General features: G+C 40.2%; 1 protein-coding gene across 4 annotated transcripts; it reads left to right on the top strand.

Annotated features, from left to right (window-relative positions):
- Window positions 1–58,313: 58,313 nt before the first annotated feature.
- VWC2 (von Willebrand factor C domain containing 2) lies at window positions 58,314–140,310 on the top strand. Of its 4 annotated transcripts, none has more exons than XM_056332993.1 (4): window positions 58,314–58,514; window positions 82,555–83,336; window positions 90,159–90,288; window positions 139,820–140,310. In XM_056332993.1, the coding sequence occupies exons 2-4, from the start codon at window positions 82,623–82,625 to the stop codon at window positions 139,969–139,971; spliced, it is 996 nt and encodes a 331-aa protein (XP_056188968.1). In that variant the 5' UTR covers window positions 58,314–58,514; window positions 82,555–82,622; the 3' UTR covers window positions 139,972–140,310. The 4 variants fall into 4 exon arrangements, with proteins under 4 accessions (XP_056188968.1, XP_056188966.1, XP_056188969.1 ...); XM_056332991.1 differs by lacking the exon at window positions 58,314–58,514 and adding an exon at window positions 81,130–81,483; XM_056332994.1 differs by lacking the exon at window positions 58,314–58,514 and adding an exon at window positions 81,772–81,791.
- Window positions 140,311–144,179: the final 3,869 nt, after the last annotated feature.

The following is a 144,179-nucleotide window of genomic DNA, read 5'->3' as shown; positions in this document are numbered from 1 at the left end:
CCTCTATGTATTCAGTAATAACAGAAAACTGAATTTCCTATAGGTCAGTCAAAAATACTGGCCACCAGTACACCAAAGCTCTGCCAACTCCTTTGAGTAATTTTCATTGGGGATTTCCTATGCATATGTTGTCAGTTTTATTGTGAGCCTTACAAATGTTGGTCCTTTTAGCCCCCCATAATCAGAATAAAATAAATTAGATATATTCAAAATAGAAAAGATAAAGAAATATCTAGCATTCACTGATTTTTTCAAAAATCATATAACTTTTATTCCGGTTGTGACTTTACCAGGATAAACTCTAAAAAAATAAATATCAACCACATTGGATTGACAACAAACTATTCTTTTGGACCCAACACACATATCCCTTGTATCAAAGGGACTCTCTGACTTCTGTGGTGTTTGGTTTAGACTCAGGAAGCCGTGTATACGATCATAATGGGAATGGGAGGCAGCAGTTTCATATCGTTCCTGCTTTGAGGCTCTGTCAGGTATAGCCTAGGTTTAACATACCATTTCCTACGTACCACCTCTCCAGTGCCACCACTACTGCAAAATCTAACAGTAAGATTCACACAGGAGGGGCTTCTCAAAATATGTCTCTGAGATTATGCCTTTTCTGCCAAGTTAGCTTATGTTAAGGTAACCTAGTCTGAATGGCTGCACCACAGTGAAATAATACTTGATCTACAATGTTCAAAGTAGTGTCGCTAGTTCTTTTACAGCTCTAAGACCTTTTACTGACATATCTCATCATTTTTATTGCTGCAATAATATGATCTACATTAGAAATTCCTTTCTGGAAAATATAGCAAAGAAAATTTTCTGTCCTGTTACATGTGCGTGGGATTTGTGAGAAGTCTAGAGGTCTAATAGAATTTGATAACTTCCATCTGCATTGACACAGTCTTGTGGTCTTTTTAAACTATGATGAGATCAAAATTCAGATTGTACCCCTGGACAGGCCAGCAGATAAGGGTAAACAGCCACAATATGCTCACATTTCCAGTGGTGCATGGAGTCCACTTAGGACCAACCCCCAGCCTGTAACTTGAGTCACCTTTAAAGCAGACAAGACTTGGAACTGGTCCTCAGGTTGGGTAGATGGATCAAGATATTTATATTGTTAGAGTTCCAAAGTCTGCAAGTCATTTCTGGTATGCTATGTTATGCAATGTTGCCATCAAATATATTACATTGACAAGGAAGAAAAAAATTAGTTTGGGAAACAAGCACGAGCATTTGGCTGATTCCAGGAAATCCCCAGCTCTTTAGTTCACACAGTGGGCTTTTTCTCAGTGAGTTATTTTCTTGATTGCAAATTGAAGTTGCGAGGGACAGCCTCCAGTGAAATCACTGTCTCGGAGCTGGCTGTGAGATAACCAGAAACCCATCAGCCAGGGAAAAGAATTCCCTTTCTCCAGTAAAAAAGTCCATAGTTTGCTAAAAAAATTATAAGCTACATTGGCCCAGAGTTTCCAGACTCTTGTGCAGCTATGTCTGATACCAGGAAATTTGTTAATAATTAGGAACTAGTGTTCCTCCTATTGCATGTTGGTGCCAAAATTCCGATTTATTTTACTGGGAACAGGATAAGGTCTTTTTTACTCAACCTTACTTGCTAGTAAGGAAAATCAAATTTCTGCTAAGGACAACATGACGCTAACTCCATATATTTATGGTAACAACAGTAAATAAAATTAATGTTGCAGTTCTTCAGTTTCGCCAAATTGTCGTCTAAAGCAACAACAAGAATATCAGCAGTTTGTTCTGCCAATTTCTGAAGGTATCATAGAGGTTAAATAACAAATACCTAATGTTTCTGCTTTGGATGGTGTTATAAAGGAAATTGGATAAACACAGGAATATAAATCAAGAAAAGGTGCTAGAAAATTATGCCATCAGTTAGAAAAATGTGCCATACTAATACCTGACCTGTCCTCTTACTTGCTGAAAGCAGAAAAGAGAAAAGCATTTAGTATCTTGAGTAGTCCAGGCACTGATTCATTCATCCCATAATGCTTTCTAATGTATCTTGTAGAATACCTTATAAATCATATGCAGCCTTTTTCTCTTTAAATGCTACTTTTTCAATTCTTGATTGCTCCACTTTCAAAACAAAGAAAGAAAATTGGGGTCTAAGCAGTTTGGGTTTCTCTTCCCACTGATGGCCTTGATTCAGTTCAGTATTTAGGCGAGTGTATGGCTTGAAGCTGGTGCACAGTCCCGTTAAAAATGTGTGCTTTGTGAATGAACACCATTTTCAGTCTTTCAAAACACAGTGACATTTATTGCATGTTACAAGACCATCCTACAGGAAAAAGGTCATCACACAAAGAAACAAGGGAAGCAGTTCTTTTCATGAATATAATTATGAGCTTGAGTTTCAAATCTGCAATACAGTGAGTTTTACATGGCTTCACATTTCACTGTTATTGTGTGTGTGTGTCTTTTACACTTGTTTCTGTATGCAAGTGGACTAGAAAGTTGTAACAACCATAATGAGCTCTTGAGAAAGCTGTGAAATTTGCAAACTGGAGAAGGCAGTTGTGCTCATTCCACCCTGCTCTTTCCTAACTTTTGCTTGGCAAAAACCTCTTGAGAGGTTTGGAATATAGATGAGGAGCACCTGGATCTCATGACAACCAGTGTCTGAACAAAATCTTTAATCTCTCTGACCTGTGTAATCCTGCTGAAAATTCTTTGTCCTAGCAAATAAGTCAAGGAGTAGCCCCGTGCAAATCAGCTTTTCCCATCAAGGAAAAAAATAAAAAAATTGCAAGAGAAGATGGAAAAATGTAGGTCACAGGGATAGAAAAAGGGAGCACATTTACAAAGAGAGGAAAAGAAGCGAACAGGGCCTAGACACTCAAGCATTGTCTACACTTCTGTGATTTCATTTTGATTTATTTGGGGCACCCGGAGACTGCTTTTGCCTCCTCCCAAGTTGCAGCTGATTTCAGCCCTATATTTTAAACCTGCAAAACAGTTCAAGCTTGGGTCTATTTGTAACCTCTTGTGGGGAATATATTGCAAAGCCTTCCCTAGACAAGAGCTACACCTTGCATTTCTTTAAGCATAGATGCACACAGGGTTTTGAAACAGATTTGGAAATATATAGTGATGGCTGAGAATGTTGTGACTGGTAGAAACCATGGTTTAGCAAAATATTGATAATTATGGAGTTTTACAGAAGCTGACAATCTCATTGAATAGAGATGAATTCACTGTTTTTATTACACAGTCCTTTAGTTCGCCTTTTGAAAGGATGTAGGAAACGAGGCTAATAGGTTATGAAAAAAAGCAATAGAGGAAATCTCTATCTGAGTCAGGAAATGATGTTCAGGGCACCTTCCACCATTACCTCCCCTCACATCGGCTGATGAAAGAAAGCAGAGCACTGCATGTCAGTTAGTATTTGGATCTGTTTTAAATTGTAACAAACTGATAAACTGCCCTGAAATACACTAGTAGAAATTTCTTCTGAAAATATTTTAATGTTACATTTGGAATATGGTTATTATAATATAATATATAGTCTGATATAATATATGTTCTGATTTTCTATATAGGCATCTTGTGATGTTCTCCTTATTTTTTCATCCAAAAAATTGTTATTCATGGAATCAGAAGTCATAAACAGAAATCAGCTTATTAGTTCACCCAGCCCATCTCCCGTCAAGGGGAAAGGCTAATAAACATCAGTAAACTTTTTTATAAATAGTCAGCAAGAATGATGCAGAAACCTGTAACCAAAGCAAGCTCATGTGTAGCATATACTGGTCACTTTTTCCTAACTATAATGAGAGGGTATTTCACAGGTTTGTAGGATCCCTGTCTTAAAACTCTGCCCTCATTATCTAGTTAATATGTGCATGATTTTCCAGTTTCTGATAGAAATCATCTCTCCTTCAGATATGATATATTTTTCCTACCAAATTTATTTTGGGGGCTTTGAAGACCAACATGAAATGTATTTAAGAGTATTTCCCAAGTCTGACTTCAGATTGAATGACCAGGGTGGCAGAGTTACAGAGCAGAACTACGATGGATGCGTTCCTCACGGGTGCTGTGCATGTCAGAGAAGCCCATTACACCACTGTTGGCAGACTTACTGGTACCTGCACTAGTGTCACGCGATCCACATATTTTCCCAAATGTATCAGTTGCCTCTCCTGATGTAAAACCTTGGCAGTCTGGACAGTTTTTGTCTCCCCAGTGCAAAACCAGGATAATACTACTGGTTTCCTTAGAGTAAGCAAGGTGCTTATAGGGGGTAGGAGGGGAGAAAAGAAGGAAATGGGATTGTTCAGCATAGTTCAAGAATAAAGTGTAACTTTATAAAGCACATCTGTCCAAAGTAAACTTCCCTGTGAAGTAACACTGCTTTCCTGCTAAGTTATTGTCAAAAGGATTTACATTTAATGGAAACAATTAATAATCCTCCTCGTTCTTCACTCATCCTGTCAATGAGCTCATGTACTATGCAGGACTTAAGGCTTATCACAAAATGCTACAGGATCAGGGGACTGCAGGGATAAAGTGACTGTCAAGCTTTTCTGAAATTAGAAAACACAGAGCTGTGTTGAGTTTCCAGACCTGCTCAGATTGTCAAGGCTGAAGGCTGGTACTGCAGAGTGTGGTGTCCACCTCAGTTAGTATGCTATGTTCAGGAGCGAGATCAAAGTCTGAAAGAGGTTGGAGAGCAAGGGACAAACTCCTTTCCATATTGAACTGGCATAGATCAAGATTAGTGCTTCTAAATCACTGGATGAACAACAACATAAAACAGATGACACAAAAAAAAGGCACTTGCTTATTTTCTGTTATGTCACTTTTCTCCACTATCTTTCTACCTCTGAAATATCTACATACTTGAGAAGGTGAGGATTATTGGAAACATGTGGTGACTGTTTTCTCCAAGGTCAGAGGTGATACCAGATACATTCTGTGAACATGAGCAAGGTTTTATCTTTTAAAAACTGTCAGATTAGCACCATATGCCAGTAAGAATTACACATAAAAATGTTAAGTAACAAAGAAATCAGCCTTCTTAGATGTTTTATGATACAAATTAGCATATTGTTTTTGTCAGGTACAGAAAAAGTAAAGTGTTGGTATCTTGCTTTTTTCTCCAATATATTGTTCCACCTGCGATAATGGTGAAAAGGACAGATTTCTTGATTTTGCTAAACATTAGTTCAATGACCATGCACTAGACCACAAGAAGTGCACTGTTCTCCTGACTGTGTGGAATAGGATTTTTGCTATATTTTCAAAGCTGCTTTTTTTTCTTTTTTTTCCTCCTCAGGGACATTATGGTCAATTGTTTTTGCTATCCACATCTGGCCACAGTGATACTAACCTGTGACATTATCCAAAGACAACTGGATGCACAGAGCTCTGTTGGTATACTGGTAGAGAACCTGCCTTCCTTAAGGTCTTTAAGGTCTGCTCAAATCTCCCTAGCTGGGTAAAATCTGACGTATCTTTGATGCTCTTAATCAGGGGTCCTCAAAACTTTTTAAACAGGGGGCTGGCACGCGGATGAAGTGGCAGGTAGCCATCTGCGGCTGCTTGGTTTCCCCCCCCAACCCCCAGCGGGGGGGTTCTGTAAATACCGGGGGCCGGATTGAGGACCCTGGGGGGCCGTATCCAGCCCGCGGGCCGTAGTTTGAGGACCCCTGATCTTAATGGTCTCCAGGCAGTTCATTGCAGACAGATATCCTTGTCATAACTGACATGCTGTCCAGCATGTTTAATAGAGACAAAGGATTACAACAGCAGCACAGAGGCTGAACTTCAGCCCCTTTCTCTTCTATCTGTTTGACATATTTTGCAAACACTAAACTTCACGTAAAAATCAAAATAAAATTAAATAGTCTTTCCATGCAAATTATCCCATTGTGGAGAGGGACCTATTGATCAGAGCAGTAGAGAGCCCTGTGACAGCAGTAGCCTGGTGGTTACACCAGGCTTCCTGGTGGTTACAGCATCAGCACTCCACTGTCCCACATTGCAAAGTCAGCCTCTCTCCTGCAGAGCATCAATACTGTGAGTGATTCATTGAACACAGCAGAAATAAAAGAAGTCAGGGAAACTAAAAATGAGGAGGGAACACAAAAGAAATGTCAGTATTCTCAGCACCATTCCCTAACAAAAGACCAAGAAGAATAACAATTAGCTATAAAAGTTAAGCCACTCTGGAAGAAAAATAAAGATATGAACTACTGTGCCAAACTATCAGGTCTTTGATATAAAAATGATAAGTCTTATGAAGAAAAGTGCTTTTTAAAAAGATGTTTAGGTTTCTGTAAACAGAAAGGACTGAAAATCCCCCTCAGGGCAAATGAAAATTATATAGTGATACTTGCTCTTACTTGCTAACTTCCTTCATTAATTTAATCCTCTTTGTGCATATTTTCTGTACAGATTTTTCTCTAAATTATAAATGCATTCATTTATAATATTGTAAGCACTGAAAAATATTTTATATGTTTCACCTAAAGTACTCACAATATGCTTCTTTTAAAAAATTTGGTTTCCTGTGCTCATATGTTCAATCACAAGATCCACATTTAAAAATGTCCTCCAGGATATGGAAAGTGTTGCCAGGTTGAAAGAAATATTCTTCACAGAGGGTACAGAATTTGTTCAAACAACCATCTGACAGAAAGCAAGACTACAACTCAAGAGTACAGAGATTTAGAAAATCGATAGGAAAAAAAAACAGGCAAAAGACACAAAATTACAAAGTGATAAACAGCAGATTGAAAATCTGGGTGAGATCCCAGGAAAAAAAACACAAAACAAACCTTAAGCAATCTGAGCAAGAACACAACTGCAGATGATACAGAAATCTTAGCCACAGTTAATATTTGGTTTAATATTTTTTAAGAAATGTGTATTATTAGAAAATTGAACCATCTCAAGAAGGAAACATGTTAAGAGTATTAGGAAGAAATAGTCTGAGAGAGAATGTAAGTGCTGAGAAGTTGTAGTGCTGGGACAGAGGACTTACAAACAACTTTGGAGAAGGCAACTGCCACAGCCTCTGCAGTCATTGCAGGCAGTGCTCACTGTCAGCGCCCAAAGGCTGGATGCAGGAGGCTAATTACTGAAGCCATCAAGACTATGTGGGAGATGCAGAAGTCACAAAAGCTGACCTGGAGAAGATCCTGAGGGTTCAGTAGAACATACAAACATCTGTCACCCAAACACCTCCAGGGAAAGAGTCACATCCAGAGTCTGCCAATCTCAATTGATGAATGACGAGCAAGATTAGATTACTGAACACCAAGCAAAAAAATCTTTTATTTGAAAGTCTCCATCAGCTGGTGTTCCAGTCTAAGAAAACTTTTGAAAGTCATCTCTCAGCTGTAGTGTCAAATACCTCCCAATATGTTAATGGCCTTTTCATAAAACAACTTTTCCACGGTTCTGCATGCTGTAAACTTTTTTAAATTGTCACAATCCCCTATCAGTATCATGACACAGAAGTAAATTTTACTTTCTTGGTGTGCAGATGTGTATGCATGACAGCTAGATCAAAACTGTGAAGAGCATGTCGTTAACTCCATTCAAGGAATGGGTTGCACTATCTTACGTTGTCTCAGAAACTTTCCTACAATCATATTGGTTATAGACAACATTTTAAATTATACCTGGCCATAGGTTTTGGGCCAACCACCTTTCCAGTAGTCCATTATATATGAATAATATTGTCATTTTTAACATTTGATTAGTCATTAAAACAAGGAGAAAATGCATTGATTTCTCTTACTGCAATTGTTACACATTTCATGCATAGTGAGATCCTCTAAATCTGATAGTTTATTTCTGCTCCTGTTAGGGAGACTGAACGGCCTTAAACAGGAGCACAACAAATACTGAATGACAAATATCAGACAATGAAATACCCTTCCTCAACAACAACTTTAATACATGAACAATTATTTATTCCATTATTCTTGAAACATGCTGGATTCAGCAAGGCAAGTTCACTGCCTGTTTGTAACGTCTTTTGGAAGATTTTTTTACAAACATTCAAAAGCTCTAATTTCAAATAGTCTTCTGTTGTACAGCTCATATAAATGAATGGTGCTGACTGAGGGCATCTAAATAAGTGGAAGCACTTACATGACTATACAGATCTGGTAAAATCAAGTTTCATTTCATTTTAATCATATTTCATTCCCTAAAACTACTCCATTTTTCCACATCAAAGGATAAGATGAATGAACTGCTTGACATGTCTATCTTTGTTCTTTAGTATAAGCATTGTAATTGCTTGGTCTCTATCTGTAATTATATCATTCAATTGATGTTATAAAAAGGGGCAGTTTGGGTCTGTGTGCTGTCCCATTTGACTCTGTTTACCCCAAAGAGGAGAGAAGTGACAGAGATGAGACATGGATTTCAGCTATTGCATGTGCACAGGGCAGATCCTCAAATAGGAAAGCTCAGAAAGATCCGGTGGCAGGAAGCATCAGGAGATGCACATGGGTGGAGTATACTCCTAGTGACATGTACTCCTAGAAGGACCAGTTCTCCCAAATTCAGAGAATCAAAGATGAGGGAATGTATTTTCTTTGCACGTCACAGGTGCCAAAGAGTATGGCATTGGAGGGAATGTGTTTTGGTAGAGAAACATCTCTCTAAGACTCCCGTTTGCCACTAGGTCACAACATAGTTTGGCAAATTCACTTGTTTGGAAGGAGATTCTGTTCATCATTTTATCTGCTATAGACAAATAACAGATTATATGATATAATCTCATGATATAAGGAAAGAAGAGGAGAGTCATGGAGTCAAGATACTGAAGAAACAATATTCTCAGCAGATCAAAATGACATGACATTTGCTCTCATGAGGGAATTTGCCTCAACAGTCTCAGCCAATATGTTAGTTTGTCCCTGTGATACCTGAAGGTGTTGGTTTTACAGTTTAACCTCTCAGAGATGGCTGAATTTCAAGAATGATGGAAGTGAATCCAGTTTGTAAAATGCTATGAGATCATTTGAGTTAAAGGATGATATTAAAATACGATTTTTTAAAAATAAATGTACTGTAAATTATGGAACAGCTTTGATTTACAACTGCTTAAGGGGTTTTAAATTTTACATTTCATACAGTCAGTTTGGCAGTTTGGATGCTGCAAGACTTAGTAGTCCCAGAGCAATGCAAAGCCAGAGGGAGAGAAAATTAAGGGCTTATGACTTTTCTTTTGTTCTGTTTGAGGATATGGTTCACCAAAATCCACATTTAAAACAAAATGGCTTTTTCATTGGTCAATCATTTGAGGAAATAAAAGCAATTAAATGGCACATTGATTTTAAATTTCATTCTTCTACACTTCAAGTGTATTTTCTCCAGGAACTAACAATGAAATACTGTTATTTTACATCCACTTCTAGCTATGGCACAGTACTTCACAAATCATGCTTGCACAGCATTATGCAAGGTGGAGCCAGCAAATTAAGCTGACCTCATACTCCCCTTAAAATAATGACGGGTGAGATGCCATTTTAAGAATAATTGTGTTTGGGTTAAGCTAGGGACAGGCAGTTCAGGTTGAAAGATAAGTTAGAACAGATCTTCTAAATAATGCTGAGGACCAGACTTCAGCAGGTTAAGTATATGTATGGACCCTGCCTTGATTATCCATAAGGCCAGAAGAACAATTATATTCAGAGCAGCAGAAGATCCCTGTTGCCCAGAAGCCTGTCTTTGACAGCACCCAAGATCAGACACTTAGATTAGATAAATTACATGGTGATATTCTCCCAGTCTCCAAGAATGTTCAGCTCATATTTGGCTCATAAAGGAGCCAGAAGTGGTATCCTTTTATCTGATAGTCCTTCGTGGATTTTTTCATGAATTTGACCATTCAGTTCAAAACCATATAAATATTACCATCTATAGCATCCTGCAATAAGCAGATTAGATAGCTAGGTCATGCACTAAAACTTTGGGAAAAAATGGTCTTTTAATGTGAATTTTTACTTCATAAAATCAAACATTTTATAAAAGAAGGTTAAGGTTCATTTATAGGTAGAAAAGGTACTTTAAAATATGGTCCCTCTTATTAAGTTTTTTCAAATCAGTTTGGACCATAGGAGAAAGATAGTAAACTGTGTATGTGTCACAAAACAGCAATGTAATACATTGTTCAGCACAAACTAACAGAATACTTGCTTTCAAGTAAGGAATCCATTTACTGTGAATCAATGAAACGATTCTTTTTTTCTCTTTTACTGGGGGGATTGGCTTACAGTCAAGGAATACAATGGTGAATTTTAGATGGACAATAACTATTAAACAGTTATAAGATTCATTTTAATTAAGTTGATGGTTTTAACTCTGAAACTTCTTTTCCTTTAAAGTGGTGTTTGGGGTGGTTTTTTAAACAAATTATCTAAAAATGTTCCACGTCTTTTTTCTTTTTGTGATTGTATTGGGTTCCTATGGCAATGTTTTGGTACCAGAGGTGGTTTCATTGAGAATCCTCTAGAAGCTTCTCCCATGTCCAAGAGAGCCAGTGCCAGCTGGCTCCAAGATGGACCCACCAAAGGCCAAGGCTGAGCACATCAGTGATGTTGGTAGCACCTCTGGGATAATGTATTTAAGAATGGGGTGAAAAACACACAACCCTGTGCAACTGCAGTCAGAGAGAGAAGTGAGACTGTGTGAAAGCAACAACTCCACAGACACCAAGGTTAGTGCAGAAGGAGGAGGAGGTGCTCCAAGCACTGTAGCAGAGGTTCCCCTGCAGCCTGTGGTGAAGCCCATGGTGAGGCAGACTGTCCCCCTGCAGCCCATGGAGGTCCATGGTGGAGCAGATATCCACCTGCAGCCCATGGACGGCCCCACGCTGGAGCAGGTGGGTGCCCGAAGAAGGCTGCGACCCCATGGGAAGCCCATGCTAGAGCAGGCTCCTGGCAGGACCTATAGACCCGTGGAAAGAGTAGCCCATGCTGGAGCAGGTTTTCTGGCAGGGTTTGTGACCCCGTGGGGGACCCACGCTAGAGCAGGCTGTTCCTGAAGGACGGCACCCCATGGGAGGGATCCATGCTGGAGCAGTGTGTGAAGAACTGCAGCCCATGGGAAGGACTCATGCTGGAGAAGTTTCTTGGGGACTGTCTCCTGTGGGAGTGACACCACGCTGGAGCAGGGGAAGAGTGTGAGGAGGAAGGAGCAGCAGAGACAACGTGTGGTGGACTGACCACAACCTGCATTCCCGGTCCCCCTGTGTTGCTCAGGGGGAGGAGGCAGAGAAATCAGGAGTGAAGTTGAGCCCAGGAAGAAGGGACAGGTGGGAGAAAAGTGTTTTAAGATTTGGTTTTATTTCTCATTGCCCTACTATGATTTTAATTGGTAGTGAATTTAATTTCCCCCAGTTCAGTCTGTTTTGCCTGTGATGGTAACTGGTGAGTGATCTCTCCCTGTTCTTATCTTGACCCAGGAGCTTTTCCTTATATTCTCTCTCCCCTGCCCAGCTGAGGAGGGGAGTGATAGAGTTGCTTTGGTGTGCACCCAGCATCCAGCCAGGGTAAACCCACCACAGTGATGAACAAAATGTAACTTTTCTTAGATATAAGTTAATTATGATCTCCAGGTTATAAAAAGCAGCTTCCAAATCCTTCGCTTCTTATGTGGATGCACCCCTGAACTCAGTTGAGTTGAGATGCTGGAGTGCATTCATGATCTACAGACTTGTGATAGAGACATGTCTTTTCATTTTCAACCATAAAAGTTGCTCTGTTATCAGTTATGATACCAGCTGCACTCTTGACAGCCTACTTTGGGGTATTCACTTCTGCTGTAGGTAGACAGCTCAGATGATTAAATAAAAGCTACTATGGGTGAGCTATCAGTAATCAAATCCTTCATATGCCCTTACTGAAGAAAAATAGATTTTAAAATTCAAAATTAGATAGGAGGAAATGAAAAAGGAGCAAAGAAATCTCCGATCTTCATAGTCAGAAATTCAAGTCTGGAATCATTATTTTCTATTTCCTTTCTCATAAGAGAGAGGGAAAACATAGTTATCATCAATAAACACAGTGGTAAATCCAAGCAGTTATACAGTATTCTTAATCTCAAGACCCTGCACAGTTTATAATCACTAATTAATTAAGCCTTGCAGCATTTCTGGAAGGGACGTGCAACTTGAATAATGCATTTCTCGGGGGACCAAATTGTAGGCCTTTTGTGTGGCTCAGACTTTAACTGGAAAATTCTGGATCCGGTGTGCCTCAAGACCTAAGATATTAATGTATTTTTAAACTCAGCTCCAGTGAAATAGTCCCACTGTGATGCCTGCCCCACAAAGGTGGAGGAAACAGAACACAAGTTCTATGGTTATAGCAGCTGCAGAATAATGGAGAAGTGATGGGAATGTGGAACTGATTGCACTTCACATGCTTCAGAATTTCATTTAAGGTTTTGTTTCAAGGTGTGTTTTTCCAGAGAATGTGAAGCCATCAACTTCAGAGAAAGCTTGGAGAAAGCAAAGCAGGTTTGTAAATAATTGTACAATGATTATATGTGTTCCACCTTCATTAACGCTTTCCATAGATATAAGGCATAACGCAGCTACTTTATAACTAAGGGCCACAAGTACTTTTACAGATAGCATGTTTGCTGTATCAAAAACCCAGTCTGGTGTAGAGTCTGCTGTCACTTATACAATCTAATCTAGAACAACTTTGGTAAAGTTGTTAAGTGGTTCATATCCGCACATATGACGTCTAGTCCAAATGTAAACTGACAATATGAAATAATAATGGTCTCTGAGAGAGAGAAAGGCAGGAGAAATATGAATATCTGTGGGCTAAGTACCAATGAAGGCTTTCAGCAAATAATTTTCTGATGCCTGCTCAATAACTGGATTTTCTCCTTTCACATGTATCAAAAGTACAACATGTCTCTAATGTTCCTCCAATTTTTCAATAAACCTAAATTCTGCCGCTGATTTCTAAAATACCTTCTTATAATTTAGAATACTTAAAGAGCTATAGATGCAAAAGTGTACAGAGAGATTCTCTGAGATGCTGTCATAGTAAATAACATCATTTACTATGTAATTATGTATAGTAAAAGAGCATCTGTTTTACTTAAAATATTATCTGATCTGTCATTCAAATCTGTCAGGATTTCAATTAGAGTGTTAAATGATACACTGATGATCAGTGTGTAGTATTGATTTACAAAAACTTGAACTACCCTCTCAGATGTTGACAGAAAGGAATATTTATGATAAAGTATTGCTGTTCCAGTGTGATGTGTGCTAACCAGGAATCTGACAATACACATTATAAACAGTGCAGAAAACAAAAGCAAAAATAAAGCAAACTGAGAAACTAAAGGAGTGATCTGGATTATTCTCATCTTAGAAACATGACACTTGAATGGAATTTTCCTCAGGTTAGGAGAAAGAAATGATTATTCTCTGTTTTGGTATCTGATGCTCAACAAAACTGATTAATGTAAGGAAAAGTTTTATATTCCGAATAAGTGGTCGATAGTTCTGAGGAAATTAAAAGTGAAAATCAACAACAAAAGCCCCAAACAAACAAGGATATTGACTTTTTATTAGTTTATTATTTAACAGTCCACCAGTACATAAGTAGGTGAGAGAGATAATCAATTGTCTTTGTTCTGTTCAATATGCCTCCATTTTGCATGAATCCAACTATGATCTGTAGATCTCTTGGATTAATCCTGTGATGAACCTAAGATTTGACTTTTTTCTTTAATGCACATGCTAGCTACATGCATGGCTATGTGACTATGCTTCGTAGAAACATTTGCTTGAAACTGCTTTAACGCTAGTGTACCTTCATATTAAGTCATTGGCACAGAATTACTGCATGCAGTCTAGACAATCTATTTCCTAATCCAAATGTCATCCTAATTTTATTATTCTCAAATCTGGATACCTTCTCTGCATATCCAAAATTATACCTGCCTCCTGGCAAGTGTTCAGTACACCCCTGTCCCCCTCCCTCAGTTTTAAACTAAGATCAGAAAAAGAAAACCACACACATATGTATTGAAAAGGTCAGGCACTGCTCTCAGCAACAGCAGCATACCTGAATATAGATCTGGGCCCTAATGGCTGCTGTCTGTCAGACTATCTGATGAATAAAAATCGTAATAATTTTGTCCTTTTTGTAGTTACTGAGTTATAAAAATAACATTGGAACAAGAAAAGTGCTGCTGAGTGAAGTTTTGATTATAAGGACATAAATATGTTCTCACTGATCTAAATACAATAATAGAAAAACAGTCATAGTGAGTATATCAACACAGATAATGGCTTGTGGCTTGCATGGCATATCTTCTGCATCTATATCCTATAGAAATTTTGCATAAATAAAAACAAACACATGTCACTGTAGCTCCAATTTAGTCCGAAGTAGACCACTTAAAGACCACCACATCATCACAAACCTGTGTAGAAGACATTTAATCACTTGCTTTATGAAAATCTGTTAATTGACTTGGTTGCATAAATGTCTTTGTTCTTGTTATTGTTGGTAGTTTGCAAATTTGAATATGATTTATTTATTTACCTTTCCTGAGGTGGTTGTCATCTTGCAATACTGAGACAGATTTAGGTTTTCTTTATGTCTGTGTTCTGTAGAAGTTTTTGTTCTAAACCAGTACATTTCCATAGGCCTCACAGTACTACCAGACAAGAGACAGCCACGCCCTCTGCACAAACTAAATCATACAATTTGTCAGGGCTTTTTCAATTAAAGTCAAAATAAGAAAAACCCAAAACTTTGTGAATCTTTTTTTTTTTATTTTCACTGGGCCTGTCATTTATGCATACAAACCTTACAGAGTGTCAGCTAGGGAAAAAGTGTTGTGAATACCCAAACAAACTAATGTCTATTTTCTTTTAATGTCAGCTGAAACAGTGTGTGAAATGCATCTTCTGGAAGTGATTTACAACACTCGAAAAAAGAACTTTAAATTCAGTGAAAGAATAGGCATGTAATCCAAAACTTGGGGCTGTGAGTTGAAAGCAACTCAAAAGAAGGGATGCACAGGTCTGATTCTTGATGGGAGTAAATTAATGAAGCTCCTTTGCAGTAGATCTATACCAAAGGGGAGCAGTGAGGAATGTAATAACATGCTAACATAAGAGATTTGCTATACAAATTATTTCTATACAAGATTATTCTGTGGAATTTCTCTATCACATTGTATTCTCTGTATTCTTCAAAAGACATATTTTAAAATATGGTTATGTTACTACTTTATTATTGTTATTTATGTCATTATTTGTGTTATGCACTACCATCAAACTCCAGTTGGGATGGGACACCACTGGTTTCAGGCACTTTGGGTCTCATAAACCTGAATTTACTGTTTACACTCATAAGAGTTGATCAAACAAGAACTGTATTGGGTTCTGGGAAAGGTATTTAAGACATGAACAGAGTGAAGAATATGGTGTTCTGCAAGCCTAACTTAAATGTAATTATACTTGATAATTTGGGGGTTTTTACTTTCAGCTGAGACCAGAGGAAAAAGGTCAATAAATGGTAAGTGGCTTCAGCTGAGGACAAGAGACCTTAAAGGAGAGAATTAGAATGAGATTGCTAACAGAACAAAGAATATCCAGAGTAAAAACTGTGTCATGCTAATAGAAAATAGATGCTTCTCTGCTAATCCAGTCCTTTCTATTGCCATGCTGTCTCTACTCACTTGTCTTTAATATTCTGACTGGCAGTCTCTAGAATTTTTTTACTGTGCATGCAATCACACTATTTTTGAGGTAGCCTGTCTGGAAAAGCAGACTGCAAAGTTTGAAAGGGATTCCTTGGATTTTATTTCTCATTCACAGAGAACAGTACCACTGGTAATATCAGAGCTGTGAATCTATGTTCCTGATGACTATTTGCTTATGATTAATATTTTCTATTTACCTCCTACGATGCATCTACAGGTTTCAAAGCGCATTGCAGCCAGGATGCAGGACTAGCTCAGTTCTCAGGTAGAGGAGTAAGCAGATCCTGTACAGCTGCCTGGGTGCTCCTGTGCCACTGTGCATCTCCCCATAACACACATGCAGGAGTGCATGATATTTGCCTGTGTACTGTGGCAAGATCCCAAGGCTTTGCTCAGTAATGGGGGTCATACTAAAAAGACTTTCTGCACGCCTTCAACAAATAAAAAAGGTAAAGTGTCCCACTCATGATGTCTTTGTTTCCCAGTCTCAATGGGATGTTGGTTTAGAAAACTTGGAGAAAAAGGACAAGTTGTTTGAAGTTGTGTATGATTTGGGTATTACATAGTCAAGGAACAGAAGTAGTTGCAGCCTTTAGAGCTTCTGTGTGGATCCTGGCATGATTTTAGGTATTTCCATTAAATCCACAGTGCTGTTCAGATTCTTCTGTGTATTCACCAACAGTAGTATTCTTTTGTTTCTGTTTTCATCAAACCTAGGTAGGCTTCTGAAGGGTTGTCCACAGAACCTGACTGACTGCAGGATTTCCTGTATTTCAGACTTTGAACTTTCTACCTGATGACTCCACTATATATTAGTGCTGGAAAATTAAGATGAATGTAGCCCCAGTATTTAAATGTCTTGGTGTTTTGCACACTCTCTGCAAGTCAGGGAGGAACTGAAGCACACTCAATATCACTAATATCGTAAAATTGAGTATTTATTCAGAAAAGAAGACTGATATTCCTGAAATCACTAGAATACAGCCCTAAGTAACTTAGCTCAGGAAAAACAGAAGAATTTTTGATCAAACTTTGCTGGGGCTGAGAACAACAGATAAAAAACAAATTTGAAAAATTAAAATTAAGCAGGTATGCTGTGATAAAGTTACAAGCAACTGAAAGAAGAGAAATAATGGAAAGTGTTGGCCTCTTAATGTATATGTTGCTACCAGCTTCAGCCATACACTTGAAAAAAACCCAGATAAACAGATAAAGCCACTCAAGACAGCTTTGGTCTCCAGTTGAGCTTCCTCCAAGTTCTCTGAGCTCTAATTGAGACGACAAAGAATTGTGTTAGTTTCCAATGTGTCACCTATGTGAAGTCGCATAAACATCATTTTTACTCAGCAAAATGTATTTTGCTTTTGAAAATCAGTTCATTGAACCAGATGACCTGCCGCTGGCAAGACTAGATGGAAAAGGGTTTGATGTACATAGTATCTAGTTCTTAAAAAACCCCAACATATAAGCTCACTTATTTCTATTGCTTAAAAAGAACAAATATTTCCCATTTGCAATAACATTTGAAATGTGGAACAGAAAGCATAAAGCTTCAGCTTTTGTCAGTTTTCATAATTTGTTGTAACCCCCTGTATTGCTTTCTTTCCTAAAGAGAGAAAATACTGAAATTATGTGCGTTACAGCATCATGGATTTGTCAACAAGCCATGAAATGTTTCATTGACTGAAACAAAGGCAGATTATTTGGTATGGGTATTCTTTAGGCACTCTACTATTTGCCTAAAATTGCATAAAGCCCAAAAAGCAATTCCATAGAAACATAAAGAAGGAAAGAATTTATAATCATAATTATGAAGCCATGCCTCAAGAAGATGATCAGTCCTCAAAGTGAGTTGCAAATTGGAAAAAAGAAATATACAAAAGGTATATTTGTTGATTATTTATTTATTTATAAATTGTGTATTAAGTCTTACACAGAATTGTTCTTTAACATGTATCTGACAGTAAGAGGTCAAAGAATTTGTAGTTTCTTTTATAAACTGTATTTGTGATAAAGGCTTGTCACAGCTGATAAGGAGGAACACTGATCGAACCCCAGTACCTAGAAATAAATTCAGCCCTGTTGTACGGAGTAGCATATTTCATGTAGGAGAAATAGTAATCTATTTTTAGTTCAGCTGTACTCCTAAGAAATGCACCTTTCCTCCCATGGCAAGAACTTATTGTGCTTTCATACCTCAGTGGACTCTTAGTAAAACATTTCAAGCACAAAATCCAGTAAGATTCAGTCAAGTGTATTACAGACTTGAAAGTCACTCAATGAAAATTGCAAATGCTCTATGTGAGTTAGTTAAGTCTAATGCCTTTCTGATTAGTACAAATACTTCAGCTCTTGCTTCTCATTCTTTGGTCAAATCCCTCATGTGTAGTATAAATCCCTTTTCAGTTTGTTTGTTCATTTGTGTTTTGTCTTATGATGTTTAAAAAATCATTCATTCGAGTTCTGCTTATTTAGCAAGTTAAGTTTCCAACAGTATTCTGTAGATAATATGCAGCTCAAGCTAAGCTTTCAAAAATGATGTTATATCTGATTAGTTTTATACACTAAAACAGAAGTTTTTCCACTTTTAGGAATAATATTCTGGCCACAGAATAAATCGGGCAGCTGGTCTTACAACTGAAGAAAACCCAGTAACTTGAAACACTTTTCATCCTATGACTTTTTTTTAATTGCTTCTAATATGCATAGTAACTATTTGAAATGAAAACTTGTCATGATTGCATTAAGTTGGTTTGTTGGGTTTTTTTTAAAATTATTTTATTGAAAGTAGTTTGTCCATTGTGAAGCATACAAGAGTACAGCTCTGTCAAAATTTAAGATTTCCTTAGCTGTTTCTTTGAAGAAGAGAAGCGACCCCATGCTTTGGAAGATGGGCTTTTGAAGCTGTTGCAAGCATAATCCTAGATAGAGTGGTAAGATAATCAAACATTTGGCCAGGCTGCACTTCTAGGATAAACATCTATTTGCACAAGTTCAGTACTTGGCAGCATGTCCTTGCTAACGTTTCTTCAGGTTTACCCAAAGTCAGACAATCTGAATGATCTCACCTATACTAAAAAAAACAGTACCAGAGTACATCTGAACACCAGCATGCAACCACCTGTGTCCTCTGATAACTCACACTCTTCCAAGTAACTCCTAGGAATGGGTCAGCATTTACCACACATCAGATATATAGAAAATTTTGTGCTACTCTGGCATGCTTTTCTGGCCTGATCCCCCAGCCATATCTTAGCAGGTCTTGCCTGTTGACATGTACACACAAACCCAACCCACCTGTGGGAGCGGTGGAGATGCCCTCATTATTTTCCACAGCCAAGCAGACAGGGAGGAGGTATGATCAAAGGAGAACCTCTCCTCACCCTGGGGGCCCTCCACTGGGCTTGCTCCAGGAAGTCACTGGAGCATGCGCTGTCTGGGGAACCCAAACTGAACACAGTCCCCCCAGCAAGGTCTCACATGGGCCAAAGAGGGGGAAGGAATCAGCTCCCTTGAGTTGCTGGCTACACTCTGAAACCACCCACTGTGTGAGTATCCTCCATTGTCACAGAGGTGCACTGTTAACTTGTGGTCAGCTGCTTCTCCACCAGGACCCAAAGGTGCTTTTCTGCTAGGCTGATCCCCACCCCATCTGCCTCCAACCCACACTGCTGCATGGGGTTGATCCATCCCAGGTGGAGTACCCTGCTCTTGCCTTTGTTAAATGAGATTTGTTAGCCCAGTTCTCCAGTTTGTGGCAGTTCTTTTGCATGGCAGCCCTGCTCTCCAGAGTATTCACCTATGCTCAGTTTGGCATCACCCACAAATCTGCTAAGGGTTGTTAGTGATGACATTACCCAGTATTGGTTATAGTGTTGTCCCATGATGGCACAATTGGTAGCCACCTGTCAGTTTTGTACTGCTAATCACAGTCCTTGATGCCTCGTGATCCAGCCAGCAATCGAGCTGCTTGCATTCTATTGCTCAAGTCCATGCCTCACCCATTTCTCTTGCTAAATTCAAAGTAAACAACATTGTTTACCTTGGTTACCTTAGCTTTTCTCTTGCCTACCAAGCCAGTCTCATAAGTGCCAAGGAGAGGGGGAAGGATCTCATTCCGCAACCTGCTGGCTGTCCTCTTCCATGCGAAGGAGCACTGCTGACTCCTGCCCAGCTTGCTGTCCACCAGGACCACCAGGGTTTATTCTGTAAAATTGCTTTCTAGGCAACCAGCTTCCAGTTCGTATTTTGCTGCTTGGATCCATATTGGGAATCATTACTCCTGTACAGGTTGGTATAGATACCCTTTTGAGGTACTTAACTCTACTGGATGTCTGGCCAAAGGGATATTGTCTGGTGATCCATGCCCTGGGGTTTCAATTTAGTGGGTCTGCTAACCCACACCAGAGCTGGGCCTCATTTGGCCTATGACCATTAGAGGAAGTGAGGATGCCCAGGAAGACAATACTTTTGGCCACCTTTGTTTGTTACCATCACTTGATCACCTATCCCCATGGCAAAAGCCAGGCAATACTCTGGTGAGTGTCCATTTACCAGAAATGTCAGAGTCAGAGTTGGCCACTGGGTAACAGTGGGCAGAACATCCAGTGGGACTGGGTTTGGGAGGACAGTGAATGAACCTGACCTCACCTTAAGCAACAGCATCCAATTGACCATATCTCAAACCTAGTCACAGAAGTGTACCTCTGCACAGAAACTGTCTATGTCACATCTCAAGGTACCCACCTAGGAGCATCTATGCCACAATTGAGGTAAACACAGTCAGATAGATACACAAGCCCACCAAACATGAACAATCCTTGCAGACACCTAACAATGGCTACGCCTGAAAATCTCCACTGCTCTGTCCATCCCCAGTAAAGCTGCTGCTTTCAGCATGGTCCCAAAGCCACTCATAAAATTGATAACTGAACAAAAATTAATAGAAAAGACAATCAGTAGTTTATGCAAAATTATTCTTTCCAGTGTGTAAAATCTAAGCTTAAACAGCCTCAGTGCCTTTTGGGATGAATGGGGCACGGTTTGGAACTTGACTGTCTTCTCTGGAGAAACCTAGTTCACTCCTTCCACAAAGGAAATATACTCACTTTCCAGTATTCCTCTGCTTTTTAGTCAGTAGTTTGTCCACTATTAGGAAAGTGGGGCATGTCCCCCTCAACTGATTAGTAGTGGGTAAAGGTAATACTACACCTGCTATGTTTGATCTGTGCTGTAAGTATTAGAGGCTTGTACTCCAGCCTGTTGATAAGAATAAGTTTGGAAAATAAGGCAAAAGAGACTTCCAAATTCAATGAACCAAGTATCCTGCTATTTCTGGCAACCATGGTGATAATTTGCCTAATTTGTTGTTGATAACCACTAGATGAGTTGATTTTTTTTATTTAATTCTTGCTGTATTTTTAGTTTTGGTAATTTCCTTTGGCAATAAGTTCCACAGTTTACAGTTAATGAATGGAAATCTCCTTGAATCAGTTTTTAATTGACAGCTTTTTAATGTCATTTCATGTTTCTTTGCATTTGCATTATGAGACAAAGGAACAGAATTTTCTAATTTCTAATACTTTTCTTACATAATGGCTTTTTGTCATGCCTCTTTCTTCTTTATGTTCAATGATCAGTCCTAATTGCTCAGTTTCTTTTCATATGCAAGTACTTCCAGTCCACTGGTAATACTTTTCAATATCCTAAGAACTAAACTAAGTTCTGCAATGTCCCTTTTGGGATAGGTGATCAGCACTGCACACTCCAAATGAGGTCATATCATTAATTATAAAAAGTCATTATATGCCAATGTTAATTACCCTATTAGTCTTCATGTAACCTAACTTCTTGTTAGACTCCCAGCTAGAGCTGCATATCAAGCAATCTACAGCAATTTCCAGGTCTGCTGTAGGAGTTGCTTCCATAAATTTAGACCCCTCTGAGATGTCGGAGAGGTGTGAACTTTTCTTTTCAGTGTGAAATGAAACATTTATTATGTTGATGAGTAAACTACTTGAATTAGGCCTCTCCAAAGTTTCTTTCAACCTGTGACCTTTCCTGCCTAATTGACTTAGTGATATCCGTAAACTTTAATATGTATCATCACTACTAGCCTACAATTCTTTTGAAACTATGGATAGACATTAAACAGTAAAAATCTGAGTCCAGTAAAATGCTTGCTGTGTTTAGTTTGTTGTTTTAGTTTGGTTTATTTTTTTAACTGTTCATTTAATTGTGCTCTTTGGCCTTTTCTTCATGAAAATGTTGCCATTCCTGTCAAGTTTATTTTGTTTCATAGAATCAATCATAGAACCATAGAATATCTCAAGTTGAAGGGGACCCATAAGGATCATCAAGTCCAACTCCCTGCTCTTTACAGGACTACCTAAAACTAAACCATATGGCTCAGGCATCATCCAGACACTTCTTGAACTGAAAAGCTTGGTGCTGTGACCACTTCCCTGGGGAGAATGTTCCCATGACCCATCACCCCCTTAGTGAAGAACTTTTTCTAAATGAATCTGAACTTCCCCTGATGCAGCTTCATTATTTCATTCCCTTGTGTCCTGTCACTGGTCACCAGAGAGAGGAGATCAGCATCTCCCCCTCCACTGCCCTTGAGGAAGCTGTAGACTGCAACCAGGTCACCATGCAACCTTCTCTTCTCCAAGCTGAACAAGCCAAGTGACTTCAACTTCTCCTTATAAGTCTTGCCCTCGAGGCCTTTCACCATCTTGGTTGCTCTCCCCTGGACACACTGTAATAGTCTGATGTCCTTCTTATGTAGAGGTACCCAAAACTGTGCACAGTACTCAAGGTGGGGCCACACCAGTGTAGTATAGAGTCAATCACCTCCCTCGACCAGCTAGCTATGCTGTACTTGATGCACCCCAGGACACGGTTGGCCCTTTTGACTAGTTTCTTCTATAGAAACTTACCCAGGACTGTGTCGAAGGTTTTTCAGTAGTTTTATTAAATTATGTGAACCAGTTTTCCTTCATCTATCCCTTTATAGATATGTTCAAAGAACAAAAAACCACCCAAAACCCTAAATATTTTCCTTTGCAGAAACCATGCTGGTTTTATCATGGTCCATGATATCCTTGACACTTTACTCCTCTCCCTTGGTAAACATAATTTCAACTATCTGCCAGGAACAGACTTAGGCATTCATTGTGTAATATTTTGAAGAGCTTTTTAAATAGTAAAATTCTTACTATGAACTGTGTCAGGTGGCTAATCTAAGAATTCTGCTGAAAATAGCTCTACCAATATTAAAAAAATTAGGTATTCTTGAAGAGTGGTATTGATGTTATGACTTTAATTCACAATAGAAGACCAATTAGCCTAGAGAGGGCACTGGGCTAGTAAGTTCACTAACTCAGGCCTCTGACATGGCTTGGAATAGTCATACCCTGAGATTTCCACTACTTAAGATGCTCTGATCTTTTTGTTTGAAGAAGAAAACAAGGACAAGCAAATAATTTTCTTGAAAAGTGTCAATACCTTTTCCTAATACAAGGCTTGATTACAACAAAGGTCTATTGAGCTGAACAGCTAAGACCATGGTCAACAGAAGTTATCTAAGATAAAGTACAAGAGCAGAACAAGTAAGCAGTGATATTTCTTGAAAACACACTGTAGCTCTAGGAAATTTCTACTTAGGGATTTCTTAAGCTAGATACCATAAATGTCAGTTTAATAACTCTCGATGGAATTTTCTGTGATGTTGTTCAATCACTCTAAACTTCTGTAAACTTTTAGCATCCATATCATCCTTAGTAGCTGGAGATTAGGTGCTGAGTAAGATGGTCAACTTTACTTTTTAGTTCAACCCTTCAGTGAATTTCCACAAAAGTAAATTGAATGTTATTGTTTTGTGGAAAGTGTTCAAACCACTTTACTGATGGTAGAAATGGTTTAGTAAAAGAAATACACCCTGTTTCTAGCACAGAAAAGACCTTAGGATTTACAGTGGAATTCTGTCTTGTAGGAGGGGTTGCTCCTACTGCTGTTAATGACTATTTTGCACTTGGCATCAGAGCATAATTAGGCCATTAGGCAACAAAGCTTCTGCAGAATAAATGATACTATAAGATTCCATGGTTTCACCATTAGAGCCAATGTATACACAGAGGTGCTTATACTCTTTTTAGCATCAACTTGCATATATTCCTTCTGCCTGGTATAGTTCCAGAGGTGATTAGTCTTCCCTTCAATACAGGCCTTGAGTAGTGATTTTAGCAAAGGCAGAGGCCCTCATCACATTCGCAAAGCAGATGTTGTACAAATGGAGAAAGAGTGGAAGAGCCCAAAGCTGAAAGTTATACTGTAATAGCATCCTGTATAATTTCACTGCAAAGAAATTTTCCAATTGTAGGGTCATGTTGCCCTCAATTAATATGTGAAACTTTTGTTGGCATTTTCAGTGGTGTCAAGTCACCTCTGAGGTACCAAGAAGCATTTTTCAGTTATGTAGTGACAGCTTTGCTTGGCATCACTTTTGTTAACCAGAATCTCTCCTGTCCTCTCCTCGTAAGTGGACAATCAAATGAAACAGTTCTAGAAGTTCTGAAACAAACTGAGATCCATGGATTTCTGCCTGTTTGGGGACAGGAACATCAGGATAAAGTATGATATAAAAGAAGTCATACTTTAGCTATGTGTTTCTAAGATTTGTCCCGATTTTTGATGGAGGCGGTTTCAATACCTGTTTTCTATTTAAACCTGACTGTGGAAAGTGATACTAATGAAAGAATTTGTATTGAAACAAATACAAACCTGGGGATGTTTGTTGGTAAAAACAACAAACATTTAGTTTAAAAGATCCTGACATGCTTTAGAGGTGTGCTACCAACATGATGGCAAATCATTTCATTTCTTTTCCCTCGTTTGAAACCTACAAATTGGCAAAGACACTGCTTAAGACATCTTTCCATGTAAATTGCTTTAAGGTAGCTACATATAAACGTTTGCAGAAAGAATAAATGGTAATTATCATTGCAGGTAGCTAAAGCTGAACAGAACTCTGCACTTCACAGTAGCAATTAAAGAAACCAAACTTGTTAAGATGGATAATGGACAGGATATAAAGCACACAAGTATCGCATTGGAAATCAATGGAACACTTCAGACTCAATCCTGAAAAGCCTGAAGAAATAGACAGTGTTCAGAAATGAACAATGAGAATTTTAAGGTGTATGGCATACAGAAAACTGTTTTATGAAAAGACATTATGAGATCAAGATTGAGTAATTTGGGAAGTGGATTCATACAAACTACCCATTTAATTATATATCCCAGAGAATCATAGAATAGTTTAGGCTGAACAGACCTTTGGAAATCATCAGCCAAGTCCCTTATTTGAGCAGGGTCATCTAGAGCAGGTTTCTCAGGACCATGTCTAGTCAAGTTTTAAATATCTCCACAGATGGAGACTCCACAACCTCTCCAGGTAACCTGTCCCAGTGTTTGACAACCCTCATTGCAGAAAAGACAGGTGGGAGGAAAGGTGTATATATAGAGAGGGAGATAGACATAGGTAGATAAATATAGATACAGCTATATAGATACATATGCATGTATCTACCCTCATCCTGCAATCCCATGTGAACAGAAGGGGAATGTGTGTGCAGGTAAGAGGAAAATAAATTTATGTAAAAATTCCTACTTACTGAATCCTGGTTTCTCCCTGCCATTTCATATGTGATATCAGGCAAAGAGGTTGTCAGAGGCTGTGGGTTTGCTATGCATTTTATTTTCAAGTTCCAGTACCTATAAAGAGACATGAATTGCCTGAGTTGTGTGTTAATTATATGAAAATATGATTGCTTGTTTAACTCATTCTCAAAAGACAATTGATGTCAAAAGCTTAGTAAGATACTAAGCAAAGTCATTGCTGATTTTATTTTAAATGGACATTTAAACTGATTAAAGGGTATGTCTTTCAGAATTAGATGTAGAATATTGTTCTTTCAAGTTTTGAAAATATTTTGGAGAAATACTTCCAAAGATGAAAATATTTTAACTGTAAAGCATATTTCTCTTTAACTGATTACTGAAGGATATCAAAACCTTACCCTAAAATATCAGCTAAACTTTAGTACGAGACTTGTCTCTGGACTGTGAAAATGCTGTCTCTGCTCTTTTGTAGTCATTCCTGGTTAAGCACAAACATCACTGGATATTTCCAGAAAAAAAATGTTTTGCAGTATTTTACCATTTCTCTTGACTTCTGTTTGTAAATAGTAATTTTAAAAATATAATTGTAAATTTTACATAATATGAGCTATATCCCACAGCCTCCTACCAGCACATTTTCTCAAGTAAATGACATAGAATGGTTTACCAAATAATAAAATGAAAGTTTGCACTTTCTTCAGAATATTCAAAAAGCAAATTTTACAAATACTTCTCTCTTTTTTTGTTTAGGTTTCTGTGCTGGTTTCAGCTGGGATAGAGTTAATTTTCTTCTTAGTAGCTGGTGCAGGGCTGTGTTTTGGATCTGGTGCAAGAGCAATACCAATAGCACACTGATGGTTTTGGTTGTCACTGGGTGATGTTTATACAAAGTCAAGGACTTTTCAGTTTCTGAGGCCCTGCCAGCGAGAGGGCTGGAGGGACACGGGAAATTGGGAGGGGACACAGCCAGGACAGGTGACCTGAACTGGCCAAAGGAATATTCCATGCCTTGGGACATCATGCTGGCTATATATAAGGGGAATAAGGAAGGGGGAGACTCTCAGCATTAGAGTGTTTCTCTTCCCAAGTAACTGTTGCGCGTGCTGGAGCCCTGCTGTCCTGAGGATGGCGGAACACATGCCTGCCCATGGGAAACAGTGAATGAATTCCTTGTTTTGCTTTGCTTGCATGCATCATGTTTGCTTTACCTCTTAAACTGTCTTTATCTCAACCCATGAGTTTTCTCACTCTCACTCTTCCGATCCTCTCCCCCATCCCACAGTGGGGGGGGGGAGGGAGTGGCTGTGTAGGGCTTGGTTGCTGGCCAGGGTTAAAACAAAACAGGTTTTTATGTATACAAATTTGTCTGGCCAACTTAATCTCTGCAGCCTCTCTTATTATTCTCACATTTTATTTTGATCCCAGATATGTGAATATTTCCCAAAACACAAATGCCTTTTTTGCAGTACAGAAAAATAAGAAAGTACCCTGGGGCATTTCTTGTATATTAATTATAGCTCTCGTTGGTTTCCAGGAACAACTGTTTTAAACCTGACTGTGGAAAGTGATACTAATGAAAGAATTTGTATTGAAAATACTGCTTTTAAAAAAATCAGATGGATTACTTTCGGACAGAAACTAGAATAGTGGACGCATGGATTTAGACATAATAGTCATGAATAAACAAGAAGGAAAGAAGCAAGCCAAACACTTGAGGCATCTTTAGTTACACAGCAGGAGATATATAGACATAAAACATGTATACACAGAGACACAGAAACACACACGCACACATATCCTTCCACTGATGTCATCCTCTGGGTATTGCTTATTATCTTGTCAAACATCATCTGCAAAGAAAATACAACATAATGTGCACTAACCTATCGTCTGGTCCAGGATTGTGCCATGTGGCTTGTTTAGATACTAAAATTTTTCCAGAGCAGCTTCCAATTTTTACATCTGTCTCAGATTTTCTGTGTGCTGTTTGAGTTTCATTTCAAAAAAAACTAAATATCCTTACCTGTACTTGGAGAAAACAAAAGCTACAAAACCCTAGAGATGGATGGGAAGTAGACTTTTATTGGGCATCAAACACAGGCTAATAAAAGAAGAGCTGCTTGCCCCAATATTTCATAATACTTATGGCAGTCATGCAAAACCAAGTTATCAGTTGGTACCTGGGAGTTCTGGATGATGTGACATAGCTAGACATGAGAAAGATTTAGCTCCACCACTCTCAGAAATTGCTAGTAAAACACTGAATCAGCTATTCTTCCTGAATGTAAACATCAGATTAATTAGGAAAGATTATCCCTTGAAAGTGTTGCCCATTGCAACCACTAATACATTCACCTTCTTTGCTACTTATATTGTTTATTAAGGCAGTGGTCCCCCTGCTTGCAAGGTGATGTGTACAGTTTGCAGTTTCCAGTATAAAGCTATCAGACCCGCCTAAACTGTCTTGACTACTGTGTGGCCTTGTGCTAAAGAAAATGGCATGATCTCACCATCTCAAGGTAGATATAAAAACACAGACTTGTCCAGAAACTGAAAAGTGCAATGCAAAAGGATTACTGGCAGTGTACCGTAGGCTCTTTCTGAAGATCTTGAGCATTTTATGCTTCACTCATGATTGTTCAGGACTTCTCTCTGGGGCTCAGAATAACCATTAGCCTTCAGTTTAGGAAAAACTCCAAGTCTTTCACAGCTCCTGGTGTCAGTGTTGTTGGATTAACACCATTGTTGTAAGAGCTTCATTGAGCAGCCCATGAAACCACTGGTGGCAGAAGGAGGATGATCACAAGGATGGTGGTTACCATACACAGTCGGCTCTGCTGAAGTAACATGACTGCATATTTCAGGTGAATGCACCAAACCTGTAGGTGCTTATTTTCTGTAACTCACACAGATTGCAATGGAAATACCAAGTTCCCAACAGTGTGCTTTGCTTTTTGTCTAAAAGAACAGCATAGTTTTAGCCACCTTACATATGTAAAAAGTTATGGCCCTTTTTTGCTCTGTTTTCACTTCCATCTTATGAAACAAAGAGTTCTTGTCTGCATCTTTGAGGGAAGATGAAAAGGCATTTTAGTAATTAGTGTTTGCAAAGTTCTAAGAAGTAGAAGTTCTAAATTTCAGTCACTGGAATCAAAATAATATGAAAAATTCTCTGTTCCAGAACTTCTGTAAATGTTCCCAAGTATACACAGCCTTTGATCAAATGATCAAGATGGTTCTGACACCTTTACTGATGAGAGTAGATTGCACAACATAAACTGTTCTATACAGATCCCAGTGAAAGTACTTGTGGTTTTCAGTAGTATTTGACGCAAACAAGAGTGTCTACTACCAACTGATAATGAGTAAAGAGGGCCTACTTCAATTTTAATTAAATCAATAGGAGTGTTTGCATTTGCTTCACTAGATAGGTGCTTTTCCTTTTTTACAAGCTTTCTAATAGTCCATTTTAAAACATGTGTCTGTCTAGTGAGATCAAAATGCATCCTGTACTGTGGTAACAGAGCACATTTTCACCACCATTTTTTGAATCAAAAAAGGTTTTCAATGTGGTTGCCATCAGTGTGCTATTTTAGAGTGTAGCATTTACGATTTCTGGCGCTTCTTTGGTCATTTGTGTGCCACTGAAATAATGAGACAGACACACAGTGTGACATGCAAATAGCAAAGAATGCTTTCCTAAGCTATGGAACAGATAATAATATGCTCAGCCCCTCTAAATATAAAGCATCGCTGCTTTTAACCACAAAAGAATAGGAAGAAAAAAAATAATTTTGCTCTATTGACTAAGTAACATAAACGATGCAGCACCTCCACTCCCTAGAGAGTTCTTAAAAACTGATAGGCCTTGTAGCTTGCCAAAGCTTCAAACTATTTCTGTACATGGTCATTTTTCTAACAACTTAAAAAAAACCCTTAGAACAGACTCATTAACGTGCATGCAAATATTCAAACAGAACCTTCACCTGGTCGAGCTTTCTCTTTAAAATCTAAATGGCTTTCTGCTTATGAGGTTAGGAAAAACAAAACCAAACCCTTGAACTTTTTTGATAAAGATCTACATTTTCTGAAAGTGATTGGGATGGATGGTGCTCAAAAGGAAAGAAATGGATGGCTTGTGTATATGTGAATACTCGTGCTGTTGTAGCTCATATCTCATGCTGCTGTAGCTCATATACATTCCTGCCAGCAACTGTTCACATTGTCTTTTCACATAATACTGAGAATCAGACCTGAAGAGGAACCTTTTGATTTTTAGGGTCATGTTGTGAGATAATGCCTTGACTCCTACTAGGCCACCCATGCAGCTTCTCACTACTAGACAGCCACCTGGCTACCATTTTTTAAAATAGCTATATTTTCACTGCCAACAGTTTTTCCATTTAAGGTTAATTATTATGACCCAGAATTTTAGCTTGCAATATATGAAATAAAAGGCTAATAGTAACCTACCGAGGTTTGCTCATTTCTAATTTAAATCATGGACAGATCTACTCTTCCACAATTGCTGGAGTGAGTCGGTCAGTGGCCCAGAGTCACTGAGGCTGTATGCATGTAAACGAGAAGACAGTTTGGCTTGCCATCTGGGTTTTGCAGCCTAGATCTATGTATTTTCCATGAATACAAACCAGTACTGCCTTCCTTTTGTACAGAAGGCAACATACTAGTTACTCACTTAACAGCCTCACACTATCATCTGTAGTAAGCAAGTAGTTCCCAGTGTCTTTAGAATAAATTCACACAACAGCCAGGCTGCAGTTCTTGAGCATAAAACTTGAGGAATGAACATGCACATGCTGAGTATATTTTGTGCATGATCTCTACGTGCAAACAAAAATGTTTGCAAGAAGGAAGACTAAAGTACCAGTTCCAAGTTCTAAACTTGTCTGTATTATTTTGGTAATCTAATTTAAGGGATTTTTTTATTATATAACACCATATTCTACAAAGAGACAACCTCTAAAAATGTAAATGCACTGATTGAGCTCAATTGAATGAGGTTACTGAGAATAGCAACTATAAATGACTGCAGGAGAAGATAAAAACCCAAAACATCTCCTTGACTTACTTTGTTACAAATATGTTGCATGCTTCCCTTGAGCATTCTAGTGAGCAACGCCAATATAGTTAACCCTTTAAAGCAGTGATTGATCACTTTTTCTCAAGACAGCGCAGCTGATGTCAGTAGTGCAGCGATAGTATTGTAGGACTTCACACCATCTATGCACCATTTGAAAAACCTGAGTAGACTCTCTGGTGAGAAATCCACACTCATCTCTGTTTTCTGCAAAAACACAGCTAGACAAATTTAAAGTTAGTGTAGATATATTTACATGACAGTATAGAAATCTGGATCCAAAATACGTATGTGTGCGACATTATTTTAAATTACATGAAGAAATTTGAAACAGATTTTTAAATCTGCTCTGATGAATTTGATGTAGCTCGACCTATGTCTCCTATGAGACAGCAAACAAGCACAGGTTTGATAGTTTTTTGCAGTTGTAGTATGCCAAACTCTCCCCACAACTGGGTATTAACAGGGCTTGTAAAAAAGAACTCTCTTTTGGCAGAGTACCACTGATTTTTTCCTTTCCACCTCTCCTTTTAATTACATTTGCTAGGTTTTTAAACCTGGAGAAGCCTACTAGTTGCAGCCCCCAGGGAACCATTATGTATTCTTTCAATTTAGTGGTGAAGCCTGTGATATCTTTTCTCTCTATCCACTAAATGTTTGGACCTTTGGTGGCAGTGGTGGTGATTTTTTTTTTCTTTGTTCTTGTCTGGTTACTGCTGGTAACTATTTGTGTCTTGATGTAGTTGCCTGGAGGCTTTGAAAAAGTATGAATTTTTCCTTGGGGTGGTTTGAGGGCTTTGGTACTCTGATGTTTTTGGGTGAGTTTGACAAGGAGCTTTTCCCCAAGTGTTTGCTTTGCACCTGCTACTCTGAAGCTGGTACTGCAGATAGCTGAAAATTTCCTGACCTGTATATGTATAATTGTTCTTCTTAGAGGGGCTGGATTTTTGCTTTTTATTTTATTATGTGTACAATTTAATTTGGATTAAAGTAAATTCCAGGTTAGCTCATGATCCTGCCTGTGGAGGGGGAAGTATTCCACTGCCTACAGGCCTCTGTGGGACTTCGTACAAATTCAAAATAAGGACATAAACTGTATCTGGTCTAAAGAAGTTGCTGCTTAGCAAACTCTGTAGAAGTGTTTATAGTCTGATGGCTGAATATTTGTGATTGAACTCTGTTGGTGTTGCACAAAATTGAGAGTAGCACTAAATGAGATGTGTTTGCTGTGATTCTTTCCTTCTATTGACAGCATCTCCTTTGCATTTTCTCTTTCAGTTTAGTATGGTTCACCAGCTTGGCTTGGATGTAATTGCTGAGTTTTGTCTTGACTTGGCAGGTTCTTATGTATTGTCCTAATATAATATTGATACTGTTTGGTTTTGTTACTTGACAAATACCCTGTAGTATATATAATATAAGCAGTCAGAATGATGTAGAAAAAGAAAGGCAGCAACATGGGCAGTAATAGGCTTATGCCCTGTGTTTTATCAGTGGTAAACACACAGAAAAAGGCTGCTTTGTAAATCCTCTGGTAGTAGACTCTATAAACAGGCGATGGTATTTTTCTGAAATTCAATGTAATTTTCTTTTTTAAATTAATAGGAATCTTGATTTTCAAAACATGTATAAACAGGAATTTTAGCTGCCAGACTTCTACTTACTACCCAATGACAGGCCCAGCTATAGTGTTTTTTCATTGAGGACTATGTATTTATTAAGCCATTACAAATAATTGGAAGATGTCTGAACAATTGACTCAAATTCCATAGTCAGTTTAATCTGGCATATGTTTGTGCTGCTGCTGAAAGGTCATTTCTACTCTTGTCTTTACTCTGGAGCTAATGTTCATGTGGCCCCAGCAGGAACCAACTAAAATGGTGTAAGGTGAAAACTAAGCAGAGGGGAAGGTGGGGGGAAGCTTGTTCGGGATGAGCAGTGCTTTCATGAAGAAGTTTGCTGTGTGGCTGTGTGAATGCCAGCCCTGGCATGTGGGAACACAAGAGAAGAAGCTGCAGGACAGGATGGCTGTGATTGCTTCTTTGGGCACTAGCCTCTGCTGGATTTAAACCTGAACTACTGAAAGACAGCATTTAACCCTCTGTTTCCATAGCCTGTGCTGTGGCACATGTCTATTCCTCTGCCTCAGAGATGTAACTAAGCTTCTTTGTACTGACCCACTTAAACATGAAAACAAACAGCACTCAGACAAGAAGCAATTTCTCTTGTGGAAAAATAAAATTGAAATCTTGATATACCACACTATATTCCCCAAACTCATAGGCTGGTTTTGCTTGTGACCTAGCAGACAGTGCTCTATGTAATTTTCATTAATTTAAGTTATTTCTGACCATGTCAGTTCTGTTATGGTAAACTAAGCATATACTTTAATGGTTCCCAGTAAAGGGAGGGTCTGCAGAATCACAGCTAACATTACTGTGATTCTTCATTAAACAGTAAAGACTGTGTGTCCTGTTTTGGAACTCTAGTTTGAGATAGCACTGTCTTTGCTCACTCTGTTTATTCTTCTCAAAATCAACATGTCTGAATTTTAGCTCTAAATCCTTTACAAATTGCAGGCATCTTCCTTTGACAAATATTTTGGGGTTTTGTTTGGTTGGGGTTTTTTACATTTAGACTAAATGAATGTGTGCTCATTTTCTAAATCGTAATCCCACTCCTCTCTCCAATTCTTGGGTTGTTTTGGTCCCTTGACTTTAGAAAAACATAATTTCAAACACCCTGCAGAAGCAGTATAAAAATGTAGTGTTTCATACTTAAAAATTACTCCCTTCATCTTCTACCTTGGTGATTTATAAGAACAAAAAACCCCATCTGTTTGCTACACATGAAAATCCCTGGTGAGTTATTTTTTTCCAGTTACAGTGCTGGTTTTGAGTGCTTTATGGTCTACAATGCATGGGTGGAAATACACAATTTAATAGGCTTGTTCCAAAACCTGAGAAACATAAAAAAAAGTCTCAATATGTATTGCACGTGCTATGTGTTGTGGTCAGTATTTAATCTTACGTGTAACAAGAGCCATTACCTTATGACAGTTACTGATGTCAGTACAAAATATTCTGATTCACAGAAGTAAATATGTGGGTTTCTGTGCCCAGTATTGCAACCAGAGGTTTCTGTTAAGTCTTGCAGGAAGAACATACTTCTGGTTGTGCTCACAGCGGAGGTGGTGTCAGTATGAACTTGTTTAAGCTAAATTTCATGTATGGTGAGGGGGGGTTTCAAAAGGTAGTATGCCATATCATCTCTATTGCCTTGCACGTTCTTTCTCCTTTTTAACATAGCCACCCTGAAAAGAAGGGCAGGTGGCACAGTAAATACATACAGAATCATTGATACTCAGAAGGTGTGAGGCTAGGTCAAAACAAACAAACAAATCATAATGTATCAATCAGTTTTAATCAGCATTTTTTCACATAAAAGCTTATATAGTAGCTTGAAAATAACAAATGCCACATGGCTGCTGGATATTAGCATGTTCTCCTAGATAACAGCAAAGAAAGGTATTTGGTGGTGCTGCTAGGCTAAATTCAGTGAGCACTGTTCAGTCCTCAGATAGGAGGTGCCATGCAAAAGCAGTTTGTGACCTTAGACACTATACCTTTGATGTACCTTTTGATGTTGATAATTTTGTGATCCTATCACTGGTGTAAGCAACCTCTGCTTACAGTTTGTTTCTATGTCTGCATGCAGACACCTTGGATCCAGTAGAATCGATCTGCTGAAACACAGTCCTAAGAAATGCCTTAGAGCATGAATGAAGCTGGAGACACAAAGACTTCTTATATTGACCATATGAACTGAACCCTTAGTGTAGCGATTACAAGATGGTAATTGGTATTTCATTGATGATGCTATTGAGACAAGAGCTCAGAATAGAATGCACTTCCACAAACACCCTTCATTAGAAACACTACTAATTGGGAAATAGATTGAAGTGCCTATAGCTGAACCTTGATTTGGTCCTATACTGATTAAATGTATCATTTGCTTTTGATTTTTGAATACAGTCATCAAATTGCTCTGTATAGATGGGAGTGGTACAAGCATAGGAAAGAATTATCCACTTAATTACAGCCTGTGAACATAATCTATGTTAATTTCATGGAAAACCATGCTCTCATGTAAATGTTCTCAGGGCTAAGGAATTTAATAGAACCTCTGTACAATCATCCAGCATTCTGAGCTGGGTCCCTTGCTTCAGGATTATAGCCAGAATATATGATTATAATTATTTCAACAATAAAAAAATTCCTTCCCCCTCAATATCCTTCTGAAAGATATTTCATTTTCAGAAAAACAAGGCTTTTTAAATGCCTCAATAGCAGATGTTGCTGTTAATGAAGTATCCCAAGGATACATGCATTATGAAACAATCACCTGGAAAGGATGTAAACTGAGCAAGGGAATTTCACTGCAGAGTAGTAAATATCTCATTCTGTATAGAGTAACTGCTTTGTTACTGCTCTCTATATAAAACTATGGCTGTAATGCAGAAAGAAAAACAAAAGTAAAACAACTTAGCCATAGACACCTGGTCAATAAGAAGAATCGTTGTCAGGGATAAAGCAAGTCAAACAAAGCTGCAGGCAGGTCAGGAAACCTTCTGATGTGGCAGACCTGACAAGCCTCAATCCTGAGGCCTTACAAACTCATTGCAAAGTATTGGCAATAATGTATTACAGGGCTAGCTGGTTACATATGTAAAGTAATCATATTAATGGGTGAAATTTAGCAGTGAGTCAGGAGAACATGTAAGGACCACTGGTTTCTTAATAAATGAAATGAATGGATGAATGTTTCGATATGTAATTTTACTTCTTGTTAATGGTAAATGTGAAGTCTTAAATTGATGCATGTAATTATGACCCTATAGTTATTATTCCAGTTGATTAACTCCTTACTGCAATTCATGATCTTTCTTAAGTCTCTCTGGACATGTTTGAATGATTTCGTGTTTAATATTAGTACTGCTAAAATGTTTGAGGTGAAACAGAGGTCAACCCCCTATGTATTTCAGGGAATAATGAAATAAATACATTGCACTTCTCTGCACTTGTCCTTGTTTATAGGTTTATATCCTGCAAAGAGAGATGGTCTTCCATGGCCTTTACAGAACCACAGAGCACTGGGAAAGCAATAAAGGGAACAGTCCTTGTTGAGCCAAAAGGGAATAAAAAGAGGATCTAAATGGGGACACAGATTTAATCTCATTAGCTTCTGTAAGCTCACAGGTCCTTCATGAACTGTGAGACTCAGTGACTCTGTCTTATTTTGTAAAAATGAGTAACATTTCTGTAAAGAAGCTTTACTTCTGTACAGTAGTCTGCTGGCAAAAGGCAGTAGGAGAACAGTTGGCATTCTTGTGATTCATCTTGACATGCAGTTGCAGGTTCATCCCCTTCATGGCTGTCGACAAGGAATGATACTACGTAAAAGCTCTATGTGAGTTGTTCTTTTCTACCTTTTATTTTGCCTTTCTTTCCTGTTTGCTCTTCTTGATTCAAGTTCATTAGCTTCTAATAGAAAACTCTCTTATAAGTTCTTTCAAAACTGCAATGCAGTCAAATAGATGCCAAATCTCCTCCTACATTTTAGGCACATCTTAAGCTGCCAACAAAGTGGGGTTTTTTGTTTTGGTGTTCTGTGGTCTGCTTAACTCTTCCACATGAATAATTCCAAATTTTACATGAATTTTCTATATAAACAACTAGGTCATGGCCTCAATCTCTCACAGTCCACTTTCAGGACTGTTTTTTCAAACCTTTCACCATCCCTTCCATTTGGGTATCAACTCTCTCCAAATACATTCAACTTACTGCTATAGCAGTGGCTCCAATTCTTGAGCATTCTTTTTGCTATAACTGTGTATGAGCTAAACGTCTCAGTTCAGTGTTACAGCAGTAGTCTTGAACTCCAGAGTGCAACACGTCATGTCTCATGTTTTAAGCAGGAGACTCACTCTTCCACTCCAGAGCACAACATGTGGTGTCTCAGATTTGAAGCAGGAGACTCACTCTTCCACCTGTTGCCTTGTGCTCCCACAGTGTGTGACTTCTGGTGCACTCTCCCTGCCCCTTCCTCCTCTGAGCCTCTGTAAGCTAGATGAAGGTCATTAGCAGGTCTGTCATGCACCATCCAAGTGAGGCTGGTTCAGGAAGCCTGAAACAAAACAGAGAAAGCTGAAAGAGTAGTTTTAAAGGAAGCCATGCCCCCTAAAAGTAGCTTAACACCATGAACCCAGGCCTAGGTATGATACATGAACTCATATGATACACAAAATCAGCGTAAGTTACATATGCAGTATATATTCCACAACAAGACACTCATGCCAAGAGTGGAAACTCAAGTCTCACAGACTACTTTCCCAGTAGTTCAAGAAGCATTTATTTCTCTTTAGTCCCAGAAATGGAACTGTAGTATCTTTAACTCCATGAGAAATGTATGAGTGCTTCTGTCATGCTTTATGAGTCTAATTTAATCTCTATTCTATACTCATCCTTTCTCCACAAGAAGCTATTGTGCTTGAAATAGAGAACTCCTTGCTGAGCTCATATAAAGAAAGGAAGGACACAGAAGATGGAAATAGAGGTAGACTGCTCAGGAGCAATACAGGAACATTGCCTGACCATGCAGGAGAGGTAACATGCACCTGTGGGAGGTGGTCAATGTCATCACAATGCTGCTGCCTGTCACCTTTCAGAAGTCATGGCAATTGGGGAAGTTCCCAATCACAGAAAGAAAACAACTGCTACGACCATCCCCAAGAAGAACAACAAAAAAAAGATCCAGGTCAGCATCACCTCAGTTCCTGGGAAGGCCATGGAACAAACTCAAAGTAATTCTTAGCCACATGAAGATTATTGTGAATGACTAGCATGGATTCAGTGAGGGCATATCATGCCTGGCTAACCTTATTGCCTTCTGCAATGAGATGAATGGCTCTATGAATAAAGGAAACAGTAGATATTGTATACCTTGACTTTAGCAAAGCTAGGGTCTTCCATAGTGTCCCTATAGTCAAAGGGATGAATGTTTGTCTGGATCAGTTGGCAATAAGGTGGATGGATAATTGGCTGAACCATCAGGCTCAAAGGGTGTTCAGCACTGCCACAAAATTCAACTGATGCCCTGTTTATGAGTTTATCCCTCTCAGGGGTAAATACTGAGGCCAACAATGTTTATGTTGTTATTAATCACCTGCATAATTTTGCAAGTCTGTAAATGACAGTAAAATGGGAGAAAGGAGGAGGAAGAGGAGGGGGTCCGATAGGCTGGGGGCAGGACTGCTATTTAAAGGGTCCTCCATAAGGACTCCATTTTGCTTAGGCAAAATACTCCAAGGTCCTTAGGTTTTTATTTTCTAAAGTATTTTGACTGAGTCATGATTTTGCAAAAGTAGCTTACCAAGGAACAGAAATGTGAGGATTTTATGGAGACCAGAAACATGGGAAAACAGCACAGTAGTTTGACAAAAGGTGACTCTAAGGTACCAGCAAGTACTGATTTGGCCCTAGGAACAAAGAAACTATCCCCTTCTCTTCTCTTCTCTTCTCTTCTCTTCTCTTCTCTTCTCTTCTCTTCTCTTCTCTTCTCTTCTCTTCTCTTCTCTTCTCTTCTCTTCTCTTCTCTTCTCTTCTTCTCTTGAAGAAGAAACTTTAAAAGACTTTTTCTTTAAAGTTGAAGCTTTAAACCAGAAGAAAACATAGGTGCTTTGATCTGGGGACTTTGTATCCATCACTGTGTTAGGAAAAGAATGCCTGATCCATTACAGGATGCTTATGCAGGTATGAAACAGTACCATCTGCAGCACAGTTTTATTACATGAATTATTTTGAGTCAATTACTGTTTACTCTTGGAATTTAATGCTCAGCTCAAGGCTCTGAAGGCAGCCTCTGGAGAACTGCTGCCTCTACTTGCTTGGTGGCTGCATTTGTTTAATATAATCAGCTTGTAGCATACACAGTGGCAAAAACAGCAGTAAAGGATTCATGACATGTAGTTGGGCAAAATTCCAGCCATGCTTAATGTCAGCAAAGTGATGTATTTGGGGATCAGAACAGTCCCTGGGTATAGACGAAAAAGTCAACAGGTGATTAGGAGGAGAAGTGTGCAAGGTCTGGGAGGAAAAGTTTCCAGATGAGAAAAGCATACATCTGCAGGGGAGAGGAAGTTACAGAGATTCTTCTCTGAACTGACAACAGACTTTGATTTAAAGATGGAGATTATAATAGAAGAAATATTAGCTAAAATGCAATTGCAAGCAAAATCCCAAGGGGCAGCATGGGGCAAGCGCATCTCCTAGGCAGCAGATGTAATTAGCAACATTCTGGCCAGAGCCTGCAGGTAGACACACACCTCTCAGAACTGTGTTGGCAGTGGGTGCAGCAGCACGATGCTCATAGCAGCTAGACATAATGCAATGAGCCTCTGGACCCACTTAAAAATCTGATTCTCATGAACCTGTACAAAATGGTATATAGTAAGAAATTATTGAATTCCTGGAGGTAGTAAATCCAAGGCTGTGCAGCTGCTTTAACAGTCTTCAGAGTTGTGACTATGTGTTACAATGCAGCCTTCAGTTCTGTATGTGTACATACTAGGAGAATGTTAAACACTTTACATTTGCAGCAGCGTTTGTCCTGTGTTGCGCTTTTTCATTTACATCAATTTTGCTGTCATGGCATGGTAGTGATTGAGCAACTCTAATCTCACAACCTAAACAGAAACTCAATTACCCTTGTAAGTCAGGTTCTGTATGGTGCGGGGCACTTAAAGCCCTCATTTAATTCACTAGGAAAAAACATATGATCATAATCTATCAGAATTTGGCCCTTTTTGATTTTCTAATATTTTTCTTACTGCATATTTGAACAATAAAGAATATTTTAATACCACCCTGAAACATAATTTGTGGAGTTTATGGAGACCCTGCTTCATTGCACAAACATATATGCAGTGGGTGAACCTGAAGTATTTTCTCTTTTAACAATTTCTTAGTCCAATCACTAGTCCAAATCACTAAATTCCTCCTCTTGGTTATTAGCAGCTTCAGTCCTCATAGTCCTCCAAAACTGATAGATTCTAGCAATATTCAACTGCATTCCACTGAATTCAGTGAGTGGAATATTTGTTTCCTTGTGCGAACACATTTTGTGGCAGAATATGCTCGTATTTCTGTAGTGGCGGAGTTTGATGATTCTTTCAGATCAGGTATTTCTGCACTTGTATCCTCTCTTCAGAGATATGTGTTTCGGGCACCTTGCTCCTTTTCTAATAACCACTGCTTACAGTGGCATGAAAAGTGGAGTCAACATTGGTGCCAAAGCTGCTGTGGCTTGGAAGCTTCCACATCCCACCTGTGCATGTGTTTGCATGATGCTGCTTCTGCCTGAAAAACCTCCCTGAGAGCCAGGAGCTGCTGCCACATTCCCAGCAGCACACAATTAACCTGTGCCCAGTTACTGCTGCAAGCTGCGATCCAGAGTGAGCATTTCCAGTCGAGCTGACTCGTTCTGAAGACGATGAGATAATTCGTCGTTTCCTAGGATGAGATTCCCTCTCCAGTGTTATCTTCAGTTTAAGAAGTAGGAAGCCAACTGTGATGCTATAAGTGCCAAGCTGCGGTTGGGAGCACTTGCTACATCTGTGTTCAAAAAGCAACTAGCTGTTATTTAGAGCACAGCACTGTTGTCCTGTGAAATAAACTGTGAGGAAGAGCAAAGAACCTGGGATGGACTCGATGAGAAGGAAGTCACAGTAGGCAGAGCACATCAAAGACAGGTGGAGCAGAATGGACAAAGGCAAGCCGGGAGTTAAATTAAAGAGGGCAGGGTGGAAGAAGAAGGGAAGGATGGCCAAAAGCTAGTTAGACAGATGGAGAGCGTAAGTCAGCTGGGAAACTTCTTGTGAGAAGCAAACACCCTTGCATAAGAAATAAGAGAGCAGAGATGACATGTAAAATATGTTACCGTCCCATTTCCACAGATCTCTATTATTCTGTTTTTTAAGGATTTGGCCAAACCTGCAATGACATTAAGCAAACCAAGAACAGTTCTTAGGATAAACATTGAGCTCAGAGATTAGAAAGATCAGTATTGACAGTAGCGGTGCTTCTGAAACTCCGGTATGCCCCATTACCTGTTCCCCCACCCCCAGGCTTTAAACCTGCTTCAACACTGTCATAATGGGCTGCATTGTATCAGAACAAGGAATACATGAAGATTGCAGGCTTTTGGCTTTGGCATGTTTTTTGTTATCTTTCTTTAATACGCCTCTCCTCGTTGCTTGAAAATGTCATTCTAGCCAAAGATCTTCTATAATTAAAGAGCAAAACTGTCCAACTAATTAGAAATTTTCTCTTGCCCTGAGCATAGCTCTGGGCAGAGAAATAGGGAGTTATAGGCAAACTGCACAGCAGTAGGAGTAATTGAATTATTTAAAATGAATGTCTACTTTCTAAACCATATTCAGTGGAAAAAAATAAACAGCAAGATCAGGAACAATGGGAAAACAATAGGGGATTTTCCTTAGGAAAGTAATCAAAGCAAAAGTTACAAAAATCCTCACTAAATTGCATTGAAACAGCGGGATTTTGTGAAAGCCACTGACTGTCAGGCCCCTAGGGCTTCTGGCCTTGCTGATGCAATTGCTGCACAGGCAGGACTGGCTGCCAGCAGTGGCTTTCATATGGATTTCCTGAAGAAAATGCTACAATAAAATACACATTTAGGTGCTTTTCATTCAGAAGATACTGCCTGTGGTAGAAATGCTTGGGTTTGTTCTCACTTTCTGATGATGGAGGGAGAGAAGAGACTTGTCTAATTAGGTACATCTCATCCAAGATTCCCTCTTGCAAATCTCCCATCTCTGATAATGAGGTGTTCCTGCTCCCTCTGCAGGGGCTAAGCAGGCTGCACTCATAAAACAGCCAGCTTTTGCATGCCTGAGAACCAGGTGAAGGCACAATCCCAACCATAACTGTCCTCTCACTAGTGCAGCACTGAAAAATTTGCCCAGGTGAATATCTGGGGCAAATATTGTCTGGAATCTTTTATAACTGCCTTTCTCACTTTTTTTTGCAGTGTGGTAATAGAAAAAACATTAAGTTAGTTTATTCTTTGCTGATTGCATTTTCTGTTTTGCTAGGTTGGTTTTCTGGGTATGGGATGGTATGCCACCCTTAGGGATGAGCAGCTTACCCTCTTTCACTGATAGGACATGAATGCTATCAATGCTGATTGGTAGAAAGAGTTAAATGTGACAGAACAAGAGAGAAGCAATATATAAACACGCCTGCTCTAGCTGCAGCAAAAGTTCCTTATTGCAAACTTTTTTTTTTTTTTTTTTCCGAAACTCTGCTTAATTTGTAGTCAAAGTCCTGGACTGCACTCATGCATTTCAATAGAGTTCCATTCCTTTAATGAAGCTGCACTTCACTTATTTACCTTATACTTATGTGGCTGTCACCCAAGTGTTTGAAATAGAGATAACAACTGCTCCCCTTTCTTCCTTGGAGACAGGAAAAATGGCTTGATTAATTTATTATAGGTTTTTGTTTGCTTTATGTTTGTATGGATGACTGGGCACAATGTGCTGGAGACTAGGTGGGAATAAATTATCAAAGGAGAGCTGTAGCAAAGCTGAAAAAAGCGAGATCTGTGAATGTTCATTTCACCTGAGGGTGCTTTCCATAACCTGAAGTCCTTCGCCTAGTGAGTTCTGTTGCTAATAGGATGAATTGCTAAATTTGCTAACAATTTTGAATTTTCAGGCTGCCTGACTTCATGTCTATATTCTGTTTGCTGCCATCAATTCTGGTACCCATCACACGTACTTTATTAGCTTATACTCTTCCTCATAGTGATTGTCACATTTTTTTGTCACTTGAATTCTTTGAGCAACCAAATATGTACTTACTCTTAGACTTTGCATGAAAAAAAGACTTACAATTAAATTCTTATTTTCTGTGATGTAAATATAGTATTTGTAGAATAGAGGATAACCAGGCATTCTTACTGTAATGCCTTAGCCGTGACAACTGGAAAAGGAAATTTATTTCTTACTCCCCTCAGTGAGAAAGGAAAAGGAGGCTTCCATTAGGGAATGAAAAGATACCCATCTCCTAAGGGAGCTTTTAGCTGGAAAAGGAAGATTTGAAACTGGTCTTTAAGTGATGCTACACAATTATCTGTGCTCAAAGTGGTGGAACTCTGTCAATAAAGTCAGTGAAAACTTCAGCCTTGGTTTTAAACAAAGCCTCTTCATCCAAAGCTAATAAATCCCTCTCCAGTGGTGAGGATGCTGGAAGGACGCCTCTAGGGTGAAAAGAACTGTGAACTGGCCAGGGAAGCCTTTCCTTACCACACTGGAATGCAGTGATGGGGAGGGGGGAAGGACCATGACAGACCACATCATTGCAAGGGGGCCTTAACTGCACACAGAATATGATGTGGACACTTATTCTGGGCATCTCCAATGCCTCTTTGGAGTGTTGCATGCACATGCTTTTATCGGCCAACTGCACCCAAGCGGCACGAGAGACAAAAAGCCTAAACTGGCACCACGTAGAGCCTGGAAGCAACTCTGCTAAAAACACTGTTGCAATTGAATGCCTTTTTCTCTTGGCTTTTTATAACACTTTAATGCCCCAAACTGCCTTCACCTAAATGCCTGCATGCACATTTCAATGGTGCAAGATTTTAATTGTTTCAATATTCTCCTAAAAGCTGAGGCAGAGAGAGGAACTGGTAAGTGCTCAGTGAACTCTCCTGCCTGCTTTCTAAGACAGAAAAGATGACTGATGAGTATGAAATGAATTTGTGCAACCATGTTAAAAACCTAGAGGTTTTGTAGACTGGCTTATCCTTGTATTACCCTTCAACTTAGCTTGTGATTTCCTTTTATTCTTTCCTGCAATAGGTTTGTGTTTGCCCTTTCTGATTATTTTTTCAACTGTTCTTGCCCCTGCTAGTACACCTAGTATAAACAAATATATACACATAGTATAAACAAACATATACACAATACAGGTATAAACAAACACTGTGAAATTTAGAAATTTACAAAACCGAGAAAACAGGCAACCAACAAGTTAATTTGGAAGGAGGCAGAAAACAGTATGAATTTAAAACAGGAAGGAAAGATAAATTAAAAACAGACTTTATTGCTAAATTTATATGAGTATATAAGAAAAGAATTTTTATTTTGAGACAAACCCTCAGACTATGTCGAAAATAATAAAAAAAAAAAGCTAGTAATTTTATATTAACAGCTGGAGATACTAGATAAGGACAGAAGTTTTCAGGGGCAAGTGTCTAGGACCTTCTGAAAAGTTAAAATTTGATCTCTAGATATTTAAACACTAAATAGTTCTGTAAATTTCAGGCCATATTTGTATAGTAGGGTATTATTATTTGTGTCTATGGTCTATAAGTGGATTGGGGAAAACTATTCTGGGACACGTAAGATTCTGTTTTCCACAGTCAGCCTTTCAGACCTCAGAGACATACCTCAAAATTCAGGATGTTCATTCAAACAGCCATGTAAATTTTCAGTTAATCAATCTCAAAGGACTGGAGATCTGCATTAACCATGCATTGAAGCCATTTGTGGAGAATCTACATACTTTACTTCTGATACATACCTTCTTCCCCTTGAGAGGTCAAAAGAGATCTGTAGATACTTGGGGAAATAGCTGGCTTTATAAATTATTGAGGCATAACTGCAATAATTAGCTGGGTTTTGTCAGCATCATACTCCATACATCACAGAGCTGCTAATCTCTTAGTGGTTTTCAGGGATTTTGTCTCCTTAGTAGATTATACCTGTATGGTTGGTTTTGATCACTTTGCAATGAATATTGCATCACAGAGCACTAAGCGTCAACATGTTACCAACTTTAGGATTAAAACATACGTGGGTAGTTTTAAAAGGTATTCACATTGACCAGAAAAATCCAGTGTTTTCCAAACAATTAGATTCTGCAGATTAGGACACTTCTGGATTGTACACAATATTACTCTGATGTTACTGGGCATAATAGGTCCATGTGAACCTGTTTCAGTTCTAAATTGGCTCACAAAGGCAATTCATCATTGTCTCCATCCTGAGGTATATACATCCATCATGTGCTTCAGGGGATGGTAGCAAGTATTTTAATCCTGCTTTACAGATAGAAAGCTCAGCACTGAGAGCTGAACAGGTTTATCAGATATCACAGCGCAGGCCAAGTAAAGCAAGAAATGTAGCTATAGGATACTCTGATGTCCTAACCATTAGAAGTATGTGGCCTTCCTAGAAAAGTTGGGTGAAGACGGATCTGCATTTTAGTTAATTATCCAGACTCAGCTTTCGAGAACTGATGGCTGAGAAATTAATCCAATTTATTTCAGAATGCTAATAGTTGGAAGCATCTTAGATGTAACTCACTACATCCACCCTCCCAGCTTTTCTCCATTGCGCTTTATGCTTATATAGTGTTAGTTTGGGTAGGCTTATAAAAACTCTTAGGGCATGTACAATTTCTCTTTTGTGGCAGATGGTGCTAGGCTCGCATGATGCAGGGCTGATGCTGCAAAGTGATGATCTTGCTGAGCATGGGCTCGTAACATTCCAACGGTTTGCTTCTCTGGTCACCATGCTTCAAAGGGCCATAGAAAATAGCTTTTGGCAACCTGTTGCCCAACTTGCACGCTTTGAAATATGGTAGAGGGTAGAGATTCGAATGTCAGCTATGATGCCTTGTAGTCCCCTGATGCATCTGACAAACAAACATGAGGCCCATGAAACATTGGTCAGTGTCTGCCAAACTGAGCCTAAGACTTCTGATCTAGTTTGGATGCTCTTCTAGAGCTGAGCAGACATCAAATTGCAAATGACAGAGCCTTTTGTCACCACCACCCGAACCATCCTTTCAATGCAGAAGGCCTGTGAAATGAATCAAAAAGCTGCACTCAAACTCTTGAAAGCATTTTGTGCACAGAGCATTGCTCTGCTTAACACATTTCAAACTACAGTAACTGCTAATAAGATAAAAAGCAGTGACAAATCAGTGAATATTGCCTCCAACAATCATGCATGACTTACCATGGCAAACACATCCTCGCTGAGTAAGGAGAGTGCTCAGCGTCTGTTTCAGGCCTCCTGCTGCAGCCTTTTATGCTTTTTATTTTTATCCCATTTGTCAAAATAGCAGCCCTTTATCAGTGCTGATTGCAGAGATTTTGACTCCTCGCCTGCTGGGTTCCCCCTCTGCTCCATAGGGGTTTCCTAATTGAATATTACCCCTATGAATAGAAAAGCTTTGAATAAGAACAAGAAAAAAATTATTAACAGTCTTGAAACCTCCCCTGAATCTTCCACCCAGACCTGCACACTAGCTCCTTTTCTCTCCCCAAAGTGCAGAATATTCTTTCAATGAGCAGCCTCAGCTCTTTTTCTGAAGCTAATCACATTTATTATATGCTGAACATTGTAAATGAACTGCAGTAAGAGCCTAACATGAGAAGGAGGGGAAAGAGAGAGAGAGAGATTAGTTCAAAATAAGTTAAAAAAGGTGTCTGGTTCGGTTAGAATTGCCAGTGCCTCATTTCTCACATTTGTGAGTTAAGAGCAAGGAATTGTTTGCTGTCTGTGTTGATGTCCTGGTTTCGGCTGGGATAGAGTTAATTTTCTTCTTAGTAGCTGGTGCAGTGCTGTGTTTTGGATTTGGTGCAAGAACAATGCTGACAGCACACTGATGGTTTTGGTTGTTGCTGGGTGATGTTTATACTGAGTCAAGGACTTTTCAGTTTTTCAGGCCCTGCCAGCGAGAGAGCTGCAAGTGCACAAGAAACTGGGAGGGAACACAGCCAGGACAGGTGACCTGAACTGGCCAAAGAGATATTCCGTACCCTGGCACATCATGCTGAGTATGTATAAGCTGGGGGAAGAAGGAAGGGGGGACCCTCACTATGGTCTTTCTCTTCCCAAGGGACTGCTACATGTGCTGGAGCCCTGCTGTCCTGGGGATGGCTGAACACTTGCCTGCCCATGGGAAGTGGTGAATGAATTCCTTGTGTTGTTTTGCTTTTGTTTCGCTTGTGGCATTTGCTTTACCTGTTAAACTGTCTTTATCTCAACCCACAAGCTTTCTCGCTTTCACTCTTACAATCCTCTCCCCCATCCCATGGTGGGGGCAGTGAGTGAATGGCTGCGTGGGGCTTGGTTGCTGGCCAGCGTTAAAACAAAACAGATAGATAACCTTGGGAAGGACTTAAAAGAGCTGAAGATAAATTCTTCTCTCTACACCCCTGCTTCTTCAGCCTCCATGCCATCATGGCTTTATTATTTCTTCCTTCTTAAAGGCAACTTTCTTCTGCAGATGCTTGTGGGAATAATCTCACAAAAATATGCCATGTAATCTTTCAATTGCATCATCTCACAATAATGAGAAAACCTGAGGTTTTCCACTCTCCAATTTATGCCAGTTATATTCCATTAAGGGAGGGCAATCTGCACATTCTGTTCCTGCTTTCCCACCTCCAGGGTTATACATCCGTTAGCGCTTTTTTTATACCATTTCCCTACTTTATGAAGTAGGTTGGTGAATCCATTTATCTGTTAACCCAGCTGCATGTGCTGCAAAAAGTTTGCAGCTGGGAGGCATCTCTCCTAGCAAGAGTGAGCAAAAGGGCACCCCTCAGTACCCATCTTCAAAAAGCATCTGTTCTTTATCAAGTGACCTGCTGTTGAATTCCAGCGTTGAAGCAGAATGATCTTGAGAGGAATGCCTGTTAGGAATAGTTAACTGGATGCTGGTACTCCCTGTAGATCATTAACAAGAGGTTAATTACATTCTAATTGCTTGAACAAGCCAGCTGAAAAACGTGGATTTCAGCAAGTTTCCCTATGTGTGTACGTTGGTCTGCAAAGCCAGCGCTGGCACAACAGAAAGGGAAGACCCAGAAAGACCCAAGACTGCTGCAGATCAGGCTCAGGTGTTTTCCAGCAGGTAGGCAACACATGATTCTAGTTGCAGGACAGACTCAACCATCACCTCAGGAGAAGGATGGGCTGGGTGGGATGACCGAGGAGGTGGGGGTGGGGGGTCCTTTGGCAGCAGAAACTGCTCTGGACAGTCAAGTTCGGGGGAACTCCTGAGGTGCTGGGTCTGCTGCCTCTGCTGGGAAGCACTGGAGGGATGCTGCTCTCTTATTCCCCAGCTATGCTTCTGTCCTTTATCTGAGGAAAGCAGCGGTGGCTCTGGCTTTGTAAGGTGCATGAGCAATGGGGAGAACAAGGTCCTGGACATCTAGTTTTTCCTGAGAGCTTGCTGTTGGTCCTGATTGTGCCTGGAAACAGCCCTGGTTGCAGGCAAGGAAAAGTAAATCATTCTTTTGTAAATGAAGCAGTTTGATACAGCTAAGTACAGAGACTAAAGCTGGGACTAGAGCTTTGAATTCCCACATGTTTTCTTTTAGTAGCATGCCTTTTCTTATGAGGTCCTGCCAGGTACGTGGAAAAGCATAGCAAACATGCTTTGCAATCTGTAATCATTGTTTTGAGTAGCAGAGAAATGGTTAAAGGCCATAGCAGAAGGATGCTTAGTGCTACATCGCTGCGGTTCTGACTGTTCACAAGTTGCCCAGTAAGTGCAGCACAAGGGAGCGAGCTATTAATAGTTCTGCTCATCATGGCTGCACAGTGAAACAGCATAATCCTAGCACAAGGGAATACGTGAGCCATGAACTGTAAAGCAAAAACTTGAGGCACAGAAGGCAGCGTTGAAACCATGTAGTAATTAACAAAAGAGGGAAAAAATATGTTTAATAGAGGCTATTCATGAAGCTACAGAAGAATGCCTCCGCGTTAAATAAAATGTAAATGAAGCCTTGCACCTGAGCCAGAGTGCAGTGTCCCAACTCACTCCTACAAATTCTATAAATGTTTTTGTGAATAGATCAAGTGTTTGGCATACCAGTGCCTAAAAAATGCTGTATGTGCTGGAATGTGTTCATCTCATTGTGATACACATCCATGTTTTCATTAGGGTTCATGTGTGCTTCTACAGCTATGGACCACTTCTGTAAGTCATATGCTTTTAGAAAACTTTGGTGGAAGAGTACAGGCCTAAATTCCTACCAAAAGCATTGGTAGAAAATTCATATACATTCAGTTCGACAGTGTCCTCAGATAGTAATTTCCAGTGAAGTCTGTAATAAAATAACATGTTTTGGTTATTTGTGCATGGCAAATACTGACATACACACACATATAATTTTAGTGTATAAAGTATATTTACAGTTTCCTGGAATTACCAACACTGATCATGACTTACAGGCAAGAAGAAGAAAATCCTATTAGCGTATTCCTACAGAGAAAAACAGTACATTTTGGAATAACAGTAGCTACTGAAGGCCTTGAAGATAATATATGTAGGACATAATATTTGAGTAAATATCATAATATTTGTATGTGAGTATTATGCAGTATATTTATGAAGAAACCCTTTCTATTAAATGCTTATACCTTGATTAAATCCTGTGAAAAATGCTAAGTATATTTCCAGGCATGTTTCTATTAGCATTTTACAATGTTTGGATCACTTGTATTCAGAAGGTATGTAAATGGCTCTAGCTGGGTCATCCTTTAGCTGGTATTTCTAACAAATACATTGCCATGGGGAATTCCCCTTGTCAGAACACATTAATTTTATTATCTAGATTATTATGGCTGTATTTTTTCCTCACCTATTCTACCTTGATGATATGCTGAATTCTCAGATTTTTCAATGCTTACAATGCAATTACTTTAAATATAATATAGTGTCTTTTATCCCAAATTTTCACAGACCTTTAAAATTATTAAGTTTCTGCCAAAGTGAACAAATTGGTTATGGCTTTTCAACATAGGTGGAACTATCATTGCTACTGTCATAAATGTTAAAAACATGTACAATAATGGATGCAAATGCTCAAGCTCAAACAGAGTTTAGAAAAGATAGAGCTGTAAACTACTCATTTAAATATTTCCATTGAATTAAGAATAAAAATTCCAATTTACAGGAATTCTTATTGTTAAAGAATTTGTTTTAATTCAAGGTGTAGGACAAAAAGAAAAAGCAATTTATACTTTAAAAATGGGTAGTTGAATGTGAGCTCTCACCCTCTCAGATGTCTTATTAATCAAGTCCTAGTACCTTTTCTATTTCTGCTTTAACATGAACAGTCACTGAAAATGAAATAAGAAGGTATTCGAAATTGTGTCCCCCACATCCTAGCTGACTGGCTTTTCAGCTGCTAGGCTAATAAGTCATTTCTAATCGCTCTCATTTGTTTCACATACTCTTAGCTTTCTATTAAAGCTGTATCAAAATTGTTATCTTTATATTTTATTTTAATTCACTCTTTCCAAATGCATAAACATTAGGATATGAAAAATATCCTGGCTAGGAAGGAAATATATCTGTAGTACAGAGGGCAAACTGTCTTGGGTAAGGTTTATCAGATGGGAAAGCATAAGATTATGAAAGAATAAAAATTAAGATATACCAGAAGCTGGGTCTTTCTGAGTCACCATGCTCCTTTAGAAATAACTTATTTGCAATGAACAGGAGAAAAGATGTAACATAAGTAATTAATACCAAATTAATCTAAATCTTGTTTTAATAACTTCATTAATAATGTGATTAATATACTGCAACTTTTGTCCTGGTTGTAAAAATGGCCATCAAATAATTAATTAATCCTTCTTTGATGAAATTTAGGCAGGATTGGCCAAATCTGCCTGGACCAAAATCTAGGCAGCCTAACTTGTCCTTGTAGATGTCAGTATGGGAGATGCCCTACTTTGGCACTGAACAACCTCTACTCTAATAGAGCTCTTGACCTTAAAACCAGATTACAGTGATTTTGGTCTCCTATCTGGCAAATGCAGTATAGGCATATATTTAAATGTTGTCATTTTATTGGTACTTCATCAACTTGCTACAGGTAGTATGAAAATACTGGGAAAAAAAGTCTGCAACAATATTAGAGACAAATAAAAGTTTCAGAAATGGATCCTTAGTGTCTGCATCTCTACTTTCATCTAACCATGATCGCAACACATAAAGGCTATGACAGTGGTACTACTAGAAGGCTACATTTCTAGGGAATCCAGCCTCTGGTCTCTGCTAGTCATAAAATATTCCCATAGGCAAGAATAATTTTTTTGAATGTGCCGTGGGGTTTTTCCATATTAATAATACTGCAGGCCTTTAAATTCTTTAACACCTGGTGCCATTTGATTGAGAAGGAACTCAGTGGAGGAAAAATGAGGATGAGATTATATAGGGCAGCACCTCTGTGGGTAGGGGATGATGCTCATGTCTGCCAGCATCTGGCTTTGTGCAGCTGCCAAACTCCCTGCCTGCCATGGCACTGCCTCATGGGCATGGTCACCTCAGGACCAACAGCAGGAGAGGGGCTGGCACCATCGGAAAGGAGCAGGGCATCTGGCAAATCCCTTACATTTTCTTTCAATGGCATAGCATGTTTTCCAGAAGAAAGCACTCTCCAGAGGAGCACACAAGCACCAAATACTCACCTGTCAGCAAAAAAAGGAAAAAAGAAACTTTCATTAATTTTCAGAAGTGTAGACATATTAATCACTGCAGCTTAGACTGATATCAGTCCTTCCCACATTTTATATACTATCTTTGCTTATTAAAAAAAAAAAAAAAAAAAAAAAGGGAAGAAAAGCTGTGAAATAAAGTGATGTGCTATTGAGCTTAAGCCAATGCCTCTGAGTGGGGCATGTTGCTATGTGATATTAGTCAACAAGGAAAGAACAAGCACAGAACCACTTTAATTACTTGAACTAGTCACATAAAACTGCACATAAACTGACTCTCCAAAGAGAAGGAAATCACTGTTTTCTCTGTTACTGGAAAGGAAATTCTGAGCTTAAAAAAAAAAAAAAAATAATAGAAAACTTCATTTGCATGAGGTTTCTACCCAGAATTCCTCCCATGACAGCTGGATAAGGGAAGTGAATATACAAGATGCGCAAAACATGGATAACATTTTTGGCACAAAAGGTACTGTCAGCAGCACCTCCTGCGCTCCAGCATCGGTCTTCTGTCACTGAGGGAGAAATGACATGAAGCTGGTACCTCTGTGTGGTAACATGCAATACCACTGTTTCTTTGCCACAACATTCAGGAACAGTCTTCCTTGAATTGTCTGCTAAAGAAAGCTGAAATCTTGAGAGCTAGACCAGCTTTTTCGCAAGGGGCTGGAGACAGTTTTGTCTGAAGGCACCTGAGATTTGAAGAACAGTCTACTGTGGTCTTGGAGAACATATAGAGGCCAGTGGGATGCAATGCTCAGTGGCTTAGAGATAAAAGATCAAACCCAAGGTCTCTGCTCTGCCTTTTATCAATAACACCCTTTGGACCTCTCTGTGCTTGAGTTCACACCTTTCCTACCCGCGGATAGGTCATACTATGTTTTTGCAACTCCTTTATACTAATGCAGTGGCTATGCAGCGATTAGCTGTTGGTGGAGACACATCAGCAGACAAGGCGAGAGAGAAATTATATGGCAAGGAGACATTTACTACTTTCTGAAAGCCAGACCGCAAAGGGGGAAGAAGGAGGTAATTTCTGCTAAACTTGAGTCTGGTAAGTGGTGTGTTTTGTTTTCCATATAACTAGTTACTATGTTTCTGCAAGTTGAGGCTGCACTTTCCGTAATATTCCTGGCTACTCTAGAAACTAATCAGGAACTTCAAAGAAATAACAAGATGCAGAGAGCTAAATTCTGTTATCATTGTGAAATTATGTTTTTCTGCAATATTAATCAACATGGCTCAGCCTTTGAGTATATATTTTTCAATTTACTTTTTCCATCAGAAGATGTCAGAAAACAAACATCCCGTTTTGGAAATATTTAAAGTACAACACACGAGAAAGATAAAGTCAAAATCAAGTTGCAACGAATTCTGACACTGGGGCTGAGGAGTTATGCAAGACAAACTGCTGAAGCTATGCAAGCCCCTTTGGCCCAAAGAGGCTGCCAGATAGTCTCCTGGGCTGTAAAGTAAAGCTGGAAAGAAGGTCGTGTTGTTGAATTTTCAAGTTGATTGCTGTGAGAACGGAGGTAATTTTCTCACACTTGACAAAACAGACACAAAAGAGAAATGGACAATGTAGCAAAAAGTAGGGAAGCATGTTTTTGAGTTCATGTTCTCAGGGTATGTGGCAGCTGGTCAGTCACAGATGGATGCTCTGGGCTGGCAGGTCAGCCATGACAGCTGTTGCTTTAAACCTTGGCTTGCTTCCCTAGTCCTCAGCATCATCAGGATGAGTTGAATAAATCCCTTCCCTTGCTCCTTGCAGGCTAGGCCCAAGTGAAGGGGCGGCTTTGTGCGATGCCGATGGTGTGGTGCAATGCAGCTCACCTCCAGGTCAGGAGGAATGACAGGAGAGGGGATAGGATAAGGTGGGGGTCTGTGATGAAGGGCTTACAGCCACGGGATGATGGAGCAAGAGCTCATGCAGCTCAGAGCATCCAAGCTGGGTATCCCAACAGCTGAGTTGTGAATAAAGATAAGAGTTATCCAGCCCTGCTAGCCTTATTCCAGTGCATCCTGTAGCAACTCAGAAACCTCTTTGTTTTGGTCCACAGTGTTGCATTCTTCTTTGGGTGTGCATATATAAAGCTCCTCAGACTAAACTCATTACTGCTATAAATGAAGTATGATATATTGGAGTCACCGATTAGACCTAATTTTTCTCGTTCACTTAGAGGTCTTAAGACCATAGCTTTTGAAAATTAATAGTTTATTGTGTTTGAATAATCCTACATTTGTCTCCTCTTTGTATTCCTTCAGTCATTACTCATTAGAGACTACCTAGTGACTACTAACTACTGGCATAGGTAATGGCATATAACATGTAATGAATTTTCACCAGTTTCCTCCAGGTGAGCTAGCAGATTGGTGGCTTTAGTTAATACCAGTATCTTTTTCTATTACACACGATTGCTATTCAGCATAAGATTGCAATCACAAAAGGAAGAAATAAGAAAAATATAACTAACTGATAGCTCTGTGTTCCTTGCCCTTGTTCACCCCAGAGACAGTTATGTACCAAACCTCTATAATAAATGTCCTTTTCCTCTCCATCTTTTGAATATTTGCAACCCTTGATACAGCAATCACTTCCCTGATGCCACCAGACATGACTGGATAAATGACCAGCATTTTTAAGTCTCAGCTTAGGCCTTTCTAAGCCCTCAGCCCCATGGTACACATCTTTGCAGTGAAGCATGCTACAGTGTGGGGTGTCTGAGGTGAAGACAATGCTAAAAATATCAGCTAGCTGTGCTTCCTGGGTAGGAAGTTCCATGAGGAGAAACTTCCTCCCTTGTCTTTATTGCTTAGGGACCACAAGAGCCCTGTGACAATCTGTGGCAGGGAAGGGGAGATGTAAGGCAGAGACAGCAAAATGAACCCTGTGCTCAAGATACAAGACATGACGTCTCATGCATCAAACACTGCTGAACAGAGTGGGGAAATATCTGTGTATGCTGAGCTCAAAGCTGACGAGACAGAGAGGTTTTATTTGTCATTTCTAGCAAAGTCTGAGAGCACATGCTGAAGAACCAGAGGAGCTCCCTTGAATTCCTGGAACCTCCAGGAAATTCCAAAAATCTTTTGGATTTTTGTGAAACCACGACCAGGAAGTCCTGAAAGAGATTTCCTTCAGTACATTGCATCAGGGGACAAACATAACTGTAGTGCATGTACTATCACCATCTAAAATGTCATCTATCTCACTGTTCTGGTAGTAATTGTTGGGGTACAGGCACAATCACAGTCAATGTTTTCTAAAACAGATTACACAGAAGCCATGCTAGATATGCAAATAGTGCTACAGCATGGATAGTATTGAATAAAATAATGTTCACAGTCTCATGTTGGTTTGGAATTGGAACATATTTACTCATTCATATTAGTTAATTTTTATTTTTTTTTACACAAAGGTACTCATTAGAGAAAAAACATTCTGTATGGCTGAAGAAATACAAGGTTATTTAATAATAAATCTTAAAAATGGGATATATATGTATCTAATGCATGTATACATAATATTTATATAAGTATATGTATATAACTCTATTATATGTGCAGATTTTTAATATGGAAATGCAGGAATGACACAGTGTTTTCAGTTCAAATAGCATGAGCATATTAAATTTGAAAGCACAACCAAGAGCAAAATACAGTATTTAGTCTTCCAAACCTGAGAAGACATTCCATTTAAGAGGAAATGGGGGCCAAAGCATTTCAGCACGTAGAGAATGCAAATTATCATGTAGCTAATTTACCCAGGGCAAATGAGCTGCATTGCCTAGAGGGCAGGACTTCTCTCTAGACTAAGAAAAAACACAGATTGGATCAAGTTTGCATTTATGAGAAGGAAAAAGTAAACTTGTTTACAAAACCTTTTATTTTCTTTCCTTGTGTAAAAAATAAGCAAAACAGTGCTTCTTATGGTGCTCTTTTTTTACTGAATACAGGGATTTCCTTGTGTGCAGAAAAGGATGTCTTCTGATTTCATTACGCATGCTCTTTGCTGTGCTGGGAGTTAGGCGTTAAGCAGTGCTCTTCTCTGCTCCTCTAGCCTCTGTCCCCAAAGAGACACAAGGAAATTCTTGGCACCCTTTAGCTCCTCGGGGGCCACTGCAGAGATGCTGGCCAGCCTGCTTGGTTTTGTAGCCTACCACAGACAGAATAAAAATCTAATGACAAACTGGGATTCCTGGAAGAGCAAATCTGATAACCTGGCCATGATGGTAGCAAAGATTTGTGCCTCTGCCACACGTTGCAGCTGGGCTGCCCTGCAAGTGCCAAAAGAGGGAGATGTGCTCTGTACCAAAACCTGTGCAAATTACACCATGGAGCAGTCCCAGTAAGGGAAGTACAGGTTCCTCTCTGCCCAGCACAGCAGAAAGAGGGAGAAACAGCTTCTCCCTTAGTGACCAGAGCCCTGCTGACAAGCAAAATCAAGTCATCAGTGCTTCAGTCTAACAAACCTTTGGCTAGACATCAGGAGAATGATGTTTCCCACAAAGCAAGGCCTCCTTTGCCCTCTTTCTGCAGGTTTTCTGTGGCAAATCTGGGGGAGGGCGTGTATGTGTGTGTGATGTAAACATAAATCTAGATTAACTTTTCTGTAGAGAATAAGATTACCAGGGTTAATTTCTATTTCAGAGAGGAAGATGAACTGAAAAATGCTGAAAGCGAATGCATGTATAAGAATTTTCTTCGGGGTATATATTCCTCTATGGCAGATTGTGCAGCCAGGCTGTGTGTAAGACTTTGCCTGCAGAGGCTATGCTTTTTTTTTTCTCCAGTTTTATTTTAAGTAGCATCCATAAAAATCTTGCCAAGCAAGACTCCGGTGCCAACTCATATGCTGCATATGGCCTGAAGTGCTGGGCTGTTTGGGGTTTTGTTTGGGCATGGGGAGCAGAACAACTATGTTTTGCTTCAGACACATGATCCCAGAGTCCTCCCATTTCACTGAGTTTTCAGGAAATGAACATATGGCTTTGGAAAATCCAGCTCTTCATCTTCAGCTATGTCAGCTGTAATGAGGGGAAGAGCAGCAGAAAACACAGGCATGTCACTCACACATATGTGTCTAGCACAGGAAAAATACCTTCAAAGAAAGCTGAAGGAGTTGGATGCTTCATTCAGGAAGACAGCACTAGGGTTTGGGTACTAAACTTTTTGGAAGTCATCTTTTTGGAAGTCACAGTCGTATGCTTTCAAAATGTGCTGCCAAAGGGGCTGTATTGATCTGTTGTGCATCATTTGCGAGCAATTCTCACGATGACTTAATTCTCAAGTCCAAAAAGTGGTCTTCAGCAGAAAAACAAATGTTCACCTTTATGAAGGTTGGGCTTCAAGCCACATTTGTGTGTGATGCTGCTCAGAAAAAGGCCACAATTTTTTTTTTTTTTAACACAAGGAAATACTTTCTTTTCCACCTCTTGTCCACCAGTGGCTGTGATATTTTCAGACCTGCCAATGCAATAAGTATGGATGAGCAATTGAAACTGTAGGGATTTTCAACTTGATAGCTGGAAATTTTAGCAAATTAAGTAAAAAAAAAAAAAAAAGAAAGAAAGAAAGAAAAAAAAAGTATTATTTAGTGTCTCTGTACATTGCAAAAGTGAAGAGGAGCTCTGCTGTTTGCTGTGATAGGTGCAGATCAGGCCATCCACTAAATATCACTAGCCCTGCTGTCGCATGCTGTATTAAGAGACTGAAAGTGGTCAAATAATAAAAGAGAATAAAATTATTGTCTACCTAGCTTGATTTGAGTAATTATTTCATTCCTGATTTTCTTCTGAGCTCCCTGACTGAGGGCTCATATCACAAATGTTGAGAACACGAGCGTTTCCCCAGGAATTTCAAAGGCTATCAGAAATTGGAAGCACCATATTGTAAAATCCATTGTCATTAAAGCTCAATAACTGATAAATCCCACTGTTATGCAAATTTTTAGTCCTAGAATTGGAGGAAGATAGTTACTACTTTGTTATTCTGCTGCTAGCTTTGCTGGTTAAGTGAAGAGTTATAACTTATTGTTCCATGCATGGTATCTTCACGGTTTCTTCTCGGTGAACTTAAAGGGTTCATGACAGTGGTAATGGAAGCAGATGAAGTTCTCAGCACCAGCTAGGCAATAAAAGACAGCTGTAATTCTGAGGATTACAATCCAAGATCAGTGACATTTCAAAAGTACCCTGAAATTGTTTACTGTCATTAAAGTACAAATGTCTTTCACTGGATGTGAAACTGGAGTATTAGATGTCTGCTGTTGTTTCAATGTCTCTTAAATGAACAAGCCTTAAATACATTGCTTTTTATATGCTGCACTTTTGTTTGCTTTCATGTAATGATTATTCAGAGCACTTTCTTTGGGATAGAGTTTGTCAGTCAAATGGAAGTTATTTGATTTCACAAACACATTCACATTGCAAGATGTGTGTCTTTTCTACTGAGCATTAATGCAAATACATGCACTCTACCTAGTTTAAGGAGACACCATTCTGTTAGAGCTCTCATGTTAATCTGCAGCTTTGCTTTAGCCCCTTTACGCAAAATCAAAGTGAAGAAAAGGTATGAAGATGTTCAGGATTCCCTCGCAGTAGCAACAAGGGAACTCCTCTGACCATGCACAGCAGAAAGCAGTCATGAAATTGCCCTTTGAGTACCTCATGCAAGTTTAAACATGGAAATGATAAGTGTAGGACCGGACAGAGGGGTATCAAAGATTATACAGAGTTTTAGGGAAATTTTGCATTACATGGATCAACCCCAGGGAGATGACTGGAGTTCAAACATTCCCAGAGCTGCCTAAGTTACATGGCAGCTGCAGGGCGCACTGAAACATGCAAGTATTTATGCCCTATTTAAAAGACCTGGTCTCAGTTTCAGAGCCCAGCTGCTCTGTCTACCTGCGGACAGCAAGATGAAGCTCACTGTGACTCCCCCTCCGCCCCCCCATAGGGGTTTTCTGGCCAGCAAGAGATAAAAATCAAACCTGCTGCAGTGTGTTATGTAACAACTTCTTTTTTTTTTCCTTCCCCTTCAGATGAAGAAGTGTTGATCCTTTCCTTTTCACAGGCTGGCTTCCCAGCTGCAGGCTTCCTCACTTTTATTACAAAGCTCTACCACTTTAATCTGATCTTTTCTGTGCTACATCATTCTCTTGCTTTAGCTTGTGAAGTTTGTTCCAAGTGGACTTCATTCATTTTAAATGAATTGACTGCTTTCAACTTTAACCAGACTGAAGTTGTGATTGTGTGTTGTTTACCCATAGTATGATGGGGGAAAACTCTTTTTGCTCGGGAGAGATCAGAGAAGATCATTTAGCCTGAACTGTCTCCAATCCCAGGACTAAGACTTCCTTAGGTAAGCTTGCTGACATCTGGAACATCACTTTCTCTACTCACCTGCATTTTTTCCCCTGTCATTTTAATATTACCTCCCCTCACAGCTACCTATCAAAGTTATACACTACTATCCTGAGATATGGTTTATTTGTGCTGCAGACAAAGATCTATAACATCCTGTATTATTTCTTCATTCATTGCAGGCACAAGATGGTATATTTTCAAACAGTTTTACTGTTTTTTAGCTGAGAGATTTCCATCAACACAGCTGCTTTCTATGCAGCTAGAAACATTTGAAAGCCCAAGGCTTATGCATAGCAGCCAGAGCCACTTTTAAGAGGTGCTTCATGGCCCATTAACAAAGCTGTCATATATGGCTTGCCTTTAATTAAATATTGATAGGGATTTAGTCTTGGAACAACATTTCAGACTAATACGGAAAAATCCTTTTAATCTGCATAACAGATCAACAGGCCACTACACCGCTTACCCCTGTACTTCTGTCTGGATGAAGCTGAGGCACGCAAAATGAGAACGTTGTTCGGCTGTTGGTGCCACTTGAGCCCCAACTGTCTTTACTAGAACTATAATTAAGGATGCCAGTTAACATCAGCGATGGTTTATGTGAATGGCAGTTTATAAACAATGGGATTTTAATTCCCATGAGGTGAATCACAAACCTGTTTCACAACAGTTTACCAGTAGGGCCTTTTCTTGGATTTGAATCTACTCTTGAAAAATTCAGAGGTCTGTAAAAGTTTCCCAGTTAGTTACCAGCCTTATGCAATTCAATAAATAAATAGTTTTCCAATTGAATGCTTCTTATCCTAAAAAGAATTTCATTACACGCTACCCACTCCCTCATGCATGGCAGGTACCCCTGAAGATTGCACATCTCTCTGGAACACTTGCCTGTAATGTAATTGTTTTTGTGTGCAATTGCCACAGCTGCTGAAACATCCCATGTGACTTAGATGTTGTCATGCTTTAACCCCAGCCAGCAGCTAAGCACCGCGCAACCACTTGCTTGCTCTGTCCTGATGGGATGGGGGAGGGATGGGGGAGAGAATCAGAAGAGGAAAAGTGAGAAAACTCATGGACTGAGATAAAGACAGTTTAATAAGAAAAGCAAAAGCCATGCATGCAAGCAAAGCAAAGCAAGGAATTCATTCACCACTTCCCATGGGCAGGCAGGTGCTCAGCCATCCCCAGGACAGCAGGGCTCCAGCACGTGTAACGGTTACTCGGAAGACAAATGCCATCACTGCAAACATACCCCCTTCCTTCTTCTTCCCCCAGCTTTATATGCTAAGCATGGTATCATATGGTATGGAATATCCCTTTGGTCAGTCGGGGTCAGCTGTCCCAGCTGTGTCCCCTCCCAGCTTCTTGTGCCCCCCAGTCTGCTCGCTGGTGGATGGGTGAGGGGCAGGAAAGGCCTCGGCTCTGTGTGAGCTGCTCAGAAGTAACAAAAACATCCCTGTATTATAAGCTCTGTTTTCAGCACAAGCCCCAAACAGCTCCATATAACTTCTATGAAGAAAATTAACTCCATCACAGCCAAAACTAGCACAGATGGTCAATGCTGCATTACTGCACAAGAAAGGCAACTCCTTTTCTTTAAGCTGTAGCCTGGGTGTTTGGAGGTATTTTCACTTTTAGGCCTGTCGGTTTTTCATTACCAATTTAATAAGTACTTGTAAGTAGTGCACTCTATTTTTTTTATTTTATTTTTTATTGCTTGCAAAAAAAAGCAAGATAATATACTGATTGTCAATCTGAGTGCAGCATTGAAGACTTCTTTTCGGTTTTTCAAGAACACATTTCAGGCTCAGGAGACATTCCACAGAATCAGCAAATTCTGACAAGTATGAATGATTCACTTACGCTGTATTTTTCTATTGTGTGGTGCTCATTTCTTCTGATGCTCAATTTTACTGGCAAAACTGTCTTTGAAGAGTACAAATGAGCTACTACCTGGACGTACAACATGCTTTGTATTGCAGCTTTGCATGAATGGATCAGTCTCATCCAATCTCACTTAAATATCTTCCTTTCTGAATTGATACAGAATTTAATGAAGGAAAAACATTAACAAGCTTTCTTCTGTCACTTAGAGCACTTCATTCTCTTCATATCTCATCCATAGGAATGGAATTCTTTTTTCACTCCTAAGGTTATGAATGTCAGCCATACCAATATTGCACAACATAAGCATAAGGAAAATGCAGCTCTAGAAACACTAACTTTAAGAAAGTAAGTTACTTATTGGAGTCTGGTCTGTAAAATCTGGTCCTGGCATTTTGCTCAGGAACACTTTCAGGCCAGTGGTGCCTGACAGAGGTCCTGTTTCCTGATGGATTTCCAAGTGCTGTTATTACTAGACCGTGTAGTTCTACACCTGCCTTTCTCTAGCAAGGAAACTATTCTCTTTGAAAGAGTGATCTGGGATGTCATGGGCAATGCATTCTATTTCTTCGTGCACTTACCATTTGGTTTTGAGTTGTACCAAATGAACAAATCCTATAACACTAGTTCTTCTTTCGGGATCTAAGCCCTGGACGGAGGAAAATCCAGCTCTGCAAATGTTTTCTTTTGGCAGAGCTCATACTGACAGAAACAGCACTTAGATTATTAGGAACACTTCTTCCAGCACTCAGTTCTGAATTGTTAGTCTGTGGAACCCTCTCCTGAGATATAAAATGGTCCTTACTTTATTGTCAAATGCCTGAGCAATGGGTGGTCTTTGTAACTGTTTCAAAACCCCTTCACATTTGTGTTCTGGCCTGCTCTGCATCTGGATGCATCTGCATCCCCTTACATTAAGGAAGAAAATAAAAATACAATCCAAAACTGGAATTAAAGTAAAACAAAACAAAACAAAATTAAAAAAAATCAGAAACCCCAAAATGCTCCAAGAGGTAAACAGTTAAGCAGCATTTGTATTGGGGAGTCACAGAAATGTTAGGCAAACAGGCACAACATGAGTACATCTAATAACTCTGCGAGGCATAATGGCAATGTTGGTCTATTTAGCGGCTATTACAGAGCAAGTAAGCTGAAAGAAACTCTTAGGAAGCAAAATAAGTGGTAGAAAATCCTTTTCAAGTGACTTTAAGAATCCTGCCTATTCTGTAAAAACAAATTTTATTCAGTGATGCTGAACAGCACCTGTAAAGTAGAAGACTTTTCAGCAAGAGAGGATGAACATTACAGCTTCAAGAATGTATTGATTACTGCAGCAATGAGGGAGGTTGTGCCAGTGAAACTCTGATATGTTCATTCTTCTGAATCCAAATAATGGGATTGTGTGTTGTGCCTCTGCAAGAGGTATTTGAGTACATGTAACGTTCACTAATAGGTCTTTATCATCTTCAAACATGTATGGGATAGATGAACAGTTTCCCTATTCTGTACACGTAAAATTGGAGGGTAAGGCTGTATTAAGAGACTTTCCCAAGGGCACAGAGGAAGACTGAATCCAACTGATGCTCTTGGCTACTGGTGCATCATTTATCAGGTTGCTGATTAAGTGGAGGGTCCTACATTTTATTATTGGTGATGCTGGTCTGACAAGAAGGATGCATTAGACCTGGTAAGGTGGCATACAAATGAACCATGTTAATTTAAGTACCATTAGAAACACAAGACAGAAGGAAGAAAATCAATGCTTTGTTTTATAGTAAAAAAAAAAAAAATCAATAAGGAAAGAAATGGTATTTCCTAGGACCTCAGAAAATGTGTCAGACAACAGGGAATAGTTAAAAGGAATTAAAACTATTTAATACAAGTTGCTGGTGTCCTTTTAGAGAGCGATGGTCTAGGGCTATCATTCTGTAATACAAAACTGAGTAAAATCCAAAAGTACTAAGTTGTGAGAAAAAAATAATATCAGGCAGAAGCTGGTTGTTGAGTTGGTGTGTTTTTTTTTTAATTAAACTGGCAGCCAGTTGCAGTGAATTTGTGAAAACTGCAGAAAAGATGCACACAAATAAAATTAAAAAATAAACATATACAGCAAAGGAGAGGTTACATGTAATCCCAAAAAACACAAGGCAGGTTTACATAAGAAAACTGCCAGAGGTCCATTTCTAGTCTTGTTTTTCTGTCTCTTACAATAGACTATTGCAGATGGCTAGGGAAAAAATGTAAAAACAGGCCAAAAATAGAATAAAGTTTTCTTGGTGTTGACTCTTGCTCTCGGCAGTCTGCAGTTTAGAGACATCCTGGACAAGAGGTTGCATCTGGACTATCCTATTTAATAGTCTTTGACATTACTTTCATAATTTTTTTACTGGTCTATAAAGACAATATTCTGTCAGAACAAATCCCACCATTTAAGTATGTATAATATTAAAAATCAGTAGGTTTGGTTTGCTTTAAACTTTTTTACCTGTCATTGGGTACCCTTACTTCCTATAGCATGACAAATGCTGAAAATTTGTTCCCTTAACTCCCTCAATTCAGTTTCATAGTTATCCAGCAGTTTTCTGTTTCCCCTTGCTACAATATAACTTTTCTCTTCTGTTTATCTTCATAGGTACCTTTGGTACCACACATAACATTTCGGATATGAATTTATGCAGTGTCGTAATGATGGTTTCCTATTTGTTTTCTGTTTCTTCCTAATAGTTCCTATTATTTCTTTTTTCTTTTTGACTGCCAGTGAGTTTTGTACCGTAGATTTCAAATACCTACCAACAGTGCCTCAGGAGTCTTTCCTAAGTGATAATAATATACCTGATGTTGAGTCCATCAGCTGTTTGCCTTTTGTTTTAAAGTTGATTGTCAGATGATAGGAAACTTTGCCATTCCTTTTTTTCATCCCTTCTCCTGATTCCTCTTTTTATGGTGAAAAAAGAGGGCTGGCCCTGGGGAACGCTGCCACTCCTCTCTGGCCGTGTTGTTTCCTGCCTTTTACCTAGTTTTCTGTATATGAGCAGATCTTTCTCCTGTACCACATCAGTTTAATTTTTTAGCACCTTTTAGTGAAGGACTTTGTCTAAAGTTTTACAGAAAACTGCAATTTAGTCCACTTCACTAGTTGGATCATGCTTTACCATATTCCCATGGACTTTTGGGGGGATAATTTTAAGAAATCTGTGAGGCATTATTTATTCTTCATTATAACAAATGTTCCATCTGTTTATACACTCATGTATGTATTTTGACCTCACATCATTTGCATGTCAGACAAATCAAAATTGCTGATCCATAAGTACTTTTGGATGTCTAAAAAAACACGTGAATGGCATTATAAAAATATCTATTTCTCTGACATCAAGGCCAATATCATTGGTATACTGCACACAGTACTAAACTGTTACCAATTTCATGTTTAAATTCCTTTAAAATTCCTGGAATTCCATTAGAAATGTTAGAACTCGGCTGATGGTTTGTTAAGGATTTATTTATTCATTGTAAAGGCTCTTGTGGTGATACATCAGTTTTGGCCATAGTTTCATTAACTAGCATCCTGTAAATAAGGACTCTGGCACAGAAATCTACCTAAGGTTGTCTGTTTCATGTCAATAAAGAAAGATTACTCTGATTTTTTCCCTATAGCTTTATGGTCCCTGACTACTTCTATGGTATCTCATTTTCTATTTGGACTTTTCCTACTTTTCTCATTTCTAATGATTTTGAAAATGTTCTTAACAGATTTGAATTATTTTACAAAGTTTCCTCAAAAATCCTTTTTCTGATCTGCAGTATGCTGGGTTTGCTTTTAACTTGCTGGTTTTGTATTTTTATATTATAATAACATCTCTGGCTACGTATATCATGTAAATATATTGTGTTAATGTATCCCTGTAATACATTCTGTATTGTATACATTTTATATTCCATTGAAGTTCTACATTTATGTCACCAGTTTTATATTTCCTTCATTTGAACACAATTTCAAACTTCGTAGTAGTCCACTAATTATGTTAACCTCCTCTGTTATTAAAACTGCACCACCTTTTTCTTGTTGTTCTAGTGATTTCTTCTTGGTAAGCCATCTTGGTATAGTCTGAGCCATTGTCAAGGTATCCCTAAACACTCTTCCTGATGTCTGAAATCATTTACCCTTTCCAATGCTTCTTTCAGTCCTTTTTCATAGTTTTTTTATGTAATTCCTTTTTTTGAACCTAAATGTTATGTAGTGGATATTTTGCCTTTTTAACTACTGTGACAGTGTGGATCATTGTCAGATACATATTTACCAGATTCTGTGTTGCTTTGGATTATATTTTCTGTTTGTAAATTCTTATTGTTCCAAGAAACACTCTATCATAATACGCAAATCCATTATGATGTCTCAAAATATAGTCTTTGCTCACTTCTTGTTGTGAAATATATCCAAATGCTTAGCACTGGGGATAAGTGAGTTCTTCTGTTATTGAATTTTATGTGGTTACAGTATTTGTAATCATTTTCAGCACTACGCAATCTCTAGCACCATCTTGGTCACATGGTCAATTATAACTTATCTAACACATTTAAAATATAGTGATTGCATTTAGGTATGGAATTTTAATATGCAATGATTCTATATGGTCAAAGTCCCCCAATTCTTTCATGTTTTACCTGTATCCTTTTGCTTCATTACACCTTATTCTTTTATTCTTTTCTACATTTAGGAAAAACAGTCCTAAAAGGCATATCATTCTTCTTCTTGGCAATCTATCATAATCTGTCTCCAAATTTAAATAGACCAACATTGGTCATAAGCACTAAACTACTTTTCAAAAATGGTTAGAAAAATTGCAATAATAAACATTACCATGTGGCCCAACACTGCAAGCATTTCTGAGACAATCCTAAAGTCATTAAACATGTAAAATAGGACAAGACAGTATCTTGTAGAAAATGGGACATGAATGTGCTGCATTGTGTCAGAAGTTGCATTGAAACTGGAAGCCTCCCACTGCTGTGAACATAAGATTAACTTCAGAGGAACCAGGCACTGTTGGGAAAAAAGTCTAGAGCATGCAGAATAATTCCTGAAATAGTACTACACTGGCTTCCTAGAGGAGACAGAGGATATATGGCTCCCTGCTACTGCAGTAAAGGACACAAAAACAGCTGTTGTGTGCTGGATCAAGACTCCAGAGCTGGGTATCTTCCCTCTGAAAGAGGACAATAGTAAATACCAAGGGGAGAGTGCAGCTAGCAGGCTGTATAGTTGTGAATCTGTATCTAAGTGAGTTTGTTTCCTGAACCCGTTCCCATCCACAACATCTTTTGCTAATCAATTTTACATTCAGTATTGAAGGCGTGGTGAAAATATGTCTTCATTTGCTTTCTTCTAATTCTAGTATTATGGAAAAGGGTGAATCATCATTCTCTGTTCAACAACTTCATGTCACTCCCGACTATCATGTTTTCATAGTCATCTCTTCTGTAGGCTGAGGAGTCTTGGTTTATGCCGTCTTTCTTTGTTGGTTGAGTTCTTTTTTGTGCTTGTCTCATTTTTACGTCCCTTTCCTCAGCCAACTGTATTCATTAGGAGATGATGGGAATCAAAACTGCATGTATGACAGTTGTCCACACTTTTCAAAATAATGCCAAACATCCTAGTCCCTTTTTGATTAGCATCAAAGCTGATATTTTCTTAGAGCTAGCTACTATAACTCCAAAATCTCTTTCCTGAGTGGCAGTAGCTACTTCACAGTTAACCATTACAGACCAGTTGTAATTCTTTTTCTTCCCCTCCTCCCCACCCCACCCCCCGCCCCATACTTTGTTTTACTGATGCAGACTTTCATCTGCCATTGTACTCCGATTCTTTTCATAATGAGACATACCCTGCAATGGTTCTCAGTCAGCTTCTGTTTTCACCCCTCAGACTGCTTTCTTCCTATCCAACTTCTTTTCTAGATAATTTATGAATACAGTAGATTGAATAGGCCCCTGCACAGATGCCTACTTCCTTCCATTGTGAAAAGTAATGCTTTATTTCTGCCTTTTTTCCTATGTTTTAGTCTATTTTTAGATCATGAGAATGCCTTCCCTTTTACCCATTTTAGTCAAAGTCTTCGGGGAAAGACGTTTAAAAGCTTTCTCCCCTTCAGATTAATGTTACCACCTGGGTCACATTCATCTACACCCTTTTTGCTTTCCTCAAAGAATGCCAACAGATTTGAGAAGCGTAAATATCCTGCTTGACTTTCCCATAGCAGAATATTTTGTTTATATGCCTACTGGTTTTATTCTTCAGTATTGTTTTAGCCAGTACCTAAGTCAGATTTTCTTCTACAGATTTTCACATTATGTCAGGCTTTTCTGGTAAGTGCTATCTCTGGAACCCCATGAAAGCCTTAAAGAAGTTCATGTTACATTCTTCTGATAGGAAGGCGGATGTGGCAAATTGCATGTGGCTGTTCTAGTTCAGTATTAGGCTAGAACTCTTGGCTGAATCCTGAGAAATGGTTGCTGTACTTTATATCAACTTTGTTCTGAAACCTTCAGTTTGAGATACAACCTTTGATGCACCCCAGTAAAGAAAGATTCTCCCACAGTGAACAGATACGAAAAATTAATTTAGCTTCTGTGTTATGGCCTTGCTTCCTCCAAGAGCTTTTGATGTAGTTTGTTTCAAAGAGATGTCTCGGTTTCTATTTCCATTGCAAAACTAAAATATTTTATTTTCCAGTGAGAGGTATCAAGGAATAGAATATGCTGGGTCATTCTGTTATGGTCAGTACCAAGAACATACATACACTGACACATACATGCACTTTTGGAGTGCACCTACATTTTGGTTACCATGGAGGAGAAGGGTGTATGGCATAAAAGGGGGAAGATGGGAAGATTCATTCTATTCTTACTTTACTTTACGTGCACACAGGAGTAAATCTGTTGAAAAAAAGTCGAATAAAGCCAATATTGTAATGAAGCCCTGACATTCAAAGACCAGTGGAGCAGAAGAGGTCTAGTAGGTCTACCTTGAGCTAGAAGTGAAAGCATGAAGCAGAAGCAATTCTTTTCTCCCACAAATGAAAGCCTTACAATACAGTTCTACACTCTGCTGGAAGGAGACTTTTTAATGAGAAGTTTCTGTCAAACAGTCCTGATAGATTAAGTCAGACTGAATGCAGCTATGGAAGTTTATCAGCTTCACTAGCACTTTCATTGGGAGGCATTTGGGTGGGAGTAGAATACCTGTTACTCAGGGGTTGGAGCAATTGCATAGGGTGCAGGAGATCTTCATGTTTATGCTTTATTGTCCTTACAAGTTGCTAGTGAGTCAGTCCCATTGGGTGACCTTTGATGCATGTGTATCTTTCTCCACGCTTATGTAAATCATTGCTGATTTAGAAAGAGATGTTAAGGTCTATAAATCATAGATGCAGGGCTGGACAATATGAGGATGCAGCACTGAGAGTGTTACTGAAATATTGGCATTTAAGAATGAAAACTAGATACTCTGAGATGTCATTCAGCCTTTCACCACCAAATAAAATTTAATATGAATTATTTAATTTGATCACAATCCAACTTGCTGCTTCTTCACAAGGATGGGAAATCACTTTACTTACTATAAGTCAGTGATCCAGAAACAGTGCAGAAGTCTTTCTCACATGTATTCTCCCTCCTGAACACATCCTTTCATATTCTACCTTTCATGGTGTCATGATCTCAAACAAAACTGTAAATAGAGACAGTAAAGCAGAAGACTGGGTTAGTTCAGTAAGCTCTCTAACCATACTTTTCTATGAATTTACATGCATGTCAAAAATCAAAGAGTTTTGCAAACACAGTGTGACAATGATGAAGTTCCAGCCCAACCCTGCCCGTGAAACCTGCCCACTGGCCCTCTGCCTTCTTGCTTCCCTGCCTTTCTCCCAGGTAGACCACTTGCTGCATTGCCAGGGCAATTCTATGGGCAGAGTTGAGGCTTCTTTTATTTTTTCATTCCAGTGAGGTTTTATTGTGTGGCGGAGGGTAAACATCAGAGGATGGAAAAGGATTTTTGGGTTTTTTTTTTTATTGTGGGGTTTGTGAGGTTTGGTTTGGTTTTGTTTTAATGTTTAAAGTATGCAATTCTGGGATGACATGTTCAGGTCTATTTTCCAAATTCTTCTTAGATCACTAGAACCAAATTATTTCATTATTTCTTTATGCTATTTCTATTCTGAGTATCACAAATCCAAGCTGTGATGCCCCAGGAATTTGGACAAAGCACTGCAGCTCTGCCTGTATTACCACTTCTTTCTTTTCATGATGCAGCATCAATGCAGCTGACAAAATATTGCATATATCTGTGCTGAGAGATTTGATCTGAGGCTTGTCATCGAGCTCCTATAGCCTGATATTATTGACTGTTTGGCTTTTCAGCAATTGTATCAATTAACCCTGGGGACTGAGGGTGCCTCACACCAGCACAACACTAAATTTCACTCCTCTAGACAAGAACTTAATGGATCATCTAAAGCAGGTTTCTTCCTGAATCACCTACTGAAACTGCTGTTTAAGATGAACAAGAAATGTGGGACCCATTTGCCATAACTCAACAACCAAATAATAAAACATTTCAAATAATTCAAGAGCCCTTGATTATCCAGCTGTCAACTGGCAAGTAAAGAAAGTAACATATCTATCCACGCAGCTTCTTTTATCTCGTGGTGTGTTTGGCAATCTTCAGTTGCTAAGAATAAGGACAAAATGTTATTCTTTAATTTGAACCCAACTTCCTGGCAAATTAATCTCTGTCAGGTACACATTAAAACAGAGTAGCTTTTCCTTGTGCAATCTGAGCACTGCAGCACAAAAGAGCACAGAAAGTAAATTACAGTTCTGATCTTTGCAATGCAGGCTCTAAAAAGCAACGTCTAACACCAAACCTGGAAACCAAACATATGAACTAAGGCAGCAAAGGAAGCTGTGGACATACTCTCATTAAATCTTGCTTCTATCTGCCTGAGTCAACCTATCAAAGAAATCCCATTAGTACCAAAGCAAGAACTAGATACAAACCTGGTGAACTACTACTGGATTTTTGCCTCTGCTTCAGGGATTTTTCTTCCATCTACAATTCACCATGGATTTGTTTAACAGCAGGAACTGTTTGTTTAAAAACTCAGGTGCGCTTGATATTTTCTTTTTCCAAAAGCAGTTATAGCCTCTATTTTTCTAAAGAAAAATTAATCCCAACAGAGAAAAAAAGCATTAGAGAAGAAAGGAGAGGTTGTTTTTTGTCCTTTATCTTATTCAATTCTGTTTAATTGAAAAAGCAGAAAATTTCTGAGGGCCTGTTCTTACATGTTTACTCCTTACTTAAGGCTTTCCTAGGAAAAAAAAAAAAAAAAGTGTTTTAAAATAAACTCCAGGCAAAAACCTTTGAGAAGGAGAGTTGGGAGTCTGTGCCATAATCAACCATCTTACTTCTGTGAAAAGCACAAAAGTGTTTTTCACTAGGCTTTTAGCCAAAGATAGCTAGCTTGTATTAATAACACATTCGTACTCCGGGAGAAATCCAGCCTAGGGGTCTGAGCTATAGAGGCACTGGTCACCTGCAGCTCTGATCAGCTTCAATGCGAAGTAGATGCCTCTGTAGATCAGAATTTACTGGAACAGAAATTCAGCCTCAGGATAAAATGAGACTTTTTAAAGAAATTTAATTTGCAGAGAAATATGACTGCTTAGGGTGGTTGCAAGTTGTTATGTAAGGATCTCTCCAAAGGCCCCAGCCAGTGTTTGATGGAATAGTGGCAAGGGCATCTACTATTGTGGCTACAACTCGTATAAATCGTTTCCTTAATTTACAAAAAAAACCACAAAACCAATAACACAACAAACCCACAATTGGAAGTGATTGATTTCCAACAGATAGCATTGGAAAATGAGACCAACAGAATATCAGGCATAAACCAGTGAATGGTATGACTGCTTTAGTGCTAGGGAATAACCTAGATTCCCAGTTCTTTGAATGATCTTTACGCAGAAGTTAGTTACTGGTGTAAAACAATAAACTACTTTCTTGAATAAGAGTTACAGAATTCATCCTAATAGCCCATGAAATCTGTAAATGTGCAAATAAACACCTGTTCTTGAATCTGTCAGGAGAAAGAAATTTAAGTGGAGCCTTGTAATAAAAGGCAGACAAAAGACAACATGAGGAAAAAAGAATTGTAATTGCCTAAGTTTCAGAAATCAAATGGCTAGCGAAACAAAGCTCATTTCAATGTCAACACCTAGGTAGCTTTCTCAGCTGACAGCTGGAGAAAATAGTAATGGGGGCTGAACCATGCTTAGGAACCAAGTAAAAGAAGCAGGCAGTGTTTTTAGGGCATGCTAAGGGCTACATTTTCACAAGTCCTGGACGTTCATTTGTTTCCACTGTGAAACTATTTGCCACATTCTTCAGAGGCGTTCAGTAACCAGTAGGCTGAGGTGCTTTGAGGAACTGGCTCCTTGTTACTGTAGTTACTTGCCTGGCTATCTAGAACTGTGGAAAGGCTTCCTGGGTCTTGAAGGTACCAGATGCATTGATCTTCTTTTTCTCCTTCTCTACAGCTGCTGCTATTCTTAGGCAGAAGCTAAGGTATAGCTCTCTATAAAATTACCGCACTGGTGCAGCAGCCTGAAACTGCTTCAGGAGTCAGTAATTGTGTTAAAGTTGCATTAATTTTAATAATGGGGGAAAGAAGGATGTATTTTGAAAACCTTTGAAGGCAAGAGTTTAACAGTCCGTGAGGATTACCAAGTTAGGGCTGGGTGGTTCAGGCAAACCAGTTTATGGCTGATTCAGTTTAATTTCCTTATACGTCTCCAACATCCGCTTCACACCTAGAGCAAGATGTAACATTTTATTTTTTTAGCCAGAGTTTTTGGCAGTTCTTGGTCTAAGACCTGTGTTCTAAAACCAAGCTGAACAGGCTTTGCAGAAGAGGGACTGACACCTTAGAGCACAAGGCCCTGTTCACAGGAAAATTAATTTAGATTGTGTTTATGGAATATTTTCTGGTTAGGGTTAGATTTCAGGGAACTATTAGAAGAAAAACTTGAATCTAATCTGTTTCTAAATTCTGAGAAGAGCTGTAGACCAGCATTAGATGAGTGTGATGGTTCCCTGAGTCTGCAAACAGTTGTATTACAGGATTAGATGAGGTTTCTTATGTTTTCTTTTTGGAGTTGTTCTGCCTTGACAGTAGTGATGGCTGAGTCCTGGTCTCTTCTCCAACAAAATGTTTCACATGTATAAGGCAGAACGGTATTAGGTGAGAAATTAATTGCCAGTAGCCTGGTGGTTAGGGAAGGGAGGATTATGGGGTTAAATGTCCCCAGAAGAGGGAGGAAACTTGTAGCTCTGCATGGTGCTTGGTCTTTGATTTACTGGTCACTAGTGTCACAGGGGAGTTTTTGTGAGCATCTAAGCTGTCACTTTCTTCAGTGATCTTGCTAGCATCCAATCCAAAAAGTCAGTTTTTTACCAGGCCCTGTCTGTAATAACCCTCAAGCAGTAGTGAGGGTAGCCCAGGACATTGTATTGTTGCCTGTTACCATCTTCCAACAAATAGTAAACTCAACCAGCATGACCAATGTGCATTCATTATCACAATTACAGAACACCTCTATTTCTTTCATGTTAGACCCTGTATGATGGTGCTTGAACACCCTGCTTGCTACAGTTGTCCTAAGGACATCAGTATGTCAAGGCCTGGTGCCAACAACCAAACAAGGCACTAAGTTTTTTGCACAAATAAGCTTCTAAATTTTTCTACACATATAAGGGATATGATATACCAGCTATTCAGCTATGCACTCAACATCTTACTATTGAGATAAAGGCAACATGGATTAGTAAATGGTGCATTGAAAAGGGAGGATGAGAGAGAACCAGGAGCTTTACATTAACTTCTCAGCTCGGTTACTGACTTGCTGTATGACTTCAGGCCATGTTTCTGCTCTCCTTTCCCTTCTTTCCTGGTCACTGGTGGATGTACAGTTCTATGAATACCAGCCCATTCATTACATGTTTGTACAGCGCCTACATACAGGGAGCCCAATTGTATCTGGGGAGTCTAGGTCCTGCCTGCAAACACAGAACAATAATCCTTCTGTTTGCCTGTCCCCCAACTGAAGTTCTAGCCCAAAGACTGTTTAATCTGAGGTTTTTTTTATTCTGCTCGGACAGTTTGTAGCCTAAATCATTATTTCTGAGCCATGTAACTGTTTTTCATTAGAAAGAAAACTGGATCACCAGCCTCTGTGATTGCAGAAGGTCCTGCATGTAATAATCTCGAGTAATTAGATCTAAAGACAGAACACTTGGGAATCTGCAATTCATGAAACTTTCAATATGTTACAAATCATAATTTGCCCAGTTTTTAAAATGATGACATTATCAAATATATATCAATGAATTTAAAGGCCTCACTGGGCCTTTAATTTAAATAGAGAAACACAACAATCCATTGCTTACCTGGTACCATATCAGAGGCACTTGCTAAGGGACACAGGGACTTCTACAGTAATGCAGGGAAGGGTAATGACAGGAAAATTATTTGAATACCAGAATTTTCTTATAGATTGGTGTGTTTAAACCAGTTAATTCCACATCCAGGAAGGTGTAACTTCTATGTGTCTAGCATAGCCTGGGCATTTATATGGGTACAGCCTCAACTGGAGTCACTGGTGTGTAACAAGGCATGAGGTCACAGCACATCTTCAGTGACAGCCGGTATAAGGTTGCTCCTTCTCTACCAATCTACCTCTTTTTTAGAAGTTTTAATAATCCAATTCCTTTGTCAAGTTTGGTTGAACTTAGCCAGCAGGTTCAAAAAGTAAAGTGGGCAGCAGTTTAAGTTGCGTATGCATTATGCATGAAGCGTCATTGCAAAGCTTTAATTTTTACAAATTGGGTAGTAACAATGAGAGAAAAGGAGGGCAAAGAATAGGAAGAGTTTGAAGATGTGTTCTGGAAAGCATATCATGAAGGCTTTGTATCTAGGGGTTTATGCTCAGTAAGTTTTGGAGAATATCCCCTAAGAGGCATGATGGTTTCCTGAGTCTGCAAACAGTTATGTTACAGGATCAGATATCTGGTGGTTATACTCTAAATCTGCAAACCATTGGAAGAATGCAGGCATTTGCACACATACTGTAAATTCCTTAACCTTCAAATTTGTGGCTTGGCAAACTCAATTTCAACACATATTTTATCAGCTTCTCCAACAATGAAAAATGAAAAAAAAAAAAAAAAGAAAAAATTAAAAAATGAAAAAATGAAAAAAAAAGCTTCAGTTGTGATATAAGGCATTTTACACATTTGATGATGCAAAAACTGTTAAGATATTTTTTAAATTATTTTTAAGGGCTCGTCTTTGTGAAAGACAAGTTTATAATTACCAACTATACAATAAATGTTTTTACTCTATACTAATATTAACAGAGTATTTGAATAAAGACAATGTCTTTTAAAACATTTATATTTCAAATACATATATCTGAGGAAACAACCTATGCTGTTTTTCAAATAATTTAAAGGAAAACAATATAATTCCTGTTACAGAAGTTTTAAAGAAAGTTAGAGAATGGAAGTAAATATTTGTGTGAGTTACAGTGCTAAATCAGTTTTAACAATAAAACTTTCATTTTTCCCTATCTTTCTGTAAGGTAGATAAGATTTTTTTTTCTCCAATTCCATTTATTCATGAAATTTAGTTCAATATTTAATACAATAAAGGTCAAGAAATCCTGTCAGAACAGAAGAGAGAGAGAAAAGCTGGGGTTTTGTTTTGGGTAGGTTTTTTCCTCCAGTAATATTAAAAAGCAGTGAAAGGATGAGATCTATTAACTTAAAATGTGGAACAATACAGGAATAGATGTTTTTTAATTTTATTTTTTTTCCCCTAAATGTCATGGTTTAACCCCAGCTGGTAACTAAGCACTACGCAGCTGCTCACTCACTCCCCCTGCCCCAGAGGGATGGGAAGAATTGGAAAGGAATATAAAACTCTAGGACTGAGATAAGAACAATTTAATAATTGAAATAAAATAAAACCATAATAATAATAACAACAGTTATAATGAAAAGGAGGGAGAAGGGGAGATGAATGAAATCCAAAGGGAAGGGAGAAAAAAACCCCAAGTGGTGCACAATGCAAGTGCTCACCATCTGCTGACCAGCGCCCAGCCAGTTCCCAAGCAGCAATCCCCTGGCCCTGGTCAACCCCTCAGTTTATATACCAAGCATGACATCCCATGGTATGGAATAACCCTCCGGCCAGTTGAGGTCAGCTGTCCTGGCTGCGTCCCCTCCCAATTTCCCGTGCCCCTCCAGCCCTCCCACTGGCAGGGCCCGAGAACCTGAAAAGTCCTTGACTCAGTATAAACATCACCCAGCAACAACTAAAAACATCAGTGTGCTGTCAACATTGTTCTCACAAATCCAAAAACACAGCCCTGCACCATCTACTAAGAAGAAAATTAACTCTATCCCAGCCAAAACCAGGACAGTATCCACCCCTTATACCATACCATTTATGTCATGCCACACTTTCCAATGCATCATCACCTTTCCTGTCTTTTAACATAAATACACAGATATCATTCTCTTAGTCTATGGACCATCCCTCTAAAGTTCATTGAGTTCATTGAGTCCATGACATTGAGCTCCATCTGTTATACCAGTCTTTCAAGGCAGGAAAGTTGGTGCGAGGTGTTGGATTGTTGCATCTTGAGAACACTTTCATTATCTTGTGATAGTTAATGTGCCTTTATTGAAGAAATTTACTGTTAACACAAATGTACCTAGATAAACAAACATAAATAAAACAAGAATGTATTCTATATATAGTAATAAAGGGAAAAGTAATACTTATCTGTACTTTCAAGCAAATTCCAGATTCTGAGAACTAAATGCAAGCTTAAGGAATATTTTGTTTAATTTTCCAACATGACAACAATGTTAAAAATAAAACTGTTGGTAGCGCATCCTTTGGCTTTGCAAAAGGGAAGAACAAGGTACACTATTAAGACTTATTTATACAAAAGAATGTACATGTAAAGATTTTGTGTTATTTTGTGCATGTCCATGTGTACGCATATGCAAAAACCTTTTGTTACCTCTGAGCAAAAAGGCGCAAATATCAAATAACATTGTAAGCCAAGATTAACATCCAATTTCCCCAGGCTACTGAAACTGTGGTGCAAATAGATGCATCAAAATCCATTTATGATCACTCTCATGTCCTGTAATTAGAGGTACAAAATACTGTGCTTTGTATAGACAAACATTTTTTCCTCAGAATGAGCCCATATGCACAGGTCCTGAATTGAATCCTCCTTTCTCTCCAAAGGTTTCACTTATGCAATCTTTAACATTATTTAACTATTGTGGTTACGTAATAACACTTTTCTGAAGTTTATATTGGCAAAGTCTCCATTAGAGATGCAACGGGCATGTAAGAATTGAAAACTTATTTAAAGTGGTAGAACTTGTAGACATGTATATATATACAAAAAGGCAGTATGTATTTCTCTCTCTCTTTCATGGACCTAGAAGGGAACCATTACCAGGGTGGAATATGTGCATTGCAGTTTCCTCAGAGCTTGCAGGAGAGAAAATGGTCTTGTCACAGGAAAAGAGCTTTTCTGAGTTGTTCTAAACAAAACCAGTCTCTTTTTCCATATTTGGGAAAAAATACTTTTAAATAGAAAATTTTATTTTTTAAAAAAATATTAAATATTTTACTTCCATTTGTCATGGTTTAATCCCAGCCATCAGCTAAGCACCACACAGCTGCCTACTCACTCATTCCCCCCTGGTGGGATTGGGGAGAGAACTGGAAAAGCTAGAAAACTTGTGGTTTGCAATAAAGACAGTTTGACAGGTAAAAAAAAAACAAAACACACACACACAAGCAAAGCAAAACAAAGAATTTGTTCACCACTTCCCATCAGCATGCTGGTGTTCAGCGATCTCAGTTGAACTTAATGCATTGCATTAACGGTGACTTGGGAAGACAAATGCCATCACTGAATGTCCTCACCCTTCTTCCTTCTTTCCCCAGCTTTATATTGCTGAGCATGACATCACATGGTATGGAATATCCCTTTGGTCAGTCGAGCTCAGCTGTCCTGGCTGTGTCCCCTCCCAGCTTCTTGTGCCCCCCCAGCCTGCTCACTGGTGGGTGGGTGAGGTAGGAAGCAGAAAAAGCCTCAACTCTGCGTAAGCACTGCTCAGCAATGACTGAAACATCCCTGATTAACAGCACTGTTTTCAACACAAATCCAAAACATAGCCCCATACCAGTTACTATGAAAAAAATTAACTGTATCCTAGCCAAAAGCAGCACACCATTATATTTGCATTTTGCTTAATAATGAGAGAAATCATAAGGTAAAGGGGGAGTTCTCAGAACATCAACCAGCAGCAGTAAAAATCTCCTTTAAAAGGTCTTTCATAAACTTATGACTTCTAAAGTTTAAATCTCCTACAAGTCTATGAGATTTTTTTGAATTATTATTGCAAGTAATAAGTAAAATTTAAAATGAAAAATTATTATTCATTTCCCAGCATGCAAATCGTATTTTACAGAAGTGTAAAGAGAGTCCTTGTACTGAAGATCCTAAACTCTAAATGACAGAGGGTTTTTTTTAAGTTTTGTTTTCACGCATACAAAGCAGAAAAAATAATGTTGTAACATATCATTATCTGTAAAAAGCTGAATAATTTAAAAGCAATTAATGAAGACATGATTGTAACTACAGCTTATGTAACACTTCTTCAGTAAGTACTTACCAGACAACTAAAGAGACATCAGACTAGTGAAAAAAGAAAGAACTGGAACAGTTCGTGTTCACTATCACTTGACAAGTGGCACAAAGAAAATAGAAGAAACAAAAATGAAATGATGAAAGCTAACCTAGTTTAAAAACAGTTATGGAAGCTTGCTTTTTTTCTTTTTTTTTGCCTTTTTTTTTTTTTAAAGTTGTTTAAACTTCTGATTTATAATTGAGCTTTTCAAATACACATGATTTGTTAGAGTAATATGTACCTTGGCTTTGTCTCTCTCTTTCTGCCTTCAGACTAACTGCTATTTGAAGGCCTTATTTTATATGGCTGGACTAATACCATTGTACAAATTGCTACCTTTCAAAGGCTGTGATGTGAACCTGCCTGAACAACTGCCACTTTAGCACACAATAAAAAATACCTTTCATATAACAACTCCTTTCCTTTCAGGAGGAATAATGAAACGAAGCAACATAAAAAGGCATGACCATCGGTTTCCCCAGAGAAGTCATGCTGTGGGGGCTTTTTCTCCCCTTTTACTTCAGGAGTTTCAGAGCTGTTGAGCTGAGACGGGCACACGCTGCAGACAGCTGCTGCACTGCTCCCCCCGGGGACACCCTGCCCTCTCCAAGGGCTCAGTGGACACCCTGTCACTGAAGCCAGCCTCGCTATTGTGTGGGGGCTTCTAAGCAGACCCCTGCTCCCCAGTTGCACTGGGGGGCCCTCTTCTGCTACCCCTGCCCCCCGCCCTGCCCAGCCCAGGTCCACAGGCTTTCACAGAGCTTCCTCTTTTCTCTCCCTGACTTCTCACTGAAGACAGGGGACACCTCTTTTATAAGAATAAGAAAGATGGGGCACGTGCCTTGTATGAGGTCATGTGAAGGAATGCATGCGTTAGGTGTCGGGGCTGCATGCCTGTGCTGGGGTGAGTATGTGCATATCCAGGGCTTCATTTTATCAATATATAGGCTAAAAGTGGTTGTCTTAGACGTTGCAATGAAGCATCTGCATAGCTATGAGACTGTTTTTTTTTTTTATATTGTTATTAATGAGGCAGATAACCAATGTTAACTTGGCAAAACATACATCCCATGTTTAGGTTCTTGTCATTCACCCCAAGGCAACTCTTAAAAAATATTTTTCAAAAATTCAGTCCCCCTAATCTCATGGAGTAGATGTTTAATTATGTTTTTCTGACTAATAGCCAGCTATCTTCAGCCCGGATGTCCACTCTCGCTGTCTCCGGGTTGGTCTAACAGAGATGATCATCACACTAGTTTAATTTAAGTCCATTCCTCACCAACACCATCTTTATCTCGGTTGCTGGCTTCCTTTTTTGTTTTCCGTTCAATTTCTTCCTAGTAAAAGTAGGCTAATTCGTAGTAAAAATAAGCTAAAACCAGCAGACTGTTTGCTCCTGACAGCTCTGATACAGCTAATGCAAAGTTCTTATCATGCAGACAAGACCCAGCAAAAAGGAAGCTGTCTTGAACGAGATGCAGAATTTGATTCTCATCCAGAGACACAGTTGTCCTTGCTACTGTTGCCTAGGGGGACAGCAGAGTGGGGAAACTTGGACCTGTGATTTTACGCTGTGTCTATCCCATGAATAAACAGAAGGACTCAGACTCCAGGGCCTCTTATATTATATCAGAAGTATAAATCTCACATTAAAGACATTGTTAAAAGCATCCTTCAAATAACAGATTTTCACATTTCTCTCTTCTTCTAGTTGAGACCTCACATGGAAAAAAACCCCACCAAATATTTCTTACATATCTTCTGTTTGACCATTTCGACTATAATATATTGCAAATTGATGCTATGACACTAATGAAGCAGTCTGGCATCAGTTCTGCAAGGGTCCTAATGTCAGGTACAATCCATCACTTAATATACATATGAAACTGAATAAACAGAGGCTGGAGATCAGTGAGAAATCTTCTAGAAAAAGAAACGAGGGTATTTACCTTTTTCTTTGCCGAGAAGGTTAGAAGGAGCTGTAGTCTGTTGCTATGCAAGTGCTCAGAGGCTTTGCCCTTCTTGTTACACAGCGGTGTCTTGAACCTTCAGCCCTGGCTGATCTGTGTGCCACATAACTAGGTCTGGGAGAGGCAGAGCTCCTACAGAGAAAGACCTGAATGCTGTAGAACTCAGATTTTGTACCAGTTTCACCTGGGAACATGTGAAAATGTCAGAACAACAAACTGGCTTCTCTCTCCTCTTTATCATAGACATAGCAGTGCCTTCCTAGGCCCCCTGTTTCCTTCTGGTTTGCTCTAGCCACAACTAGCTGCTGCTTGATAGCAAAGCTTACAGGCTTGTGAATGCAAAGCCTAGGATGGGCATTCATGTTGTTCTTCCAAGAATCACCGATGTGGTGTATGGTTGGTCGCCCCATGGCAGCTTATGCTATATAAAATTACTGTTTCAGAAAAGGCAAAGATTAAACTCTTTATTCAGAGGTAATAAGACGATAAGTTGAAGGCAAATACTTCTTAATGATTATTAGTCAGGTAATGTGAAAGGTCTAGCTTAACTCTGTAAGACTTTGCCTAGCAATCCCGTAGCAATGTGGAATTTCATTTTACTAGCGCAACCTATGGAAACACTTCTTCGTACCCTTCAAAACTTTAGTTCTGTATTTTAAAGTTTCAGATTAAACCATTATTTAGCTGGTGAATATCTCACTGGGAGATATGAGATGATGTCAATAGAAATAATTTTGTGAACAGACAGGACTCAGTTGTTTATAGCGAGAACCCAGCAGCCAGAAGAGTTTAGCACCTGCATCCTCCTGTGGAGGAGTTTAAGTGTCTTGGTTTTCACAAATAACAGGCGCTCATGATGGTACTTAACAGTGAAACATTAGTATCCAGCAGATTTTCGGTGCTCTCCTGGGTACTGATACTGCAGTGCTACCATTTTAATGAAAAAAAAAAAAAAAAAAAAAATTCTACAAGGTTTACCTACCTTAAAAAATTTCAGTTATAGTGCCAAGTACTTCGGGAAAACCAGCCCTAGCCACAAGTCGGGCACAGCAGGCTGCTAAAGAGCTACTGCAGCAGCAGGATTAGTGCAGCTGGGACTGCTCTGGAACATCTGTACAGCAAAACTCAAGAAGATTATACTGGTATGTCATAAAATGCGGCTTAAAAATAAATACATAAATAAGTAACCTTTTGCGTTCCAAGCCCTTTCTCAGCTCCAGAACAAAAGCACCTCTAGCTTTCCTTTGGTGTTCTGTCCCAACAGTCTGGCTAAGTGTGTTGCAGCCATCATCTTTATAATGGACCATCCTGTCCCTTTTTCCGTACCAAAAAGTATAAAGGAGAAAAACTGCAATTATATTTAATTACAGAAGCGTCCATCGGCCGTTCGAAAGCGTAACTCAATATCTCAACTAGCAGGTCACGTACCACCTCGTTGCCAGAAAAGGCCGGCAGGAGCGGGCTAAGGCAGAGCCGCCACCGCGGCCGTGGGGACAGCCCGGGGGCACGGCCTGCACGGCCCCGCCGGACCCTGTTTAACCGCGCCCCCACCCCCCCCGCGGCTCGGCTATAGCGCGGGGCTGCGGCCGGGCCCCGCAGGCGGGGGGCGCGCCTCGCCGCGGGAGCGCGCCCGTCCGAGCCGCGGGCGGTGCACGGGGCTCAGGCCCCGACCTGACGCCCTGACACCTGCAAAAGTTTCGGCCGCCGGTGTGCGGGGCTGCGCCCCGGCCGGCCCCCCGTGCCCCGCTTTCCCTCTCCGCAGCCGCCCGCCCGCTGCGCGGGGCGCCCCCCTCCCGGCCCGGAGCGTGCCCGCCGTGGGGCCCGACGGCACGAGTGGGTCTGCCCCCCGCCCCCCACACCGCCGGCGGGGAGGGGCGGGCAGGGGCGCTGCGCGGCCGCACCAGGCGCTGCCGCCCCGTGGCGAGTCCCCGCGCTGCGCCCGGCCCGGCGGGCGGACGGAGGCAGGGAGGGAGGGAGGCAGGGAGGGAGCGCCCGTCCTGCCCCGCTGCCGCCGCTCCCGGGGCCGGCGGCGCACGGCCGCCATGTGAGAGAAACGGGGGCCGCGGCGGAGCCCGCCCTCGGGGCGGCGGGGCCGGATCGCCTGGCTGCCGCGCTGCGCTGCGGGCTTTGCGGGTCCGCGGCGGCGGCGGGCGGGCAGCAACAAGCCGACGCCGGCCGCCCGCCCGCGGCCCCGCCATGGGAGCCGGGCGGGGGGCGAGGCTTGGCGCCCCGAGCCGCCGGCGGGGCTGAGCCGGGCTCCACCGCAGGTAGGGAGGCGCCGGGCCGGGCCGCGGGGGACGTTGCAGGGCCGGGGAAGGGGCTGGCCCCGGCTCCCCCAGCGGCAGGGGGGTCGGGCGGCGCTGCCCGGCCCGCTGGAAAGTTTGGGCGGGCGGAGCGCGCTGCCCCCCGGTGCCGCCGCCCCCGCCGGGCCGCCGGTGAGGGCCGGGGGAGGCGGGCGGGCAGGGAGGGAGGGAGGCTTTTAAATGGCTTTGGGGAGCGGTACCGCGGAGGTGGGGCCGTGCCGGGAGGCTGGAGCGCCTTCGCTTGCCGTGGCCGGAGCCGTGGACGTGTTTTGGTTGGGTTTGTGCCGATTCGGAGTGCAGTGTTTTACGGACAGGTGCCGGGAGTGTCGCTGAACTCCTGGAGGATGTGGGTTAAATGAGCCTCTGCTGCGGAAACTCCTAACGGCGCTGCTCTGCCTTAAGCACGGGGAGGAGGAGGAGGTGGTGTGTGCTTGTTTAGGTAGTTCGGCAGCGGGGTAGTTTGGCTCTGCTTGCTTTAATGCGCATGGGTTTAGTTGTCTTTGACAGAAATGTGCTGGCTGGCAGGTATTTAAGAAAAACCCCAAAACAGCAGCATACTTCAAGACTGGATAAGAGGTTAATGAAAACCATCGAGCACGCAGTCAGCAACTGGGACTCCGTTGGGTGATTTCTTTTCCGGACTCTGCTGTGTGTAGGGGAGCTTCATTTAATTCAGCAAGCGTCCATCCTCTTCACGTGTTGTCATTTGAAAGGAAAAATAACCTCCAAACGTTCTGGGTTTTGCATGCACCTGCCTTTGCAAATCCGAACTCCCTGGAGTTGTGCGTGGTGCTCTTCACGGAGGCGAAGACGCCGGGTCTGTGTCCAGAGCCCTGCTATTTATAAGACTTGGCAGAGCGGGGGAGGAGGAGGAGGGATGCAGCACCAGGCTGTTGTTTGCCTTTTGCATAAACTACCGAGGCAGGTTGCGTGTTGTTTGAGATGTTGCATCGGTGGAGGCCGGGGGGTGGGTGCGTGGGTGTAGGGTGTGAAAAAGTGCAGCAGCTGAAGTGTTCCTTATCCTTCTCTTCCTAGGGACTGTGGATCTGTGAAGTGCTTCCCTCCGATGTGAATGCAGTGTCCCCTGTGGGATGCAGTAGGTGATGCCCAGCTCTACTGCAATGGCAATTGGAGCTCTTTCTAGTTCTTTTCTTGTAACCTGCTGCCTCATGGTTGCCCTCTGTAGCTCCACCATACCTGTGCAAAAACTGGCCAAGGCTCAAGACAAACAGGAGATAAAGGCAAGCCAGGAAAAGAGGGATCACACATCTACAAGGGACAGCCAGACAGGCCCAGGGAAAATGAATGAGATCGGCAGGAGCGGGAGGGAGGAGGGTAGCAGGGACTGGAAGAGCAAAGGAAACAGGAACTACTTGAACAAGGAGTCTTGGACTAAGCAAAAGCAGGCTTGGAACAGCCAGGGGACGAGCAGTAAATCTGGGAGCATTCAAGTGCAAGAGCAAAGGGATGCCGCTCCCGAGGAGCCTCAGGTGGCTGAAGACTTGTCTCTCCCAGAAGCCGTTGCGAGCGTGACTCCCGAGCCCCCGGAGGAGTATGCCTATCCGGACTACCGTGGGAAAGGCTGCGTGGACGAAAGCGGCTTCGTATATTCCATTGGGGAGAAGTTTGCGCCGGGCCCCTCCGCCTGCCCCTGCCTCTGCACCGAGGAGGGCCCGCTGTGCATACAGCCCGAGTGCCCCAGGCTCCACCCTCGGTGTGTCCATGTGGACACCACGCAGTGCTGCCCGCAGTGCAAGGAGAGGAAGAACTACTGCGAGTTTCGAGGGAAAACCTACCAGACCCTAGAGGAGTTCATGGTAAGGGCTGAAGCCAAAAGTCGTTTTGTGGGTCCTTCTCGTGTTCAAAGTGGCATTATATTCCTCGGGTGCTTTCTCGGAGGGTGTTCTGGGTCTCACCCTCCCCTTTTCATTTCTGTGTTAATACTACTTTTGCAGTGCGGTAAAATGCTACCCTTAAATACGGCCTTTCTTGCTCTGTGATACTGTAACATTTTTAAATGAGGGGGCTGATCTTTATCAATTCCTTTGGTATTTACAGTAAAAAACGGTACTTGGAAGGATGCTACTCGGAGGTGATGTGGATTTTATGAAAATTTTCAGCAATTCATTTGTTTCCTTATTTAACTGTTATGTGTGAAACTTCTACTTTGCAGGGATCAAGCAGGGTTTTGTGGGCTGACTTTATTCCTAGTAATCAGCCTGTGATGATACACCTTTTTTTAACAGTCATTGCTCTCTTTAACGATTTAAACTGTGCTGCCAAGGTTGGATAAGGTTTGCTTTCTGACAATTACTGTGGGCCTTCTTTTTTAAGAGTGTGGTTCGAAGTCTGGATCACAGTGATACCTAAACAAAGGACTTGCAAAGCTTTATAATTAGGGGAATCCTTTTAGACTAGGACCTCTTTAACATTACTGTGCAAGGTCATTGTCATTGAAAATGCAACTTATTACAGTGCAACTGAAAAGTTCTGTAGTTGGGGCTGATTTTCTGCTTGCTTACCTTACCTTTTTCCCTGTAGTGTTTTATTGTGGCTGAGATTTGCAAGCAGGCTCTTAAGAATTGGCTTGCAAAGGACTGTTAGGTACAGGGCTAGTCCAAACCCCACTTTGGAACACACCAGAGATTTTTGAGCTGAATATGTTGAGGGGAGTACGAAATCCAGTTCAGGGTTCTGGAAGCTTGAGCCTCTCTCAGGATGGAGAAAAAGAAAATGTATTTGTGAAGGCTGTAAATAAATTGCCACCTCTGCTCTCTGGTGTTTGCATGTTCTTGGAAACTTAACTTTGATTCATAATGTCTTTCCATGTTTTGAACTTACTGAAAAATAAATAAATGAGCAGAATTACTCTCTCTGGAATAAATCACAGTGTTTTCCCATGCTCTCTATCGGGAATAATGTGTAGAACAATAGTGGATTTCAAAGTATGGCAGACAGCATTGTAGCATACTCCCTTTTTCCATGTCACCCTCAAGGATTGCATTCGGTCTTGGGGTAGCTGTTTCTGCCTTAAGAGGGAGAAGGTACTTTTAACAGCTGCTAGTTGGTGTGACATTTTCAGAGATGGATTGTGAGGTCCTTCCTTTTCCAGCAAAGTTAATTCTGAGGGGTGGCCAAAACAGTGATGCTTCTGCACACGTTCTCTGTAGGTCAGAGTTTTAAATGCTTCTCCCCACTCTTCATTCGTGCTTTTCTAACAAATTGCATTTCTTTGTCTATTTGTATAGTGGTTTTGTATTGATGGCTGTAAAGCAAGACTGAAATACCTTATTGTGTTAAGCATGTAGTGAGAGAATAGAACCTTAAGGCTCCCTGTTACATTTGAACATGGCTGGCAACCTTGGTAAAAAAGGACTGCTGAACAATGACATTTACAGAAATGTTCTGAAAAGGCTTTGGTTTCAGCTTTCTTTTTAACCCCATTTAGCCTTCAGCCCTTGTGTTGATACCTTCCTGTAACGAAACATCGGTTCCCTTACTACTTTTTGTAGGCCAGCTTTGGAAACACAGGTGAGAAGGGTTGTCTGCCCAGGATGTGCAAGGGAAGTTACTGATGCATTTAGGCGGTGGGACAGCACCCTGTTTATTTTGATGTGTGAAGACCTTGGTTTTTAGTTGAGCTTCAATGTTGGTTCCAATATTGTGAGCACAAAACTGTAAATGCAGCTGTTTGCCCATGCCACTGCAGTCAGTGGAGATGTCTGGCAGGGTAAGGTACAGATGTGGTCAGATTGCTGCTGCTCGGTGGAAGCAATTGCAAATGCAGGTAATTGCTCACAGTTTCAGAGGTCATTTTACAAGTTTAAAGTTGATGGTTTTAGAGAGTTTACTAATATCCTGTCTCTTGGTGAAGGTCAGGGAAGGAGTTATAAATGGATAGTAATCTGATTTTTCTCTGTGTCCGCATCTATTATTTGTGGCAAAGAGTACCTGGCATCACTAAAGGAAGAAAAATGTGACCTACTAACTTTTAAGTGAGATTTTCTGCACATTTATGTCTAGATGAGTAAATATCCATGCAAATTTGGGATTTTGCTTATATAAAACTTTTCTATGGCTTGGCATGGCAAAAAATTGCCCTGGCCAGAGCCAGTGGTAACTCGAAAGCTGTGTGCACCAGGGAATGGGAGGTTTGATGCGTTTGTTCTTTGATTCACAGTCCTTTCTGCAGGCTTTGAGTGTGTGTGTGCATGCATGCGCATGGAGGTGCTTTTTCTGTTTTCAAAAAGGACATGGATGTCGACACAAAACACAACACAGGTGTGTGGGGGAAGGATGAGGTCTCATAAAGTTGTTTCCATCAGCTCCACTCTACTCCTCTGTGGGTATTGTGAGGCAGGATGGCAGAGGGATCACAGCATCCATACAAGTAGAACTGGGAGCAAAAGCCTTAGTTGGTGAAATGCAGCAAGGATGAAATTCTGCACTGGAGCTGGAGGTTGCTGAGAACGTGTTCCACTAGATGTTTTTCAGTCTTACAGTACGATTTGAAAATACAGGCTGACTTTATGTCAGAGCCTGACAAGGACCATAAGTTACCTTCAGAAGTGTCATGTTTGGAAAGAACCTATGTTTTTGGAAGTTGTTGCTTCATGTGTTTTTTTTAGAATTTCTCTCCTGCTGAAAATTGTACTTATTTGTGAATAAGTTGCTTGGAAATATGGAAGTCAACAAACTTTGAAAAATGTTTGAAACATTTGTGGTATTTTTGAAGTAAAGCCAAGGCTGATAGGTTTATTCTTGTCAGCCTAACCCCATTCATGTTCTCCCGAGTTGTGTAAGTGGCAAGGAAATATTAATAAAAATTCCAGCACAATAGCAGATAAGTTTGGGATTATGATTGATTTTTTTTTAAAACCTGGACGTTTTCAAGGCTCAAGGAACCAAATGCAGATTTTATATATATATATATATATGTATATATATATAATTAATTTATTTTAAATTCAGATTTTTTTTGTTCGTTTGGTTTTGGTTTCTTTTGTGCTTTTAAGTAAAATTTGCCATGTTGGAAAGGGAGAAGAGCTCAAATTACTTTGTACCAGAACTTTAGTGATTGCAAATGATTTGTCACTTTTTAATTATGCCAATTTACACTTAAGTTGCTGCATAAACCTACTGCTCTTAATGAGCTGCAGTTCTTTTCATGTCCCACTAGTGGGAAATCTACCTGTTTACACAATGCTGTGTTTGCTTTTTTACAACATCTGCAAGTCCATTTATACATCTGCTCATAAACTTCCCTTTAAACAATTCTGAAGAAGTTTTTGTGTGGGTTTTTTTGCCATCTGCACTCTGTTTTCTACAGGTTTTATGGCTGCCTGGTGAACTTGTAAGACTTCTGTGCCTCTTGTTATCTTCCCGTGGCTTTTGCATAGGCAGAACCACTGCTGCTATAGAGTTAATAGCTTCATCTGTAGACCACAGGGATGTGGTATCATTAGTCTTCAGAGAGAGGTTGATAGGTGGTATTATTTCCAGTCCAGCCTGGTTATGTCAGATGTGCTAAGCGTTAGTGCTGCTGGGCAGGTCGTTTCAGAGATGAACAAGTGGGGTGCTTGTTGCATGGGCTGCCACTAGGAACTGCGCTGCAGGGAACGCGCTTACGTTGTAAGAGTAGAAGAGAGGAAATGAAGGACCAAATGTGTCTTTTCATTCTGATTTATTTAATTGTTGTTGCATATACGCACAGTCTTATTGTCTCTCTCTCTCCCTCTAGTGATGATTATGTGTCTGAGTATTAAGTTGCCATTAAGATGCAGAAAGAAGTGGGCCTTTTCTACAGTTCCTGCTGCATCCTGATCATATATAAAAAGCAATACTACCGTTTAGTCCAAAGATGAGCAGATAAAGGTTGACAGTAATACCGTTTTGGCAGCCACTGTGGTTCACTTACATGCCTGAAAAGAGCTTTGTAGAAATAAGCACATGGAGACCTTCCTTAACCTTGCTACCACTACTTATACTGGTGGCTTGTATAGATGACAGTACTTATTAAATGTGTACTAAATGTGTTCCCCTGAAATCCCATGATTTATTACACAGGAAGGTGATTTGTGAATGCAAAATCACATTAACAGTGTGCTCTGTTCATGAAAGATGTAATCCTCAAGTCTATGTGCTGTATAGGATGGAAATGCATTATTCTGAATCATCATTATTAGATAAAGATTAGAGCAATTTTGTTTCTCATTTGATAGTATTTTCAGTGCTTCATTAAATGGCTTCTTGTTGTTGTAAGAATTTTAGGCTTCTGTCAAATTTAGAATTCTAGTAACAACCTATGTAATTAGAATATGTTTAAATTTCACAGATGAGAGATTTTAGGAATAACATCTGTGTGCTGTCTTGTTTCCTGATTATCATCAGATACTCTGTTTTTTATATCACTTCTAATATTGAATGGCACAGCTGCTAAGTGTTGTCCTGGGAGAAGGAGTATCTGTTGTTGTAGTTACTGGTCTCATTGAACAGTGATGACTGGCAAATTTGCATTTTTTTCAAGTCATGGCAAAAAATGTTAAAAACTGATTGAAAGCTAGCCTTGTTGAGCCTGATCCTTGGAATTGAGTTCTGGTAGCTTTGATCAAGTAGGGTTCCTTCATAATAAAAAGAAAAAAAAAAACCCAGTCCTCCTTAAAAAGCATGTTTTCATAATTTAGTATGTATTGTTTGTGGCTGTAACTCCAGAGGGAAGGATTCTTACTGTTGACTAGCAGATAGGTAGGAGCTCAGGTTTGCTGGCGCTCAAAAGTTTCATGTGTGGTTCAAGTCATTACCTGGGATACCTGAGTCTGTCGACTCTTGATCATTGGATCAGAAGCCTCCTCATCCACTGACACTCCAGCTCTGCAAGCGAACGTGGCAGCTTATAAACAATTACTGGACAAAATTCTTGGCCCAAAGCCTACAATAAAAATCTGCAGTACTGGGCTGTCAGCCTCCTTGTGGCATTTTATAAATGTATAGTGCGGTGTTATCCTTGGTAGAGTTAAAGCAAAGAGAAAACTGGAAATGAGTAGCTAGCAAAGGAAGCCTGAAATAAATAATAGTAGTAAAAGCAGAAAGCAACACAGCAAGAGACCCTATTTAGGCTTTCTAAGCAGAGGGGACAGCGTGAAAGATATGTGAGTGCATAAGCAAATAACAGCCCTGGCAGGTGGGAAGAGAAGTGGCAAAGCATGGATGAGCATTTAGTTGGAGCTGGTGCTGTGCAAGCATCAGCATGTTTGAACTTTGGAAGTGAGAAGGATGTGAAAGAGGCAAGCAAGCAGAGAATGGATTTGATGAAAATATGGGCTGCCTATAGAAATAGGGAGAAGAAAGAGATCATCTGCAAGTTAGACATCTGGATGATTCTTCACAGAGAATTAATATAATTTTTTTTTTTAGATTCGAGGTTACTCTGCTTTTATTGGAGAAATGCAATGGGTGGTTGTTTGCATCAACTGGAGTCTGGAATGAAAAGGGGTTCGTAAAAAAAAAAAAAAAAAAAAAAACAACAAAAAAAACCCCTCATCCTTAAGTAAACCAAGAATCTGCAGAGATTATAGATTTAGAGTATCACTAATAATAACATTCAGCTGCATTTTCATCCCGCAGTGTGAGCATGGATGCCAGTGTGGGTTTTTGTGTATAGCAATGAGATTTACAGTACATCATTTATTGCTCTTCAGTACCCTTGCTTCCCTCCACCTCCAGCTCCTTGTGTGGTACGAGGACATCAGCGATGCAACAAGCAGCACCTGAAACACTGAAGAGAGCAGCTGGAGTTGTACGTGTGGCAAATGCAGACATTTGGAAGTCCATTTTTTCTTAAATAGGGCCTTGATGCTGTTTTGTTTGGAATTGATTTCATTGAAGTAGGTCATTCAAGTAGTCATCTTGTGGTGCTCCTATTCTGTGGAGTTCTTCAAAACCAGTAATATTTCACTAGGTAAAAAGGATGACATGTATTTTGCTTCATCCCTTTCTTTGAATTGCAGCTTCTTTTCAGAAGGTTACGAGTATTACAGGAGTGGTCCAAATAGAGTTAACCTATGGGAAATACCTGAATTCAAAGGATAGTTTTTTTCCTGACTTCTCTTTGAAAATGATAATTTTCGATAAAATGCAACTTCCTGCTACCAAAAAGCTTTCAAACCTGGAAAAATTGCAACAAGGCTTTCCATTAAAAGAAGTTTCATATTTCATTTCATAATTTTTTTCTTCTGTAAATACAGTATTTTTTGCTAAATTACTTTTTTAACCTCTAATTAAACTGGATTTCATCTAAATTAGGAACATAATTTGCTGGAAGTTCATTAGAAATGTGGTAGGGAGATTTTGGCTTTATTTGTGTTAAAGCCTAAAGTGTTCTTGTGCCCAAGATCCCTTTTCACATTAGCTGCTGAGGTCAGAGCAGAACCTGTGAGGTTTTTTTCTGCTGTGGTTTGGTAATTTTGCAGGCACCCAGCCTCACTGTCTGCATTATTCAGACCACAAAAAGCATTTGTTCTGAAGTGAGAAGAAAAAGAGGTGAAGGAAAGGACAGTGCAGATGGGAAGGTAGGTAGGTATTGCGGGCTTTAGGAGGGCGTTAAGTGAGAAGGTTAAAAGGTGGCTGGATTTGTGTTTCAGGTTTCTCCATGTGAGAAGTGTCGCTGTGAAGCCAATGGCGAAGTGCTGTGCACTGTCTCAGCTTGTCCCCAGACTGAGTGCGTGGATCCAGTGTATGAGCCTGATCAGTGCTGTCCTATCTGCAAAAATGGTAAGTGACGGCTGCAAAACTAGAAGGGGGCTTCTGTCTGAGAGGTCCATGTTGCTGTTCTGGTTTTTAAAAATAATTCCAATATTTTCCTTTTTCCCCAAGTGGAGATGGAAAAATGTTGTGTGTGGATGGTGTCTTCCTGGTGTGAGGAGTCAGATCTTCCCTTGACTAGGATGAACTTTATTATGACCTACGGGGATTTTTGTATACTCAGGAGACAATTAGGGTGTTACTACCAGATATTCATGTGGCTTCTGGATATAATTTTGCATGGACTTATTGTAGATATATTTTATATAGGCACAGGAAATGTTACCCACCTTTCAACGTGAGCAGGAAAAGTTACTTTTGTTCTACCTTTTTATTTGTTCCCTTTTCAGAGATTCTTCTCTTCCTTCCCCCCCCCCCCCCCCCCGCCCCAAGGCAAATCGAATGTACCTTATTGAGCTCATTTAATTTTCATAACTAAATGAATTAAACTCCCAAGTTTAATTGAATATTTTTCGTAACTAAATTAGACAGAAAGTCTCTCTACTCCCAGCAAGGACTTCCATTAGATCAAAGTCTTGGTCTATTTAGGGGAAAAAAATTACATGACACACTAGCTCATCACTTATAAAGAAGAAATAATAATTTATTAATAGAAATGAAAGCTGCAAAATCTCAAATGAAATTATATTCAAAATGAAAAAAACTTTAAAAATACTCAGATAATTTGCAGCCATATATTATTTCTCTAGAATAGGTAGGTTCCATTACATTAGCTAAAACAAACTGATTAAAATTGTGGAAAAGCTAGGGGAGGAGAGGGTGTACAGCATATGCTTTCTGCAAATTCAACAGTAGATGATAAGGGATAGTTAATTGCATTGGAGGAGTTTCATTTGTATGGGTATAAAAGTAATTGCTTCACATCCATTAATTGCTTGTTACAACCCTGAAGGAATGTGTTCCTGGCTGTACAGCTTAAGGGCACTCTACTTTTGGAGATGATGACAGGTGTTTTTTGAAACATTGAGGTACAGTTCCTGAGAAAGGCTGAATCTGGGAGCTAGCTGGTCTGGAGGATACTTTAACACTTTTTTGATGGCAGGAGCTTTCCTGATGCGCTCTCAAGCTTTTTGTGTGGACACCGTCCTCTGCTGCGGTTCCCCAGGTCGGAGCGACTTTTGGCAGGCAAATGGTCTGTTTTCAGTAGGGAGGATGAACTTACAAGCATAATGTGTGACGCTGATGTAGTCTTTACCGCTGAATTTCTCCAGCAGTGTTAACACTGCTTGGAGCTGAATTGACTTTCCATTGGTGCACGTTCTCCCACAAGCATCAACATAATGCACGGTGGTGGCCATCTCCCAGCAGTGGCTTGCATTTGGGTTAAGGTGGTATGGCAGTGCAGGGCCTGGCTTGGCTGCTTGCATAGATCCTCTGACATGTTTCCTAGAAATGTGACCTTTTTTAAAAACTTGTGCATAAAATATGCCTTAGTTGTGAGGAGGGTGCCTTCTCTCAGAGCACTAAAGCTGAAGTACCCAAGTTCTGCCTGCAAGAAAAGGGTGGTCATGTCCTCAGTGTCCAAATCCCAGTATTACTTGCATATTCCTTGGGTATAACCACAGACTGGCATCCCTGACCCAGTTTCAGACCAAGGTGACCAGAGCTGCCTGTTTCCCGTGAGCTGTGCTGTCACTTCTCTGCACATCAGAGAACCAAGAATGGCTTTCCTTGTTAGCTTCTAGGTGAGGAAAAAAGCCATTAACAGTAACAGTAAAACAAAGATCATTTAGAAGCAGCTCAGCATTTCTGCTTCAGCAGCGTCAGTATAGTATCACAAAGAAATTTCTGAGGAGTCCTGTCCATCTGGGGAGGACATTTGGAAGATAAAAAACAAAACAAAACAAAAACCAAGCTCTTTGCTTTCAGAGCTTGTTTTAAAGCATGGGACACGTGCAGTTTGCAAGGAACTTCAGTGAACTGCTGAATGTTTTTAATTAGGTTGGAGCAAAAACCTACTGAGCAGGAAAACCTAGCCTGCCACATCCCCTCATTTTCAAGCCTACTGGAACAAACACGCTGTGAATGTGAGTTGGGGAAACAATCATCATGTTGTGCTTCAGGGTTGATTGTTGCAGCGGTGACATCAATGACATCGTGATAGTGACCCAGAAGAGCTTGGGTGATGATTTCCCTCCCTCTCCTGGCACTTCATGACATATAACACTTTCCCAGCTTGCCTGGCCTGCAGATTTCTGGCAGTGAAACCAGCTGAGTGAGAGCTAAGCAACTACATCTGTCACTGGTAAGACCACGTACAAATGCCTGATTAAGAATTATGGAGGCGATCTAGTGAAAGCCCGCCGTTATTAGAAGTGAATGAATTCCGTCTCTTGGCAGGTGTGAGACACTGTATGTTAGCCCTTGTAGGAAGGAGGGGTTGTAGTTGACTTCCTCAACATAATTCCACAAAAGTACTGGCAACCAGTTGGATGACGGATGGATATATAATGGCATATCAGGCTTGCACAACCGCACATGTGTGTAGGTGCAAACTTCCTCTGAATGTAAGAAATTGTGAATGGAAAACTTGCAGACCGAGGAACAGTCTTATGTCTAGGTTTTAATAACCTTCTGTGTAATTTCCTGACTTTCAAGAAGGAGCCTAGATACTTCCATAGCTGAAGATGTTATTTTCCTTGTGGGCAGGGATAGGGAGTACTTTAAAGAAGTATCTGCTCTAAAAGGTTAGTCTATACAAGGGATAAAAGGTGACACCTTACTGAGAAAATCTTGCGATGAGGGGAATTTTTCTGCTTTTTATGTCTCAAGTCACTACAGCTAAGGGAACTGTTTAGTGTTTATCTCGTATACATGCCCTGCAAAAGCAGGATGGGGACAGAGGGGAATGGAGGAGAGGCTTTCTTCTTGTGCTTGCCAAGCTTCATGCTTTTGGTAACCAACAGCAGCAGCAACAAGAAAAAACATCTGGAAAGTAGACTCTGACTGCAGAGAGTACATTAAGTAACAGGTGGCCAATTCAGATCTCCGTCCTGCTTTACAGTAGTAGCAACATAGTTACTTCTGTGGAAGCCATCCCTGCTCACAATGAGATCAGTAAGCTCAGAATCTAGTACAGTCATTTCTACAGTGTGTATGGAGTGAAGCATAAAGATAATAGGCATACAATTCCCTTTCCTTAAGGAGAAGGCTGGGCACTTGTCATTGATTCATTTGAGGCAGTGGGAGGGGATGTGGGTTAATACTGAAAGTGAATTACCTTGCTAGATTAAATTACCTTGGTTGTCTGTTCCACTTCTGTTTCCAGTATTAGAGCCCTAATAGGCATACACAACTGAATGCTGCTTTGCCTGAAGCGTGCAGCCATGGAGCAGTCAATGGAGTTAAGGGTGGCCCTGCTCCTGCCCGTGTCTTTGCAGGAGGATGAGATTAAACCTGCAGACCACATGGAGCCTGGAGAGGGAGGCATGGTTGCCTGGCCAAAAAACATGTTGTTCTAAGGTGCCCAGGAGACTTTTATTTCGTTATATGGCTGAAAGATTGCCCCAGATAAGATGAAACTGATCCCTTCCTAGCATTCATCTATCTGTGCATCCATGGTGTTTCTCTGCAGCAGGGAGAGCTGAGTGTGCCAGTGAAGACTCGTAGCTGCGCATTCAAAAACACAAATGCTGATGCCCAGGGGGTCACACGTGTTCTCAGGGCCATAACATCCACAGGAGATGTCTCATCTGTTCTCACTGGCCGTGCAATGGGGAAATTTGACTCTGGATGCAGTCATCTCAGGTGCCTTAGTTGGGATGAGTCAGGACCTCATTTCATATCTGGGTTCATAGTTATGGTTGAAATAATGCATCATGTGGTTGGAATGGTTGGTTGTATGCCAGTACTGTGAGGTTGATTCACTGAAACTTGCTTATGTATGAAACTTTCATGTACGATTACAATGTTTAGGCGTGAGGTGGCCAAGAGTGCTTCTGAAAGGCAAGGGGGAACTTCTGTCTGTGTGAAGGAGCTCTCGGGGCGGCGGGGGGGGGGGGGGTGGGGTGGGGGGGGCAAAAACCTGATAAAGACTGGCAGTGCTGCCACCCCCTTTTGCAACTGTTTGTACAACGGGACTTTGTCTCACTGCGGAACTCATACCTATTACCAAATGGTGCTGGTTAAGGCAGTACCATAGGCCCTATGAGCTGTCATCGCTGTAAAATCCAGGCAGAGAGAGTGTGTGTTGGACTGAAGGACCTGTCTGGCCATAACAAGGCTGAGGATGTTTGTTCTGGGTAGATAAAAGGGAAGCTGCACCTTGGTAGCTGTCACGTGAGCTGGCTGTTTGCTCTTTCCTGCAGCCCAGCTTTGCTCAAGCACCATGGAGAATCTGACCTGTAAAATTTAATGTCCTTCTGCAGTATGTTTAAATAAAATATATGCCCTCAACCTTATATGCCTTGATCTTGGCAATGAAGAAAGTATGATAATGCTGTCCAGATAGAGGTCAAGGCAGGACTATTGCAAACAGTGCCTTTGATTGTCCTCTATTCCTCTTCCTGTTTTCATTTTAAATATCTTTTCAGTCATGTTTGGCAGCTAATTTATATATAGCAAAGAAGACCCAGAAGTTTTAAAGCGTGAGAGTGGTTCTTCAGTCAACATTAAGGAGGGGATCAAATCAGGTGGTCATGGTGATCTCTTCTAGATGTAAAAGAAGAGCAATCATAAAGTGATATTAAAGTCTAGTTTATAAGATTTAAACAGTATTTCACTTCTTAAAATAAATGAATTTAAAAAAAATAATAACCTAACGGACAAGAAATCAGTTCAAACTAATCCCATTTCTACCAATACTGTGTGCGCCAATGTGATCTGTTCCCTTCTGATGTGTTTAGTTCAGGCATTTGAATGCCTGTGTGTGCAGAGTGGTATTTTGTTCTGTTTCTGTGGGTATCAGTTGCTTAGCAAAAACTTCTGCATAAACTTCCCCCTTTAATAGGCTGTATTTCACAACATGATTTATAATATGAGACTGTTAACCAGGAAATATTAATGTTTCAGGGGGAATTAATGTTTCAGGGGGGAAAACACCATTAAAGTTGCATGAACAGCTGTATGTGATTAAAATTGCCTAGTGAATGTGCAAGTAGGTTGAAAAACTGTAGCAGGTATTTTGGCAGCTACTTGTTGAAAACAAAGAAATACCAAACTTGCTTCTTTTTGGCTGCAGCAGGCATTTAAAGTGTCTTCCAAATCTGATTGGTGAAGTTGGTAAACTAGTCACAGTAGTTTTTGTTGTTGGTTTCTGCTGTTGATGAAGTTGAGAGGAAGTTCAGTCTGTGTCATCGTAATTCAAGGAATTCTTTTAACCCCATTTCATCTCTCTGCTCACCTCTCTCATTTTCTATCTCTACTCTGGGGAAGTTGGTGGCCACACAAGCTATGTGTGTTCCTGTGCAGAAAGCACAGAGTTATCTTCTTGTGCTGATTTTTCCACTTAGGTCAGAACCTGTTTAAATGTGCCTGCATTAACGCTGCAAACTGGGCTGAGTAAAAACTTGTGCCCAAACCATGCAGGCCTTGTTTCCAACTTGTATATGTGTGCATGCATGCACACTGATATGAGATCCAATGTTGACTTGGTATTTTTATGTTGAGCTGGCTAAGTAGTGGTAAGTGTTTTTTCCTCTAAGGGTATATATTTAGTTTACCAGTTATGTTGTCTTCCAGGGTATATGATTTTTTTTCCCAAATGATAGATAGAAGGCTGTCAGAAGATGCAAAGGATCTGTCTGAAGACAGGGCAAAAGTATCCAGTTATACTGTGCCTAAATCAGTTACCAGGACAGATCTATTTATATGGTGTATATGTATTTATTGCATATACATATTGTGTATATATATTTTAATTTTTTTCACCAAGAAGACAAAATGCTTTCAGCTGGGAGTTGTGCTGTCAAAAGGCAGCAGTTTAAATGTCCCTGAGTGTGTAGCATCCTGTCATTTTGCTCAGACACATGAGGACAATCAGAAGTTAGTGTTTGGTATTTAAAGTGGTACTTTATACTTAAGTAGGAGGATGTAGAAAATCCCATTAAAATAAAAAAAAAAGCTGTGTGTCCTATAAGCTTTCCAAAACTCACTTTACAACATTTTCTCATTACAGGCTGCTACTACAGTAAGCCTGAGAAGCATTTCTTTGGCAGTCAGTTTTTCTTCTCGCAACTGAATCTACAGACTTAACTGGTATATCACAGCTAAATTCTGTTGTATCAGTTACTTTCAAGGCAACTGCTTGCAGAGGGTGTCACTTTTCTGTGGGTTCAAGCAAAAATGGATGATAACGTGCCCCAAACAGTTGTTTAGTGGTGACACTCCTAGGTGAGTGTGGGAAACAAGCTGCCAGCTCCTCATGGTGGAGTCAGAACTTCAGTGTGTCATGGCTTCCTGGTTCTTAAAAGATGTGTTGCTTCAGCTCCAGAAACAGAAAGATGAAAATGCTGTCTGTGGTGATAGAAAAACTGAAATTCTTGGATGGGGGGAAAATAAGTCTTCTGGCGACTTTAATGTATGTAAAAAAAACCCCAAACAAACACAAAAAGCCCCACCAAAATAAGAGAGAGGTTGTTTGAATGTACCTTGTGCTGCTTTGCCATGGCAGTTTCACCTGTCATCCTGTGTAGTCCTGGATACTGGTTCTGGCTCAGACAGGAAATGACCTTTGAGCTAATATCCACTGGAGTACTGGAGTAAACTTTGCTATTGCTTGATTTGTCTTCCCTGACAGCTTCCCTTTTACATAGAGATGCATTTTGGGATTTGCTTGTTTTCTACTAAAACAGCTAATCCGTGCTTCTCAAAATGAAATCAGTTGCTTTGGTTTTTTTGCTTGTTTGTTTTGGTTTTTAAGTTCTTCCTACAAGATTTTACAGAGTTTGTATTACAGATTTATTTACACACATACACAGAGGTAGGTAAGATATTAAAAAAAAATAATCCTAGAGCTCACATTGTGCCCTGTTCCTTTTCCACATGCTTCCCCCAGTGTTTCTTCTTTGCTGTTTGAAGAAAGTTTAGAAAACTAACATTGAGTTGAAGTTTTTCCTACATCCAGTCTTGTTCTTTATGCTGTTCATTAGGGAGAATATTACCAGTGTTAATTTTGCTCCCCCATTCTGATAGTGGATATCTAGTTTTAATTTTGTATGTGTCACTAATTGAAATTGTAGCAAAGATTTGAGGGGGGAGGGGAAGGTTCCCAAGGTCTGAAATACTTGTGTGCCTCTCACTGGATGCTGTATCATTGGAATAATATTCCCTATCAGTAGAATTTATTTGATAAATTACGAGCCCTTAGATTCTGAAATCCTGTCTTGCTCCAGCTTGAGTTACCATAGATTCATGCATTACCCGATATTAGTTCAGCTACTGTCACCGTCCATGTTAGCTGTCAGTTGTATTCTTTGCAGATAATCTTGTTGGTAAGTAGAAACTGTTTACTGGCTGGGTGCTGCAGTGATACAGTAATAGGGCTACATGGCTGATCAGTGTTTTGCAGTGTGATTAAAAGGAGCAATGAAGAAAGATACATACCTTGTGTGTTTTGCTTTATATTATTTTGATTTTGTTTTCATTGCTGTTTCGTTATGTTAAATGGGGCATCTAAGAATTTACTTGGCTTTGAGAGGAGGTGAAAGCTTTTATTAAAGTGTTGTAGTATGTTATTATACCCCTCAGATATACCGAGTATCCCTCTCTTGATAAAGGATATATTCAAAATGTCCTTTTACTGCTAAGTGCAGTGTAATTTTCTCTGCTTATTTTTTGCAGGAAGTTAAGGTTTCAGCGTTAAGGAAGATGTGGATTGACCCAGGTGACTTACTGACTGATGGAAGCAGGGCATTGGCTGATTTAGTTAAACTTAGCTACTTAACACTTTGCTCTTCTATGGTTTGTGGTTTGCCTTTCTGTGCAGTGCAGGATTGTTAATGCGAGGTCTGCCTTAAATTCTCATAACTCCTTGTTCTCTGGGATATGTCTTATATCTCACCATGAGCATGGCAGCAATCTCAGAGGTTTCCTTCCAGTCCTATTTGAATATTTGTAAATGAAATACCAATCTGATGAAGAACAGGAAAACCTGTTTTCTTTTCTGACATCAGTTTGACCAGGGGCTGACTTGTACACCTGTGCCTGTGTTTGGAAAAGGGTTCTGAAGGAAGAGGAGCAGCAGGTTCTTAGGGGAAAGGCTGAAAGCCTCTGATATTTTTATTAATATTAGTAAAATTGCAGTGCTTGTTTTTCTTGTTGCTCTAAGTAGCATTTTACTGTTTCATACTACAGCACTGGGGAACTCCCCTGCGCTGTGTGCTAAAAGAGTCCTGAATTAAGTCCCTGATGGATTACCTTTACCCAGCAGGTCAAACATCTTCAGTTGGAGACTCAAGTACTTTCCTAATTTAAAACCTTGATCTTTAAGTTGAAAGCAGCTTTTACGTCATGAGTCTTTGGATTGCTTCCATAGGGGTAATCATCCATGCAGTTTTGCTTCCTTGAGCGTATTCAGCTGCACAACAGTGATTTAAAAACAAACAAACAAAAATAAAGCAGGTTTTAAGTAATTCTTTACCTTCACCAGCACAGTTACCAGTTACGAGAATGATTAACATTCGAAAACTGATAGGCAACTAAAAACTTTGATTGCTATTTTCATTTAGGAAAACCCTGTAATGTTGGTTTGTTTGGGGTTTTTGCTGCCTATACTGGTATCCTAGTTAAATTTTCATTAGAGGAATGACTTCCTACTGGAAAACATCACTTTCTTCTAAGCGCCCTATTCTTTTGCTGAGTCTTCAGCTCTGCTTGCTTTTGTTTCTGTACTGGTAGCCCTTGAATGGGGGGCCTATTAAAAAGTTCCACACGTAAATCCCACTTACCTTATAGTCGTGTAGATGATGAGTGTTTTTTCTCCTGCCTAATTTCTTCTTACCTTGCAACACATTGCTGTTGCATGTTGGTTACCGACCACTTTTCATTAAGTACGTGCAAGCAGTGAGTCTCACATTTTATCATCTGTGGAGAAGATAACTTTGTCTTCACTGCATGCTCACCCAACATGTGATTTAATTCTTTTTTTTTTTTTTTCCCCAATACAATTGATCAGATGGAGCAGTGACAAGAGGAAAAAAACAAATAATGCATTGTATCAGAACTCAAAACCCTATTTGGTGAATAGCACTGAGTAAAGAAGATCTATATCCAAGCAATTGCTTTTGGGCCTCTTGTGTTTGAAATACTTGCTTGCAATGTTATCTCCTTTCTCAAAGGTAGTTTCACTGGAGTGTGGTGTTAATTGCTTTTCCCAGAAATAGTAAAGGTATTACTACTTACACTCCAGAATAGTTCCAATTCCTTTCTGATAGTATGATCTCAAACCCTCTCAAACATTTTGAATTCAAAAGGGAAATCACTAGTTAAGCTGGGCAGTTTTGAGGGAGATAGGCAGTTAGTGAGTCCTATTGAAGACTGAAGAGAAAGTTGTAGTGACTGTTAATGATATCTTACGAAGCCAAATAACAAGATAGTGCAATGGTAAATGAAATTCAGCAAACCCATGTGTCAGGTAGTGAAAGAAATTGCTTGGATATTTTGATGATAATTTGTTAAGGTATCTGCCAAGTGGTTTTAGTTAAATATCAATGTGAAATGTTGTATGTAAACATCAGTCAGGCTTCATTAAAAAAGGCTTGCATTTATTGGAAGTATGCTATTATATAAAGACTGGTTCCTCCCACCTGATCTGTGTAATCTTCCATGTTTGCTGAGCACTCAGCAAGAAGGGCTTTCAGAAGTACAAAGAAGAGCAGCAAGAAAGCTGAATATTCCCCTTTAGAATAGATGAGGTCTCTAGTAGCGATAGCACATGAATAAAAAATCACGTGATAAAGTGTGATACTGGGGCAGAGGAACAGTACCAATGGAAGTCTTCCCTGTGCTCACAGTAACAAGTCAAGGGAGAAGCAAGGAAATCAAAAGGCATTGTACATAATGACACACATTACAGACCTTATTAACATACCAACACACTGCAGAAGGCAGTGCTGATATGATCTTTATTTTAATCCTAGGAAACTGCATATATTTGGTGGAAGGAATAGAATACCTTAACCTAGCTATGGTGAAACTGCTTGGGGTGACATGCTGTAGAGCCTTGTAGAACTACTTACAGTAATTCATTTTCACGTGAGCAGAAATGTAACGTTATTGTTTCCTACTGTCCACATCTTATCCTTTTTGAGCTGCCTCTTTTTAAAGCACTTTGCAAAAAAATGGTTAGGCTATCTTGACTTCAGCCCAGCCAAACCCATCCTGGAAGTACATGTACCTTCATCTTAAGGCAAGAAGACGGACCTAATTAAGAGATCTTTAAAACAGCAGCAGTCCTCTTCCCACACGACCATTGCACAATCATTGTGGTGTATGCTGGGACACAATAGTACGTTACTTAATACATGCAGATGAAGGCGAAGAGACCAAATGAGGTTGGCTTTTGGCATGGTCTGCTCTCAGCTGTTTTATCAAGCTTTATTGAAATGACCTGAAGGTAGGTCACCCATAAATTGCTTGCATAATTAGCTGTCCATACTGTCTAAGATTTCTGAGATTGGTCAAAGCACTCTTGTAGTTATAGTTTGTGTGTGTTTAATACAATCTGCTGAAGGGCTAATTGGGGGGGGGCGGGGGGGGGAAGGCTCAAAAGCAAATAAATTATAACAGTTTATGCAGTTATTTGTTATGTCAATGTGATAGAGAATGTGTGACCCCACAATGGAAAGGTAATTATTTTCCTGCTATGGCAAGCTTGCTAACCTGATATATTGCTAATGAATGGATTAGATGGAGGTTTGGCAGCCACTAACATGAGCAAATGATTGTTTTTAAGACCAGTTCATGCTGATGCTGAGGTCCAAGCCAAGTAATGATTATGACAACAGAGACAATTCCTCATGCATTATTTAGTGTATCTCTCTCTCTCTCTCTTTTCCCATCAATATTTAAATCTGATTATACATGTACATCCCTAAGCACTCACACATACAGCTGGAATACGTGAGGAAGTCTCATTACCTAGTTTGTAGCCTAAACATTAAATGTGCATGTTGAGTTTTGATTTCAGTGTGTTTAAATAAGGTATGCTTTCTTTCTCCCATGGCTGTCATGTTTTGCTGTGATTAGGTAAGCTGCTAAAACCTGGAAGAATCATCAGGTCCAAACATTGGGGGAAGCAAGGTCCAGGTGTGTTGCCAGAGGCTGCCTGTCTTGCTGGCAGGCAGACGTTCATCGAGTGTACCATTTATATGTCCGTGGTGCTGAAAAATAGCCCCTTCCTTGATATTTCTTGCTGGCAGCTCATTCAGCAGAGAACTTTTATCCATTCTATGGTTTTCATTACATGCAGGTGATGTATTTGTCAGTATGAGAGGACTTCTTAATTTCCTATCAGTCAAGTGTTTAATCTTCAGTCTTCTTAGTTAAGTTTGTTCTGACAGCTGATTCTTTCCAGTCAGAATGACTGCAGAGTCACATCAATTATCTTGAAATACTGGGTTTGTATTTGTGCCTAGGTATGACTGATTAGGCTTTGGCTCTGAGGTCTGTTGTGGTGCATGCGCCCTCAGGGCCCTGGTGCTCTCCCCCTGGCTGTGCTGCTGGCTGTGCGGTCACCTGGCCGTGGCTGTGCACCAGAAGATGTTTCCATGAAAACTCCTGTGGTATCAGCTAAGTGGAGAAGACTGGAAGTCTTGAAGAGTCCTTGAAGCAGATTTTGGGGAGGGTAGGAGAAGTTTTCTGGACTGTGGTTTTGAGGACTACTACCAGAGACAATTATTCAGGATGCGTAGTTGACAGCAAGTGAAAATCTGCCCTTACACAAGGCATGTTAATGTAAATGAAATACAGAGATTACAACATCTGGACAACGCAAAAGGGAACTTTATAGATTCAGATGACATAAAACCCACTTGTGTTTACCCCAGGCGGGGATCAGCTCCAAAGGTGGTTCTCACCTGTCCAGCTGGCAGATTTCTAGTCTCCTGACTAAGCATGTTCTTTATACATGTGTGTGTACACATGATACACGGGTCATCAGACACCATGCTTAGTGAATGCATTTCTCACTTTTGAAACTCCCTCTCAAAATGCTTTGCTGCAGTGGGTTGGGGCCATCATCCTCTTACTTCACCCCCCAGATGTTGGGGATTAATTTTTAGTAGGGTCTGTTGTGACAGGACAAGGGGTAATGGTTTTAAACTTAAAGAAGGTAGGTTAAGACTAGGTATAAGGAAGAAATTTTTCACGATGAGGGTAGTGAAACGCTGGAACAGGTTGCCTAGGGAAGTTGTCAACACCTCATCATTGGAAGTGTTCAAGGCCAGGCTGGATGGGGCTTTGAGCAACTTGATCTAGTGGAAGGTGTCCATGCCCATGGCAGGGGGGGGTGGAACTAGATGAGCATTAAAGATTCCTTTCAACCCAAACTATTCTATGATTCTGTGATTCCACGTGCAAAGACAGTAAGATGAGCTGTGTAGTGGAGTGGCAGCTGTATCTTGCTCACCATTTTCTTGAGACAAGGCAGTTGGCAGCTTGCTGTAACATGCTCATCCTTCCATCTGGACTATATTGCAATGGGTGTATGGGCGAAACACTTGCTCCCATGGGCACACAGACTGTTGCATCCTCATCTTGCAGGAAAAACTGCAGGAGTGCTGCATGAAGAGCTACAAGGCTACTTTTGCTACAGAGCGTTAGAGAAGAGGGTTGCCTTGGTATTACAGTCCCTGAGATGAAAGATGACATTTTGGTTGGTGGCCTGAAGATGTGGGCAGTTGTCATGTCATTAGGTGTGGTTAGCTTATACTGTAATACATTTGTTACAGTTAAGACTCTCAAAATCTATTATTTCCTTTTTGTTGCCTTTTCCTCATTTTAGTAAGTGAAACCAGATAATTAATCATAAAATTTCTAGTCTGTGGTGCATCACTCATAACTCACTTGTGGCTGTAACTAATACACATGAGTTGGAGGTCCCTCCTTGGCTGCATGCTCCTTGCAGTGGGGGTAGGTATGGACTGCAGATGCAAGAGCAAGCTACACAATTAGAATGGCCCAAAGAATTCCCAACGGGGCAGCCCCATAAAAAACTAAATTCCCAACTATTGTTACTAGAGGTCAGCGTTGAAGTAATTTTAAGGTCAACTCTCTTGCCATGTAGTGGATTGTAAATTCCAGCTGTGGATGGTTGTGGCACAGGTGGGATTTGCGTGAAATGAGTAAAATACTGAGCTTCAATGGTTGGGTTGAGTAATTTCATACATTCTTGTAACCCTTCATGTTTTAATGAGTGACAGCTGATTTATTTCTGGATAAATGACAAGATGATCTATTATCTTTTGTTGTCCCTCCCTGCTACTTGCCTGCTTTATAATTAAAAATCCATGTTCCTTTTTCAATTTGTGGGCTAGTTCATTAGCAGAGTTCTAGTTGAATAGCTGTTAAAATAATTTTCAGCCAGGGATTGGAAACAGAAGTTAGATACACAGATACTGTTACGATTCTGTTGTGATTCGCTGTTTTTTGCTCATCGGTAGCTGGATGTATATGAGGTCATGTCCATGTATATGAATGCATCTTGTGTGGAGCTGGAGACCTAAAAGTTCTTCACCAAAGCCCTGCCTCTAACTTTGGCATAGGTCCCTTTAATCACCTTTGAATATCCCAGCCAAAGAACTGTATGTAAAAGGCGGATCTTTCTGTGAGTTGAATTTGAGTATTTAGTTGTTTTGATTTTTGGAATAAATGTGCTTTGTTAAAATAAAGACAATCTTTTCATGCCCATTTTTTCCTTGTGGAAGTAATGTATTTAGGTGTAAGTCTCAAATAGCAAGATGAATCTGTTCATGCAAGAACATCTGGTGCATGGCCAGGTAGAGCTGCATGTCTGTGCTGGGGTATGTAATGTGTTTGTAGGCTGTGGTCGTAGAAAACTTCTGTACTAAAACCTAAATTTTTGGCTGCCTTAGAATGCCAGGCCACAGGGGTACAGGAAAAGGTGCTGCCAGTTGCTGCAGTTCGCTGAGCCAGTCCTAATCTCTGGGAGAGTGATGGGACTCTTGAAGAGTTACTGTTACCTTCTACCTGTGAACTTCTAGAGTTGCTTGTCTTTGGGGTCACGGTACATGCTTTGTTTGTAACAGATTGTGTTTAGGAATAATTGGCACTGTGTCTAGTCCTTTCAGGTTTAGGGCATGTTGGCATGGAAAAGGAGTATATGACATGACAATGCCTGGAAAATTGCAGAGCAGCCTTGTGTGAATGTGATTATTCATCAATATGTGTTTGAATGTTGTGGTACGCATCAAGGAAGGAGAAACAGACTTGATGGGAAAAGGATGGAAACCTCCCTAATTTCAGGGAGAGCGCAGTATCTCATGTGGCCTTTGTAACTCTAAAATAATGAGCTTATTTTCAACCATAAGATTATTTGATTATATTTATCTTTATAATTCCAGATAAAATAGTGTTATTTAAATGGCTGTCATGCCTTCCATTTATGGAAGGTGAAGTGGGATTTGCATTTTGTGTTGTCTCGAAGTCTTGACTTCTCTAAAATTGTTTTAGTGTGTCAAAACAGGCTCAGTGATAATTAAGGAAAGAATAGCTTAGCATAAATGCATATATATGCGCTTTCATCATTTTCATAGACAGCAGAGTAGTTCCCAGCAGCAAACTCTCAATGCCTAATTTCCATAAAGAAAATTCAAGAGATACTTAGGAATACCCAAAACCCAATGATTTCAGCCCTCACGAGATGCATCCACAAGAATACCAAGCTGCTGGATGAGTCGGTATGGATGGGTTTCCATGGATTGTTTGGGAGTTTGATAACATGACACAGATTTATTCAATCAACCTCTATTTCTGGGGTGTTTTTATTAGGAAGGTCAGTGATCTGTCTGAGCCTAATTATCCCATCTGGCGAGTGTGCTTGAGGCACACAAGTTTCCTGCAGTTCATGTGCTCAAAGAAACGACGTGGTTAGCACATTATTTATTCAGCTCTGACTCCTCAGCTGAGCAGAAAGGTATCTGCTGGCAGCTGCATTGCCCAGGGTAGCCTTAGATGTGCCTCTGGGAAAGGACTAAAGTTTCCATCTCTGGCTTTATGGGGCAAGCTTCCTCTACTGCTCTGCTACTGGGACTCGCGTTTTCAACCTGTCTTTTTTTAATCATTCTTTTAATGGTCTCAGAGGACAGTTAAAAGCTGTGTGTTGAATCAGAACTTCTTTTCCGTTTTTCAGAAGTTTTCTTTCATTCTTCTGGTACAACTGAAATATTAGGTGAATTTTCAGAAAGACCTCCAGGTATTCAATCAGCAGCATCATACACCTACCATTGTCAAAATATCTTAAGTCTTTATACAGACCTCTAAGAGCACAGTATGATATCAGCCCAACCATCTCCAACACAGTTCAGCCACACAGTGCGTCTGTAATGGGTGGAAGTAGGGTTGGAGAACACTGGTGGAGCAAGTGCCACATCATTGGTCACACACACACACAAGACGTGGATGAAAAAGGAAATGAACATGTTGACTCTTGGGTTGTATATTGGCATACAAACTGCTAAACCCCTCCATTCTTTCCTAGGACATCAATTCAAAATGCCAGCCAAAATCAATATGGATTACGGACAGTCAGTATATTTAAACTTTCACTAAGGCTATGTGGAAACCTGAAATCTTAAGAGACATCGTTATTAATGAAGCCGCTCAGTCATTATGCAATAATATACATATCTATATTGAGACATCCATTTCCATGCTTTGTAATCCTATTTTAGACTTGAAAAGAATGTAATATAATTCTTGCTGGAAAATGTTTTAGATAAATCTATGAATTCAGTCAAAGCTGTATGTCCTTTATCTGCTGCTAGGCTCTTTCATTAGTGGCTCTTGACAAACCAGTGCTATGTAAAATGTGACAGTTAAACTGATAAAAATCCAATTTTCTTTGTTAACCAGAAACAGGTGTGCAGTCTATGTATTTACTCTGAGATCTGAGACTGCTGACAGGATTGAGGTAGGTCTGTAGCTATCAGGTTTACAGCTTGAATTCTGTCACTTGACTATTTTCCCACTAGTATGAGCTATATCTATTAGCAGGGGCACAGAGTAAAGCCATGCTGAACTGTAAAGATTATATGCATTGGAACAATAAAAGAAAACAAAGTATTATTGTATGCCAAGAGCGTGCTGATCTGTAGAGGTTTTGAAAAACTGTAATACAGGAGGGAAAACTCAAAGGAAAAGCTTGGGTTTTTTTCTTTTCCCCACCTCTAATTTCATAAATGAGTAAAACAGGGTGTGCTAGTCCTTGTTAGTCTGTGTTTGTAAACATGCAGGCTTGTAGAGATAGTAAATGCCTCTCTTCTGGTGCTGCAATGAAAATGTGGGTGTTTTTTCTAGTATAATGATTGAAATGTGATTTTTTTCAACAAAAAGCTTATCATTCCTGTGTTTGGAAGATGACTCAGAAAAAGCCTGGGATACCTGGGTTGTATGGAGTGAAGTAACATTGTTTCCTTTCCTGATAAATTTGATTCGGTACACTGGTCTGGTAAGCAATTATAATTGCTCAAAGCATTTATACTTGCAGACATTCCTCAGTCATCTAAGCTGATCTTTACTTCTGCCAAGATCTTAGTTCAAATAGTGCTTAAGTGATTTAAGGAAGAGAGAAGGAAGGTGTGCGGATGAGGCAAGAATGAAGAGGAAGAAAGGGTGGAGAAGAAAGATTCAAGGAAGATGGGAGAGAGAGAATTAGACTATGGCACAGTGAAGAAAAGGTTTGGGTATCTGTAGTGCAGTAGGCAAAAGGCACACTTAGCTTGCAGTCTGATATATATTCTTATTATCTGTGGTTGGGGGAGAAGAATATACCTGGCTGCAGGGTCAAGTCCAAATGTTTGCAAGTGAAAAATTGGGGAGTGTGAGCCATGGAAAGCAGAGCCGTGGTGGCCGTATATTCTGCACAGACCCTGCATCTGCTTGGCTGGCTACAACCCTGCAAGGCAGATGAGCAAACTGCATGGTGCGTGCATCTCTGTCTTCCCTGAGTCCGTCCTGCACTCCTGCGAGCACCAGATTTATTTCATTGTTTTAATCATCCTCAACAAAGTCATCTATCAGCATCTGAAAATTTTCCTCCTAGGATAGGAGCTAAGCAGCCATTTTATTGATGAGCTTATTGAGATTTTTATATGTGGCCGACAGTGGCTTTCATCACAGTGCGGTTCTGTTGCTTTGGCAGGAGAATTCTGTCTAAATGTCTGAAACAAAGGAGTGGGCTTGGCAGAGCTAAATGTTTATTAAAAAAAGGGAGGTTGGTGGTAGAGATCAGTAGTCAGTAGAGGCACTGGGTTATTCAAGAAATAGAACTATTAGCGGAAAATTCATAGGGTTTTTTGTTGGTGTTTGGGTTTTTGGTTTTGTTTTGTTTTTTTAATTAATTATTGCCTTTAGTCATAATAGATTTTTCATGACCTTGCAAATAATTGTGAGCAGCAGAGGAACTCTAAGGGAAGATTGAACGATTTCACTTCTGAGTTGTTTTTTCCTGGGAACAGACATGTTTTTTTCATTGTTGGCAAAAAGTTTCAGTGCTGCAGGTTGTAAAGATAACCATTTTGTGTTTTGCAAGCACAAAAATCACAGGGAATTTGGTCTGGTTTATTTAGGAGAGTGAAGGAAAGAGGAGAAGCTGTAAGATGCACACCTACACTTAAAGTAGCCTCTAAGTTCAACATCATACACAAATTCTGTGTGATGTTTTATATGGACTCCTAGATTTTGTGTGCAGGCATCCTGAGCATGAGAAACTCAGGGAATGGGGATCCAAGGGCATCTGAAGTGCTCTAAGTCCATGATGTCCCCACACTGTTGTTAGAAGGAAGACCATGATGCCCATTTCTGTTTGTCACCATCAAAACTGGTGTCAGCTGGAAAAAAAATAATTATTTGCTTTTTTCCCCTCTTTTTCATTTTGAGGAGATTATGTCCATTTCAAATGCAAATTGCTGAAACAAGCATTTCTGATCTGTCTGATGACACCTGTAGCTCAACGTGAAGCTTTTGGCAGTGGTAATGGAGTCATTGCTTGGATAAAATGACTCCCTTCCAGCTGTCTTTGAATGGTTTTGTTTGCTCACATAAGGAACTAAAAAAAGTATATAGTGTCATGGTATCTCAATGCCTCCTTCCTCAAACCACATGGTCAATAAATTCTTGCTTAGAGAGACTTCCAGTCTTGCAGCAGCTTTCATTATATTTGCGATTGGCTTGTTTATGTTGGCAATAGCACTAAAGACTGAATCTGTGAACCAGGACTAGTTTAATTAGTAAGTATTATCTGAGTGAAGAATAAAAAGTAAATCCCTCCTTTAACAAGTTTACAGCCTGAATGCATATTTCTTGTTAGGAGTTTGTTACTGTTTTCTCATACAATTCTTAAACCCACAGTCCCCAAGCTGTAAACTCCTAAACTATCAATTGCCTATACTGTAGACACAGTGGTTTTCTCACCCTGACACATCACCTTTTATAGCCACAAATCACAGGGGATTTGGCTAGCGCTGAAGGGTGTGTAGCAAGTATGGAGTGAAAAAATCTGATCATGATTATTCTTCATGAATGGGACAATTCAGTACAATATATTGGTAATCCTGTGCCAACATGAAGTTTGAAGGTACTGAAAAAAAGAGAATAGCATCAAGCATTAATCCAGAAACTTGGACAGTGAACAAAGCAAGGAACCTTCAGCACACCTTTGAAAATAACTATTATTCATTAACATGCTTATTCCAGTTTAATAAGCTTGCTTATTTGACCCTGACTTCAGTTTCTTTAATTGCTTTCATTGAGCCACAAGGAAGGTGTAAATGTTTAAGTAAGGGAGGAACTTTCCACTTCTTTGTCCAATCTATTTATTAAGAATATGTACTCAGGCATTTAGTAGTGCCATCAGTATTGCCTTTCTGCATGATTCGTTTGGGTGAAAAAAAAAAAGTATAAGAAGTTTTCTTAGATAAGGATTTGCATCCAAATGAAGGTGAAGTGTCTCTCAGGTTGTGTACTTGGTTAGTATAATTTTAATTGCCAACCTTCTGACTCCCTGGTTTTCACTGTAGCCAGGTTGGATTTGGGTCATTGTCGATTTGTAGTGTTTTCAAAATAGGCAGTGCGGGTGTTAAGTTGTATGTATGCTTGTAAATGTTTCCTGTGGGCTTTTGCTATATGCAGTTGTGCAGAATGGGAGAATTCAGATTGCCATTGTAACAATTTTACAGATTTTATTCAGCACAACTGCAAGGAAGGAATTCCTTGTCCTGTATATAGATGTGCTGTATCTATACACATGTGTGTGTATATATATACATGTGTGTAGATACATATACATATATATATATATACACACATATACACAGATGTAACAATGATAGAGCTTTGTTACTAAGTCTGATTCGGCTGTGTTGCACAGCTTGTGGTCATGCAGTCCTAACAGATTGAAATTAGGATAGAGTTTTCTAAACTTACTTCTGGGGAAAAGGAAAAAAAAAAAACCCACAAACAAACGAAACATCAAAGCCAAACAAGGAAACACCAAGACAGGACAACAGTGCTCAGTGACAGGACAAGGGGCAACAGGCACAAACTGAAGCACAGGAAGTTCCACCTGAATGTGAGGAAAAACTTCTTTACCTTGAGGGTGACAGAGCGCTGGAACGGGCTGACCAGAGAGGTTGTGGAATCTCCTTCTCTGGAGGCATTCAGAACCCACCTGGACGTGACCCTGTGCAGCCTGCTCTAGGCGAACCTGCTTTAGCAGGGGGTTGGACTAGATGATCTCGAGAGGTCCCTTTCAACCCTGACCATTCTGTGCATCTTCGCATGTGGATTGCAGCTACCTCCTCTTCTGGCTTTCAGGTGTCCTAGCTAGCAAAATAGGGTTAACCCTAGTCCCAGCAGCTCATGTAGCATGAAAGAACTGGCAGTAGAGAGACCAGTGCCCAAGAGAAATCTAAAGGGACTGCAGAGGGTGTTTGCACCTATGGCTGGAGGTGAAGGCATGAGTGTCTGCGGTGTCGAGGGGAGCTGAGCCAGCTGAAAGCGCTCACCAAGGAACAGCTGCAGCACTGGGAAGCTGCCATCATGCGGTGTGGGGTAGAAGTGAATCATCAATAAACCATCTTGCATTTTAAAGGATATACATCAGTATGCTGCAGTGTGTGTCTTCAGACTAGTCAGTGGCAACTTTGTTAAGCTCTGGTGGAAATCATGACAAAACCAGTAGCGGAGAGTTGGCAGATCAGAGTTGTCATTCATTTTCTCTGGAAATCATCTTTGGATTATTGATAATTAGAGGATATGTTGGCTCATTTGTTTGTGCTTTGAAGCTAGTGATTATTTGAAAAGGAAACAAAGTGGCCTGTGAGTGAGGCGGTGCTGGCTGCTCTGAACAGAGGGTTGCCACAGTGGGAATCGTGCATCCAGCTATAGGTTTAGGAATGCGCACCTTGCTGCAGGTTTAATGTAATTTAAAATAAACAGGAAGATTGAAGGGTGTGGGACAATGAGGAATGTGCAGTGGAAAACTGGGTGTCATTAAACTGAAAACCCCTCTGTTAGAAAGTGTGTGGTCTTTGATGTTATTTGTTGAGATCACATAGCATTAAAAATAAGATTAAAACATGTTCATTTTATGCATCATACCTCCATCATTGCAAGCACTTTCAAGTTGCAGTCAGTTAAGGAGCTTTTAATGATAATGACCCAATTATTTTTAAGACTTGGTAGTAAACATATCATGTTGATATTTTAAGGATTTAAATTAATTATTTCAGTTTACAACTTAGTAAAAAGCTGCTGTAAGAAATAAGCATGTCATATGAAATTCCATTGGCCACACACCCATTAATCATAGCCTATTCTTGTTACAACAGGAAGCAGTAATTAAAAGTGGAAGCCTGTGAGTTATTATTTCTTGCCATGCAGTTTTCTTTGAATGGCATTAGTACATTCAAATCCTGTGTGAAGGTTGTGGTTAAGGTGGGTTAAACATCAGTGAATTGTTTTCAGTCTTCTAGAGGCAAGGAACCACAAACTGCTGTTTTCCTATACAGGGTGTTGTAACCCTTGCACTATTCTTTATTTTCTTTAATTTGTTTGTTAGAGTTCCTGATTACTTCCTTAAAAGGGAGGGAGGGAATTAAAATGGATATTGTATTAGTGTAGTATTTTATAATTAGTAATATATAATTAGTCCTTTGTTCTTAGTTTTCATGCCCAATGAACCATGGCTGTTTACTCCAGGTATCAAGTATTCAGCTCGCACGGTGGACAGGTGAATGCTGGACAGAGCTGAGCTGTCTTGCAGTAATGGCTTTAAAGTGCACCATGCAGAGCTGGTGGCCTGAACACCCTTCCCACAGAGTCTGGTGTTCCTCTTAGGCTGGTTAGTGGACAGCTAGAGGATGTTTATATCCCTGCAACTTCTACACTGCTTTAGTGTCAGAAAAAAATCCAGTTGTTTCTAAAGAAGCATAGTACAACAAACCCAGATTTTGGCAAGTATTAGCAGTCTTCTATTTGCTACTTTTTTAACCATATACATACAATTTTTCTCTGATTTAGAATATTAAGTAGAATATTATTTTTCTTTTTACTTTTTCTGCAATGTAGACATAGTGTAATATATAGTAATTTTATCTACAGTACATTCTATAATAATGTACTGTGTGGTAGATACAGCATACAGTTGTGTGTGTGTATACTCATACGTATATGTGTGCATACACACATTCTTGATTTTGAAAAACCTGCCTCTGCAGTGAGTTTTGGTATAATTTTAGTACCTCATTGACAAGGAAGAGGTATAAGTGGTATATAAAATCATCTATTCATAACAAACTAATGGCAGGATCATAGCTTAGTCCCATTAGTAATGTCCCCCGGTGTGTATTCTGTAATTGCTTTAATTGCTCTATGTATTGCTCCTAGCTTTCCTGAGAAGAATACTACTGAAAGGCAGCCATGGTGCATGGTAAATACATTTCAGTCCATGCTTCTAAGTGGGTAGGTGTCATCCACCAGTCTGTTGTAGACATTGAGCTGTAATCAGAAATTTCAACTTGTTACAGCCTGAGGTGACAAATTTTTGAGCAGCTTTTTGAGTTGTGCCTGTTTGTAGGTTCTGGTTTGACCTTGATGACCATCTCTTGATGGCACTCTATAATGAATACATTGTTAATGATGGCATCCACCTATATATATATATGTTAAGAACATTTTTATTTAAATTGGGGGGGGGGGGGGGGGAAGGAAAGTTTAATGTAAGTATCCATGGATGACAACTTTGAAATACCAGAAGGGAAGCAAATAATTCTATGACTGATTTAGCAAGAAAGGATGCAAACTCATTTTGAAAGCTCCAGGCTACATTGGAATCCACTGAATTTCCAGCCTTCGTCTTAGTATTGGCTATCCATCCATAACTTGTTGGTCATGGCAGGAGGCGTTTAAATTGCAGGAGCTGTCTCCAACTGACTTTTTTTCCTTCTCATAGAAGCTAGATAACTAGAATGTGAATCAGGTTTTGTTTTGGGAAGGGAGAGCTTTTAGTTGTGTTCACTAATGACAGACATTGTTCTTGTAGGGTTGGGGAGGTGGTGCATGAATTATTGAAGTTTCTGCAAGAAAACAGTGAAAGTACTGTGTGCATTCACACACACACTCAAAGGAGTATATTCCCCAACAAATATTTGTCCAAATGTGTAGATTTCCCAGTCTTCTTTGCCTGCAAAGTGCACTAATCAATTATCACACCAAAAAGGCATTTTGGTCTGTCAGTACTTTGCACATTTGGAGCCCATATATTAACAACGTGATTAATATTTGGTTAATTTGAGTTGCATGTTATAAATTTCTGGTGTACTGGACACGTTACATCATTGCACAGCCCAAGGAGAATGCCACGTGTGTACGCATGTAGCACTGATATTATGACTGGCTGGGGTCTGTTGTGTGTAGGATGAAGCACAAGCAAAGGCATTTGTGATATAGAAGTGATGAGGGATTTTCTTGCGGGGGTCCTTGGTTAGCTGGAAGAAGAACTCATCAAAGACATGGAGAAACTTCTTCTACAGCTCCTCTCTGTTGTTAGATAGGTTGGGCTAGCTTTCATTGACCCACAGGTTCGTGAGCTTTCAGTAAATGCTGATGTGATAGATTTTTTTTTCCTGTATTGTAACCTGCAGCTGTTTGCTCCAAATGAATGTTTTTGTTTCATCTTGTATTTTATGTTAGAACATTTTAGGAAATCTCCTTTTAACATGAAGCATGATGTTAAGTGCGAAGATTTTTTTTTATCTTCATGTAGAGCTGATTATTGGATGTATTCCAGGAACTTTATAGATGTTTTTTTAACACCATCAATTCTTTGAATCATTTTCAATTTATCAATAATTTAGATAGGTGGCCTTGCAAGGTTTTCTGTAGGGCTCGTGCTGTACTACTAAAATTGCCCATTTTGTTTTTTCTAGAGTCCAATCTACTGTTAGCAGCATGTTAGGAAAGAGGCCAAGCCAAGGGCATCAGAGACTTTCTTATGTCCAACTTTTTCTGTTTTGAGTATTATAAACAGGTCTTTGCAGACCTTTTTCTGTAGGGCTCTGAAAATGTATTTTCTATTGGAATACCAGATGAGAACATTGAAGTGAAGGAAAATGGCTTTCAAGGTGATTCTTAGTGAAGTTATTGAATGTTTGCTTTTCTGCTTCGTGTAGTCGTTGTATCACCAGCAACATCTGGTAGAGTTAACTGATATGTCAACAAACAGGACCCACTTGTGTAGCATTTTTGCTACGCAAAATACAAAAAATTGAAAAAATTGATTTTTTCAAAAGTGATTAGGAACTGCAATAAAAAGGCCTTAATATCCAAGTGATCTTTTCAGATACTAAATATGTGCCCAACTTGCATCTGTCCTTTGGGATTGTTCAGTTGCAACATGTCCCAACCACAAGTGTTTTGATAGCCAGAAAACTGAGGTATATGTGTGTAAATTCCCAAGGCAGTACCTGCATCCTTGTTCACTAGTATTTCACCTTAATTCAAGGTTTTGCCAAGAGCTGGTACTACATTTTGCATGCAGATCTGGGCAACTTATAGAAGAATATTCCATGAAGATATGGCCTGTGGTGGCACCAGCTAAAACTTGCATCTTTTGTAGCATGCCTTGTAGTGTCCTAGAAACATCTGTTGAGTATGTAGCTGCAGAACAAATAGGTGATGCACTACAAGGAGGTCTTTTTTTTTCTTTTCTTTTTTTTTTTTTTATGGCACAAAAACTTTGCAACACCCTGTGGACTGGTAGTAACTGAAGTACAAACCAAATTGACACTACAGCATTCAACTTTCACCTCGGTGACTGTCTTGAAAAGGTACCCTTGTGGCAAGTCAATCCTGTATAAAAAGAAAATGCTACTGTACAACTGAAACTTGCCTGATTTAGGTTTACTGGCTCAGAGTGTAGCAGTTCCTCTCTCCTCTGTGACTGAGAGGTGGGTACATGGAATTAGTGTGTGGTGGTACTCAGTGGGAGAAAAAGTAGGGTTGTCATCATATTGCACAAATGGTTTATGGTTGATTTCTCTATTCCTGTTATGGTATTTTAAATACTGTTGCCACTGTGACTGGGGGTTGGTCATAGCTCCCAAAGATTTTGGTGGTTTGGAACCAAAACCTGTCTTTTATGGCTGTCTTTTTTTTTAACTTGTTTTGGAATTTCCTCCTAGTATTGAATTCACAATTGACCTATAATGAATGAACCCGTAATACCCGATTTTTCAAAGGTAAGACAACCATGCAGAGTGATCTGTTCTCCAGTAAATGAGAGAACGGGGTATCGAACTGATAGACTACGTTCTCACATCAGTTATCTTTTGTATGCTTTTGTACATTCTCACATCAGATATCGTTTGTATGCTTTTGTTACAAGAAAATTTTGCTCTCTGAAAATCTCTTCAATAAAAAGAGTCTTTTGCCCTAGTCACAGGCAGATTCTTCCTTTCTCTGGTTTCTCATCAGCCTGTGCAGCGGTAGCAGGTATCATGAGGCTGAGGGATGTTGCCTTTTAGTATAAGCTTTTTCCCACTGAAAGGAACTTTACTTCATGTATTTCTGTTGTGAGACCGTGATCGAGCACAGAGTGGTGATTCAGGAAGTTACAAGTGGCGCATTGAGGAGGAGATTTGCAAGTACCAGCTGGGCATGAGAAGCAGACTGATCTCTGGTTGTGTTTTCCTGAAAGTGCTTGGACAAGTTCCATGTTTTGAGCAAGATGGACAAAACTCACATGGCCAAGAGCAGCCCTTGAGGAGCTTTTTAAGTGCACTCTCCAGCTGTGTTTATTACACCTCTAGCTGGGTAAAACTTTTCTCGAGTTTTAAAAGTCACTGGCCCATACCTGGACACATGCAGCTTGAGGGATGTGGTGCTGTTTCAGACTTGCTGCTGTTTGTCTTCTAATCCTTCAGAGAACCTTTCTCTTTCAATCCTTGAAACAACCATTATTTTCAAAAGACTTTTTTTTGTTTATAGTCAGCTGCTAGAATGATTTGGCAGCTGTGCCTACTTGCATCACCTACCAAGAGAGCACGAACTGAGAAACAAATGCAAGTCTAGTCCAACATGTCCAGAAATGAGGTCCTGAGTGATTACTACTTTTCCCCTAAATTCCCATCCATCTTTGCAAAAGCTACTGCTAATTAACATAATTTCTGTAGGCAGTGTAAAGCTCATACGAGGAGAGGGGAGTGATTTTTTGGGGAGGTTCCTTAAAAAAAAAATGAACAAAAGTATATGTTTTTGCAGAAAATCATTCTAAGAATAAAACCAGGGCCTCAGGAGTTTACTGTCTTTTACTATCTTGAGACGTATAGGTACTAGTGCAACAAGGATCCCAGATACGTACATGATAAGCATTGTCAGTTGTAGAAACTAGAAACTAGAATTCTTCACAAATCTTGTCTGCGGCTTCTGTGGGCAGAGCAGAGGTTAGTCAGCCTGCAAGCCACTCTGGTTTCTGCAGATGATCCAAAGTGTCCGAAAGCTTCACCCTGAAACTAGAACGGCTTTGCAGGCTGCTGGTACCCAATGCTTTTCCTGTGCTGTTGTTCTGGGCTGTGCAGAAAGATGAGAGAGATGCAGAAGCTGGTCTGCATGTGGTGTCTGTGTCATCAACTACCTCTTTGCGCATGGAGAGCTCTCTGGGGCCCCTGCATGTTTCCATTGTTCAGTTCACATTCCTCCAGCTGTGCCTTGCAAGGTGCCTACCATGAGCCCCAGTTCAGCTCTTCCCTTTCAGGGACTTTGGTTGCAGGGAAGGACTGGAGGTTGTCCTTGGTTCACATGAGTCCCTGAAGAGCTTGCAGCTGGGTCTTCTGCAGACTTGCATTTAAGTCTGTATCAGAACATGCTCCAGAAGTGTTTTTAACCGTAGACCTGGCCACGGTGTGCCTCACCCTGATCCATTTCAAAGCCTGATCCAATTGTCCTCCCCAGATTATCTCGTGATGCAAAACAAGTATCTCTGCAGTGGACATTTCCCACTGTGCCAGGTTGTGTGTCTGTGACTGTTCAGAAATACACCCCCCCTGTACCTGAAGGTTTATCTCCCTTCTGGCAGGACACAGTTAGCTTTACCTCTTTCCTGTTTGCAAAGGTGCTGGTTATATGTTGAAAGTTTAAGCTGACCTTCAAAAATAAAATACTTAAATCCTTGCCCTCACTCATATTCATACACAGCAAAATAGTGTTGGTCTGCACTTCAGCAGGGCTGTATTAATCCAAGTCATTCAATCTCATACGTGAAAGTCAATGGAGGTAATCTGGTGTGTAACAGCCATGCATCTGGCTCATTTTTCACATGTTACGAACACTGCTAAACATGTTCATACAAACCTCTGATTTGCCACAGAGTTTCCTTGTGACCTTGGAAAAAAGTGATTTTAAAACTCCCTTATGTCTAAAACGATGGGAGTGGAAATCTCTTTTCTTCATCTGTTTTTTCTTGCTTGATAGTGAATTACAGCAGAACAAGTTTTACTATACAGTCGTACGTGTATCATGATTAGGGTCTCTGATAGAGCATTAAATGTTACTATTATATATATATTATATATTTTTTATTATTATTATTATATTATATAATTGTATATATTATATATATATATTATATAATTTCCAGTTAAGCAACCATTCTTGCTTTCTAGTTGCTTTCCATGGTAGTCCTCTCTCTGTTTATATGTGTCAATAAGTGCTTCATTTCATATTGCACAGATAGGTAATGTTAAATTTTGTTGCAATTTGAGTGTATGCGTCTGTGTGCATGCCACCTTAACACAGAAACAATGATAAGTTATGTGTATTGTCAAAAACTAATCTATTTATTGAATGGAAGGGACATGGGGGTGATTTCTCTTCTGAGTGGCACATGTGCATGTGATTCCAGTATCCTCGGCAGTGCAAAGCCTAAGTAGGATTTTATTGACTTGATACGTTCATTGCAAATGCAAATTTCAAGTGCATGTACAAATTCTTCTATCAAGCAGTAGTATATGTTCCTATTAGCAAGTGATCAGTTTTTGGATTATCATAGCCTTATATAACATATTAGTGAAGTGAAATAGCTTTGGTGGTGAGAGTTTGGGAAGCCAGGTTATTCTGTTCTCCTATTCTTCCCACCCTTGTTAAAAAAGCCCTTCCCTCCATTTGTCCTGTGTCTTATTTGACTGAATATGTAGATGCACCCTAAGTCTCAGATGTCATTTGGTCTTCAGACTCATCATCGCTGCCCAGGCTGCACCACAGTCAGCAGGAAGACAGGCTGCTTGTGCCACTTGGTCTTGTCAGGAGAAAACCAGTGTTTGGGGTTTGTGGCAAGGGGCAGAATGCCTTTGTGCGTGGTCATGGAGTCCATGGCTCACTGCAGGTGTAAGGCTGTGCTGGATGAGTAGGGAACAGGGTCCTTGGGACGCAGCATGCTGCACAGCAATGCCATTAGCTGCAGCTACCCAAAACGGCTCGCAGAGCAAAAACTTTCATCTTTCATACTGTTACAGCACCTAAACAAAATTCATACTTGACATGCCATGACAGTTTTCCAACCTATCAGCTCCTTGTGGTTAAACATGCATGAAATTACTGTAACTCCTGTCAAAGTGGCCTCTCTCACGGCCCTTTGTCTTTTTACAGTATAGAGCTTTTCTGCGTAAGAATGTCAGAAGATCTTGCATGGCAGTAAGTTAGAGTGCCATCTCATCAGGGAGGCATGCAGGGTAAGCAGAGGTAATGGAGAAAGGTGCTGGTTCTGCCGTGGCGTCACTCTCATTGAACAAGCTCAGGAGAGGGGGATTTAGGAAATATTTGGATGGCCGTGGGCCCTTTCTGTGGGAAGGTGTGCATGCGTGGTAACATCTGGTGTGTTCATCCCAGTTTGTCAGTCCATCTCAAGCAGTTTTTGTTTCTAAAGTGTTTCTATAGTCTTGCTGATGTCACTTTATCTGCTTTTTTCTACCCTAGAGACGTGTATTTCAGTATCAGATGAAATAAACTTAATAGGCTTATACTTATAGGCTCATATAGAAGTGACCAGACACTTTGGTCCTTGGAAGATTCTTTCTAAATTTATCAATGTTAAGTAGGAAAGAAGCACAGGGTTTTGGTTTTTTTTTACAAATTTTCTCATATATTACCTTTTTATTGCAGATGTGGTTCTTTTTATTTTTCGAGATTTAAAAGTTTTCCTACTAAAACTCCTTCCTACCTCTTTTTTTCCTTTCCCACAGCTAACCCTCCTGGCTCAATAAAAGTGAAGAGGAAGAAATGAATGATAAATATGGGGGGTCAGGAAGACCTTAATTTTCAAAACCAAAAAAGCTTAAATTCTCTTGAAGTTTTTCAGATTTTTTCTGAAAGGTGGGCTGCTTAGAAGGAAACAAACATAAAATACTTCTTTTCTCACATGCCATGTAGAAAAAGGAATGATTTTCTACTATATTGTCAAGAGACTTTTAATCATCTCTAGTAGGAAATTTCTTCAACACATCAAATCGTGTCTGAAGTTGATGTTTTAAAAGACTGTTTCTGGTCTGGGACTCAAAATTAGTCTGAAGTTATTTAAGTGTTACAAAGTCCTGCTAGTGACATTGCAACAAGAATGTCACGTATAGCCTGATGAATGATAACAGTGTTATGATGACTTATGCTATTAAATACAGTACAGGTTGAGAAAAGATGTGTATGTTTTCACAGCATCCCTAGCCGCCTTTGTGTCAGACGTCTGCCTGTAAAATTTAGGGTAGTCTATGGCTTTAAACATGTAACAAACCCCATTTTGTGCTCACATTGGCTTCTGATGATCGGACATAGAGGGTAACCTGTAGTTCCATTCGTTCATTTTTTTAAGTTTTGGCAAAAGGAAAATGTAATTGTTATTCTGATAGTTAAACTGTTTTCTTGCAAATGAAAGTTGAACCTTTTCATAAAGAATTAATGCTTGGGTGAGGTTGGTATAAGTGCCGCGATGAGCCAAATTCTCACTTTTTCACTTCCCCCCCCCCCCCCCCATTTGTGGGTAAGTGAATCTGTTTTCCATCTCAGATATAAACTCATGGTGGACTATTTAACAGACTTGATAAAAACCTCTACAGAGCTCAGATTTTGTGAGAATAAAGGTGACATAACTGCTCCTCTAGTCTGCAGCCTTGCAGCAATAGTTTATTCACTATTTACTGCAAGAAGAAAGTGATAGTAAAGTCTCATCTCAGACCCTTATTAAAAAAAAAAAAAAGCAAACAGTTCTGGTGCCACTGCCTGACTTTCAGGAACCAAAGCAGACTGTTGCACAATCATCTGGTTCCTGCTAAAAGTTATGAACCTACCCCAAAAAGACATCTGTGGTTTTCTTAGCTGCTTGCTGCGGGAAGCTGCAGAGCCTCCCACTGCTGTGTGCACCTAGCTCACCTCTCAGGCCGAGTCTGTCCCCATCCAACCTACTGCATGCAGCACTTCCCATTTTGCAGATTTGAGGCGTTAGACTGATATCCCTGGTCCAACCTGTGGGCCATAAAATCCTGTGGGGAGGGAAATTAATTGATTCTGCTCACATACATAGTTGCACATGCTTGCTTTTTACAGTAAAAAGCAAAAGTTTAGCTACACAAACCATCCTGTTTTAAGTCTGTGGAATGGAAATGGCCTGAAGACTTGGCCTTTTTTTGATTACAGATCTTTAGTAATTCCTTAACAGATCAGTAAAGTTTTTACAAACCGAAAAGCAGGGAAATAGCCAGGGCAGGTACTACACAGTCCTGAGAACTTACTACTAAGGATATTCTGATGTATTTCTGCAACAGAGAGCAATCCTTATCACATTTAGATAGTTCTGCGGCAGATCTGTAATACCTTTGCGGTATGTGGCAGTTTGGGACATAGACAAAGGGAGTTAATCCCATCCCCTGGTTATACTGGAAGGAAAGAGTGAGCCCCAGCTGTGTCCTGCAGCTCTATTCAGGAAAGATCCTTCAGACAGAAGGATTGTTTCCCATCCAAATTTACATGGGTAAACGTGGTTCTTACTCAAGTTCATCCTCCAGTATTTTTTTGGCGCTCTAACTGATCATACATTTTGCTTTCTTATGTGCATTAAATCAATGCCAAAAGAAGCTTGAAGCATTTATGTTAAAATATTACAGGTGTCTCTTTGTCTCCTTAGAAGTTCACAGGCTGCAATTAATGCAGAACTGCTATGCAAGATGCTTTACAATCTGCTTGGTCTAAGACTTCTGCGAGTACTGTTACTCTACAAGCATGAACTAGGGAACATCCAAATAAATATATTTATGAGATACTAAAATCATAGATTAGCAATGCCCAAATGCCCATATTTATTCACTGTTTTTCCTTGGTGTCATTCTTTCTGGGGGAGGAGATTAGAGTCTTCCTCAGTTGGCCGAACTTCTTTGGAGTTAGTATTTTAATTTTTATGAGTGTGTGCACAGGCACATGAATACAGCCGTTTTCAGCAACATGACATCGCTGTTTTCGCTTGGAAGCTGCATGTGCAACTTTTTTTGTTAAAACCTATGGGGAATCTTTAAGCTTCGGATGGTTTAGAAAAGTCTATTGAAAGACAAGAAAAACATGAGGAAAAATGTGGATGGTCAAGAGATGTAATACTCTATAAAACTGTAATAACCATAGGACAAGAAGTCAAAGAGTGAGGAACAACCACAACTGTGAAGTTACACAGCACATTGGATGGAGAAAAAAAATAACTTAAACTTTTCTTTAGGTATTCAATATACTACATATTGGGTAAGCCCTTAAAAGAAAATGTTAATGATCAAAAAGAAACAATATGAAGAAACTATCAAGTGAAGCCAATGTCTAGGCCAGATTTGAAACATGGAAATTTCAAGAATCTGAAGCTTTCCTGAAAAAAAGAAAAAGACACTGTATACTGTATATTTTTCTAGATTTCTGTAAGAATCTTAATAATGACTCTTTAGTTTGTGCTGGGGGGGGGGGGGGAAGACCCCAAAAAACCCCCAAAACTCTCCGTGAGATGCAAACATACATGTTGCTTTGGAAAGCACCAACGTGGTAGCAGTAATTTTGAGTCTACCTTGAACATACCTGGGTATGCTGGGGACAGCCAAGATACTGGGACTAGCTTTTTTATCCATGTTCTGCAGCAGTTCAGGAGATGGGTGGGTGAATTCATGTACCACGTACTCCTCCAATGAAAACTGCAGCATCCAGAATGAGAAAACAAATCCCTCGCCAGGACATGGTATTCCTGAAATCAACAGGCAGCTCAGTCTGCTTGTGGTGCCTGTCGGTGAGGATATGGTGCACCTTTCTGGTCAGGTCTGCTGTCTGTACTTGAACAGGCAGCATGAAGTTGTGTTACTGGACAGCAGATGTGGTCCTGCAGCTATCTCAGAAATCAGGAGGAGTTAAGAGTGAGAAAGAAAATAAGGTAAATCTGACTGGAGTAGGAAGAGATGGAAAGACTAGAGGCGAAGATGGAAAGATAAGCAGAACTTGAATCTCCTGACTACAGGAGTTTTATTTTACAGAATGCAGGTATTAAAAGGTAGGAAAATTGCATACAGGGTGTTACTTCTTGTGTGTATGTGGAAGGTGGGGTCTTAGGTGGTAAGAAAAATAATGTGCCAAGGGCAGCGCTAGGGACCGCAACGCACATGGACTTGGCAGTGGGATAGATTTGAGAAAATTCATTTAGATGTGAAACACTCATGCTCTGATAGCTGCAAGAAGAAAGGGTGCTCTTAAGTTTGATTTATATTACATGAGCTCCTTTGAAATCTTTCTAATGCCTTGGGCCTTGTTTTCTGCACATTTCTGCATGGGAGCCTTGCTTACTTCTTCATTTAATTTCTTCGCTTTCTTATTTTTCCACAATGTCTTCTACCACCCCCATTCCTCCTCTATTGCCATGTGGCCAACATGTTCTCTTCTTCTAAGTTTATATGGTTGAATACTCTGCATAATCTTCCTGCAATCATTTCACAGAGCTCACATTTGAAAACTGAGCACAGGGCAGAGGAGCATCTTAAGGGAGAAAAAAAAAAAGTGTTGCTGGGGTGGAAGCTTTTCTTAAAATCTTTTTTTTCATAGAAAGCAAACAAATGAGAAACCAAGCCATAGGAAGTCTGTCCGTAATGGGAGTTGAATGTTGTCAAATATGGCTAGGTAGACTAGCCATCTCCTTTAGATGTTTTTTCTCACTTATTAAGAGCCTGGGAGTGGAATCTGGCTTTTAACCAGAAACCTGTGTTAGAAATGGTCTTTCAAAAGCAATGTTGTGCACAGGAAGAACTTGCAATAGATTAGTTATTGGGAAAAATAAGTGACTGAGTGCAATTTTTAAAAGCTTCACTTTGAAGAGATGTAAAGGCTAAGTAGAGGAAGTGCCAAAGAGATGAAAAGCAAAGATTTTCTTGCTGCCTTCCATTGTATCTTACATTTTATCCTTTTTTAAGAGTTTGCCCTGTTCTGACTTGTCAGCATCTGCATTAAATCATTACTTGTCAACACAGTTTTATTTAATACAAATGAATATGCCTTAAGTAGCTAAAATATGAGTCTCATAATTACAGGTGTAGAGTTGTTTTGTTTGCTAAGACTTTGTGCCCAGGGAAAATGACATAATGTGCCAAGAAGGCTTAAAATCTGAAATCTAAATTTATCAATCTGATTATTTAACCATGACTAGGGCATTTTGACTTAGTACATTATCCTTTGACAGTTCTGGTGTTTGCAGCATTAGCCAAAGATGATGCATTTAACTGTATGTTTTATTGCTGGCATTTTAAAGAGCTGCTGCTTCTGTTTGCATATGATTCCCTCAGAGAATCTTATCTTTATAACTGAAATATTTTTCCCTGCTGCTGTGATGTTTTTATCTGGAACAGTGTTCCTGATACAGTAGAAATCAACTGACACTCGTGCTTGAGGGAAGAGACTCCTTGCTGTATTTTATTCCTTGATGTAATTTACCCCCAATGACACAAATTCTATAGAAGAGTTTCCATTCCAAAGTGCTTTAGTCTATTTTAAGGCATTTAAGTGGCCTTATTCACAGCATTATGGTCAAGACTTCCCTTAAATTTTTTTCTCTTGTTTTGGGAGGTTTCTTTGTGATTGCAATTTAGAAATAAAATGATCACTTGATAGCCTGTAAAATAATGATACTGGAAGCATTATTTCCACATGCAATTTAGATAGCAAGCATGTATTTAAGGGATGTTAGAAATTGGTTAGTGTCTCTGTACTGCAGTTGTAAGAAAAACAGTCACTTTCATCTGAAGGATTTATGTTCTTTTCCCTTTTTCAAAATATAAGGGGGGAATGTATTAAAAATAATTGCTATTCTTGTGCTTAAAGAAGTGAACAGGTCCTCAAAATATATATTCATAGACCTCTAGCTAATCTTACAGCACGTAAATCCCAAGATATGGTTTGAAATCCTTGGCTGGAATGCATTGTAAAGAAGAAAATCCTTATTATCGAGAACTTCAGCTGTTCATCCTCTGAGTAACACCTCTGCTGTTTCTCACATTAAAAGAACTAGTCTAGCTCAATGCATTTATTAGGTGAAGGCTCAAAGAAAGCAAATGAATGTAGGTGCTTTGTCATACACAGCATCGTGTGACTCCAGAAGTCATTGCTACAGTGTCCCCTGGCTGTCAAGAGTTTGCATGGATTTGAAAAATGGTTCGATACATTCATGGAAAAAAAAGTCACCTAAAGCAAAATGCAAGCATCATGGGGGCCAAGGTGTTCTTGTATTGATTCCTGGGGGAATCAACATCTTTATCAGTGAACCAGTAACAGGGAGCATGCAGTTGATTTCCATGGGTTTGGATGGTACAAAGCTCTTTTGGATAGTCCAATACTGTGCCAGTGGCAAGTGTCTCCAGAAGTAGCTCACAAAATGGAGTGGCTAAAAAGGTGACAAACCAGGTTCAGTGTATGGTGATACCCACAGGGTAAATAATCTAGACAGTGTCTCTGTGCTAGACTGGGCAGCAGTTGGTGGCTCAGGAGTGGTCACAGAGAGGTCTCTGCAATCACCAGCTCAACATGCAGTGGCAGGCAACAAAGCCAATGAAGCATGGCCCATAATCAGAAATACTAACCATAATGAAGAGGATAATGAGAATCAGGTAGAGGGTGCCATTTTTTCCCCGCTGATGTACCCACGTGTGAGCACTGCGTGTAGTCCTTGTTTCTGTACAAGGCCAGCGCAGAGAAGGTGTGAGGAGAAGCAGCTGACATGCTGGAGGGGTTGAGGCTGGCTGGCAAAGAAGAGGCTGAAAAGGCTGCCACTCTTCCTTTTGGAAGGAAGACAGAGGAGGGGACGTGAGCAAGGTTTATAGTCACAGAGTCTGTGGAGAAGCTGAAATTCTTGCCAGCTCCTACAGCACTACAGTGAGTGGCTTTTTCGTGTTTGGTGGATACAGATACATATGCAACTCAGTCACTGCAGAACCACCTTGTTATTTTTTGAGTGTTACCATGTGTAGGTATGTTTGTTTAACCAATATTAGAGCCCTGAAAGCTCTTCTGATTGTGGTCATTCTTTGTTTCCTTTATTTTTGATTTCTTTGATATCTATGAGAGAATTCATTTAAGTTTTAACATTTCTTCACTGTCCAATGAGACTTGTTACATCACAATTTAGTAGCAATGTCAAATAATTAACATTAGTATTTGGACTGTCAGGAAAAGCCCTAAATGGTCCTATAGAAAGAAAAATGTTGATCATAATTATTGTAATTAATTTCTAAATTAGGACTGGGGCTCTAACTTGCAAGGTACTATGCAAAAAAAAATTGCAAGAAATAGTCTCAGCCCTGAAGAGTTTACAATGCGATAAGCAAGAAAAGGTACAAACAAAAAGGGCAGGAAAACAATGTAGATACTGTATGACTGAAGCTGTTTGCTGTTTGTGGACTGGACCTTCTGTCCTCCAGTCTTTGTGTGCTCTGTAGTGGAAATTAGACCCCTTAAAACTCCTCCTCTCTTGACCGCTTCTCCGTCCTCTCTAGAAAACTCATACAAAGCTTTTGTTCCACAAAGATTTCTTAAAAACTCGGGTTTTAAGCATATTAATACACGGATTTCAATAGCACTTGCATAAATTACACACATACTTGGAATAAAGAATAAGAGTTTAATAATCCATTAATGGTTGTAGACTGTACAAGTACATATTGTGCTACTAAAATTTCTGATACCAAGTGCAAAGAAAATATTTGCAAGTTAAGCCCCTGAGCAGGACAGGAATAAATGAAACCTTGCGATAGGGAACAAGTCAGGAGCTGGTAGTTTCTTCCTCTTGGGCTGATATTCCCCCTTCACTAGGATGTTGATTCTTTTCCAGAAGACATGCCCTTTCCACATATCTGATTTCCACATATTTTACAACACTTGGATCCACTCTGTAATTAAGAGCTCTCTTAATTTTGTTTTGTCTTCTAGGGGTTTCTGTAAACTAATAACTTACATTCCACATCGGCTTCCCAGGTCTTCCTTATGCTTATGCTGTGTATGCAGCAGGTGAGCAGTGATCATTTTTATCACCATAGAGTAGAAGAATACCCCAAAGACAAATGGAGTATCTAACACTGTAGTCATAAATCAAGTACTTAATTGTTGGTTGTAGAACATTTTGGAGTAATAACTTCATTAGAAAAGTAAAATGTAATTTTTAGTTTTGCCACTTTCATTTTATTTACTACTCTTTTTGGAGTGCACTAATCTGAGTTTTATGAAAATCAGTTTAACGTGCCTTGGGAATCATTTACAATTTCATAAGGTTCTGGTTTTGCCTAGGAGAAAACAAACATAGCTTTCAGATAAACATAAAAGCACCAGCTGTTTTTCCCCCAGAATTTTTATTTCCATAATACTTGCCTTTGGAGATAATTTTACAAGAAGAAACATATAATGTGTGGAAATATTTAAGAATAGGTTTACAATAATTCTGTTACTGTAAATACAAAGACTAGCTTTCATGCCTTAGGAACTGTTCTAGAGGTCTGATATGTTGGAAAAAAAGAGAAGAGTCATCTAGGAAGCAGCCCAGCCTCCCAATGCCAGCTTGACCATCTTGGGAGCCATTGCCTGGAAGTCAATTTGGTTTTTGTCAGGACAGAGTTTTCTGGACTGTTAATTTAATGAAAGGCCTAATCTGATTTCTTATTTTTCCCAGAGCATCTTTGATGGAGCTTGATGGCTACTCCTGTGAACAGGAGCTTCAGTAATGTTGGTAGTGCCTGCAACCTCACATATATTCGGCTTAGTGGTTGGACATTTAAATATTTCAGCCACAGACTGGGAATACCCTGTCTCTTCTTTCCTAGAGGAGCAGGCACCTTTACTACCTCCATTATATGACTTTTGGCAGCTTAGGTTGTGAGCTTGCATGGGCTAAAACAAGCAGGCTCTAAATAAGCCCTTACTTCTTTTCAAGGTGTCTCTGTATCCTGCTGACTGGGGCAAAATGTTGCATCTTCCTAGCCAAGGCAGCCCACCCTCTGACGTTAACGGTTGATGGCTAAACATGCAAACTAGATCCATTTATACCTCTTAAAAAGTTGCAGTGAGAATGTTGAAAGACACATTCAGCTTACCATCGTCACCTGATGTCTCTTCCACTAGACTCTGACCCAGCTGACATACATCCATGTACATAACAAATCTGGCTGCTCTGAGGGCATTGACTCCTTTCCTGTGCTCTTCCCAATTTCACATGCCCGTGTAAGGGAAAGAAGGACTGTGCACTAATAACTTCACAGGAGAAGAGCACTGCATTATCAAATTGTGGCCTTACGTTTGCAGCACTTGGGAAAGTAAGTGCTGGATTCAGACACCGGAAGTTAAGTTGAGCAATATTGTGAGGAAAATTTCTTTTGGGCAGTGCATATCCTTTTATGCCTGTCCTTGTGAGTGACATGCAATTTCTGTGCTGCTGCACTTCTCTGAGATGAAAGGATTTGTATAACTCACAGAGGCAATCTTTGCATTTAACAAAACCAGTTCCTGTATTTTTCATAATTCATGTCTCTCACTTCGTATCACCTGTCTTTCCATTTCCATAAAGAGATGATCCCATAAAATCATTTTGCCAGTCACCGTGCCTGCTTTCCTGCCTTTTTCCTTCCTGCTTGCAATCCCGCTGCTTTGGTTTCTTCCAACACCAGTGGCTCCCTACTCTTTTGCCTTTGCAACGACTCACCCTTCTGACTTCTGGTTTCCCACTCTTCCTGACTGTCTCTGTTAGCCAGCTGTTGATTCATGAGTTGTGTAAGGGTGATGCAAATAGAAATGAGAGGGAATTAACTTCTGATAGTGATGGATATCAGTGTTGCAACTTAATGTATTTAGATTTACTTAGTACCTGGCTGCTTTTCTAACAGCTGTCTTTAGGCATGGTCCTAAATTGTGTGAGGTCTTCTCAAGCATACATGTATGTGCAGCTCTGACTTGTTGACAGTTTCTGATCAACAGAATAATAACTATTATTTGGTGCACCCCTTCCTATCCTGAGTATTTCTATGGTCCAAATTGCTATGCTATTGTAGCCTCTCAGTCTTCGTTCTGTGCAAGACCCTGACAAGGTAAGGAAGTGATAAGAGCCCACGTCAGAAATTGGGCTGAAACACGAGGAAGGCATCTGCATGCTGGTAAAGGGGACAACCTGTAGACTGTGTTCGTGAACCGTTGTGGCAGCCCCTGTCTGAAGGAGGTGCGATGGCTTGCCCCCTGGAAGTGCCTCCACCTTTCCCTCCGTACACAGGGGCTGCAGATGGCTGACTTGGACCAGATCGCTCATTTTTAGGTGGCAATGTTGGGTGCCACCTGCTTATCCCCAGCACTGCGGCTGTCTGGGGGGAGTGTGCTGGAGTAGGGACCACTGCCAGACTTTCCCCAGGTCTCATCCTGGCCGGCTGTGGGAGCAGAACTGCTCAGGGTACCAGGGGCAGGAAGGGCGTGCTCTCACAGCCTGTTCTCTTTTTGGTTTTCTGAAAGGGTACAAAATACAGTCTTTCCAAAGCAAGCCATCCAGTGCTGTGTTTCATAACCACCAGGGGAAAATCATTAAAAGTGAAGAAAAGGTGGAATTATTGATTCAGCAGCATGGAGGGCAAAGCATAACCTTTCTTTTGCTCATAAAAATACTGTGATTTTTCTCAGTTGTGCAGTAACTTAGGTGCATCTTAAAGTTGACACAGAATTTTTTCTTAGGAAAACTTAACATCTCTGTTCTTTACAGGTATATTCACATAATACTAGTATCATGTTAAAACAACCAGGGCTTACAATGGTGTATTTGGTAGATTTTCACACCTAAAAATAGTAGTCATTTATTAGGACTGGTGCCTAAACAAGTTCTTTCGTTTCTGTTCTGATTCCCATGCACTACACCATACACTACATTTTATAAGTACGGCTTTTTATCATGGCAAAGGGTGTTATTAGAATTCATTGTATTTTAAAGTGATGTATGACATGCCAACAATTACAATTAATTTTTCAGCATAGCTCCCTGCCACTTCTATCCCTGTAATAAAGAGCACAGGGTATTATTTATTTTTAGGAGGTAGATTTTTGGAAACATTCTAAATAAGAAAGGTAGAAGGAGGAGAGAAGGTGGTCAGTCTTCAGCATATGTTAAAGTCTGTTGTGGATATGGTTTTTTAATGTTTTAAATAACAGTTGCATTGGGATGGGTCTTGGCTGAGTTCTTCCCTTCTGTCATGTAACTCAAAGGAAAAGATAAAATGAGCACAATGTTGCAGATGCGATGCAGAAACTGACACAGAACCAAAGTCGCTGGATATGAAACTGAGCAGTTCAGATGTCACGGACCACTTATTTCTGTTATTGCATAAACTTCATTCCCTATATGAGTCTCAACTTCTGTTTCCCTTTTCTGCAGCTAACAACGCTGCTCACAGCTTGTCTGTATGAGGGGATTACACAGGCGTCTGAGACCCCAAACTGATGCTCCTTCGGCGATGATGACTTTTTCTAGGTTAGTGTGTGTCACTTCAGCAGCAGGTTATGTAGAGAGAGAGATGTATTAGTACATCTGTACAACTGTAACTAGAGGAAACCAACTGTAATGAATTTGGATGAGGGGCTAGAAACCTGTCTGTGTAGGCAAGCCCCTAAGCTCCTAACTAAAACAAAAAAACCCCAAAGCAACAGTTACGATGACAAAACCCAAAATAACAACAAAAAAGCCAAACCAAGCCCTTATAAAAGACCTAATTTTACAATGGGATTATTTAATTGGGAGTGTTGTCACTGTCTGCTGTGACAGTCTTTCTGGGATTGAATTATAATAAATTCAGTATTTTGATATAAATTGTTATTAGTATGAAAGGTAAACCCTGATTCAGCAGTACTCCATGTATTTATTCTAAAATGGGTTGAAAAAAACAGCTGATGATTAAATGATACTGTTTTGTTGGTTTGATTGAATAATTTATTGTAGCGGTAGGTAGCCACTGGCCATCCTTGCGTACTGTTTTCTTGCTACCTAGTGTTCCATAGTGACTGGAAAAATACACTGATTTAGATTTCATTTCACTGCCAAAGCAGCATTATACTGTACTTCGGTGCTACTTTAGCTTTCAATTTAGTTGGAGTCTTTAGGGATTTTTCCATAATAATTCCCAAAATCTCTTCCTTCATTAGCATCCTGCATTTAGTATGTGTTTCAGGACACATACAATCCTGTGCATTACTGCCTGAGTTCCTGTACTCAGTACAGTATTTTATGCTGTTTCTCAGGAACCTAACTAACCTGCCTGATAGATGCTACAGCCCACCAGTGCTGCAGTGTTTTGACTAATTAAAATGTGCTTTTAGTTCCAGTGTTTGCAGCAGGTCTCTGATGCATTAAATTACTGGCCTGTAGCGCATGCTTTTGGAAGAGTGGAGTCTATTTAAATTTGCATAATAGTTTTTGGGATAACTTGTTGAGGTTCTTTCAACAAAGGCATTTCACATGGCTTGCTTAGTCTGAACAGTAAGCTGATGTTTTCCCAGCGCAAAGAAGATGTCTTAGCGCTGAACAGGTCTTTCATCAGGCCCTCAGTAACCCTGCTGAGCTCAGCAGGGTCACTGGGTTGAATAAACAGCTTAAGAAAGGGGAGGATTAGCCCTGTTAACCTCAGCAGCAGAGCTTTTAAGCCCCCATGCTACAAGTTCTGGGGCAGGCAGCAGCTCACCCCACTGCAGCCCACACAACATCCCACCACCACGGTCAGTCCCTCTGTCCCTGCGGTGCCTGGCCATGCTTCTGCAGTTTCTGTAGCCAAGGAAAAATTTAGTGGTACATTAGCTTGTTTTCTTAGACTTGACCACCCTCTGAGCTTCAGAAATAGTTTCCAAGCAAGTAGCCAATGCTTTTGCTGCATATCCCCACACCCACGCAGCTGCAGGGCTCCACCACGAGCACCTGTGCAGGATGCTGCACTGCCGGGCATGACCCAGACCAAAACCACTCTCCTCTCTCCCAGGCTGGCTTTAGCTCAGGCTGGTTCACCACCTAGCCCGGCTGGCGCAGTGGGGAGCAGAGAGCTGTGGGGAGCACAGGCAGGCGGCTTTCTGTGCATGTAACATTGGTGACAACCTTGTCCCAGCAGGCAGGGCCAGAAGTGAGCTGGGCTGCAGGTGAGTGGCACCAGTCCCCGAGTGTTTCTGTTGTCTGAGGCATCTGATGTGAGTTTTCCCGATGCATTCAAGCCCGGTGTCTCTCATTTCCTGATCATGTGGGTGGCAATTGAGCTGTAAAAAAGCTGAGCGTCAAGTTGATGCACAGCTTGCTGGCTTCTAAGTGTTTATATAATTTTCTGTAAGATACACACAGTGCTCAGCTCGTGCCTTATTGGTGCTGTTTCTGGGTGGAACACACTATGCCTTTACAAGTCGTAGGACTTTAAAAAATCATTTTGAGTATTCAAGTCTTGCTATATTTTCTCTGATAGAGGAAGTTGTTTGATGTGGTTTGTTTTCATGGCACTCAAGCCTCCTATTTAATTGGGTCCTTTTATGCTCTGAGGCTTTCTGTTTGGCTCATGCGGTATTGGATTGTGTAGTGTTAGATGTTCCTTTGCTTCTTTTTGTCTGGTACACAAAAAGCAGATATCTGAAATTCTGCTCTCTGAATACATGTGAAAGTCTAAGGGGACAGCAGCGGTGGCGGGTTTATGGACTGTTCCCTTCTTGCAAGCAATTTGTCTGTGCAGCCCTGGTTTCGGTAGTATTTGGCATTGTTGTTCCAGGGATGCTAATGTCACCGCAAAGTGCAAGACAATAGGGAATTAGAGTTGGGAAGAAGCCGTGGTGGAAAGGATCAGTCGGCTGTAGTGGCTTTGTTTTGTGTTCAGTGGGATTTTTGGACACTCCTCCAGTTTCTAGGACTGAGGCTGTAACAAAACGTTAATCGATAGTGCTGTCACAGATGATAAATGAAAAAGTAAACCAACAGAACTTAATCATAAATAGGGCTTGTGAGTCTCATAAGAAGAATATTAAAACCCAGCTCTTAAGTAAGATTATAGCTTGTTTTATCTTCCAGATTGAAGCACCTGCACACACACGTGTGCACACATGGGCACACAAGCGCTGGAGCTTTGATTACACTTTGTCACAGCAGTGCCATTGAGGACATGATCACCCCATTTAGTTATAGAAGAACTTCACTGAGCTTTCTTCTGTCTGTCCACTCACAGCAGATGTTGCTATAGCCATCCTTCTAAATTAGATGGCAAAATGTTATTTTTAATTGTTTTGCCCTTGGCAGATTTTCTTCCAATCTGTCAGTTCCCTGTGCATCTAACAAAACATGATCCTAACAGAGGGAGGGGTTTTATTAATCTTAAAAGTACCGAAGCTCTATCTAGCATGAACAAATGCTGCTTTCATGAAAAGTAGCACATTGCACGCACTGCCTTTTTGTTACTTCCTATAGCAGCTAGGTAAAATCACAAAATGGATGGATACCTTTATTTTTCTTCTCCATCATATATATACACGCATTTACTGGAAGTCCGTTAGGATATTTGCCATGGTTCTCTGGCTGCCAGTATCTTAAGGCACTGATAAACTACAGAAATAGTACATGGTTCTTCAGTGTCCCAAACTGCTCTTAAAATCGTGTGTACCTGAATCCTTCTTCTGTAATTGAAAACTCCCTTTTGGACTTGGTTCAGTAGCGTCCACAGGTACTGAGGCGAGTAAAAGGTTGCACTGGATTGGGAGCAGTCAGAATTGTCACAGCAGCAGGGGTGATGAACTTATTTTTCTGAGAGAATGAGAGCCTGCTGTAATCCTAGTCACAGGCTACTTTCGCCAGCTGCTTTTTGTGCTTTATCTTCCAAGATGATGTTTCACAGGAGACAGACATATTTTATATATATCCACATGAGAGAGGAAACAAAATCAAGTCAGGGAGATACAGACCCTTTAGAAGAGATTAGAGATTGGAAGGGCACAAAGTAGGTACTGATACCATCTCTGGAGGAAGTGATTAGATTTGAGAGGGATGAGGGAAGTAATGCCTGCATCTAAAAAATCTTGCCGCTGCGGTGCTATGTGGCAGAGCAGCCTTATTTTGTCTCGCCACGCTACGTTAGCACATTTCGAAACCCATTTCAAATATCTCAGCAGGTGCATGAGGCACTTTGTGTCTCAGTGCACTGGGAGGCAGGCACAGCCACCCTTTATCCATGGTTTGGTCCTTGGCTGTCCTAGCTCCCCAGTGTAATTTCCAGCTGGGGTGCGGAAGAGTCCTTGGTTTTGCGCTGTGGCATCCCAGGTCATCTGCAGTGGCAGTCAGCTTGAAATGCAGGCAGGGAGCTTCTCTACGTTTCTTCAAGCTCGGTGTTTCATTAGTCTCTCTGGCATCTGCAATAGATCCTGGAGGAACTCTCGAAACATCAGAAAGAAGAAAGATCTGAAAGGGGGGGAGAGAAGGGTTCGCTTTCCTTAGCATGTTCCTGAAATTACTGAACAACAGGAGCATTCTTGCTGGACGCGGAAGACTGTCAAGTAGCATTGCTGGAAAGTGGAACTTCTCTGTAACGCAAAAAGGCAGCAGCAGATTTGACTTGAGTGTAACGAAACATTTGTTTCTGTAAGATTCCTATCTGGTATAAAATTCTTACTGTCCTGAAAATGTCAGCTCAACTTTTTCATCAGTGGTCACAACTGAAAGGCAAATGTTAAGAAGTAGGAGGGAACTGGGAATCAAATCAGGGAACATCACTGTGCTACTGTACAGGTCCATGGTGTTTCTACAACTTGCCCTGTGGTGCACAGGTTTGGTCCTCACAGCCCAAAAAGGAGGTGGCAGAACTGGGAGAGGTCTGGGGAGGTCAGCAGGAACAGTGGGGGACTGGTGATGGGAGGGAAGCATGACACAGGTCTATAACCTCATGAATGGCATGGCAAAGTGGGGTGGTTGTTCCTGCCTCTTCCACTATGAGGATTTGGGAATACCAAGTTTAGGTAGCAGGTGCAAAGCATCAGAGAGCAACAGAAAACGGTTCTACCCTGTGCACAAGAGCTGTGGACCTCCTTGCCACCAAGTGATGTTTATATGGGTTCAGCAGGATGTTGGAGAGGTTAATCACAAAGAAATTTATTAAGTCTGTCCCTTAACTCCATTAACTCAGCACACAGGAGCCATTTACAAAGTCTGTGAGTCAGAAAGTGCTGGAAGCTGGGTACGTGTGATTGCTCTGTCCCCATACACTTCCCCATGTATCTCCTTTTGGCTGCCACGGGTGAGGGTAGACTTCTGATCTCACCCAACACAGCTATTTCTTATAATGTCATGGTTCTGAAGACTTCCAGGACAAAGTGTAGGATCTGTTTTTTCATGTTGTAACTGTTGGAAATCTCTCCGTGAAATTTGATAAAAAAAATAAATAAAAAAAATTGGGGCTAAGCTAAACGTTGAGTTCATGTTATTTGCAAAGTGCGGTAATAGCACAATGATGAATGCTATAAAACTGTCAGGGTAGATGGGACTGCTGTCAGGTAGCTTGGAAGTTAGTCACCTGTTTGCCTCCTGCAAGGAGCTCTTAAAAGGGCAGTGACTGGGGAGTTGAGTACAAACCAGAGCCCAAGGCAGGCTTACATCAAAGTGTTAAATTACAGAGGTTGTCACTGTAGTTCTAATTGGTGAAAATTTGCTGTGACTTAATCTCCAGGCAAACACATTAACTTGCAGTTGAACAGATTTCTTTGTCCATAATTTGATGTAATACATGATGAAAACAGTTGATTAAAACACGATTTACCAAATTGCTATATCTTATATTTTTTAACTGATTGGGACTCGTGACCCTGCAAAAGCAAGGGCAGGCTGCAGAGGAAATAGACACAACTCTGTAGCATAAAGCTGTGGTTTTGCGGAAGAGAAGGAGGAGGAGAAGCTTCAGAGAGTCTCTTGCAAGGTTGTCAAGGTTACAGGTGCTGTTGCTTCTGTAGGTGAGTGGCTTGGGCATTCTCTGCTGATAATTGGTATTGGCTATTTTCTTCTGAGATAACAAAATTTGCATTTTAATTAGATTGTTACATTTGTCAAGACTGAAGCATAACTTATAAGTCATTGGAAGCTTTTCACAGGACCAGGGTAAGGACTTTGAAAAAAATTACAATAGCTAAATTTACCACACTGTTATTTTTAAACTTTAGTTTTTAAGCATTTAAGAGGCAAGAATCCCATTATAAACTCTCCATGAATTAACCACCTAATATGCCTACCTAGTTCCTTAGATTCCAGTATAACTGTTGCTTTTGGAAGCTAGGATTCACTGGTGTGGTTTCAGGGAAGCTGAGAGCTGCATGCCAATCTGGTGCTCAGCGTGAGAACTGAGGATTTGCACTGAACTTGCTGCTTTGAGACATCACTGAGACGGCAGCAACTGTGGCTTGGCCCTAGGAAAGAAATCTCTGCTGATACCAGTGTGGTATGGCTCAAGTGGAGTCTGGCAGCGCCAGTATATACTTTAGGAAAATAAATGATGCCATGGTAGATTTCAAGCTGCACTTGGAATTCATACAATACTTCATACTGAATTTTCTGCCAGATTTAAGAGTGATATGGCAAGATCTTCATCTACTGTGACGATATGCAGCACCACTGACTTCGTTAGACCTATGTAAGTGTATGCAGTTGGGGATCGGGCCCAGGAGGTTTATACTATAGATCAAACAACCACTGCTGCACTGAAGGAGTACTGGGCGGAGTAGTGGTGTTAGTAAGCAGGAGCTCAGAAAGCATGCAGCCTGCTTTGTAGACTGAGGAGGAGAGATTCACTGCTCCTGCAACAGCAACACCTAGTCAGAAAGCCCACCACAGCTTTGGAGTTGGAACAGCCCTGATTTACTGGGAAATATTTTTCATGTGCTAAGTCAGGTATTTTTGCAAACTTTTTTAAAAAATCAAGAAATGGCTCACCCTTTGTGATGGGGATCTGAAAGTCTTGCTACATCAATATAAAGTGTCCAGTTTTAAGTAAAGCAGTAGTGTCAGCAAATGCCGTGCCTTCAGAGCATCTTAACTGCTGGGCATGTGGAGCAGGCATGTGCTTCTTCCTCCCACTGCTAAGGGAGAGTGAGGAAATGGCACTTGAGTCTCAGACCAGCCCTTGTGTGCCTGCTCTGCCTCCTTGCCCCACTCTCTGCTTAAAATATTTGATTCCTCGGCTTCCCTACTGTCCTTCTAGGCAGACAGAGAATCGGATTGTTGGTTGCTTCATCAGCAACATCCATTCGAGTGGCAGGGATGAGGGAAGGGCTGCTGGAGGCACAGGGGCAGCTGGGGCAGCCCTGCACCAAGGGTCCCACTGCTGCCACCTCACCTGTCCCCCATCACCGCAGGCTGGTCACCTCTGGCCGGTCCAGCCATGCAAGTCTTGTTTCTGTGGCTGCTCCTCAGAGGAAAAGGAAAGGGATGAGCGTCACCTGCTTGATGGGAAGGGAGCCACGTATTCAGTGCTAGCTCAAACAGCATCAAATTTGAGTGAGGTTTGGGGTGAAGCTCAGGGCTTTCTTTTCCCTAGAAGTCTGAGGGTTTGGAGAAATGTTAAAAGGAGTGCTGTGGAATTACTTTCCCATGTTTGGACACTATATTGTACTGACATTTATTTGCATGGTGTTGCAGTAATACAGTCAGTTCAGCCTTTTCATTGATGACCTTTTCTGTAACATTAACCACAATATTGCGTGCACACGATATTGCAAAGAAAAAGATGAAGCGGGGATGCCAGTTGGCTATTGCCAGTCTAAGTACTATATAAGATTTGCAGTTACAGTAATGATGGGTGCAAATGCAGAACCAGAAAATAGGCAATTTTCTGTTGAAAAGTTGCATGATACTAAAAGAATATGCGTTGCTGTCATTTATTTTTGTAGGGTTCTTTTCTCAAGTAGATGGTTATTGCTCTTCCTGTATTTACCAAAGCAATGACTTCCCCCCATATTAAATAGTTTTAAGAATTGAGGGCAAACTTGTATATTTACATTTAATAACTTTCTGATGTAAGAAGGACTTGTCACACATGGCTTTAAGATGCTGCTAATTGTGAATGGAGGCATTTACATTCTGAATCCTAGTGAATTGTATTATGTGTGTTGCACTGTTTTTGCTTCACACTCTGGTTGGTTTCTGTAACCAAGTATAGCCTGCAACATTCACTTTCCCAGAATGAAATAAAACCTGCACAGGGGATTGACATCACTTTTGTTCCTCTTGTGCCTATTACATAGTGTTTAAATTTCAAGTGGTCTTTTAGGTTTCATAGAAATTCTCCATGGAAAGTAGATTCCGCTTTTAATATTTTAACTCTTCGTATCATACAGCTTTGTAAATCACAGGCCTGTTACAGGCCAACATGCAAAATATTCCGTTATCTTTACCTAATGTGTGGGTGAACTCATCTTGGGATGAAAGTTTATTAGGTGCAAGAAGAATACTGTATTTAACTGAAACAGAATTATGTAGATTAGAGTTGAAATCTTTTAAAGTTCCAGCACGGACAGCTTAGTTAACAACACTGCTTTATCTCAGCTGAAAGGCAGGGCACCTCCCAGCGTGCGGTGGGATCCAGGAGCGTGGCTCCCACCCCAAAGTCCTCCTTCCTGTGTTCTCCAGCCCAGTGTTACTTTGCGTGGACAGACTGAGGGGGATGCAAACACAAAAGTAGCACAGTAACGGTAGGTTAGCAAAGCAGGTAGTTTTACATGAGGTGTGCCCTATTTTGCTATCCATTATGTATCCAAAGCCTCGAATGGGCAAGAAGCCACCTAAAACTATGGAAGAAGCCACATGTTAGAGATACTTGTCAGCAGTCAGTCCTAAAACAAAATACTGGCTTAAATAGAGAATTAATGGGCACGACATGGTGAAGGACATTTCTGCAAGTCTTGCAGGTCTCTTTTAGAGAGTAGCTCTTCAGTGAGAAAAGGCCTTCGTTATTGGCAGTTTGGCATCTTTCTTCGGAATTGTCTCAGGCTGCTGTGTCCGTACAGAAACACATAACCTGATCCAGAGAGATAACTCTTAAAATTGATTTGGGAACTATTTGGTTTGTGCTTCAAAATGTGTAGCATGCACCTACCTTTGTTTTTTTCAGAGGAAGCACTTAAAAAAATGCATTTCTTTAGAAGAAGCGGCCATACTGCTAGGCTTAGGTCTTAGAGTAGATCCCTGGCAATGGAACACTGAGCCTCAGCTGTGGTTTATTTACTTGTATGGCAAACAGGCTGGCAGTCAATACGCATTTTGCACACCTGTATTCTTTAGAGTTTCAGCTGTATCATATCAATATATGCTGGCCCCTACTGCACATCCTGCCCTGATGGATCGTGGCACCAACATCAATGGGCCGTTGAATGTCCAGGCTCTGCCTGAGCAGCTGTTTGTGTGCTTAGTGAACGGAAGGGCCAAGTTCCCCTGAGGACATGACAGCGTATCGATAAATGATCGGTAGGGTTTAGTGCTGCTTTATAAGTGCATGTGGATTTCCAGCACAGAAATAGACTTTTTTTTAACAGAACCACAGATATTACAGCACTCAGCCTTCTGTGGCAGAGAGATGAGAGGTTGTCACCTTTTGAAAGAACCAGATTTGTCTTGTGAGCATTGTGCTGGTGGGTTGTTCTCCTGCCGCATCCTCAGAAATAAAGTTATTTCGGTGTACTTTGCAAAGGGATGTTTGTAGACTTTCTGAGTTGCATAAAAGAGAATATTTAATTTTATTCATGAAAAGCATCTTCATCCAGAAGAGACTGGAGATATTCCATCCTACTGGAAAAGGACTATTTTCTCATGAAGTGGAAAATAAACTAATCTGATACTTTGATTACTAGACTAAATACGATGATTGATTCCAATGGAAAAATGTAACATTTATAAATCAGCTCTCTAGTAGCCTGCAGTAACACTGTTGATTCTGAATATGTGGCATTTTCTCTAGCTTAAACCTGTATTCATCTGCATCACCAGTTTGCGCCGAGGTCTCTGTCACAGTTGCATGTTTCACAGAAAGGCTTTATTGCACCTTCCCTTGTAGAGGGCAGGACAGTCTGCAGTGAAGACACCCAGCCACATCGCAGGGCAGGGTCCTTGCTCTCTTTGCTACTTTTATGCCTTGTGCGTGATGCTCACATTTGTTAAATGTTGCCCAGCGTTGCTCACTGTGTGTTAGATTTTCTGTGCTCAAGACTAAAACTGAACTATGCTGGATTACAGTGTGCTATGGGTATCACATAATAAACTCTTTCCTTTTTTTAGGCCCGAACTGCTTTGCAGAAACCATTGTCATTCCAGCAGGCCGGGAGGTGAAAACTGATGAATGCACTATATGTCACTGTACTTACGAAGAAGGCACTTGGAGAATTGAACGGCAAGCTATGTGCACTAGACATGAATGCAAACAAATATAGGAAATCTACAAACCTAAGTACTTTTCGTGGTTTTTATAAAATATCTCACAGCAGTGAGCACCCTAGATGACCCAGGGAAATCTGAATAAGAAAATTCTGGTGAGGAGCAAAGAATAAAATACTGGTATTTTGTTTTTCAAAGTAACATAATACTGCAAGGCAAAGAAGTACATATATTTAAAACATTTGGACATAAGAATACCTGTCTTAATAAATGTGTTATTTTCACAGTGAGTACACTAAAATACACTCTATAAAATATTCTATGTATTTCTATAATACCATTATAGAGCTTAAAAATAAATGTTTTATATAGACAATACAGATTAAAGTACTGTATCATTGCCTGTCCTGTTGAATACTTGCGCCATGACTTAAACATTATATTTCTGTTCTATTTTCATCATATGAGGGTTTTCTTGGGGTTTTTTTTGTTGGGGGGAGGGGGCGTGTGCTTATTTTCAGTGTAGTGGGGCAGGAAAGAGCCAGAATATGACAAAACTTTGACGTTCTTGCTTTTGAAAAAAAATGGAGCAGAATATGCTTTCAGAGAACATGCACTCATTTATGAATATTGCTGTAATGTAGAGGTGGGTCAGCTCCTTTCTTAGCTCCACTGGTGCATATCTACTGGTCCACAGCCAAGATAACTTGGAGCAGTGGGAAATACGAAACTGATCTCTCATAGCTGTGTTATAAAAATTCAGTCGGACAAAATCAGTCTCTAATATGTGGATCAGACATAACACATTTCAGCAGGACAAATTCCTTCGTGATGTAAACACTGTAACTTTGCCCAGCCAGTGGAAATGATGGTAAGAAACCACACAGCATCATTAATGTGATGTATAATGGATGCGAAGTGCAGCTTGGAAGGGATAGAGCAGCCAAACAAGCCTCCACTTATGTGCCTCATGTTGTTAATCTGTGGGTGGGAGAGCTGGTTAGTGGCTGTGCCATTCTCTGTGCCCTGCTATTGCCACCTTGCTGGGGCTCGTTCAATTTTTTGGTACTTTCTGGCAGTCTGTAAGGGGTCTGTGACACTCTGTGTTGAGGAGAAAGGTTTAGAACCAGGTCTTTGGATCCATCGGGATTTCTAGCACAGAAGCTGGCCCTGACTAGATGTGAGCTGAATCACATCTCCCTGCTTCAGCCACCAACAATCTGCTTAGATTCATTTTGGGTTTAGTTTAGTTTATCACCAGCTCCTGCATTATGTCTGCTTATGTTAAGGCAATGGCTTAAAAAAACACTTAAACATGGGCTTATCTTTAAGCTTTTGCTAGAAGGAACACAATTAATTGGTATCTAAAACAAGACTACTCTTTGCTCCTCCTCCCATGGTGTAGCCTGGTTACCAGGCTTGCATCCATCCAAAGGATGATTTTCTGGTAGTTCTGAAGACCATGGAACTTTGCCAGTGACTTCAGTGGATTCCAGTTACCACCTCACATCTGTATTTTGAGCATGTCTATCACTGGATGTTATTTTCCCCAGTGATGGTATGGGAGAGGAAGAGGAGTGACAGAATCAGAAACCAAGGAACCGTCTCTTGCACAGACAGTCCTGTGGCGAATTCATGCATGGTATTAGTCTAGTCACAAGAAGAATGGGATTGGGGAAGACAGATTATTGGATTTAAATAGGTTTAAAGCAGACAAAAATCAGGTAAATAATAACTTTCCCTGAAGTGGATGTGCAGATATGTAAACATTGTACTGGAAATACTGTCTTCCAGTAGCTGGGCTTCCTAGCAGGGATACAATAAATATTATAACTGGGTTGCCACTCAGTCTACTGGTGGCAATGGAGGATGACACAGAGTACAGATATTATTATTTTTTTCTTGGAAGATGGGAAGGAGTGTTTCACATCTCATTTGTACCTAGACCATTTTATTAAAATAATATTTCATTCATTGTATACCTTTCATTAACCCAGTGAGACACTGCTTATTTGGGAGGTATGATTTGGCTAAAAGTTGTATTATTTTGAGTATACCTATCCATTTCATAAGATTCAGTAGTCATATGACAGAAAGCTAGCTCCTAAATCAGTAGGATCCATGCTTGATGGCTGTGTAGGCTTCTGCTTACTGAAATGAAGTATCTTCACAGCTCTGAGAAAGTGCCAACAGTCTTCCACGCACATCTCCTCAGTGAGTGGAAGCAACCACGTAGGAAGCAGCAGTACAACATGAGTAAGAGCAGAGAAGGTGGACTCGTAGGTCTGTGTGGGATTGCCTTTCCAAACAGGCTGCTTGGTGTCCCTTTAACACACATGCTTTCAGTGAAATTACGAGACTCAGAATTTGTGTCTTTCTGTGTATGGCCATAACATTTACAATTTTTGAAATCTCACCTCAGACTAGTCACCTTTTGCTTCTCTTTCACTGAAGGATCTTGCTAAACCTTATACAGTTTCTCAGGGCTTGAATTTCTGTTCTTTAGGGAAGGTCTGTCTTTATTGAAGTAGTGAGTACAAAGTTAAAAGATAATTTTATAAATATTTTCTATTGCATATTATTTCCAGAATATTTTTCCATCTTTCAATCCTGGCACCAACGTATAATGTCAACTTTACTGTAGTAATAGTTTGGTCCTTCCCCATTTCATATGGAATTTCCTGGGCAAATTCATCTCCACACCCAGTTCTGTGGGTGGTTTCTTAACAAGATTGTATTTTGAAATGTAATTGTCTTTCTTTTTGAGAAATAAACTTCAAGTCTTCTAAGATTTTTTTTTTTTTTTTAAATTTAGTGAGGTAGAAGTCATAATGAGCTTTGGACCTTCTTTATACTAAGATCACTGGCCACATCCAGCTTTGGCCTGTAGCGTTACCACGAGAGCTCTTTGGCGGTTCCTGAGATGGGGAGATGGGCTGAGTGAGTCTTCTTGGGCAGATCTCACCAGCCCCACCGAACTGTGGAAGCACAGTTGGCATGCAGTGTCTTGTGGGTTAACCCTGGTAGGAGCTAAGCACCACGCAGCCGCTCACTTACTCCCCCCCTGCGCACCCCAAGTGGGATAAGGGAAAAGAAAGGAAGAGGAAAAGCAAGAAAATTCATGAGTCAAGATGAAAATAATTTAATAAGCAGAGAAGTGGAAGAAAAAATCAAAAACAATACAAAAGAAGTGATGCAATGGCAATCCCTCACTACCTCCCATGGGCAGACTGGTGGGCAGCCAGTTCCTAAGCAAAAAGTAGCTAACCTTACCTAAACCTCGCTCCTCTCCATTTTACTGCTGAGCAGGACGCTATATGGCGTGGAATATCCCTTTGGTTAGTTCAGGTCACCTGCCTGGTTGTATCTGCTCCCAAGCTCTCGTGCACCCCAACTCTACTCGCTGGGAGTGAGTAACAGAGAAGACCTTGACACTGTGCACACCCTGTTCAGCAATAGCCGAAATACCGGTGTGTTACCGGCATCGTTTTGGTCACAGATCTAAACCAGAACCCCATACCATATACTACAAAGAACAACCCCATCCCAGCCGCACCCCAGACACGGTGATACCATCAGCAAGCCGGGCACACAGGCGGACACACCAACAGACCCCGAGAGCCAAGCTCCAACAGGTGACTGTACCAAGCAGTGCGGGGGCCTTTGGCAGTGCAGCTGGGGAGCCCAGATTTGCAGCCTGCTGCATAGCATCACTTCACGTAGAGGCTTAAAACAGAAACCTTCCTTTCTCTTTATGGGAGCGGAAAATAAAAATGTGGGAACTAAAAGTTGGAAAGTTAAAAATTAGCTACTATGGAATGCAGCTGGAAACCATTCATCTCTAAGCAAAAAAACCAGAACGGCTTGTGGTGGACACATGTACTTATCTAAATTTTATGATTTGGTCATGTAATACTCCTGTTCATATTTAACCTTAAAAAATAAGAGAAAAACCATCTGCATAATTTCCAGTGAACCAAACTCCAGAGAATATTGGCTTCCCTACTGGAGCCTAGGTACTCAGCTAGTTTTTGCTTCAGTGCAGACAGTATTATGCATTCTGTGTACGAGGAGTTCCTCAGCTTTGCAGGTGGGTTGTGCCTATAAAAGCTGTATTTCTGGACACACCAACAGCTCATGAATAATTTTGTATTTGAAGGTCTGTTGCTTGCATAATGAATATTCTTCTCAGATGTTCTTATGTAGCTGCATTGGCATGAATATGAGATTTCTGCTTCTACTTCACTTGCTTCTGCTTATTTCC

The sequence above is a fragment of the Falco biarmicus genome, chromosome 3 (assembly GCF_023638135.1).
Source record: "Falco biarmicus isolate bFalBia1 chromosome 3, bFalBia1.pri, whole genome shotgun sequence".
In the NCBI taxonomy this organism is placed as follows: Eukaryota; Metazoa; Chordata; class Aves; order Falconiformes; family Falconidae; genus Falco; species Falco biarmicus.
This window is presented reverse-complemented; position numbering and strand designations above follow the sequence as displayed.

What these genes read in the sequence shown, in the direction of transcription:
- VWC2 (XM_056332993.1), top strand. Translation starts at nt 82,623, where the DNA reads ATGCCCAGCTCTACTGCAATGGCAATTGGAGCTCTTTCTAGTTCTTTT. An exon ending in AGACCCTAGAGGAGTTCATG is followed by an intron (nt 83,337 to 90,158) that starts GTAAGGGCTGAA and finishes TTTGTGTTTCAG; the next exon opens with GTTTCTCCATGTGAGAAGTG. An exon ending in CTGTCCTATCTGCAAAAATG is followed by an intron (nt 90,289 to 139,819) that starts GTAAGTGACGGC and finishes TCCTTTTTTTAG; the next exon opens with GCCCGAACTGCTTTGCAGAA.